Source organism: Dermacentor albipictus, chromosome 8 (assembly GCF_038994185.2).
Source record: "Dermacentor albipictus isolate Rhodes 1998 colony chromosome 8, USDA_Dalb.pri_finalv2, whole genome shotgun sequence".
In the NCBI taxonomy this organism is placed as follows: domain Eukaryota; kingdom Metazoa; phylum Arthropoda; class Arachnida; order Ixodida; family Ixodidae; genus Dermacentor; species Dermacentor albipictus.
In genome coordinates this window covers 125,188,266-125,319,533 of record NC_091828.1, presented here as the reverse complement: position 1 = coordinate 125,319,533, position 131,268 = coordinate 125,188,266, and the positions used below count along the sequence as shown (strand labels likewise).

General features: G+C 47.7%; 3 protein-coding genes across 3 annotated transcripts; 2 read left to right on the top strand and 1 right to left on the bottom strand.

The window, feature by feature from the left end:
• Nucleotides 1-46,191: 46,191 nt before the first annotated feature.
• LOC135900749 (uncharacterized) lies at nucleotides 46,192-52,608 on the top strand. Its single transcript, XM_070524702.1, has 5 exons — nucleotides 46,192-46,222; nucleotides 46,501-46,640; nucleotides 46,703-46,941; nucleotides 47,371-47,767; nucleotides 52,567-52,608. The coding sequence occupies exons 1-5, from the start codon at nucleotides 46,192-46,194 to the stop codon at nucleotides 52,606-52,608; spliced, it is 849 nt and encodes a 282-aa protein (XP_070380803.1).
• A 13,064-nt stretch (nucleotides 52,609-65,672) lies between these two features.
• LOC135900751 (ornithine decarboxylase-like) lies at nucleotides 65,673-112,184 on the top strand. The gene is made up of 10 exons (XM_065430301.2): nucleotides 65,673-66,076; nucleotides 98,413-98,784; nucleotides 101,582-101,681; nucleotides 103,618-103,841; nucleotides 104,293-104,453; nucleotides 106,253-106,418; nucleotides 107,622-107,772; nucleotides 108,897-109,000; nucleotides 109,936-110,144; nucleotides 111,001-112,184. The coding sequence occupies exons 2-10, from the start codon at nucleotides 98,548-98,550 to the stop codon at nucleotides 111,050-111,052; spliced, it is 1,404 nt and encodes a 467-aa protein (XP_065286373.1). The 5' UTR covers nucleotides 65,673-66,076; nucleotides 98,413-98,547; the 3' UTR covers nucleotides 111,053-112,184.
• Nucleotides 112,185-114,741: 2,557 nt separating this feature from the next.
• LOC135900754 (uncharacterized) lies at nucleotides 114,742-119,704 on the bottom strand. The gene has a single exon (XM_065430306.2). It carries the CDS (start codon nucleotides 119,591-119,593, stop codon nucleotides 118,127-118,129), a length of 1,467 nt encoding a protein of 488 aa, XP_065286378.1. The 5' UTR covers nucleotides 119,594-119,704; the 3' UTR covers nucleotides 114,742-118,126.
• Nucleotides 119,705-131,268: the final 11,564 nt, after the last annotated feature.

The following is a 131,268-nucleotide window of genomic DNA, read 5'->3' as shown; positions in this document are numbered from 1 at the left end:
GGTTCGCGTTCTTGATAAGTGCGCAGAATATACACATAGACGGCCCCTTCCACGAGTAATTGACAAACGCTACAAAAGCAATCCAAGTAATTGTGTCAAAAGGCAAGCGGCCGGGAAACGCAAGAACAACATACATTGCGGATTCGCAGTAACGACGCGAGAAACTCATTGAGCATCATAGGTACAACTCCCTCAGGCAAACTGTTCCACTATATTATACATCTGTTTAAAAAATAACGAGATAATTTTTTAAAGGAATCTTCTCTGCAATATAATTTGAAGACGTAATCCCTGCTTAATACCCGCCGCGGTTGCTTAGTGGCTTTGGTGTTAGGCTGTTAGGCACGAGATCGCGGGATCGAATTCCGGCCTCGGTGGCCGCATTTCGATGGGGGCGAAAAGGTAATCGCAAATAGAATCAGGAACACCTTAGACTTCTGTCAACCAAATGACCAGGCAGAATTCCGTAAAGGCTACTCAACGATAGACCATATTCACACTATCAATCAGGTGATAGAGAAATGTGAGGAATATAACTAACCCTTATATACAGCTTTCATTGATTACGAAAAAGCGTTTGATTCAGTCGAAACTTCAGCAGTCATGGAGGCATTACAGAATCAGGGTGTAGACGAGCCATATGTAAAAATACTGAAAGATAGTTATAGCGGCTCCACAGCCACCGCAGTCCTCCATAAAGAAAGCAACAAAATCCCAATAAAGAAAGGCGTCAGGCAGGGAGATACGATCTCTCCAATGCTATTCGCAGCGTGTTTACAGGAGGTATTCAGGGACCTGGATGGGGAAGAATTGGGGATAAGAGTTAATGGAGAATACCTTAGTAACTTGCGATTCGCGGAGGATATTGCCTTGCTTAGTAACTCAGGGGACCAATTGCCATGCATGCTCACTGACCTGGAGAGGCAAAGCAAAAGGTTGGGTCTAAAAATTAATCTGCAGAAAACTAAGGTAATGTTTAACAGTCTAGGAAGAAAACAGCAGTTTACGATAAGTAGCGAGGCACTGGAAGTGGTTAAGGGAATAAATACATAAACTTAGGGCAGGTAGTGACCGCGGACCGGATCATGAGACTGAAATAATCAGAAGAATGAGAATTGGCTGGGGTGTGTTTGGCAGACATTCTCAGATAATGAACAGCACGTTGACATTGTCCCTCAAGAGAAAAGTGTATAACAGCTGTGTCTTACCAGTACTCACGTACGGAGCAGAAACCTGGAGGCTTACGAAAAGGGTTCTACTTAAATTGAGGACGACGCAACGGGCTATGGAAAGAAGAATGATGGGTTTAACCTTAAGGGATAAGAAAAGAGCAGATTGGTTGAGGGAACAAACGCAAGTTAATGAAATCTCAGTTGAAATTAAGAAAAAGAAATGGGCATGGGCAGGACATGTAATGAGGAGGGAAGATAACCGATGGTCATTAAGGGTTACGGACTGGATTCCAAGGGAAGGGAAACGTAGCAGGGGGCGGCAGACACTTAGGTGGGCGGATGACATTAAGAGGTTTGCAGGGACAACATGGCCACAATTAGTACATGACCGGGGTAGTTGGAGAAGTATGGGAAAGGCCTTTGCCCTGCAGTGGGCGTAACCAGGCTGATGATGATAATGGTGAAATGCGCAAACACCCGTGTGCTTATATTTAGATGCACGTTAAGGAACCTTAGGTGGTCCAAATTTCCGGAGTCCCCCACTGCGGCGTGCCTCATGATCAGATCGTGGTTTTGGCACGTAAAACCAAATAATAATAATAATAATAATAATAATAATAATAATAATAATAATAATAATAATAATAATAATAATTGCTTAATGACTCGTAAGTTGGTTGGAACTAGTATATATAGGCCATAGTTTATGCCGGTTTTTACAATGAAGCATGTCCTTATGTTACTTTTCTCTTCTCGTGCACACTCATACCTTTTTCCATTTACTTATTAATATACCGTATCAGCAACCATGTAACTAACCGATGACCGGCCGGTCGATCAACCAACCGACAACTACCCGATGACAATATTTCCTTTCAGAACACAGCATATAAAGCGTTACTACACACACAACACGTGCGAAAGCTTCGTTCACAACGTATGCCTGTGTCCATGCGCATTTGCCAGGTCAGCTGTCCGCGCCCATCCACTCTGCTGGCCTCAAACGCGCCCAGCGGGCAGCTACAGGAAGCGACCCGACAGGCGCACCCGCGATAAAAAGGGCAGTCCCGAGGAACAGACTTTGGCCGCGGCGGAATACCACTCCCGCATCCCGTGACGGGGGCTTTCCTGTTGCTCCCTTCAGGAACCAAGAAAATTTGCCCCGTCATGGTTGTGATGGGGTCAGTTCAGTTATGTTTCCTCTCTGCGAGTCTTGGCAGCCAGTGTTGCAATATACTGTTTACTACGGTGTGTTTTGGAGGAGTAAACTTGTTTCCGGCGGCGGCGTGATGATTCACTTGGGCACTTGCCGCAGCTTTCGGGGATATGACATCGATAAGGTCCGCGGGCTTCTGATAACGGCTCAGGCTTGGAAGAAGGACATGCTCGGCATGGTTACGAGATAGGAGTGCTGGCAGCACTTAAAAAAAAAATTCTGGGATTTTACGTGCCAAAACCACGATTTATTATGAGGCATGCCGCAGTATAGGACTCTGGGCAGTAAAAAAAGACGTAGAAAAAAAAAGAAGCGTTTTTGCATTTAGCTTTCTATAGAAGTGCGGCCGCCGTATAGCAGGGGTCGAACGCGGGTCCTCGAGCTGAGCAGCGCAACAAGCAACTGGTCCTAACTATATATGATGGGTGGAATATCCAGAGTGAAAGGCAGGTTACATTCGTCGCGGTCAAGGTGATCACAAAAGGTTCCTACCACGGTTCCTGCTTCGGAGGCCATTGTAGCGCGACCCGTTCTTGTCTAGCGGCGGCTCATGGCTTTATGACTGGACCAGAAAAAATCTGTTAAAGAACTAAGAAGCTCGCTTTTCGTGATTGTGGAGCACCGGGTTACCTTCGTGGAACCCTGTTAAGAAATAGCGCTAGCTTAGGGTATTTCTTTTTAAATTTTTCTTCTTATGGCGTCTTTTATAACATGCTGACAACAATATTTTTTTTTTTTTGCCACTGCCTGCTTCAGAGATGGGTGTTAAATATTCTTGAAGATTGATTTGTAGAGTTCGAGAAATTGAGAGAGGAAAGGAAAGACAGGAAGGGCAGTGGAACAGGTATGTTGAGTTTGTTACTCTACAACGAGGAGGGGCACATGATAATCGTTCAGAAAATACGCCTCATCTAGAGATGACAGGCGTTGTAGAGGACAAGCTTTGGATTAATTTTAGCCACCTGAGGTTTTTCATGTGCACTTACATAAAAGTACTAGAGCGCATCCAGCTGCAGCACTCGTGATTTCCTTCGGCTCTCGATGATTTTGTCCATAACGTGGCAAGAAAGCATCGTCGCCCTCTATGTGCGTGGAAGAAGTCATAAAAGGAAATGCCATATACATATCCCCACCCTGAAGCCGTATTTCGTCGTTATCAATTTTATTTTCTATACCTTCTTTATTATCATATCCGTATCACCGACTGGCTCGTTTGAACCGACTCATCTTATTTTTCATTATCAACCCGAGCGACTATTTTGTAACGATTAATTTCACTGTAGAGTAAAATGAAATGGCTTGTCAGAAGATAGCCAATCTTCGAGATGGCTATTTAATCTTATACACTATCGTTTTGTTATCGTTCATTATCGTTCGTTTCACCCTTTATTTTCTAACCTTTCATTTCATGTTTCATCCTTTTCTAACCACCCGTCGGGCTCAAATGACTCAATTGTAACGATCCATTTCATTTTCAAATACTTTCTTGTTTCGTCATTGGCTCGGAAGCCGCTGTGCCGCCGATATCGCCAGTATGAGCCGCTTGGCGCGACGAATAAGAAATGAACAACGAAATATAAATAGGATTTTTACAAAATAAATCTTCGGGACCACGTGGTCACGGCTTCAAACCATCGTGACGTCATCGCCTTTGCCATTGTCGGGTCAGCTACCGCAACTATGAGTGCTCCACCACCGCGCTCTCTCTCTCTCTCTCTCTGTTGCATTCAGCCGTGATAGATCTTCTTGGAGACGATGGAGTTGTCATTAAAAAAAAGAAAGCTGTGACAAAATATTATGGTTGTGGGCTTCTCAGGAGGCGCATAGGACCTCCTAGTTAGCAGCCGATCAGGCAATGATTAACCGATGAACTATTTAGGAGTAACTTCCTGGCTTCTGCCACAGTTGTCATAGCAATCCATCGCAACCGCAAGGACTTCCGTATTACCAGTGCCAGACGACAACTTCCAGTCTTCCCAAACAACACAAATTTGTCGTCTGCTCTCCGGGGTGACGTCCGCGCGAGAACGCTGCGCAACAAGACAGAGAAAGCAAGCGCTTCTGACGCCACCACTTCACGCAGGGTGGCGAAAAAGCTTCGTACAGCCATAGTAATGTTGTTAGCGTACGCACCGAGATTTTGTGTGCACTGCCCATACTATGTACTCCATATTGTATACCACCCAAATGTTTGCATACACAGATAACGTCTCTTTCAGGTGTACACGAGTAAACAGCAGATGAGCTTTCTCCTCAGTGCTTTCTTTTTTTTCTCGTCCCTGCCTCCCCACTTCGCTTGTAGTGTACGTACTTCCGTACGCTCGCTATATACGTACTTACACACACGTATTCGCTAGAACTCCGGGGATGTCGTAATCTTCGAGACGAGAATGAACTGCAGCACCTCGCGGCGCGCCTATCTCGACCGACAGTTTCCAGGGGCTGTTACGCACAGCCCGTGCAATCCACGGGCCCACATGCACGCTGTCTCGGCCGCTGCTGATATGAGTCCCGATAAGCTGGGACGCCAGTTGCCCCGGCCGTCACTCTCGGTGCACCCTCTGATAAGAAAGAGTCCCGTGAGTACGATAACCGTATTGTTCCAACGGAGGGCATCGCAAATGTTGGGAGCGCTTCGGTGCATGTAAAACGCCGTCGGCTACGGATTAGGCGACGCGCCGTGACGTTCACGTGACGTCAACGTCGCGGAAGTGTCTGCCGCTGCAGTATAGTAGACCGATGACGTAAAGCTGAGACGTTATTACGACCCGACTGCGCGGTGGGAATAAACAGCGCATCCTTGCGAAGAGATTTGTAACCTTCAGGAGTGCGAACAGAGCTTGAAAAAAAAAAAAAATGGAGCCTTTCAGTAAACTCGCAACCGCGCGTCAAGAACGGGGCACAGGCCAAATGAAACGGGTACAACAAACTATGCCTCGTTCGTAACCCGCTTTTCCAAGTTTGCTACGAATTGCCAACTTCCCCCAAATTCACACTCTGCGGAGCATTTGAACATGACGTCGTCGCGCGTGTGGACCACAACGTTAAGTATTCAAGGCAACGGAAAAATCTCGGCGTTTAAGAAGTGCAGGACACGAGATAACTTCTTTCTTCGTTCCTTGTCTTAACGCTGACCTTTGTTGGTTACCATGAATCCAATCAAACTAGCTCAATTTGCAGTCTTAATCTCACCATAACAATGACACATCGCAGTTTGAAGTAACAGCCACTGTTGAATGTACACCGGGTGACATTCTTTTTTTTTTGTTTGGAACCGAAAAAAAATCACCTTCGGCAGATTACGTAATTCTGTGACATAATTATTTAGTTGAAAAGGTGGGCATTGTACAGCAAATCAAAGTGTAGTGCGACCTAAGTAACAGACTCTCGCTAATTCATTTCTTATTCGCTTTATAGAGCGTGCGTGTCCCTGTTGTGGAATGAATGCGGAGCAGTAACGAAGGTCGTAGCAGACGTTGTTCAATTAGCTAGTCGGTTCATAACTAATGAAAGTCATATTCTTTGCACTGAAAGTGCAATTTAGGACAAAGGTGAGACATACACCGCTAAGTACATTTGACTTTTCTGAATGCTACCCATTTAGCAAAATTTCTGTGCTCGGCACCAGTTTTTAAGAAATGCTTCCTCAAACTCAATGGCGAAATTAATGAGAGATGTGTGGGAGAGGGAAAAATATATATTCACACCCAGGAACTGCATAGTTAAACGATCCACTTGTTTAATTTATCCATAATATCTCTGGCGCTGCACTAGAACTCACTGCTCTTCTAATTGGCCGTGATGTCTGGTTTTTGCAATAATATGCAACAAATTTCATTCAACTTCGTTCAGCGGTAAGCTAATGAGAGAACTCATGCGTTTCACATCAAATTGAATTCTAAAAAAAAAGATCTTGCCCGAAAGGCCAAGCAATGATTGTGATAGCAAATTATTAGACAGCTATAAGAAGTAAGGATATTAGTTTTATCGGCCGTATACACTTGTAAACATTCGATTACTAACTATATTAACACGTATGGTGTCACGCGTGCACAGGCAAATACGGGCACATCTCACTTGATGGCCTCGGAAACTCGCTGTCAGGAACGCTGGCGTGAGGAAGCTCGGCAGCAGCAGCGAGCGAATTGACCTTCGTGCTGCCTCTCGCTTCAACGCGAACTAAGCAGCGAGAACATGGCGCACACTAAGCTATCAGCACTCGGCGCACTCTGTCCCCATTGCAGGTCCCTTTCAAGACAGGGCCTACTCGGCCGCGCCATATGCAGCCGCCGCCGGAGTAAAACGTACCCCCCCCCCTCCGGTTTCATGCTCGCGATGGAAAACGGCGAGCTTCCTCCCCGCCTGCCTCCCCGGCGCCCGCGGGCTCGCGCCACCATCGTGGGCTCACCCTCGCGCACGCACACACACACACACACACACACACACACACACACACACACACATATATATATATATATATATATATATATATATATATATATATATATATATATATATATAGCGTACGGCGTGCAGCCACGATGTCATCGCCCTTGGACTTTATATGGAACATCACGGCGACACCGACGACTACAATGGAAACGCGCCTGGAGTGTCCATGTAATTGCTGTCGCAGAAAAAAAAAAGAGTAGGCCCGGAGGTAAGAACTGCTCTTAAATTTGCTTCCTGCAAATCTTGCTAGAATTTTGCTTTTATTGACTGATGACGTTTTACGTCCCAGAGCTTAACAGGTGGTTTTAAGTGAACCCACGACTTCGTGCTTAGCAGCATAACGCCGTAGACACAGGGATGCCGCGGTGGGCGAGGCCAGTTGCTGCGAGCAATGCGTGTAGCAGGGCGCAGCGACCGGAATGGACGCGTTTCTCTGACCTCGCGCGCAAACTGCGTTCCGTCCCCTCTGGGGGCCTCAGTCATATCGGGTGTTTACCGAACCTCTTGACAGGCCGTGCAGCCCAGTTCGCGCGCACTTAGCACAAACGAGATAGAAAGAATCGAATACAAGGCGTTTGTCAAGCGAGAATGATACTGCATGCTGCACTATTTCGTTTAGGTTCTGATGCACGTTTAGGTTCTGATGCAAACATTGAGCTTCAGGCATTGTTTTAAAAATAACTTGCCAATTGCCGCCAATATTATTGCGATAGCAATTATATGGACACTCCAGGCGCATTTATGCCGTCGCCGTCGCCGTCACCATGATGTTTCTTATAATGTCCAAGGGCGATAACATCGTCGCCGCGCTCCGTATGCTGTACATGCGAGTGAAAGCGTATGAGGACGAGCTGACGCGCATTTCTAAACGGCGCTAAATCTCGCGCGGGCTAGAGGAAAGTGAGAAGGAAGCGCGCCGCCTTCCGTCGCGCGAAAGGCACCGGGGGAAAGGGAGGGAGGGGCGCTATACTCCGGCGGCTGCTGCGCAGAGCGTGGCCACGAGGGCCCTATCTTGAAAGCGATCTGCGATGGGGACAGAGTCTAGGTATGACGAGGGATGATAGCTTCGCGTGCGCTGTGTTCTGGCCCCTTGGTTCGCGTGGAAGCGACAGGCGGCACAAACGCAAATTTACTCGTGCTGTTGCCGCGCTTTCTCCCGGAAGAGTTTTTTGACAGCGAGCTTCTGCGGTCATCAAGTGAGGTGTGTCCAAAGTGTGCTAGTGCGCGCGTGACACCCTGCTTGTTAAGCTAGTCAGTAATCGAATGCTTACAAGTTTATACGGCCGATAAAACTACTATTCTTCTATCACAATTTCCTATCGCAATCGATACTTCGCCTTTCGGGCGAAACTGCCACTTTTTGTTAATATTATGCAGTATGTACTACATCGATGTTTTTTCTTTTAATTGCAACAAATTTCATTGAAATCGGTTCAGTAGTCTTGACATGACAGCGTTTTTTGTGTTTCACATAGATGCATTTGAGCTTGTAGTAAGGAAATCGGAGTTTGCCCCAAATTAAAGATTCCTCTTAACTTCACTCAAACGACTCCGCTATCGAGTAGGGAATCTGGATATCAGTGGGAACTGGGTACAGTTAGCCGTAAATCATCACAGAGAAGAGCGTAGCTTCCAGCTCTGAGCTGCAACTTCAAACGATGGTCGCAGCAGCAGAAAACATATTTCAAATCTTTTCGAATTGGTCTACGGCATCCCAGCTGTCCCCTGTTAAGAATGGCGAGCCGCTAAGCAAGATTGCCACCTTGCCACCCGATTACGACAAGGGGTGCAAGACGCGCATTCCGCACCCTCTCCATCACTGCAGCTAGGAGGCGTTCGAAGAAGCGGCCTTTGTGCTGAAAACCCGCTTCCTTCCTCCAGCCCCATCGACATTGTGACGGGACGAGTTCGGTGTGTGAACAATGGTTTCGGAGTTCCCCAACGTGGACCTGATTTGACACGCATGGACAAGCTGCCGTGGGGAAGCCGTATTTTGGGGCTTCTCACGCTTCGGCATGACGCAAAACAACGAGCGACCCTCGATCGGCACCGATAGTTCCCGGAACGGCACCCCTCCAACGCCGTCGTTTGGGCTTCGGAATGTGTGTGTCTTTGTGTCTGTAAACTGATCTGCAGAGCAGCGGCGAGTTGGTGATGAGTAAACGAACAGTCGCCGCCTCGTATGGCCGGCGGATCGAGTGTATAAAAACTGTGGTTGTGCGAATGCTGAGGACACTTCTCTTGAGCAGTCATGTTAGACTGATTCACTTCTCTCATGCAGTCATGTTGGACTGATACTCTTTTTCTCAAGCAGTCATGTTAGACTGATTTAATTTCTGTAAATAAACCCTTTTTCCTCGTTCTCGATGAGAAGCAGTTCTTCACTTCATCAACGATCTCAGCGTAAATAACTTGGACGACGGCATGGGCCAGCTACCTTCGAATTCATGCCGTAATCCAATCTTGGCAAAGGACCACGGACGATGGGATTGAGCCCCCAATCCTGACACCCCTTATTATTATTATTATTATTATTATTATTATTATTATTATTATTATTATTATTATAATGTGCATTCTTTTCCGTTGAGTAGGTTTGCTGAGGTCAATGATCCCGGTGCGCTCTTTAATGCGTCATTATGCTTTTCATCTTCGATGACACTGAATGCATTGCTACATATGCGTGGTCTGCGCTCTCTAGGTCTTGCTTGACGCGATTTCAAATCTCCCACTCTTTTCCTAATGCTATGTCAGGCTATATGTCTTTCCCAATGCGAATACGCATCGGTGGTGTGGTACGGAACTTCCAAATCCCACATTGATGGACTAGGAAAAGTCAAGAAACAGTTCGTAGCAATTTACCGCAATCGTTCTTGCGCTGGCATTGCGCAATCTTGTAGCTACTGCAATTTACCCTCTTCTACCGCCTTTTACCTACCGACGTATTCGTGCAGAACTTCCGTTTCCGCATCAGCTCCTTCGCGAAAACTTGAACGGCGTTGAGCTAATTAATTATGTAGCGTTTCGAATTCCGTAGAAATTCACGCGCGAGAATCGACCATTCTTCGTTTCTGCTTGTCACAGCAAACATATTGCTCTGTATAGGTTTCAAAATCTGTATCATACTTATTTCGCTTTTCTTGATATTTTTCATCAGTCGCTTTTACCGTTCTGTTCTCAGCTTCGCATTGTCGTGTGCTAGTTTTTCTCGGTATACGTACGTGCTCTCTTCCGCCGTCTGATTTAATACAGTTTAAGCTTGTCTGGCGATATGTCTAATGTCTCAGCAACTTTTCTTTCTCGTACATTTAATGTTCTTGGTGCACTGAATTTGCATGTATTTTACACGAATCGTTTCCCCTTTGTTTATTTACTTTCCCTTACGTTTGTACCTTTACCTTGTCAGGATTGGGGGCTCAATCCCATCGCTCGTTATCCGTTGCCAAGATTAGAGTCTGGCATGAATTCGTAGGTAGCTGGCCCATGCCGTCGTCCAACTTATCCACGCTGAGAACGTTGATGAAGGGAAGGACTGCTTTTCATCGAGAACGAGGAATATGGGTTTATTTACAGTATTTACATGCAATTCACCAGTCTAGCATGACTGCGAGAGAGAGTACGTCAGTCTAACACGACTGCTTGAGAGAGTGTCTCAGTCTAACATGACTGCTTAAGAAAGAGTGTCCTGAGCAGCCGCACAACAGCGGTTTTTAAACACTCGGTCCTCCCCCGATACCCAGGTGACGGAAACGGCCGTCCAAGCACCGTAGGCGAGTTGACCAGGCACCGCATGGGAGACGAAGCACCGTAGGGGAGACGACCCGGCACCGTAGGGGCATTTATTCCCCGAACTGCAGCGCGCCCGCCGGCGTCTTGGTCGGCGCGTGGGAAGGGGTGTCTGTAGACGTTCCCACGGCTCAGGAACAATAGTTGGTCCGCCGAGCCCGTTTAGTCACAATGGCGACTTCGTCAAACTCGGCTCCAGCGACGGAGAGTCGAGGACGCACGTATTGTTGTTCACACACAGTCGACATAGTCACGCCGTGGCTTGAGGTGTGCGGCGACGCTCCCGGAAAGTTGCCTCCATAGTCGCAACTGGTTGGCAAAACTTGCACTGCAACTGGCCGTCCTTAACAGCGCCTCCATGGCTCGGAAAATTTCGACTGTCTAGCGCTGACAACCGCTGGGCAGGAAGAAAACGGCTGGTGGCCAGGGGGTGATGCCTTGGCTCGCAGCGACCACTTGTGTAATGATTTCACCGCCCCAAAACATCCAACAAAGACAGGCAACCGTAAAATGAACCCCACAACACGGCTCTGCGCCGAGATGACGTACCTTGGCTCTCACTTTAGACCTGCTAGGCTTCAAAAAAAAAAAGAGAAGAAACATAAGTGCAGAAACAAAAAAATGTTGCATTTCGCTATGCCAATTTTTGAAGCAATTTCGTGCTGACAAATTCAGAATCATGGAGGGAATCCTACTAAATGAGAGGGGATCTTCTTGGCTTAATAAAATTAACACTAGTAATCCTAAAATTCAGGCTGGACCCACAAACGCAGAATTCGAATTAGTCTGCTGAAACCATCCGCATTGCTATACAACTTTCCCTTCTTATATCTAACGGAGAAGTTGTACTCTTGGAGAGTGAGACTCCATCGGAGCAAGCGGGCATTGTTGCGTGACATTTAATTGAGCCACGTCAGAGGACAGTGGTCGGTCTCGAAGATGAACTTCGCTCCGTACAAGTAACATGACAACTTCTGGGCGGCCCAAACCAAACAAGCGCATTCCTTCTCTGAAGCGCTGTAGGCTTCCTCCCTTACATTTAGTTTACGGCTGGCATAGAGGATAGGATGCTCCTCGTTATCGTCGCCGACCTGACTAAGTACCACGCCCATACCTCTGTCGCTTGCGTCGCATTGAACTATGAATTTCTTTGTGTAGTCTGGCGCGCGAAGCACAGGACGAGAAACCAATAGCGTTTTCAAACTTTGGAAAGCGTTCTCTTTGTCCTTATCCCAGTGTACGCTACTTGGTGCTCCCTTTCGGAGGGCGTCCGTTAATGAACTTGTCATTTGCGAGTAATTCGGAATGTACCGTTGATAGTACCCCACAAGTCCCAAAAATGAACGAAGGTCTGTTTTCGTGCGCGGCTGAGAAAATTCTCCAATCGTAGCTATTTTCAGCTCGGCCGGCCGTCTCGTGCCTTGGCCGACAACATGTCCCAGATAAGTAACCTGTGAACAACCAAACCTACACTTTTCCGCTTTCATCGTTAAGTCGGCTTCCCTCAACCGTGAGAACACCTGTTGGAGGTGCGATACGTGTTGTTCCCAGCTGTCCGAAAAAATTGCTACATCATCCAGATATGGCAAGGCAAACTCCTGCAAGTCCTTTAGGACAATATCCATTAACTTAGAGAAGCTTAACGGGGAGTCCTTCAGCCCGAAGCTGAGTGCGAGAGGGCGAAAAGTGCCTACAGGTGAGATGAATGCGGCATAGCGGCTGGCACTTTCTGAAAGGGGAACTTGCCAGTACCCCCGCACGAGATCTATAGTTGAAATGTATTGAGCAGCGCTAAATTTTCAATTCGTTCCTCAATGTTGGGTATCGGGTACACCTGATCCTTAGTGATGGCATTTAACTTCCTGTAGTCAACACACGGACGAGGGTCCTTGTTAGGGGTTTATGGCAGTATTAGCGGTGACGTGTAGTCACTCTCAGCGGGCTCGATAACTCCCAACTCTAGCATGCGCTGTAACTCTGCCTCCATAATTTCTCTCTGCCTTGGAGACACCCTGTGAGGTTTTGATCTTACTGGTTCGGTAGAGGTCAGCTCAATTTCATGCGTTATCAGTTCGGTTCTACCCGGCCGATCGCTGAATCTGTCGAGATATTCCCCTAACACCCATTTTAGCTCATCTAGCTGCTCGGGTCTTAGAGCGTGCGAGCTTACCGAGTGTTCTACTACTTCTTCTAGGCCGATTTCAGAGTTGGAGGTCGCCCTATACTCGTTAAACTTGGTACTAGTGCCATCCTGCTCTTTGACGGTATAGTTAACGACTCCGCTCCGCTCTATATACGGCGTCATCAAATTGCAGTGATATATCCTCACCTCCTTCCTGCGACCGGGCATTTTCAGAGCATAGTTAGTATCTGAAAGTTTGTGCAACACTTTAACGGGCCCGTCCCAGTGAACTTCAAGCTTGTTCTTCCTTGAAGGTTTGAGGATCATTACCTGGTTTCCGGCGTTAAACGTACGAAGCCTCGCGTTCTTGTCGTTATAGAATTTGGCGTTCTTTTGAGCTACTCCCATGTTCTTTTCGACTAGTTCTTGGGTTCCGCTTAGCCGTTCCAGCAGATTTAGCACGTATTCAACCGCTGTTGGACTCTCCCCTTTTTCCTCTCACATGTCTCTTAACATTCTCAGTGGAGAACGGAGCGTCCTCCCATACACTAGTTTGCTGGCGAGAACCCTGCCGCTTCATGTGGAACCGTTCGCAAAGCAAACAAAGTTGCCGGCAGACAGTTCTCCCAGTCCTCCTTGTGCTCGTAACAGAGCGCACGCAAATCTCGCTTAAGCACTGAATGCCACCTCTCTACACTGTTTGACTGAGGGGGATAGACAGAACTGTGTATTAACTTTACCCCGCACTTCTGCAAGAATGTGGAAAGTCAGTGCGCTCGTGAATACTGACCCTTGATCTGCCTGAATTTCGGCTGGAAACCCAACTCGTGCAAACACTGTCAAAAGCGCGTCTACTAATTCGGTGGAGCTGAGCTCTTTCAGAGGGATTGCTTCTGGAAACTTTGTAGACGGACACAGCATGGTAAACAAGTACCTGTAGCCCGATTTTGTTTTTGGAAGAGGCCCTACCATGTCTATTACAAGTCGCCTGAAAGATTCTGTTATTAAGGGCACTACCTTTAGTGCCCTTAATAATAATCAGCAAATTGAGGACGACGCAACGAGCTATGGAAAGAAGAATGATAGGTGTAACGTTAAGGGACAAGAAAAGAGCAGATTGGGTGAGGGAACAAACGCGAGTTAATGACATCTTAGTTGAAATCAAGAAAAGAAATGGGCATGGGCAGGACATGTAATGAGGAGGGAAGATAACCGATGGTCATTAAGGGTTACGGAGTGGATCCCAAGGGAAGGGAAGCGTAGCAGGGGGCGGCAGAAAGTTAGGTGGGTGGATGAGATTAAGAAGTTTGCAGGGGCGTCATGGCCACAATTAGTACATGACCGGGGTGTTTGGAGAAGTATGGGAGAGGCCTTTGCCCTCCAGTGGGCGTAACCAGGCTGATGATGATGGTGACCTTTAGTGGGGCTTTCCATGTCTCTCCTGGTTTACCCGAGCGCTGCCAGGCGTCGCATGATCTTACAAAGTTTTCTTTGTCTTTGAAACAGCCAGGCCAGTAGTATTCCATAAGCAATCTTTCCTTTGATTTGTTTATGCCTAGGTGGCCGGACCACCCATTTCCATGACAGAGACTCAAAAGGTCCTCCCTGTACTTAGTAGGTACGACTAACTGATCTAAAATCCTACCCTTTCCATCTCTGTAGTGCCGATACAACAATCCTCCTCTCTCATGTATCGTCCCGTTGCGCCTAGCAATACCATCTTTAACTGTGTCATGTAATTTAGCTAAGCTCTCATCATTCTTTTGCTCGGCTGCCCGTGACTCTCAATCCACACGTAAGAGCTGATCAAAGTTCTTTGACGCCGGTGATAATAACGACCCTGTCTCGCTTGTGAGTGCGTCAGCTTGCTCTTCCTGCAGGCTAGAACTTTGACACTCTAGTGCTACGCTCTCATTGAGCTGGTCAGCTGGCAGGCTCTCCTCAACTGATTTGTTGTCCCTCGGGCCTAGCTCGGATCCGGGTATTGAAGTTATACCTTTTTCTGCTTCCGCTGGAGCAGCTTGTGCGTTTCCAGCCGTAAGCGACGCGATTTTACGAGCTTGGCCGCGGGTCAATGCCTGTACTATGCCCTCTCCCGGTTTAAGCCCTTTTTCACGCATTAACTAATTCGAACGATTCGAAAAAAATGTAAGGGTACTGCAGTGCCAAAAATTTGGAAACTGCAGCCTCGGTCTCTAGGTCCCCGAATGGTCCACAGATTTTGACTATGGCCATGGGCAGACATACGCTGTGTTCTTCTACAACCTGTTTGATCCATGCTACTTCTCCGGTGAAGTCATCTACCGTCACGTAAGACGGATGGACAATGTCCATCATGGCGGCACTGTCTCTTAGCACTCGGCATGGTTTGCCATTAACTTGCAAATCGTGAAGATAGGGGCTTAAAAGTTCCATATTCTCGTCTTTTTCCTCTACGTAGGAAAAAACTACGCTAGGCTTCCCGCAGTTTACAGCTATATGTCCCAATTTGTGGCATTTATAAAAGCGGATCGGCCTAAAAGATTCGAATTTTCTTTTCTGTTCCTTTTGTGCGGTTTCCCCGTTAAGTTTCTCCTCGCTCTTTTCTGCGGGCTTTTCCTCCACGTCTACAGGCTCCGATCATCTAGTCTGCGAACCCTTCTTGAACGGAAATGGTTTCCGCGGTCCATTTCGACCATCCCAATTTCCGTCCTCGGCGTTCAACTTTCTATGGGTTGCGTACTCTTCGGCTAATTCAGCCGCCCTTTCAGTGTTTACATTCCCTCTGTCTTGTATCCACAGTTTCACAGCTTGGGGAATGGTTTTGTAAAACTGCTCTAGACACATGCATTCAAAGATCATGTATCTGCTGTCGTACGCTTCCGCGCTTTTCAGCCACTCGACTAGGTTGGCCTTTAAGCTATACGCAAACTCCGGATATCCCTAGCTATCTTTCTTACCTGTGCTCCTAAACCTTTGCCGAAAAGCTTCGGCTGAAAGGCGGTATTTCTTCAGGAGTCTAGCCTTAACTTTTTCATAATCATATGCATCCTGTGCACTGAGTCTGGCGATTACCTCTGCAGCCTCACACGGCAACATAGACAGCAACCGCTGTGGCCATGTACTCGGACCGAAGTTCATCTTCTCGCAAGTCCTTTCAAAATTGCTTAGGAACAAGCCTATGTCGGTCCCGACCTCAAATGGCTTTAATAGCCTGTCCATTCGGTATGATTCTGCCTCACTTGATCGTCCCAGAGCCCCTTCACTTCCTTGAGACAACTCCAAACGTTTGCTTTCAAATTCAAGTTGCATTTTTCTTAAGTCGCGATCTTTATCGCGTTCCTCTCTCTCTTGTTCTTTTCTCTCTCGTTCTTCTCTCTTTTTCAGAAGTTCAAACCCCATTTCAATTTCTTCCTCACTCGCCTGATCGGAAATTAGCTCCAATAATTCCGATTTCAGCATTTACTTGCGTACATCTAGGCCCAGTTCCTCACCAACAGTCAACAACTCGTCACTCAGCAGTGTCCTTAACTCCACGATTGCTGCTTTACTGCCTTGATCCTGCTCTCTAAATCTAGCTAGGAAAACACGACCTAGCTAACACTCAAGAATCTAGCTTCCCTACTGTTCTAAACAGAACAACCACAAAATGAAGCCTAGAGAGTCAAAGCAAGAACCAAGCACTCACCGCAGTTAGAGCACCACGTCGCGAAGTCCATCTCACCGCTGTCAGCCAGTTGTCATGATTGGGGGCTCAATCCCATCGCTCGTGATACGCTGTCAAGATTGGAGTCTGGCATGAATTAGAAGGTAGCTGGCCCATGCCGTCGTCCAACTTATCCACGCTGAGGACGTTGATGAAGGGAAGGACTGCTTCTCATCGAGAACGAGGAATATGGGTTTATTTACAGTATTTACATGCAGTTCACCAGTCTAGCATGACTGCGAGAGAAAATCGTCAGTCTAACACGACTGCTTGAGAGAGTGTCTCAGTCTAACATGACTGCTTAAGAAAGAGTGTCCTGAGCAGCCGCACAACAGCGGTTTTTAAACACTCGGTCGTCCCCCGATACCCACGTGACGGAAACGGCCGTCCAAGCACCGTAGGCGAGTTGACCAGGCACCGCATGGGAGACGAAGCACCGTAGCGGAGGCGACCCGGCACCGTAGGGGCATTTATTCCCCGAACTGCAGCGCGCCCGCCGGCCGCCCATTGTCTGGCGTCTTGGTCGGCGCGTGGGAAGGGGTGTCTGCAGTGTAGACGTTCCCGCGGCTCAGTAACAATAGTTGGTCCGCCGAGCCCGTTTAGTGACAATGGCGACTTCGTCAAACTCGGCTCCAGCGACGGAGAGTCGAGGACGCACGTATTGTTGTTCATACACAGTCGACATAGTCACGCCATGGCTTGAGGTGTGCGGCGACGCTCCCGGAATGTTGCCTCCACAGCCGCAACTGGTTGGCAAAACTTGCACTGCAGCTGGGCGTCCTTTTTTTCATTCAACTTGCTCACCAATATTCTGTTCATTTTCGGTTTACCTCATATTTGTCAATAGATTACAGATTTTTTCAGCAACTTTCTATGTCCAATATTTATATAGTGCTAAAATGAATTTTCTGTGCATAGATCTCTTACTTTTATCATTCTATACTTCTTTAAAGACGTACATTATATACTGGCACACTTGTTTAGGTTACCTGTGCGCCCGTATTGAAACCTTATGTTTTCTCGTTCTTGAACGAAAAAACCAGTCAAAAACACAAAGGACAAGAGGAGAGGTTCAAACCACAACGACTGGTCCAGTCATTGTGGTGTGAACCGCCCCTCTTGTCCTTTGTGTTTTTGACTGGTTTTTTCGTTCAAGTATGTACCAACTGGCCCAGATTTCAACCCTTCTCGTTCTTTTTCTGGGCATATGATGTAAAGGCTGGATGGATTAATTTACTTTTATTGACTCTCTCGCATTGTGTTCTTTCTCCGCCTCTCCGCTGTGATTTCACTGTGGCTTTTATTGATTGCACACTTTTCCTTTTCATAATTGCCGTTTTCTATTTCACGTTTTCCACCCTGTATTCGCATTTTTACCTTTTTTTCTTTTTACCATGCACCAGTAGATATACCTTAGGGTTGTTATTGGGCCCGTTAAATAAACAATTGATTGGTTATTATTATTAAACGCACCCTGTGCAGTTTTCGCACACCTTTCGGGATGCTCCACTGCCCAGGGTGGATGAAATGAAAGATTTTGGTTTGTACTTCTACAAAACGCTAAGCTTCCCTTCGCACGCTGAACATTCGAAACAACGTGCTCTGCACGCTCTTGGAATTGTTTGTAGTGTAACGCATGACTTCCACTCGCCAGTTACCTTTCTGAAATTGTACTCTATAGTGGGCATTTTACTAATAAAGTTTGCCTCTCTAGTTCAAAGCAGAACGTGCAAATCTATTCCTGGCATCACTTACCGCGTCCAGAATCAACTTGCATCTCTTTTCAAGTACCGCTTCGGCCGTTCTGGCGACCATAGTCCTACCATCCATCATATACCTCAATTCACACTTCTAAAATCAAGACGTATTAAATCAGACCTTTTGTTCCTCCGTAAGGTGGTCTATGGCATCGTACATTGTTGAAAGCTTGTCGATCATCTGCAACTTTCCGTGCGGCAAAAGTATACCAGGCAACATCCGCGTTTTCTGCTCGGCCTTGTTGCATTGTTGCATTACATATACTGCCCTATGGTATGGCTCCAAAAAAAAACATGTGATAAATATTCTGCCTGTATTGACATATTTGTATACATGTAGATAATCATGTTGTATAGTTAATACCCCCCATTTTACACCCGCCTCCTCGTTTTATGCTCCCCTATTTGTTTCTCTATCTCACATTCCAGAATGCCTAAAAACTGCAGTTGTACCACTACCCAATCAGGGAAGAAAAATAGTGATGAAAACTATTGGCCGATTTTTATATTGCCGATTATTACTCAGGTCTCAGAAAAATTTCTTTTTCACACTATATGTCTTCTTTTCTTAAAAAATCTTCTATCCTGACCAATCGACAGTTTGGCTTCGTTTCAGGGCGTGGTACTGTGGCACTGCTTGAGGAATTTTCAAATGAACTGTTCTCGGCATTCGATCAGAATCTTTTCACATGTGCGCTGTTCTTAGATGTAGCGAAAGCATTTGACACCCTGAATCATCAAATCTTGTTAAGTAAACTGCATTTTTGGGGATTTCGTGGGCCTTTTTACAAAGTTCTCGAAAATTGCTTGAGAAACAGGTTTCAGGTGGTCGCCACCGGTGATAAGGGCGTTTTTACTTCTAAGCTGTCAGTGAAAGCCGGAGTTCCTCAGGGGTCCATTTTATCGCCATTGTTGTTTAATATCTTCGTTGGCGAATTCCCTTTGGCAATTTCGAAATGTTCAGCATTCCAGTATGCCGACGACACTGTATTACTGGCGAAACGCTTTTCTTATAAAACGTCCACTGAAATGTTACAAAATGACGTGTACAAGGCAATGCTTTGGCTCTCTTATAATGGAATGGTTGTTAATGCCCTAAAACACAACTTGTTTGTCTTCGTTTCCCACTAAAGACTGCTGTTATTAACGTGCCTCTCTACTTACATTAGTCGGACTATGTTGATTGTAAATGTGCGCTTATTCCATACGTGGATTGTGTGAAATATCTCGGAATTATTTCGGTAGTAATTTATCGTGGCAACATCACTTATTTCTTATTTGTTCTAAACTGAGGTCAGTAGCTTGGCTGTTGTTTAATATTAAAGGTATTGCACCCTTGTCTGCAAAAAAAAAAAAAAACAAGATTATAGCACTTGCACTGGGTTACAGTGTTTTGAGATACGGCATTACAGTCTTTGGCTTCTGTTCGGATCGTTGGAGAGGCAGGGTAGACCGGATTATAAAAAAAACATACTTAAAAATGTTTCATACAATTCCCCAATAGTAACATCTGCAAATATCTTCCGTGAACTTGGTCTACCGAACTTCCATTCATTACTTATAGAAAGAGTTGTCGTTAAACATTTCTGGAATTCCACTTTCAAACAAAAAAAAGTGCCGCTGCAAGAGAAGTTAGAAAACATGTCCGTTATGTAGTTTATCATTCAACCACAAGGTATGGCGCGGCCAGACGCTGTGCTTATTATGTGCCTGACATATTTAACAAATTACCAGACGAAACTTTCAACGCGACATCAAAAAGCACTCTCAAACGCTTTTTAGAGCAGCTATAGTAAAATTAACCCCTTGAACATTTTTGCATCGCAATATTTACCTCTGCAACTTTTCTTATAAGTAGATAACCACGTGTTATCGTGTTCTTTTCAATTTTTTCGCCATTCGTTTTATTTCTTTTTCTACATGGCTCACCAATTTACGTATACTTTTTTGCCTTGCCTATCATATTCATAGGCACGGTCCTACAAGCCAACTGAGGCTTAGACCGACCTGCTTGTGTTGTTTTGTATATTTTGTGGAGTTTCCTCGTAGAAATAATGCGAAATAATAGCGGCAGCAAGTTGTGCTTTCCAAACCTTTCGCGATATATTATACGGTGTCGCACATCCACATACTCGCCCACATCCTGTGTACCCGGCCACGTGTGCTACGAGTGTCGTCAAGCTGTCGCTTGTGTCAGTGAACGCGTTGTGTCATGTGTCGCTTCCTGCGGTCATCATGCGTTTTGGAATATCAGACACAGGCGCGAGTTGCTAGGTTGCCGCGCACCACAGCAGTTTGCAGTATTATATACTGCAGGATACGCAGCCCAAATGACAGCTCTTTTAAAGCGAAGCTGCGATTTAAAGCGGCGGAAAATGTCATGTGCCCGTTTTCGCGGTTTTCCGAAAAAAGATGAGATCACTCAAGAACTTCATGTTTTGAGTGAATGTGGGGTATGTTAAGGGTGATGTGCAGGCAAATTTTGAAATGAGCGAAATTAGGGGTTAAATGAAAATTGCTAAGCCCTCGTTTCGGCCCGTTTGGAGATGCTGCTTGCAAAGGTTCCCCGCTTCCATGGGAGAACTCAGAAGGGCAGAGATTTCATATCTAGAGGAAATACGGGCAACTATACGGGTGACGTGTACCAAAATATTGAAATGAGTAGGTTAATTATGGTCAATGGACATTATGGGCAATATTATGGCAAACTAGGTTTCATACGGGACAGCCATATACGGGCAGCGATTTGAAGTATGTGATTGATTACGGGAAATTGGGGAAATTATTTGTTTTCTTTCATAATTTGATATCGCCTGTCCAGACCCGCGTCTACACTGAGTCATGTCGGCGTGAAAAGAGGCTCGTTGAAGAACGGCACGTGCGCGCACATTGGCGTACACTCAGTGACCCAAGTTGGTGCGATGGTTTGTCTTGGAACCCTGTTACTACATACGCAGTGACCCAGCTAGGCGGCAAAACGACACACACACACACACACACACACACACACACACACACACACACACACACACACACACACACACACACACACACACACACACACACACACACACACGCACGCACGCACGCACGCACGCACACACACACACACGTGCGTGCACATACATACATACATACATACATACATACATACATACATACATACATACATACATACATACATACATACATACATACATACATACATACATACATACATACATACATACATACATACATACATACATACATACATACATACATACATACATACATACATACATACATACATACATACATACATACATACATACATACATACATACACATAGCCCCCAAAATTGTGTGATGTATCCTAAGAATCCTAATTTGCATTAAGGTAAGAAAACGCGACACGCGGGATTGCGCAATAAAATGAAATTCGCTCAGTCTGCGACTACAAGCACCGGCTAGAGAAATGCACAAACCATCATGCTACCATCTTCACTCCTTTTCAATAGAGTCTGCAATACATCGAAATAAAATTTTGCATCTTTGACACACTTATTGGCAGCGCATCGTCATATGCGACTTAAGGGGGCGCATTTGACAAAACACGGCTAAATCAGACCGGAGGACCCGCTGCCGTGGCTCATTGGCTGGGGCGTTCCGCTGTCGAACAGAAGGTCTCGGGTGCGATTGCCGGCCGTGGCCAACCGCACTCCGATTGGGGGCGGACTGTACAAACGCTCGTGCGCCATTTACAGAACGCCGGGCGGACGAAATCAGTTTGGCGCCTTTAAATGCAGTGTGCCTCATAACCCACGTGCGCAGTTTAGCGACGTTGAATCATCAGTTCATTAACCACACTAGGGTCGATAAAATAGTAAACATACCAGTGGTGACTGAAAGTTTCTACGCTGTTGATTAATCAGCGCAACCTTCCTTCTACTGCAGCGTCGACCGTCCATTAGATTTTTTTATTTCTTCTCTTTCTTTTTTTATTTCGTAACTAGGTTTCTTTCTTGCTTTCTTTCTATTCGCCTGAGCACTACTCGTGAGAAGGACATTAATTTACGTCACTCTTTCATGATGTGACGAGGTTTGGAACATTAAAAAAGAAAGTTGAACTTTCACCCAAGCACGGATATTACATATTACAATGCGCATTACTATGCGCGAGGTGTAAAACCCACATTGCTAGACGCTGTGCAATTCATGGAAAACATTCGCAGTGGTGCGTGAACAGACTGCTTAGAAAAAACACGTGTCCTATATTTCCTTCTTTCTGTTTGTCTTTCTTTCTTTATATCCTGTTTCTCGTATTGCCGTTGCGTCGGGAGCCGCCATCAGAATAGATGGGAATTTAAAAAAATCGTTTCGCTCGTCTCACGTTCATCCATTTCGCTGAGGTTTGTTGAAATTAAGAAAAAAGATAAAATATATCAACGTTTGGAAGCCGATCGTTTATTCAGACATTCATCTGCTTTCTTTTGCAAAAGTTGCCACAGACGGAATGATTTCAAGAAACAAGTAAAGTATCATGTATACATTCCCGGAATTCGAAAAAAGAAAGTATATTACAATTCTGCAAAGGGAATATATCGGAACAACTAAAACGGACAAACTCACCGCTACGAATTAGCCCCGTAGCATGTTCTGAATAAGACTTTATCAAAACTCACGTAAGCAACTCAGCCTTGTTCCGTACTTCCAGTAAGCTGTAATTTGTCCACTAAAGAGGATATGACAAATAGAGTTTAAAGAATTGTGACATCACTTTCTTAGTTCACAGTTACGAATTTGTGCCGAGCTATGAAGTCCGGAAGAGTAGAACGGCATCCTACTCTCTCTCAGAAGGGCAGAGTGAAAAGCACATTTCACTCCCTCCTTGCCGACGGAGTGAACCATGCATTTCACTCCACTTGACACTTTGCGAGAGTGGAGCGAATTTGAACAGACAAAAAGTAAAATTGATCTAGAAAGAAGAGGTCAACTTAGAGGCTGTAAGGGTAAAAACAGACAAATTTAGGCTGGTACTTGCAAAGAAGTATGCAGCCTTAGAGCAGAGAGATGATGATGAAATAGAGCTAATGAATGAAACCGTAACTAGGTTGGTTTGAGAGGCAGCAACTGAAGTGGGAGGCAAGGCACCAAGGCAACCAGTAGGCAAGCTATCCCATGTAACTAAGGACCTGATAACTTCTACTCCACTAGCAAATGCGTACTTCACGCGGCGGCACGCGGTCGAGCGCGCCGGCCGTATATTGAACGCCATCTTCACATGGCCCATACATTTGTGCGTGTTGTTTTCTCGCAGCTGTTTGCATTGAAGCAATAGACAGCACGAAGGTCACTTCGCTTGCACGCTGCCACGCCTACTCACGCCAGCGTTTAGACAGCGGGTGTCCGCGGTCATCGGGTGTGATGTGTTCATGTTTGCCTGTGCGAGCTGACAGCATGCTTGTTAATTCAGTTAGTAAGCGAGTGTTTATATGACCGATAAAAGTATTATCCTTACTTCGTACACCTGTCTACTAATTTGCTATTACGATAGATGCTTCGTCTTTCGGGCGAAACTGTTGCTTAAAAAAAAAATGAGGCAAACCGTGTGTTCAGTGGATGCCGAACAAAACGATTTCTCAATTGGCATGCATTTAAATAGGGCATCCTTCGAGGCGAATCTTTCTATGAAACTGCGTTCAGTAGCGCCATTTTACAGCGAAGCTGTTAAATTCCTCAACAGTTTTCATGTTATCGGCGTGCGACGGCGAGGTCGATATAAATGCAAAGCAATGTGTGTCAGAGCCCCAAATTGGCTCTGAAACGCAATGGTCCATGATCATAAAGTAAAAGTTACCTTGCGCATATCTCATTCAAATAGACAATGCCTATGGAGGTTTTAGAGCGAATAAGTTTATTTGCCTTCCTCGCCCGTTTTCGTGGTTGGTCGGTGGTCGATGGTCGGACTTGCAATAAAGTTAGAACGACAGAAAGCTGAGCTAGTTAGTGAGGGTTCATTATGCAAAAAAAGGGGGTGGTGAAGAGTGCAGACAGGACACAAGAGTAGAGAAGAGCAGCGTTCGTGTTGTCCACTTCTCTACGCCTGTGTCCTGTCTGCACGCCTCACCCCCTTTTTTGCATAATGCAATAAGGTGCCACTGCAGAGGGCAAAACTGCACAAAAAGGTTGAGGGATGCGTTGGACTTCAACCTCCAACTTTACAGCTGTTTCATACGCGCATGCTTGTGAGCTTTGACTCAGGTGTCTGAAGGTTTAGATGCGATAGTGGAGCGCTCGGTAACGAAAACGTTCGTTTGTTCGCGCGTTTGTTTGTTGGCATTACTCGCTTACAATGACGAAAATTGTTGACGTTTTCTATACATTTTAAATGCGTAGGCATTTCTATGCCTATATACCCACCGAGGAAACGCGGCCGTCCGCCCGTCCGTCAAGAAAGACGATCGCTTTGAAGATTGCGCCCGCAGCCACGAAAATTTCGACCTTCATGCTGCCTCTCGCTTCAACGCGAACCAAGCGGCGGGAACAGAGCGAAAACGAAACTATCGGCAGTCGGCGCACTCTGCCCCCATCGCAGATTGCTTTCAAAGTAGGGCCCGCGCGACCGCGCCGTACGCAGCCGCCGCCGGAGTACGGTCGACCGCGGTTCATAATTGTTCGACCCGGATGGATAAGGCACTAAAGAGCGATAACCGCTTATAATGATCGGAACAACATCGGCCCACATGGCGCCCCACCTGCAGAAGTTTGGTAGCGTCAACAATTCACCTTGCGCCGCCGTCAGCAGTAGTTCGTGTTGCCGCAGTGCGTGGTGCCGTTTATACTGGTTCGGATCAAGTTTCACGACGTCGATAATGACACCGGGCTGCGTGGAGATGAGCAAGTGCCGCAATGCTGACACATACTTGGACAAATCCCCAGAGAAGTTTCTGCATGAATTTCTTCTTTAACCAGCAATCCGTAATTCTCGTTTCTCACGTCGCGCATACCGACTTCACATTCGAGGTGAGCTATGAGTTTGCAGGGCTGCAGCGGTGAACGCTCACGCCGTGGTGATGCAACGCCACCCGCGTGGGGGCGCCCTCACTAAGAACACCCAGCCCTGACCACGCTCGAAGTGTGTTCGAGCGAGACCGCGAGCTAGTAAACAGACCCTCAGTATTTCCGTAGGGTGTGACAAGTCACTCGTGCACTTCCGCTGTCTTTGATGTACCAGTTGTCGGATTGAATCTAATGTGGGCCTTCTTTCTTCTTCTGCAGCGGTCTCGCCGAGCAGACGACGCTGACTGAAATACGTGTTTGAACATAAACGCCCTCCTCCGTCACCGAGACCCTCCAGCTGTCGCTGTTTCCAGCACGGAGACCACATCCTGCATATTTAACGACCTGAGGTTCCGCATTCATAAAGCCAACGGTAAAGTTCAACGCCTGTCCTTGAGTGAACCTGTGTTGCACATCCGTCACCTCACCTTGCCATCAGGGTTCAACACTTGGTCGCAGAAGACGCACATTCGAGGCCGCCGTATTCGAACTTGTGCGCTGGACCCTCACATCACATACCCGCCTCGGCCCGATGACCTCGGTTGAATGCTGCCTTCTTTGCGAATGCTTGCAAGAGAGAGCGCACGATGACCTCACTTCCACGCGAGTGAATTAAATACGGTAAGTGACCTTGCGACAGTGAGCTAAGTATAGCAACGAAATCAGGCGATAGATTGTTCGTGTGTAGTGCAACGTCAGCAGACGCCCGCGAAATAGAATGTCGAGCGAACACTTGAGTCCTTAGGACAATCGCTATAGTTTGTTATTTCTATTGCGAGCACGTTCACTAAGCGAATGTTGAACTGAAGGTAATCTGTACGTATACACGCACCCGAGTTCTCGGTGGGTACCTACTTTTTGCACACTTCTTTCCCTGCGCAAATCAGTGAACCAAGGCATCACACGTGAGCGTGTGTATAATGTCACGAATTACATTATATCTGCCGAGCTCCAATTCTCGCTCTAAATGTCAACTAGAATATCGACATTAAGAGAAAAAAAAACAGAACTAAGGCTAGGCACGCCATGTAATGCGTAGGGCAGACAAGCGGTGGTTTATCATAGTTGCAGAATGGGTGCCAAGGAAAGGTAAGCGCCGTCGAGGCCGCCAGGAAATTAAGTAGTGGGATGATTCAGACATTTGCAAGATCAAAAAACTTGGAATAGGCTCGCAGAAGATAGGGTTAAGTGAAGCTCGCTGGGAGAGGCCTTCATCCTTCAGTGTAAATAATAATAATAATAATAATAATAATAATAATAATAATAATAATAATAATAATAATAATAATAATAATAATAATAATAATTATTATTATTATTATTATTATTATTATTATTATTATTATCATTATAGCGTTCGCGCGGGCAGGCTCAGAGGGATATAGAGATGCGATCTGGAGACGAGATCTAGCAAAGGAATAGTCGAAGAACTAAAGATGATAAATGAAGAACGGTCAAGGTAGGTTATTACCTACCATGTTCATAAGTAACTGCTTAAAGTGAGGTGATCCACTATCAAGTGGCGCGCAGTATTTCGCAGCGCGGATTTCGACGTGTTGGCCATCCTCAGCGTTCCTCCCAGGAAGACAGCTCTTCGCAGCCTGATAGGCGAGTCACTGAACCACCGCCATTTTCCATGGTTGCCGTCGCTGTGCCATCGTCGTAATGCCGTCGTCGGTGTTTTCGCGATGTCAACTGATCCCCAGCAGCGAATGACTTAAGGAAGATAAAGGTGTCGTGTAGCCTGTCCTCAATGAATAAAGGCTTCGTCTCTTTGTACGTTACGCGTTGAAATCTGTTACACAATCTTTAGAAAACCGGCTTTCTGCACTGCACAGCAAACATGACAGTTATCGAAGACGCGTGTAAACAACAGTGCTTTCCCCGGTTTCCTCGCCTTGTCGACAGCGCCGTACTTTCCACTTACGCTTTGCGCGATTAGCTTAAAGAATAATAAAAAAAAAAGGTGAGAGATAGGAAACCCGAACATCTGTGTGCGCAACTCGTGAGGCTTCCTTATCTCGATTCATTATTTACCCGGTTGATGACACACACACAGTGCGGCGCGTGGCTGGGGTTTGCAACGCGATAGCGGCGACGCCATGGCGCGTGCACTGTCAACCGCGGTCCACTCGAGTCTCGATCGAGCTCGCGATCGTAGAATCTCGGCAGCAGTTTCGGCGTAAAGCGACGACGACTCCACCAGTTCAGCCGCGAGACGGCGATCCTAGCGTTTCAGCCCAGTTTTCACAGACGCGCCTGAGCTAGAACTGCAGTTCTCAAATGTTGTGTCTGTGTCTATAGTGTATACAGCGGTGGCGTTCACTTGAAGGAGACATTGCGCTCAAGAATAGCGATTCTCACTCGTCATTTCTACGTGCCACTCGCCATTTTTTTTTTCTTCACTGTTAAGATGCAGTCTTTGCGGCAAACTATATACAAACATACACACTGCTATATCACCTACGTCTGTGGGGTAGCGTTCAGGAGTTCGCACGCCTTTCTCGTTGGAGTGGCTGGCTTCGCGACCACTGACAACTGCAAAAACACCACCGAGCACCCCCACCCCTCCTTCCCCCTTTATATGCTGCTGCACCCGCTTCGTCACTCTCTTCGGAGCGTGCTCAACTATCTGGACTGTCGACCCTTTACAGAGGCTAAGATCCTGTATTCATTATGCAAAAATGAGGTGAGGCGTGCAGATAGGACACAAGAGTAGAGAAGTTGACAACACGAACGCCGACTATCAACTGAAGGGAGCACTGAGGCGAAAAAAGAAATTAAGAAGACGCAAAACTCATCTGCGCAAGCTCAGGAATGGTATCACCACGTGTCAGTCGGATACATGTGCCGGTCTACGTGAGAGAAAACTGTTAAGGCACTTAATCTCTTCCTTATGTAAAGTAATCGAAGGCTGACTCACGCACGCACTTCCACCATTATAGATATGCCATGCCTCTACCATAAGACGCGTATCTTCATTCTTATGCATGTACAATATCGCGCATTCATCTAACTCTGGCGTGCATGTTATGCAATCTTGGCAATGTAGGGAAAGATTAGAAGGCGATCCACCGGTTAACGACTTTTTATGTTCCATTAGCCTCTGACTGATACACCGTCCCGTTTGCCCTACGTAGAACTGGCCACAGCTAAGGGGAATTTTATAAACCACACCCATACGACAGTCAGTAAAACTGCTGTTCTTATTGTGCTTCAATGGACAAATATCTGTTCGTTTTTTGCCTTTTACCCACTCCTTTTTATTCTGTACGGCAGCGCATATCTTACCTAGCTTATTGGGAGCAGTGAAAGCAACATTAACATCGTATCTACTTGCAACTTTTTTAAGCCTGTGCGACACTGAATGAATGTACGGAATAGCCACTACCACTAAGATCCTGGATGCGTGGCTTCACCCGTCATCAACCGAAAAAGCTACGCTTGATCTCACGACTTTTCTAAAATGAGCGGACCTGAAAAGACGCTTATGTACACCCGCGTCAGCTAATCTGCACGTTAGCGCGCTCTCTGTTTCTCTCTGCGTTTGTATTTTCCTTCTTTCAATCTTTTTATCTTTTAGAAGAGCGGCGCGAATTGACACGCACATACACAGTGAACGACAGACAACATTTAAGTACTCGTCTTCTGTCTGTCCTTCTCTGCGCATTTTTGTGCACTGTTGCTGCCCTGACGAAGACAGCTACCCCTCTCGAAACGTTGGCCTCGACAACATTCCCCTTCGTCGACCGCAGTTAATTATCTGTGCATGTGTGCCAATTTTCATTCCTCTTCTAATACCTACGTTTCACCCATTTGCCCAATAAGGAATACTCCTACAATATCCCATACTCCCACGCGCGCGAGAGCCTCTCCTTGTGATTTCTCTGACGCACAAAATGGATGGCCAGAGCAGGCGACGGTGAACGACAGGACATCTATTCTGCCTTACTCTATTTTTTTTTTTTAGCTGTGAAAGGTGGGAAATTTGGCTCTTTCGCCAGTGAAAGGGCCCCGGATATATCCCAAAATCTTAGTCAAGAAAAATAAGCTAGAAAAAATCGACGTCCGTTTTCTTTGTATTAATGTCTAGGTTTGGCCAAATACCACGTAATTAAGACATAGAATATCATTTGAGATTTCAGGCATGACAGCAGCGTCAAAAACACCCACAAAAGAAAGAAACACTGACAGACATGGACAATCGCTGCACTCACAATTGATTTTATTCCGTGAAAAGAAGTTCGGCTGAGGGAGCACCAACGAAATTTAGAGAACAGCGAAGACATGCGCTTAGTACAGCACTGCAGTTCCTCCAAAAGGTGTTCGCCGCATTTTGAGAGTACGAAGATATTAGGTAGGGGCAAAGACCAGCCCGCGGGGCACGACAGCTACTGGAAGCCTTCCATATAACGAGAAAGGGAAGTGATTGCGTTAATGATACGTCAATTGTGTTATATATTTCGGAATGTGACATTTTCTAAGCAAGAAGATAAGATGTACTTTGTGTGTGTGGGGGGGGGGGGGGAAGTTGTGGCGACACGCGTTCTTGCCTCCGAACGCGCATGCGCGACGCATCCTGTATATTCTACTTCTTTTCATGAAATAAAATCAGTTGTGAGTGCAGCGATTGTCCGTGTCTGTCAGTGTTCCTTTCTTTTGTGGGTGTCTGGGCTGCCGAGCACGAGGCCGCGGGATCGAATCCCGGCCACGGCGGCCGCATCTCGATGGGGGCGAAATGCGAAAACGCCCGTGTACTTAGATTTAGGTGCACGTTAAAGAACCCCAGGTAATCGAAATTTCCGGAGTCCTCCCCTACGGCGTGCCTCATAATCAGAGAGTGGTTTTGGCGCGTAAAACCCCATAATTTGGTTATTCATTTTTTTGTGTGTGTGTCTTTTGACGCAGCTCTTATGCCTGCAATAAGTGACCAACTCGCCCAAGAACTCGTTTTATTGAATTATTTGAGACTTTTGCATTGTTGGGTGCACATCCCTCCGTTAATAGAAGAGGTCGAGAGAGAGCCTTCATACCCACACCTAGGCCCGCGCTTGGGTATGTGCGAAGAAGGCTCCTTGGGATGATGGTTATGCTTATTGGTATCCCCTGTGGAAACGGGGCGGCGTCAGTCTCCGAGCCTGCTTGATCTAATCAGGCTTTAATACATCTATTGCAGTGTAGCATTTCGCCTTCCTTTTTTTGATCTTTTCTTTCTTCACCAAAACCTGTATACTGTGCAGTTACCTATGCCTGTAACGTCTCCATTACTATCAAGTTATTCCCCGCATTTTCCCCCCACCAATACTCTAAACGTCTCTTGCTTCTCTCCATTGATGACCAGTTAAGGTTTCCATCCCTAAGAAGAAGTAGCCAGCGCCGCCTACAGGCACCAGCATGTCCTGAAGCACCAGTAATGATAATTAAAAAGTTAGAGGCGCATCAGTCTCTTTACGTGCATTGAATGTGAAAGAACTATGTTCTAAAATTGGTACAGCGCTACATGGAAAGCAAGAAACAAGCCGAGCAGGCCAGAAGAAGAAACAGGCTTGTTTCTTCCTTTCCATGTTGCGCTGTGCCAGTTCTAGAATGCAACACCAACTCACCCAATTCTCAACCATCGTGAAAGCATTCAGACTTTTCCGGGGATACTTTTCACTTGGTCGTGTGCTCCAATTAGGCAACATCAAATTTGGGGGTGGGCCAAGTCAATTTTGGAAGTAGGTCAGGTCGGTTTTCAACGTGGATCGACTCGATTTTCGAATAGGGCACAGTCAATATCTTCGGTGTGGGCCACCCAAATTTTCGGGGTGGGCCAACTCAATTTTGGGATTGGGCCAGGTCAGTTTCGAACGTGGGTCAACTCAATTTTCGAATTCGGCAAAGTAAATTTTGAGGATGGGTCACCGAAATTTTGGAGGTGGGCCAAGTCAATTTCTTGAGCTGCCATTGCGCAATCTTGTAGCGCTTGCACTTTACACCCACTACCGTTCCTCACCTGCCGACGTATTCGCGCAGACGTTCTGCTTTTGCATCAGCTCCTTCGCCGAAACCTGAACTGCGCTGAACTGCTTAATTATGTCACACTTCGAATACCGTAGAAAGCCATACGGGAGCACCGACCACTCTTCGTTCCTGCTTGTCACAACAATCATATTGCTGCGCATAGATAGGGTTCAAAATCTGTATAATACTTATTTCGCGTCTCTTGATATTTTCCATTAGTGAATGCCGCACGCATTGGTGTACACAGCACAGTACGGCGGCTATGAGCAAGTGTCATGGCGCCAACGCAACTAAAAACAAAACAAACATCAAGAAAACGAAAGGTCGGGTACGCGCAGACGTTCGTGCGCTCGATTTTGTCGAGACAGCGCAAGCGTTACCACATGACTCTGCTCTACCAATAGGGAAGCGCAGACCTCATCGCCTGGCCTCGTTTCGAGTACTCTGACGGAAAGATAAAAGAATGTCGCTGCCTTTAGTTTTATACAGGTGGCTTAGTGGCAGCAGCAGCAGCTTGAGAAGCGGCGGTCAGTCAACATCTATAGTTTCGCACGCTGATGTTTCCGATATCTTGTATCTTAAGATACACGATACATTATTTCGTGTATCGGCAATACAGATACTGATACACGTCTTGTCAGACGTATCGTGATACAGATACAAGATACCGAAAGAGTATGGAAGATAGTATCTAAGATACATGAATCTTCGATACTGCCCAGCACTACTTCAGGTGTACCTCTCCACTCTAGTGACATAGAGAAAGACGAGTGGACGGACGTGTAGGAATGCGAGTCTAAATCGTTGCGTCGCTCAAGGAAACTCGAATAAAACGCAGGTACGTTCGTTGCTAAAATTCCTCGCATTCGCATATTGGACCACGTGTACATAGTATCTCATTGTGCCATAACATAATCAGCCGCCACCTACATTTCCCTGTACTTCCCACTTCCCCTTTCCCCAGTGAGGAGTAGCAGGCTAGAGACACGCTCTCCAGGTCGACCTCTCCTCCTTTCTGTTCATTAAAATATACTCCTCGCACACTGTTTCGTTTATTCTGGTTTTTGTAGAGCAAGAATCAACAGCAAAAAAAAAAAGAAGAGCTTCGACGGGGGCTAGTTGGTGCATGCCACCACTGTCCAACTCGAGAACACATCCGTGACGTCACGCGAAGAAGAACTTCTTTCAATATGGGCATCTCTATAGGAACTATGTTTATCGCGATTTCGAGCGCGGAGGCACAGAGGGGGCAGTTGGAGTGCGGTTTAGTGGGCGGAGGTTGCACTGGATGTTTTGGGTTTTCACCGAGTACACATGCCACGCCTACTACAGCCCCCGGCCGTGGAAGCACATCCAAACGTTTATTTCGAGTTCCTCGGGTCTGAATTCGTCTACCGGACCCCCGCTTCTTGTGACTTTAGAATTAACCATACTCATTGTTGAAGCAAGGCACGCACGGTACGTAAACGTTTTATGTTGGCGTATCAGTGTCCCTATGTGCGTGTAACCAGTGTTATTGTCGAGAACAAAGTGAACGGAGGGGTTAGATTTTTCTCGTTCGTCAAGACACAACCACATGAACGCCACAGACAACGAAGCCAGGGACCCTCTATGCTTCCAGTTGTCGTCATAACCACCTTTATTACCTTACAATATTAGCCTCGCCAACAATGCCACCGCGAGACATCGCCGTGTTTTGGGGGGCAGGCTCTGGCGGCCGCTTTTCCCACCTCTCCATTCTAGCCACTGTCCACTGCAGGACGAAGACGGCTCCCAGCAATCTCCAATCACCCTGTCCTGCAACAAGTGACCCCATCTTTCATGCCTGATAATTTCCTAATTTCATCACGCTACGCAGTTCCCTGCCGTCTTCGACTGCGCTTCCCATCTCTTGGTACCCATACTGCATTTCTAATTCAGGTACCATACGTGGGCTTATTAGCCAGTTGACTCACTCTTAAATTCACGTACTAGGTGACGCCTGCGGTAAAAAGGATGCTTCACATCAAACGGCATGGCCATGAGCGGCACCAGCTAACACTCCCGGAGTCGGACCTTGTACATATACACATATACCCGAGAAAGTGGGTAGGAGAAGAGCCATTGTCCTGGCTCGATTACATGCTTAATGATGAAGATGTGAGTTCAGCTCCCAACAGAGGCAAGTTGCTTCTTTGTCCACTTTTATTTCCCTATATCTTATAACTTATGCACTTCCAATGAATGAATGGATGAATGAACGTTTATTAACAGAAAGCTGGCTCTATGACCTAAGTGGGAAGAAGTGGGTAGGGAGCAAAGGAGAGAGGAGGGACATCGTGGGAATCAGCGGCCCATCCCGAGAATCTCACCCAAAGCTCCTCTAAAGGGCGTGGATGACGCCTGTTTGTCCATTCGGTGGAAGGCAGAGGCAGCCCTGGTGCCTCTAAGGTCAGTACGGGAGGTCGCGTCTCCGCAGAAGCGGGTCACTATCGGCGGTGGCCAAGTGGTGGTTGGCTGTTCGGATTCATTCTTCCTGTCAGTGGCTTAGCGTCCACGACCTCGATCTCCTCCCGAAACGGGATAATGTCCTGCGATTAGAGTGTGGGGGTCAGGGTCTTCGCCGGCGGTTTTCAATAGCTGTTGGCATTGTCGTGGCGAATGACGATGGAAGAGACTGTCGCTTTCTTTTCAAGCTATTATGGTAGCTGCCAGGGCAGGTAGTTTCGCAGCCAGGCATACCGAGGAAGACCGGCAACGGTACGAAGTGCCTCGTTGGGAAGCCCTTAGAGTTTGTGAAATTGCGCAGCCGTCAAATTGAAGACAATACATAGCACCCTATGCGGCCCTGGAGGTGAGGACAGCCTGCACAAGGAGACGGGCAACGTCTGTACTTGCTCCTTCCATTCGCCATGAGATGCACCGGATGAAGCGGGGCGCATTGAGCCATGCAGTGATGAGTTGTCTTATCCATGTCAATGCAGTTCCTATGCGGCCAATAGGAATAACCGGCGCGCGTTTATGACCGCGGTCGCTGGCTGCGCAATTGTCTTGCCATCAAAAATCAAGTCAACCGACGCGTCCGCGTCTCTGAGCAGAATCAGAAATTGTGTCTTCTTGGGTGGCTCGCAGATGCCCGCGGAGGGCAGGCAGTAAGATATGTATATATAGAGTCAAGAATGTGTTGTAGCATTGCTGTCTGACCCTGCAAGGAGAGCACGTGTGTCGTCCTGAGGGCGATGCCACCGGCGTATAATAGTAACGTATAGATCACGGATGAGCGCTAGGAGTTTAGCTAGCCGCGCTATAACCACACTGAACAGGGTGTGGGAGACGTTAACGCCTTCAGACACATCCCGCCGATTGGTCTTGTGCTCCGGATCCGGAATTCGGATCTCAAACGAGCAGTCAATGATCCCAAATGATCCCAAAGGGCTTAAAAAAATTAAGGGGACGCCTGTAATGCCGTACTCTTCGTGGCCCTCGACCACGTTTTCGTGCGCGTCACCGTGTCGAAAGCCTTTTCGAGGTCAACGACTGCCAGCATGTTCGGCCAGCTCAGCCTTTTTGCCCCTTTGAGTCCTGTTGATGATGCGCCGCAGGAGGTAGAGGATGTTAATCAAAACCAAAGGTAATTTCCCCTAAGCTTTCCTAACTTGTTAGCTTCGTGTGGTTGTTCGAATCATGTGCGCAATCAATCAATCAATCAATCAATCAATCAATCAATCAATCAATCAATCAATCAATCAATCAATCAATCAATCAATCAATCGATCAAATAATGGACAACATAATGAATAGTAGCAAAATACGGACCCTGGCGAACTTATCCTCGTCTGATGCCTTCTGAAGCAAGGCTAACAGCTGTGCACCACGGATGATGCAAGTCCACGCAAACAACGCTCACCAGAGGGCGCAGAAAGTGAAACGCGACCACGCCCTGACTAGCACTTGTTATGTTGCGGTGACCGTAAGACACCGATAACCAGACAGCCGAACCGCGGACATTGTACATGCAGCTCGTCCGACACGAAAGTAATTATCTAATCTGTGGCACGAGCCCCACTCAGCGCGTTTTCGAAAGGCCGGACAGCCAGCCACCAGGCTCTCGTTATCCCCTCGCCTGCGAGAATGCCCGCCGGCAATGGCCGATAGTTGGTTTTGCTCGCGACGCACGTATTTTTAGTCCCTTGAAAATTCTCGCTGTTTGGTCGAGGACGTCTGCGAGCAAAAGCAAACTCACTGTTTTCGTCATGCGCGCTTCCTGCCGTTGATTCTCTGGCGAAGCAAGATAGCGTTTGAGCCTGTGGCTATCCAAAGAAACTGTGCGCGAATATTTGACACGTTTGAATAACGAATCGAGTAGTGTCCTATTCGATGCGGTCTTCGAGCAGAACAGTCGCTATCCGTAAATGCAATTTTTCTTTTTTCGAATAGTTCGCGAGTATCTCAAAGCGTTGACTGTGCTCAATCAAACATAATACTGTAGAAAAAGTATACGACAAACCTTATCTTTGCGAACATAGGCATAGTACACGAGAACTCACGTAGGGGAGCAGGCTACGTCCACTCAGACTTTAAGGGTTGTGATGTGATCATTCGCACTCCCCGGACAGTCCTACAGACGTTTTCAGCAAATGTTTGGAACTGCTTTGTGCACAGTATTGTATATTATTTCCCCAACCCTGTAAGATACCGCGAGGGCTTACAGCGTTGGAAATAAAAATAAAATAAATAAAGTGATAATTTGTTTCTAATGCTCCACAAGGGCTTTTAATAAACGTTTCATAACGTGCAATATAATTACAGCTACGTACTAACTTTACATAAATACTAGAATGTGAACGTCGTTCCAAATAAATAGTGAAAACAGCTGGCATTATTCGAAAAAAATGTTCGAAAAGTATTCGATATCCGGTTCGATTCGCTTATGGCATTGCTCAATTCGTATTTGACTCGCTCTCAAAAATTACTATTCACATACCCCTACTATTCCAAAGCGCTCGTAACGGCCTAAGCTATACTGAGCCTACATGCAAGCGCAGTGTTAAGCTTTTGGCAGCGTTTGTAAGGGTATTAGCCACCGCAAGATAAGTTGGGGAGGATTCGAACTTGCCGCTAAATTTAGCGACGTGGGATACAAAATCGTAAGAGGCCAGGCAAACAGATCCCGTTGGCCGCAATCGTTGATGCCGTGCAAGTAAACACATTTATTCGATAAACCTTGACCTCAGCCGCCAAGGTCATAGAGTCAAACCTCGATATAACGAACCTCGATTTAACGAAATTCGCGATGTAACGAACAATTTTCATTTCCCGATCTTAGTTGCACTGGAAACGGAATAGCGTTGGAAACCGAATAGCTTGATAAGTGAGATCTATACACAGCGCTTCTACGTATACGCACCCTGCGCTTATGCAAATTTGCACCCTTTGGGGCTTATCTTAATTTGTCCCCCAACAATAATATAGGTCATCAAGGAGAAAACTTGTCGTCCATCCGACAGGTGCACGAAGTTACAGAGAACCAGGATGGATCCTGGACCAAGACGAATTGTGTTCAAGTGCGAAACTTTCGGCGAGACCCGTATGGGTTTGCCGTGTACAGCTCCGTACTACAGTGGATGACAAATTTTCTCTTTCATTTATCCACCTGGCGGGCTACCGAAGAGTTGATTTGCAAATGTTTGTCATCTATCTAACGTGCATTTACTTTCTTTCAAACTGCGCGAGCAGCCGGTATACTTTAAGGTAACGAACAGCACGCGTGATATATGACGTTTCTGACGAGAAAGGATTGGGCACGCAGCGCTAGCTAAAGGAAGTTCACGCAAGGTGGATTACGATTATTGTTTGAGGTCAACAAAGGCCCCAAAGAGTGCAAGAAAATTTTTATAGAATATATGAATAGACCTACTAAGGCCACAACGCTGAAGCCGTTTTTCCACAGTTCATCTTTGCCATTGGTGAACGTTGTACTTTTCATTGCTTATAGAAGTAATCGGTAGGCTTGTACGAGACAATGACAAAGTGTGTGCTTACGTTAATCATTATCTCTAAGTATATATTTTTACACAGTACTTGCGAATTTCCAGAAATGTTTGAGTAGAGCACTAAATACCCCGCAAATTCAATCGTTACTTCGAACGTGCTTCCAAGGTACGATTTCCAATGAAATGCGACAACAAAAGAACAAAAAAAATCTTGCAAAAAGTTTAGGCTGGCTTGCCGGAATAGCCGTTTCTTGTAGCCAGTAATTGGGCAGTGAGAACTGCCTTGTAATTAATTTGCAGGTATCTTGCGAGTGTCTTGAGGAATAGATACAAGATACTTGGAAAACTTAAGGTAAAGTAGTATACGATTAGTGTTGGATGTATTTGCAATGTGCTGAGTTACTGTGAAAGATATAGGCGCAGCAACTCCGACGTATTTAGTTAAGTCAGGTTTGCAGAAGAGGCTACAAATTACAGCCCACGTTACAGCCAGAGTGACATTTGAAAACCATGACAAATTCTAAAAAGGAAATTCCGTAACAAGTTGTTTCTTCGTCCCCTTTCATTTCACCTAAGCTTATTTCTACACTCCAACTAAAAAAAAGAAGATACAAATGATTTCCCCTATGATTTTCTTCGCTAAATTATCTGTTGGCTTCATAGGGTTATTTTACGGCTTTGTCGACTCCCCGACCTCTATCGCTTCCCTCCAAAGCCCAACTCAACCTACTTTATTCCACCGACGGGACCCGTGTGACTTGATCCCTACTATAACCGTGATTAACCTATACTTGTTCTTTCACTCATACAAGTCGGTTGGTCACTGCCTGCCTCAACATCCGACACATCCAACATCAACATCCGACACTATCAACATCAACACTATCAACGTCAATCAACTATCAACTATCATCAACTATCAACGTCAACATCCGACGCTATCGATCACGCGACAATACGCGTAGATCGAACCGGCGACCACGAGCTTGAGGTGACGCAGCAACGTGGTCGGTGAGTCACCGACACGGCGCATTAGAAAAAAAAAATACGTCGCAGCACATTGGCTCGTCAATATTGATCGCATATGGAAGATTACCTCTCAAATAATACGTGACGCGTGACGCCAGAGGAGATTACACCGCACGTGGAAAGACAGATTACGCCAGGACGTTGCAGCGGATGGGAATGATACCAGGACGAAGAAGGCGGCGGACCACTTGAGATGCGACTCAACACGCATTGATTGCTTACAGACACACATTCTGAGACTTTCGCGGAAAGAATTATTGCAGTATGAAGACATTTCTCGAAACGCGTCCGAACACTTATATACATCTTGCTCGACTCCTAAGCCCACCCTTGATGATCGGTCCTGACCGCTTGGTGGCTAGGGAAACACGTAAAAAGTTTGTCTTGCGTTCTGATTTCTAAGCAGAAGAGTGGCATTTGGTCAAGCGGTGCTAAAGCACTTTCTCCCAGCCGAGTGAAAGTGCTGCATCAACGACAAGGAGCTCTACGGATAGCGCCAGGTTTCACCGCCAGAGGGAGTGTCAGGTGGAGGGCGCGAAAACAGACTCGAAGGAGAAGCGGCAATAAATTACATCCGAAACGCAACAGCCGAATCCTTCCAAGGCTATGACGAGGTTTTACTTGAGGAAAAAAATAGCATGAAAGAGACCCAAGTGGAAAAGGAGCTGGTGCTGCAAATTTAAAGTGGAAGAAAGCGGAAGAGAAAATTCCTAAGCGCACAGCCACAGGGCTAGACGAGGTTCCCGTTAGGCTGATAAATGAACTGGGACCAAAAAGTAAGGAACCTCTGGTGAAAGCAGTGGAAAAAATTTTAAGAGATAGACGAATACCAGACAGTTGGCGACAAAGTAGAATGAATTTAATTTATAAAGGTAAGGAGGAGAAAGACAGAATTCACTCGTATAGACCGTTAACCATTACATCAGTAATATACAGGCTAGCAATGCAGGCAATCAAATTAAAGCTTCAAGCATGGGCAGAGAATAATGGCATTTTGGGAGAGCTTCAGAATGGCTTTAGAATAGGTAGGCGTTTGCATGATAACTTGTTTGTTCTTACTCAGTGTATCGAAATATCAAAAGCAGAAAGCAGACCGTTGTATGTGGCCTTTTTGGACATTACAGGAGCATATGACAACGTAGACCGCAACATTTTGTGGGATATTCTGGAAGGGGAAGACTTAGGTAACGATTGTCTACAGCTTTTGAGAGAGATTTACTTAGAAAATACCGTTTGCGTTGAATGAGAAGGGATGAGAAGCGCCGAGAAAGTTCAAATTAACAAGGGACTGAGGCAGGGGTACTCTTTATCCCCGCTGCTGTTTATGATGTACATGGTGAGAATGGAGAGGGAGCTAGAAGGAAGTAATATCGGGTTTAATCTCTCATACAAACAGGCAGGTACAGTAATAGAGCAGCAACTCCCAGGTTTATTTTATGCGGACGACATCGTGTTGCTCGCTAACAAGCAAAGTGATTTGCAACGTCTGGCTAATATCTGTGGACAGGAAGGCAACAATTTAGGTTTGAAATTTAGTGTTAGAAAATCAGATGTTATGGTATTCAGTGAATACAGTGAACAGACAGTGGAGATACATGGCCAAGAAATACCTCGGGTAACAGAATATAAATACCTTGGTATATGGATAAACGAAGGCAATGGATATATGGAAGCACAGGAAAAAAAATCATAACAGTCAAGGGGAAGAGAAATGCAGCCATAATGAAGCACAGAGCGCTATGGGGATACAATAGGTACGAGGTCCTACGAGGTATGTGGAAAGGGGTAATGGTTCCAGGACTTACTTTTGGAAATGCGGTTGTTTGCTTTAAATCAGGGGTACAATCAGGGCTCGACGGGAACCAAAGGTCAGTAGGTCGCCTCGCATTGGGCGCTCACGGGAAGACTACAAATGAAGCTGTGCAGGGGGATATGGGCTGGACTAGTTTTGAAGTTTTTTCCTCTCTCCTTTTTGCTCCCCTCCTTCCTATCTTCTATTTCTGTGTTGCTGTCACCTACCTGCAGAAGAGTAGGCAGGCGTTGTGCCTCTTCCGGTGGCAGTTGCCAGCCTGCTCCTCGCTTTCCCTTTCCTAATACCTGTGTATATGTGTATATGTGTTCAAAAGAAATAATAATAATAATAATAATAATAATAATAATAATAATAATAATAATAATAATAATAATAATAATAATAATAATAATAATAATAATAATAATAATAATAATAATAATAATAATAAGTTTTTCTGAAATTCTTCCGCATCGATGCTTTCTCGCGTGGACACCGGTAATTCATTCCATTCTTTAATGGTTCTTGGAAAGAAGGAAAATGCGTAAGCGTTAATGTGCATCTGAGGTATTTCAAAAGTATCATATTTGCTTTTCCGTGGTGTTCTACCTTGTCGTGCTATCAAATACTGTTCGCTATTGATGTTGAATGTGTTTTTAGTGAGAAGAAAAAAGAACCTTAACCTAGCTATGCGCCTGCGTTCCGCGAGCGTAGGCAAGTTCAGCAAACCGAGCATTTCTGAGACTGCATCTGTGCGAGCATAACGCGATAGAATAAACTTTGCTGCTCGTCGTTGAACTCTTTCCAGTCTCTCAATTAACCCTGACTGATAAGGGTCCCAGATTATGCTGGCATATTCTAACGTGGGTCGAACGTACGTTAAATAAGCTGTTAGTTTTACTGACTGTGAGGCTAACTGCAATTTTCGTCGCAAGAACCAAAGCTCCTTTTCCGCAGTTTGGCATATTTTTGTAACATGGTTCGACCAGCCTAAATTCGCGGATATATGTATGCCTAAGTACTTCAGCACGTCAACCGAGGAAAGGCCGAAGAATTCACTTAGGGAGTGCGCCTTGGCGCCTTGGGGAAGGGGACGTACAGAGGAAAGAATAGAGGCGGACAAGATGGTAGCGGCACGCATAATTGACAGCGGCAGACAGGCGGTGCATTTAGAGCTCGGACATCAGCCACGTGTCCTCCAGGAACCTAAGCACGTGCTTGAAAGCGGAGCTGTGGTACAGGCCGTGGAACAGGAGTTCCGACGCCAAGACCGCATGGAAGGCCCGGGTGTCGAAACGATGTGCAAGGAGACACCCTGTCCTTGAAATGGGCGAATCAGAAGAAGAGGTGGAAGCTAACGCTCCAATGTCTCTGCCACGCCCCGCGCGGTACTGTCCGGACCTGATGACAAGCCACTTGCCGTCCAGGACCGGCCCATCCGGAGGCTCGCAAGTGTTTCGACGGACTTTCAAGGCGCGGAAGCTCCTTTACTGAGCGCATTCCCCCCTGAAGAAAGGCAAATGTCAGGGCGGGGGACGCTTGTGCCCCTTGCTGCGAACCGGTGGGTGACCGGCGGCAGCGAGGGTCGTACCCGCGACCTCCCGCAATCGAGGCCACGGACAATTTGTCACGACTGCGGAATAGCTTCGCTGCAAAAGCTGCATAAAGACCTACCAAGGTCGGACATATTTCCCCGCTCTACGATTTGGGTCGCGCGTAAGGGACGTGTGACGTTTTTATGCGAAGCATATTACTAGAGCTCAACCCAGCTCCTCAGGCGCGGCGGTGTCGCCTTCAATACCACGTGACACCGTGACGTCACGACAGAGGAGAAACGGGGCTCCAACTTGCGCCGTCGCTCGCGGCGTCGCGGCGGTATATAAGCAGCTGCGCTTGCCTCTGCTAGACACTCACGAGGTGAGATGCCTCCTGGAGACAGAGCTGCTCGTTGGAATGAGAAGCGAAGGTTGCGGCGTGCTACAGAGACTGTTTCTAGGTGCTTTTGCTACGGCGCAGCGACTACGCGCCCCGCATCGGACGCGGTGAGCGTCGAGCAACGCAGCGTTCGGCGCGACAACGAAATGTGCGCCTGAGCAAGCGCCGCACGCCTGAGCCGACGCCGACGACACCGGCTTTTCTGCGACACGAGCTCCTTAACGCTGTCGCGTTAAAATAAAGGCTAGTATGCTTCGCATCCTGGGCTTAACCTTAGCTAAGCCACAGCCAGTTTTTTTTTACCGGCTGTTGGTGTCTCTTTCGGCTGCGGACGCTTCGTGCTTCTCTTGCTGGCGCGGAATACATGATGACGCCGCCAGCTGTGCCCGTGTATTATGCGAAGCATATTACGAGAGCTCAACCCAGCTCCTCAGGCGCGGCGGTGTCGCCTTCAATACCACGTGACACCGTGACGTCACGACCGAGGAGAAACGGCGTTCCAACTCGCGCCGTCGCTCTCGGCGTCGCCCCCCGCATCGGACGCGGTGAGCGTCGAGCAACGCAGCGTTCGGCGCGACAACGAAATGTGCGCCTGAGCAAGCGCCGCACGCCTGAGCCGACGCCGACGACACCGGCTTTTCTGGGACACGAGCTCCTTAACGCTGTCGCGTTAAAATAAAGGCTAGTATGCTTCGCATCCTGGGCTTAACCTTCGCTAAGCCACAGCCATTTTTTTTATCTGGATTCCCTGAAAACTTTTGAGTCCGTATGCAAAGCACGCACTGACACTAGGCGGCTTCTCCGACCAGGAAATTTTCTGTTGCGCATCAGAAACTGGCGGAAAGAAGAAGAAAAGAAAAACGTTATTTTTAGCGGCAATCAATCGTCGCTCAATATTCTTGAGAAAAAATAAATAAAATGATGCCGGTCGGACAGAAAGAGTGAATTATGGTGTCTACATTCGTTTTTTTTTCCCTTAACACTTTCAGCGCGGTCACTATAACGGGTGTACCACGTATCTTGAGCCAAACGTTGAAAATATGCGAATGCCACATAGCTGGGTAGAACCATGGTAATGTTGTTTGCCGTCGCTTGGAAATACTCAGATTAATTTTTTTTACATTCTGCCTAATTACATAATTAGTCTTAATGAACTAATCAACATATCAAAAGTAATGCCTTTCTGTAAATAAATTTCTCCCTCTTCTTCTGTCTCAAAAGTTATGGTTAGATGAAAAGCGTCCATGTTAGAATTGTAGAGCAACGTGAAAAACTCCCAATACAGTTTTCTGCTGCGCAATACATAAAAGTGCATTTCCGAGCGTGAGAGAAGCCCGCGAATACACGCAAAGTGCCTCGGGTGGCCTGTCGCGCGTCAATTTTCGCATTACTTGAATTGGAGATACGGAAGCTCAACGATTCCGGGAGTGGGAATGACCCAATTATCCCCATTCCGGTGAGTTACGAGGAGTGGAATTACGAAGGACCTCCCCTCTACGCAACTCTGGTACGCAGCATTGGGCTGGGCAAGTGTGGTTCAATCCCACCACTGGACACGTAGTATTCATTTAGGTATTTTTTCTTTTTTAAAATAAAGACGCCCCGACAGGAGGCAGAGCGATACCTACATACCTCAAAGTGCCTGGTATAATATGACTCAAATGCCGCTTCTCATTAAACCATGAGAGGGGACCTTGTCGCACTCCGTGTTCTGCGGCTGGCAGTGTCAGCGAGTGAATTAATAACGCCAAGCGAGCACATTTACGTGCATACGAAATGAGCTTGATTCACTCACCGTTTAACTGGTCCAGTGACCGACTGAGTCCCAAACCTACCCAAAGGCTGTCAGTGACAGGAGGCGTCCGCAAACATTTCAACGGGATGCGAAAGGTGGCCTGGCAACCTTGATGTGACAAAGACGCGATGATGTTGCCACTGCATCCAGTGCGGGCATAAATAAACAAAGAAATTAATTCATAATATAAGCGTGCTTCACTGGCATGAATCTTCTATAGGCACACAAAATTAATAGACGTGGCCAAACTTTCAAAAGTTACTTGGCAAAGCATATCGTAGGAGCGACAAACTTCAACGACGAAAATTGTTAGCGTAGTAGTATTTGACCCCCTTTGCCGTATGGCAGTACCTGGTACCATGGTTCGTTATACAATACGAAAGTATGATCGCGCTGTTTAAACACACGGGAGCATGGGAACATTGCCAAAGTCGATAGTCACGATGCGCGTGAATCGCACGACTGCTTTTGTCCACTCGCCAATCAAGATTCGTGTTTAGAGCACGAACGCGTGCTTGCGTTCGTATTTGCGATGCCATTCCAACGTGTGCGAACAGTTGTTATTGCACACGCGCGCGTTGTTGAGAGAAAATAAAATCTGACAAGCTTTTTTTATAAACGTCATTCTATTCTGAGAGGTATCATTCATGACATAGCCGCATGCAGGCCAAAGATGACTAATACACACAGGGGCGTAGAAAAGTGTATAATATCTCGCAGGCGTCTCTCACAGAGGCGCGATTGCCACCGCAGGTGTGATGAAATCAGAGCTCGCGTTACGTCACGCTCCGCCATAGTCTCGAACATTCGTCGGCGATTTCTTTCTTTCTTTATTTCTTTTTTTCGAATCCAGCCCATCAGGGCAACGTGATACCTGCCGACAGGTGCACCATGATATTGAGTTTTCGCCAGCTTCTCTTAGTGCGTCACGCCAGTCGTGGTATTGGACAAACGTTGACTTATGAGTCAGTGACTGATGTTTTCATTTCTCTCATTCCTCTCTGTTTGTTTGTTTGTTTGTTTGTTTGTTCGTTCGTTCGTTCGTTTGTTTGTTTGTTTGTCCACCCCTACACAAGCAGCGCATCCCCGGTGGCTTCCCGAGCTCTGTGCCTATAAGAGGGGGGCATGACACATCACAAAGAAGGAAACGTTTAGTTAGCACCGCCTTCGATAGTCACCTGTCTAAGGGAGAGAAGGACTGGTTGTGAGCGGGCTCAAGCGTCCTTCATCCGCTCTACATCCGAGAACCGCGCTGACCTTCGCATCGCTCTTTAGAACCCAAATGAACAGCAGCACCTTGAGAGTGCCAAACTAGCCTGTTGAGCAGACTTAGTTCGCACAGAGCCTTTGTCATCATCGACACCACCGACTGTCTCAGGTGATTCCGCGAAAGGTAAGTCATGAATTACAACTGATAGTCTCACCTCCGCGGTGTACTCGGTTTGACGCGTCACATATATTTCCGATAGTCTAGAATGGGGAGGCAGAGGGAGCGACTCTGGAGATAGAATGTGACAAATGGCTGCATATTGCTGACGCCTCCTGAATGAGAAAAGCTAGGGAGATGACAGAAGACATGCCGTCTATGTTAACCAGAACCGATCCCGGTTGGCTACCCTGCACTTATCGAGGGGGAAAGGGGAGAAAAAGAGAGATAAAAAAGGGGGAAGGGGGACATAGCTTAAACGCACAGGATAAAACTAGAACATTCCACCACTGCTTCAGAGGTAGTCAGTCAATCCGGTCGACTTGAATAATCGCAGTAGCGCTCTCGTGACTTTCTGCTGCTGCAGTCTGCGATGCCGTGATCCCCAGGTCTTTATCAGAAAGGAATTATTCTGTTGCACGAAAAAGAGATTACAACCCAGAGAGGGAACGCTTAACTTGCGACTGTGATCAATACGACACAATTCGTGCGAGTGCTCGCAAGTTCCCACAAGCGCCGACGGTTCCCTCATCAAAGCTGCCTTGCAAGTTCCTTGAGGTCGCGGGATCGTATCCCGGCCACGGCGGCCGCATTTCGATGGGGATGAAATGCGAGAACACCCATGTACTTAGATTTAAGTGCACGTTAAAGAACCCCAGGTGGTCCAAATTTCCGGAGTCCCCCACCACGGCGTGCCTCATGATCAGAAAGTGGTTTTGGCACGTAAAATCCATTTAAAAAAGAAGGTTCCTTCTTCAGGCTCCAGGTTTTGGCCTTACGTTCATGTAATGGTCGAAGATATGGAGAGCTTGATGAGAAAAAAGATTATCCCTTTGCGACACGGCGTGTACAATTGTACACGCGATTTTCACGAGCTTTTTTGCGAGCTTCTATCGTCGTCATCAACACTTCGGCCATTGGAGCCGCATTCGAATTTACCGCTCTACCGGACGGTGCTGCCATCTCGTGATTGCCGCGCCAAATGCATTACCAAAACAAGAAAACAAGATGGACGCCTCGACGTTCTACGGCGCGTCAAGTAGGTGCTCTTGGCTTTATCTTTTCTGCCTATTTAAAACGTTGATTAAGCTGGAACTAAAGCTGTGGACCTGATAACTGAGTGCTATAGATAAGAATAATACGGAATTATTTTTTATTGTACTACTGGTTAGGAAACGGTGGTCATGTTTACGATGGCGTGTCTATTTGTACACAACGTGTCACAAATGCACCGTTTAGGCGGCCGCCGGTTCATCCTGCTGTAACTGCGGCGAATGTCGCTTTTCTGCTTTACTGAGCCTTTTTTTCCTTTTATAGGCATCCAGACTCATGCGAGAACAAGACGCAAGACTCCGAACTCGTCAGTAGACCAGCTTTTTGACGCCATCATGAATGGAGATGTGTCAGACGCCGATCTTTCTGACGATGAAGTCGCCGATGTACAGGCAGCTCAAGCGGTAAGTGGCAAATAGCGAAATTTCTTGTTAGCAGTTGCATCATTTTGCCTTTACGTTTGCAGGTAACTGCATCGAATGAGGAGCATGACCCTAAAATGCATCCTGCAGACGACGAGGGTGATCTCAGTGACAGTGATGAGATGCCTGCGAAAAAAGTGAAGCATGTCAAGTGGCTCTCCAAACCTTTCGATCCAGTGGACACGCGCTGCACCTACCACCCGCTTGGCGGATCAACGCCAGAAGAACCGCTAAAGTATTTCATGAAGTATTTCACCGATGAAGTGTTCGAGGACTTCACGAAGTACACAAATATTTATGCCTTGCAGAACACAGGAAACGAACTTTCGTGCTCCGTGCAAGAGATGAAAGTGTTTTTTGGAATTCTCATTTACATGGGTGTCCTGAAATTCCCACGTGTCCGCATGTATTGGCAAAGCGGTACCCGAATTTCTGCAATTGCAGATGCAATGGCGGTAAACAGATTTTTTAAATTGCGAAGCGCATTGCACATAACTGACCAGAATGAGCCAAGGGATGCATCCAGTGTGGACAAGTTCTGGAAGGTGAGGCCGCTCCTCGATGTCATTAGGTCCCGGTGCCTTCAGCTTGAAGAGCTTGAACATAACTGCATTGATGAGCAGATGGTGGCATTTACAGGAAGGGTCCCAGCAAAACAGGTGGTGAAAAGTAAGCCAAACCCTGTTGGTGTGAAGATCTTTGTGCGATGCAGCACCGATGGTCTGGCGCATGATTTTGAACTCTATCAGGGCAAAGGCACAGGAGTAGACCGGGAGTTCTCCTACCTTGGTCTAGGGGGCTGTGTGGTAATGAGACTTGTGGAGTCATTCCCACAGCACCGCAACCTGAAATTGTTCTTTGACAATTACTTCACGTCCGTGCTGCTTCTGAGGGAGCTAAAAGGTATTGGAATCCTTGCCACGGGTACGATCAGGTGCAACAGGCTGCTGGGTTGTAAGCTGAAGGGCGAAAAAGAAATGCGAAAGGAGGAGCGTGGGATCACCGATGTCAAGGTGACAGAGGAAGGAGACGTTGCCCTTGTGCGATGGAAGGACAACAATCTGGTCACGGTGGCCTCAACACAGGTTTCCACTGGTGAAGCTAGGGCTGTGAGCAGGTGGAGCTCCTCGAAAAAGGAGCGCATCGAGGTAGAATGCCCACAGGCTATACTAGAGTATAATCGCCACATGGGTGGGGTTGATAAGTTGGATTTTATCATGTCGCTCTATCACATCAGAGCAAAGACAAAAAAATGGCCTGTAAGGGTAATTTCACACCTCACCTCATTTGCGCTTGCAAACTCATGGTTGCAGTATTTAAGAGATGCTTCTGCTGAAGGCCTTGTCCGAAAGAACACGATGGACATGCTACAGTTTCAAACCGATACTGCCATGAGCCTGCTTGTTTCCGAGAAACCTTTGGAGAAGAAGCGAGGGCGACCAAGTGCGGAAAGCTTACAGAGGGTATCAAAAGCACCTCATAATAGTGGACCCCTCCTTACAAACACTGTTCGTTTGGATGGTAAAGCGCACTGGCCTCAGCACGTGGATGCACGATTCCCACAGCGTTGCCGGAAGCCTGGATGCAATTCCAAATCACGAGTTCGGTGCAGGAAGTGCGAAGTATTCTTGTGCCTGTCCGCCACTAATGACTGTTTTTATGAATATCACACCAAGTAAGCAAGAAGGCTGATCAGCTGATGACCAAAGAGGAATTTTTTATCGCTCTACCTGCAATATTTTCATGCAATAAAGCCTTCGGTTGACTTTTGCTGACTTAGTTGTATTGAGTCACAGTGTGTACATATGAGGACGCGACCTAATTTATTAAGTACCTAAGGTACCGGCTTGTTTATGGTTTTTTACTGAAATATTGTTCATCAAGAGTGCACACAGGCAGTTTCAAAATTTTCTGATGACTATATCCTAATGCGTGTCGCAAAGGGTTATGCAAGCTTATGGCGAAACCCGAAAGACGCAACGCTAAAGTTCCTCTCACCGGTATCTCTTACACGGAAGTGTAACAAGGGGCACATGTTCGCGAAGGTATCGTTGGCCGATGACGATAATCGTGCTGGGCGACAGTCTAGATAAAATACAACAATGAAGCGCTCTTCGGAAATGTCCGAAACGGCTGCACACGGCGCGCGTATTCGTGCCCAGTCTGGCACGTGGAAAGCGCCGGTAAGATAAGAGCTTGCGAAATCTTTATCATTCGGTTCTCTCATTCACGAAATTGGCCGGGGGTTTCCTTTGTTGTTTTTTTAACGTAAGGTACGAACTATCTTAATTGTTCTGCAGAAGAGCCATCAGTAGTAGCCGCCAGATAATAATAATAAAAAATCATTTCAATTCTGGGGCCTTACGTACCTAATCCGCGATCTAATTAAGGCCGATCCACACGACGGACCAAGTCCGCGGGCCGCTCGGTCACGTGATGCGACGTCACGGCCCGGCGCGGTCCGGTCCGGCGCAGAGCACATCCACACGGCGGACCGCATAGCAGACAGCAGAGCAGACCAACCAGCTACACTATCGGCCAGAGTGTTATCATTGTTATCATTCCGGCTCGAGCCCCACAAAGACGGGAACTGCTCAACGAGGTATACAAAATGAAAAAACCTCCTCGTCACTCCAAGAGGACACGGTGTTTAAAAAATATGTCTGCTGCACGCACGTGTAGGCGGAACGGCGGACATGAAACTACTACAGAGCCTTCTAGCCTCTATAAAACTACTGGCTTGACTGGCTTTTGCTGAGCCGAAAACTAGATTGGATTTGGCTGACGACACTCTGTTGCCGGACAACATTCGTTGGCTAAGCCAAAATCGCTGCGGTTTGCATGCGGTCCGCCGCCAAAACGAATGCGGGAAAAGCTTCGGCGATTTGTTGGACCGCGAGGGCCGCGGTCTTGCGCGGGCCAACGGCGGTACGCAGGAACTGGTGACGTCCTATCACGTGATGCGCGGACCGCGGTCCAAAAGAGCAATTTGGTCCGTCGTGTGGATCGGCCTTTATGAGGCACGCCGTAGTGGGCGAACCCAGATTACTTTTGACCACCTGGGCTGCTTTAACGTGCAAAAAGTGCACGGTACCCGGGCGTTCCATGCATTTCGCCCCCATCGAAATGCGGCCGCCGCGACCGGAATTCAATCCCGCGACCTCGTGCTTAGCAGCGCAACGCTGTGGCCACTGAGCAACCCGCAGATAAGGATAACTGGTCGAAGTTTACAGCAGCGACGCGAGAGACGCCGTTATGGAATGTTTGCTGCAGTCTAACTACCTGTGGTTACATGTTTGGCGCCTATAGATTTCAGCACGGGCTTGTCTTGTTTGCTTGCTTCGTTGTTTGTTTGTTTTCTTGTTCGTTACATTTCCTGAAACGAAAATTATTGTACCATTGCCACATCCGTCGATGGCGCAGAAATCTATTCGAGTGGTACCGCAGTTTTTGAGGAACACCGGCCTCAGTGGTAATGCGGTGCATCCTACTGTGTGAGCGCAGTGCTCTGGCAGTGCTCCCCCTCTCTCTCCCTCTCTCTCTCTCTCTCTCTTGTTTGTTCATTTCTTTGTTGTACGTATGTGCGTGCTGCCAACGATGGCCAAACAAGGAAACATCAGCTTGGAGCCAACATTTCAAGAAGGTGACATGTTTTCGTCAGGGCAACAAATGCCTTCCTTGCCAACGTTTGTGTGGTGAATGCTATTTGTCTATGAACACATTATTATTATGCCTGCATGGATGCCTAACGCGTCGTAAAACCCAGTCCTTTCCCATGAAATTAAAGGTGTTCTGATATTCATGATGTTCATGATGTTCTGCCCTTTTGAGTGAACTGCACAAGCACACTGTTAGCTACAAGTTTTGGGGTAGGAGCTTCGCCACCATCAAAAAGACTCGATAGGCAGTCACTCGGCAAAGCCGCAGAGTTTCATACAATTACTAGAGTAAACTGTGGCGCTAGTGTCCGCGGGAGCTGCAAGCAGGGTAGCTCGGCCAGCACGGGGATGAATAATGGTTAGTATATATGCCATTTGCCTAAACTTGGTCCTTCTGGCTTTGAATGGCTTCGTGACTTTGCAAAGGTTTAAGAAAGTACTACGTTATATCATCATCATCATCATCATCATGAATACGCCCACTGCAAAGCAAAGGCCTCTCCCATACTTCTCGAACTACCCCGGTCATGTACTAATTGGTCATGTTGTCCCTGCCAACTTCTTAATCTCATCCGCCCACCTAACTTTCTGCCGCCCCCTGCTACGCTTCCCTTCCTTTGGAATCCAGTCCGTAATCTTTAATGACCAGCGGTTATCTTCCCTCCTCATTACATGTCCTGCCCATGCCCACTTTTTATGCATTGCATATTGCAATCACTCAGTTCAGCCCTTGGTCGCGGCCGGGCAGCCACCATTGACCTTTAGCGCAACCACGTGACGTGACGTCACAACAGCCGGAGGAAAAGCTGGGCCCCAACTCGCGTAATATGCAACGCATTCTTGGCTTAACCAAGCTAAGCCTGGTCATTTTTTTTCTTGATTTCAACTAAGGTGTCATTAACTCGCGTTTGTTCCCTCACCCAATCTGCTCTTTTCTTACCCCTTAACGTTACACCTATAATTCTTCTTTCCATAGCTCGTTGCGGCGTCCTCAAGTTAAGTAGAACCCTTTTCGTAAGCTTCCAGGTTTCTGCCCCGTACGTGAGTACTGGTACGACACGGCTGTTATACAATTTTCTCTTGAGGGTTACGTTATATATATATGATTAAATGAATATCATTAAAATAGTCCTGCGGCAGGATTCGAACACAGAAGCCCGATATTGAAAACATCAAACAAATGACGCATGGACCACTGCAATTAGCTGCGATTATGCGTGCTTGTGGAGTCTTATTACCCTCTGCATTGAACAACTTATGAATTGCTTTGAAATTTAGGCCAATTTAGGCCCATAATAAACCAAGCCACAAGAACATCCGAAGCCCCGAGCACGATGATCAGACAGATCCCTGTACTACGCATCGTTCCCGTGATGGCTGAACGATCGCAGCGCCAGAGTTCCCTCTGGAAATTATTGTATAGAAACTCTATGGGCAAAGCAGAACACTTTAGGAAGTTAGGCAAAAGTGCCTGCGATGTTATAACGGTTCAGAAAATGAACCGCTTCATTACCCTCTCGTGTCGCTTAAAAATGTCGCGTTTGCTGACGAAGGCGCGACTCTGATTAACCACGCGAGGGCAAGCCGACGGTTTGTTTTCCGAACAGCTATTTGATTTCAGCCCTTCGTAGAATGCACGACCACTTACGGCTCGTACGTGCTCTGTATCCAGCTACGATGGATTTCTCTATGCGTTGGCTAACGAGTCGCAGCCAAGCCGAAGTGCACTATAGCCACCGTCTTCACGCCATCTTGTTTGGATGCGCTTCCAACACGCCTAGTGTTGTCGAAAAACACATCCCATAAATGCTGAAACGCAAGCGCAAATTGGCTGACTAGCTGGCAAGGCCTTCGCATAAACAAAACTGAGAATAGATACTGAATCCCGTTTCTATCCCCAGCCATTCACGTCCTGATTTGGCGTCAGGTGAATCTGGTCAGACCAATGTGGTCAATGGTTCTCTTTTTTTGACCGGGTAGTATCGATCGCTTGGAACATACTGGCCTCAGAAAGAGCTGTTGCGTGAAGTGGTTGATGCTTAGAAAGAAGAAAAACCAGTTAAGTTACCAGATGACTTAGCGTGGTGTAAGCTGATCGCGGGGACAAGCCTTCGTCCTGCAGCAGACGTACATTCTAATGTCGACGATGAACCCATTATTTATATCCAGACATTGAAACTGTGTTGCAATTAAGCGGGAGTAAAGAGAGTGGTCGGAATAAAATCACGTTTGTTGGCTGTTCCTATTAGGGTAGCAATCATTATCGCCAGCAGCAGCAACAGCCGGTTTAAGCAGCGAAGGACGAAGGACTCCCCCGGATATTTCCCTCATCTCATGGCACCAACCTGCCGCTCTCGAGTGCGTCTCCTTTCTCATTACATCTTGCCTTAACGCCACACCCTGTTAGCCTGACCGCGACCTCCGAGATGTAGCCGAGCTCGGTACTGCGCCCCTTCCGATCTCAGAGGCTATGCTCTAACAAACCCCCGGTTGCACGCCTCTAACATACCTTGCACCCGTCTTCGATATCCATCTTTACATTCCTTCTGGGCAGCACAGTTATAATTATTTCCTGTGCATTTTGTTTTCTTGCTTATTGAAACGCTTTCTTCTACTTTTTTTTTTTATTTCTGCATTCCGTTCGCAGCAGTGGCCGAATGAATGAGCATCCGCGTCGAATGCGGAAAGCACTAGCTTCGAAAATTAATTAAATTATGTGGTTTTACGTGCCAAAACCACTTTCTGATTATGAGGCACGTCGTAGTGGAGGACTCCGGAAATTTCGACCGCCTGGGGTTCTTTAACGTGCACCTAAATCTAAGTACACGGGTGTTTTCACATTTCGCCGCCATCGAAATGCGGCCGCCGTGTCCGAGATTCGATTTCGCGACCTCGTGCTCAGCAGCCCAACAATACTAGCTTCGAATACAGCTGCCGCCGGAAATCCACCGGTTTTCTTTTTCAAACGGGTAGAAATGTGCCCCGGCCTGGTGCTCGGTTACTTGCGGAGTTTCTCATCTGAAAATGAGGCGCTATAAATAATTAATTATATGCGCGCATCATTTTCTATTCCATGAATCGTTCCACGGTATACTCACGACACGGGAAGGAGAGCCCGCAAACAAGGACACAGGTAGGACGAGGACAACACAAAGGCCGAACGTCGTTTGTATTTCCGCCTCTGTGTTGTCCTCGTTCGACTTGCAGCTGTGCTTGCACGCTGGCCTTAAACCTTACCATGAATTCCTAAGAACTTGCTTAGCTTTCAGTCGTTCAAAGTTGCACGGTAGATATAGCTTCTCTTCCAGTCTTCATTGTTATCCTCCAAGTTTCGAGCCCATATGCTAGCACTATAGTACAGAACGCGGCAGTCCACATTTATCTTGAAGTGTATCGGTAAGCTGCCGTTGGTTAACAGCGCATTACATAGGTGCGCAGCAATATCTGTAACGCACGCGAAACCGTGGACAACGATATCTGTATCAAAGGGCGTCTGCCGCGCCAAGAGTGCTCGGTGGTTTTCATTGTATTTCTCCGCAATTGTCGATGCGATAAACGCTGAGGATCATATCGACCGCTAGAGGCGACGCGGGCAGAAGCCAGTGCTTCGCGTTGCAGAAAGTCTACGTAACGTATCGCGGCTACACCAACCGTTAGATTCGCTTATATCAGCTGATCACATCAGGTGAGGTGAGCTGGACAATAGGGCGGCCAGTCGGATGTCCTCCCGTGTCGACGCAAATTGTTTGATACTGCACACAGTGTACGCTGCTGAGTTATCCAAAAGGGAGTTCCGACAAATCGGCTGAGATACTGCGAAATAAGCTGTTAATTGGCGCTTCGACTGAAGCGCTCCAGTGTCCGAACAATGTCAGAAACGACACAGTTGAACCAACGGGTAATAACACGAAGCTAGAAACTCTAGCTCACAGTATACTACATGCGGTATGCACTTGATCACATAAATACTGTAGTCGTCAACGTGAGCGCGCTGACGTTCATTAATTAATTAATTTATTTATTTAAGCGTTCCGCCGATCCCGACAAGAATTATTGCAAAAAGGGAAGCGAAATATTCAGCGATGATTACGATACTCTCTAATGCAAAGTTTGAGTTCAGCTCTATAGACGCGTTTTCATTTCGCGATGTACTAAGGCATCGCACCGTTCACCGCCCCGTCTGGCAGAGCCGCGATACGCGGTGCTATGCAAGACCTGCCACACATTACCAACGCGTCCCGGCAAGCGCATTATGCAACCGTAAAATCTACCGGGAAACGGTTGCGGCTAACGCTATTCGCGAAGGCGAGCTTTCTGGTGCTTTTTTTCTCGTTATGTTCGCCCGCACGACCGGTGCCGCGGATGGATGGATGGATGTTATGAGCGTCCCCTTTGGAACGGGGCGGTGGCTAGCGCCACCAAGCTCTTGCTACTATGCTGTCTAATATACTACCTAGGTTAACCAATGAAAAAAAAAACACTATGAACTACCACGTCCAAATTTTCTGATACCCTATTGCGAACTGTGCTTTTGTACGTCTCCGTCCTTTGTCGTTTCCCTACTTTTCTTCCACCAATCCTCCAATCGCCTCTTACTGATGTCTATTGCGGACCTGTTTGCTTTACCACTGCTCCCGTTGAACCCAAGGGCTTCAAGGAGGCCAGTGGTGCCTAAATCGAACCGCTGGAGGACGTGAGTGGTGCCTAAATCGACCGCGGATGCAGGGACGTGAGGGCCATCTGGTGGTGCTTCAAGGTGTCTTCCCCTCCTCTTTCCTCCTCACGCTCCCGCTGCACCCTCCCCCTCTGCTTTCCTCCTCACGCTCTCTCTACCCTCGCCGTCTGTCGTCCGCCGCTGTGCTCCGCGTTCGCTCCTTCATCCTTCGCTGCGCTCGTTCGCTCGGTTACGCCGAGGGACGCCGACGCTCAACGCAGGAACGGCCGCCCGAGATCTGCGCTCTAAGAGGATTACAAAATACAAGTGCAGAATAAATCCAACACGTGCGCACGTGCGAAGTGTAGATCAATGGCTAAATCGAGCAGGGCGTCGGCAAACGTTCAACGAATTTACCTTGCCGCAGAATTACAATAGGGATTAATTTGTCCGGTCGTCCAAGTTGCCGGAAGCAGTCCAAAGCAATTCTTTTTTCAGCGCACGAAACCGAGGGCCAGTGACAGATCAAACATGTGAATGTGCCTTTGCAACCGTGCAATTATTAAACACGGCTGCATTACGCGAAAAGGGCGTGTGTGTGTTTATAAATGCAATGCCCGGCAGTAAGAGCACGGAGAATGTCCGGCTTTTGGAGGAGACAGTTCTATCGGCTGCTGGTTCCGACCTAAATCTACAGCGAAGGCGGTGGAAGCGCTACTAAGTCTTTTAAGATGCTGTTGACGTTGCTGTCAGACCATTATCCTTTTTGCGCGCTTACTCGTACTTGGTCCTATGTTGTTCCTCTGATATGTCCTTTTTCTTGGTAGTAGTAGTGCTTTGTCTTTTATACATATTTACGCTGTCAGGCAGTATGCAGAAAGATGTAGCGGAGTGTAATACCGAAATTGCGCCCCTCGTGATTAAATACGCGGAAATGTAAATATTAAGAGCATAAAGACATTTGTAGTAACAATACCATATATGTAGCTAAATAAGTAAAACAATAAGTGAAACGAAAGAAGTAATGCAGCCAAGTGATGAATGAGGACGTGTTACCTAATCAATTATGTTTTCCCCATTTATTTCCATCATCGCTCCCCCTCCAATCCTCCTCTCTCACATGAAACCCAACCTGGTCATTCATTGCCTACCCCTCTCGAGCCTCCTTTCATTTCGGCTCCCTACACAGATCGCCTTACGCGGATCATTTCCATGCACGTGTTATTAGTCGTAAGGTCGCACGTGTCGTACTAAGTTCCTTCTTGTAGCACTTGCCGATAATGCTAACGGCAAGGCTGTCATTATACGAACAGAAGCCCCAAGAAGCTCAGAATTGCACTTGGTGAGCAGTGATTGTCTGGACGCCTCTCATGCGAGGAAGCAAGTGCGGGCGCTTCCACGTGGAACTTGTCACATGATCGTAGCCAAGGCCTGCAGCAGATGTCACCATTGTTATTTCTTTCTTTCCAAACATGTCACTGAACACAATTCATTCGTCGCTCTTGGATCTAACCTCGGAGACTGTTAACAATGACGCTAGATCCAGATCCTGTCGGCTTTCCCGGGATGTGGCAGTGGACCAAGGCCGCGAGCACGTATCTGGCCTTGTCAGCTGATGACCGTGGCCTACTCTTGCGCGAGCAAAAGTGTGTTGCACCTTGATGATGGGCATTCGGTGACTTCGCATACCGCATTTCTACACGCATTACACCCCCGCACTTGTCCATGGCGCAGGCACCTATTGCAGAAAATGCTTATTTCTCTGAAGTGTGCTCGCGCGCGCGCACGCGCACGCACACGCACGCACACACACACACACACACACACGCACGCACGCACGCACGCACGCGCACACACACGCACGCACGCACGCACGCGCACACACACACACACACACGCACACGCACACGCACACACACACACACGCACACGCACACGCACACACACGCGCACACGCGCGCACACACACGCACACGCGCACGCACACACGCACACACGCACACACGCACGCACGCACGCACGCACACACACACATACACACACACGCACGCGCACGCACGCACGCACGCACGCAAAATGCGCAGAGACCATCGACGATGACCGGCAATGTAAGTGAATAGCCTTGACAAGCACACGAGCGAAAGAAAAAGCGACCGAGCGAGCGAGAGCGAGAAGAGAGAACGTTTTCCTTTCATAGTCCGACCACCGACGCACCTATACCACTGACCTACCACGAAAACGGCTGAACGAGCCAAAGAAAGCTCTTCGCTTTAAATATTGCTTCTGCTGCGGTGCTTAAGAGGTGGGCGGACTGCAGTCACGCGCGCGTTCCTCTATGATCAAAATTTGTCAAATTAATCGCAGCATCTAGTATTGTGGGAACCTGAAACGCACACAAGGCATTAGAATGAATCAAATAACGGGGTTTTACGTGCCAAAACTACTTTCTGATTATGAGGCACGCTTTAGTGGGGGACTCCGGAAATTTCGACCACCTGGGGTTCTGTAACGCGCACCTGAATCCAAGCACCACAGGTGTTTCTGAATTTCGCCTCTTTCGAAGTTTCCGTACTTTCTTCCTCACGCGCTCACTAATTCTGTGACCGAATTCCAATATTTTATTTTGTGCGCATGTTTTACAGCGAAGCTGTTAGCCTCTATTTGGTCGGGATTTGTTACGGTGCCTCCTTACGTTAAAAAATAAATAAGTAAACTTGAGCGATTGAAGCGAAAAGTACATACGCTCTTTGGTATAACGCATGCAGCATACAGCACAGAATTCGTTTCAATAAAAAACAAGCACGAAACAAGCATCAACACCACATAATCCGTGTCCTGCTAACAATGCGAAGCACGTAGCGGTCCCCGCGTAAGTTTCCCGGCAAAGATTACTGTTGAGCAAGGTGCCGCGGCGACGGCAGCTTGCGATGTGGGTAGTGACCTCACTAGCCTTCCATATATAAGAGAACTAGCCTAACAACTGATTTCATTGTATTCGAAGCCCCGCTACGGGTAGGCAACGCGTAGTTAAGACTCCAGAGGAGCACCGCAAATACGAGGAGCGGCCAAGGGAAAGGGAAAAGGTAATACGAACAGCGGCGGCGTGCTGCCAAGAGAGAGAGAGAAAAAAGGGGAAATGCAGGGAGGTTAACCAAAGGGAAGATTCGGTTTGCTACCCTACGCTGGGGAGAGAGGGGAGGGGGAGGTACAGTGATAACAAAGTAGAGACAAAGATAGAAAGGAGCACAGACATACAGTCACAGTCAGTCACTATCGCCGCATGCTGTCACCGCACAGCACAGTAGCACTTGCAGCACTATAAACATCTGTTCAGGCTACAGTCGCTTGTCCAATTCTGTTGCCCTTAAAAATTGCAACAGTGCTCTCGTCGCCTTCAGCAGGCGTGCTGCTAAAGTTAGCATTACTCCCATTACTCTAAAGCAATAAAGTATTTCATGCCCTCCTGAGCAGTTGCAGTGGTGGTTTTCAACAGCTTCGCTGTACATCCACGTTCGCAGGGCCGGGATGGCGAGTCAAAATTTTTTTTTTCACTTCGTTTCTCCTCGTATCATTACGCTCTTGCGAACTTTCTTTTTTTTCCTTGTTAATTGTTTAGCTTCTCTTTTTTTTCCCTCGTCAATGGCGTTTTGTTAGCGCTTATACCGTGATGAATAATCACGTGTTGCCGGTCACCATCAACATATCTTCGCGCTGAGCGTGCTCGAAGCAATGCGTATTCGATGCTTGCTTCCTATACTTAAGGGGCGCGTGTCATTATATAGCTTGCCCATTCATTCATCATCAGCCTGGTTACGCCCACTGCAGGGCAAAGGCCTCTCCCATACTACTCCAACAACCCCGGTCATGTACTAATTGTGGCCATGCCGTCCCTGCAAACTTCTTAATCTCATCCGCCCACCTAACTTTCTGTCGCCCCCTGCTACGCTTCCCTTCTCTTGGAATCCAGTCCGTAAACCCTAATGACCATCGGTTATCTTCCTTCCTCATTACATGTCCTGCCCATCTACTCGTATATTCAGTTGTTGATCCTATCAACCTTGTTCAAAGCCAGAGCCCCGTCCTGTCGTCCCATTGTTGCTGATCCTAAGGCACAGTGCGTACTAACAAATGTATGTACCCTCTCCTGCTTGGACCGATCCGGTCTGCAGTATTTTGTAAATAAATAAATAAATAAATAAATAAATAAATAAATAAATAAATGTCTCGTCCTCGTCGTCGCGTTTGTTGCGCAGTCGCTCAAGCGTGACGTTATCTGCGCGTTACATCTCTGCTCGCGTAACTGATGCTCTCGTGTCGAGGCCGCATAATGGCTGACGCCATACCACAGCGGCGACTCTTCGCCGCCCTTGGTCTCTTTTCATTCACTCATCGCTCTGTCGTTGCTGATACACTTCAGCTCGCGCAGGCTCAGTCCACTCCCGTGCACTCGTACCTGGGCCCCGATAACGTTTTCGCGCCGTTTTGCCCACCTAAACAGCAAACGATACGCTCGCGTTAACCTGGCAGCGCTCTCTGTAAACGATATGCCGTATTTTCGCGATTCTAAGCACCCCCCGATTCTAAGCACCCCCCCCCCCCCCTCTATTTTCGCGAGAAAATTGGGAAAAACGTTTGCATGCGAATTTAAGCACCCCTCTATTCGTTGGGAAGAGCGCGTAGCAAAGGCCGCCAAGCGTGCCTGCTCACTCTGTCATCGAGCCGGAGCGTCGGAGTACCGAGGTGGCACGGCGGCCGCGGCGTGAGTACGCCGTACAGCCGGACTGTACGGCTGTACGGCGAGAGCTGCAGAAAGCGTACCCATCAACCATCGCAAAGTGGATTTCGGACGCTTGGAAGCGGGTTTAAGTGGACGTTGTGGTCAAATCATTTAAGCAATGCTTCGATCACAAACCACTTCGACGGAACGGAAGACGACCTGCTGTGACAGGATACCGAGAGCGGCGGTTCAAGCGGTGCGACGAACTCGAGTGGCAGTGATAGTGACTGAGCATCCGACACACGCGGTGGGATCACTGTCTGCGCCAATGTTTCTTTTGAATGTTTGCAAAATAAAATCTTATTCCTCGCACCCGTCTCGTCGTGATGTCGCAGCGAAAAGAGGGATGGGAGGGGGGGGGGGTTATTCTGGATTTTTTCGAATCTAAGCACCCCCCCTCACTTTGAGCATCGCGATCGTGAAAAAAAGGGGGTGCTTAGAATCGAGTAAATACGGTACTTGCGTTACAGCGTGCAACTCCACCATAGGGTCAATCGTTAGCACTTCACGCGGTTGGCGAGTGGTTAGAGCTTGCGGTCGTCGACCTCATAACTAGAGATACTCGGAAACAAAGCATGCGCTCTTTCTCGCGCTTTTTTTTTTATACTCAACGCGCAGGACATTGTTCTTCGGTGAATGCAGGCAACGCGACCAAACAAGTTCCCTTTCCTCCATAGCTGCAAGAACTTTTATGTTGATCCATCGGCATTCTGCACTGCTTTTGCCCTGCGCTACCCTTTTTGCACGAATCCGAAATTTTGGAGCAGATACAAAGGAATCCTGCACCTCGCTTTCCGGCACAGAACGCTAGAAATTACCCCTACCGTACCCTTTTTTTTTTTTTTTTAGGGAGTCGTCTAACATCCGTTAATCCGTAAACTCAACTATAACACAATGTCGTGGCATGAACCCTGCGATAAAGAACGACAACCGACAACAAAACGGTCAGACAAGTTTTGTTCGATGCCAAATGAAAGTATCTCATTTCGTTCTGTGCGCACACTGACATGACCGATACCGGATGATGCTCGAAAAGCACCGAGGAATTCCACACGCGGTGGGAGTGCTTATAACTCTCCTACGCGTGTTGGGAGAACATGTAGGAGCTATATACTTGTAGCTCTCCTACGCGGAGCGGAGGAGTAGATTGGAGCGAGTTTGAGACAGTTTTGTCCTGAGTGAGCATGCCAACCTGTGGTTTACTGCGTATTTTCACTTATATCCAATGAATGCATACGCAGGAAGTCTCGTTCATCCCAGTCACTGACTCTACATATTTGCTAAGTGGCAACGGCGTTTTCCTGCTAAGAGAGAGAGAAAGAAAGAGACAGGACTCATTCAAACGTCACCTCTTTAATCACGTGCGCATGTCTAATTGAACAGCGAGCCCATCAACATGCCGGAATTTAGTGCGGAACTGACGAAACGATAAATCCTATCCTCGTCTGTCATAAGGATGAACGACGTTCATGGAGGACGAATGTACAGGGTATTTAAACACTCGGTGCGACAGGCAATATATCCAATGTATGCATACGCAGGAAGTCTCGTTCATCCCAGTCACTGACTCTACATATTTGCTAAGTGGCAACGGCGTTTTCCTGCTGAGAGAGAGAGAAAGAAAGAGACAGGACTCATTCAAACGTCACCTCTTTAATCACGTGCGCATGTCTAATTGAACAGCGAGCCCATCAACATGCCGGCATTTAGTGCGGAACTGACGAAACGATAAATCCTATCCTCGTCTGTCATAAGGATGAAAGACGTTCATGGAGGACGAATGTACAGGGTATTTAAACACTCGGTGCGACAGGCAATAAAAAAAATTGAAAGCGTTCGCTGAAAGACCCTGTAGCTACGAGGCCTTTAGAAAAAAAGAGAAACGAAAACAAGCATGCAGGGACTGATATGTTAGGAAAATTGCATTCTTCTTGACATTTATGTAGATTTGCTTGTTGAGATGTAGAGAAATCAGCTCATAGCTTGTTCTTTAAAGGCAGGCGCAGCATGTATATATATATATATATATATATATATATATATATATATATATATATATATATATATATATATATATATATATATATATATATATATATATATATATATATATATACGAATACGTGAACTTTTCATCTCTCGACTGTATGAACAAAAATTGACTGGCAATACATCTGGGACGCATTATGAAGATAAAATACATTTGAAGCCGGTGCAATTAAGGACTGAGAGTTTTTTTTTTGTTTTTTTTTTCAGACGACGAGCAATGTTCACTTGAACAGTCATTATTTCCCTACAGACATAAATTTTGTGCTGCCGGTGCGATGTCGATGCAACAAGATTAACCATATTTAACTAGCGCTAAGATAGACACACGCGCAGGAAGTAGGGATAAGGCACAAGCGCTACCAACTGTTCATTAAGAGAAAGTGTTTACACACACATATATCGTAGAAGCTTGTCTCTTTCCTGCTACTCCACAACGGGGGTAAAAGATTACGGGTACAGACAGGGAAAGGAAGAGACACAGAAATGAGGTGAAGAAGCAAAACAACACTGAATGTCGGTGACCAGTCCAGTGCAGAATTTATACATAGCACGTACACAGTGCTTACACAAGCACGACACGGGCTGCCTTCGGCCTATATTGCAGGACGATGGAGTTATACGGCGTCCGTAGTCCACACACGAATTTACCCCACATGCAAGCTACGCGATCAGGAATAAAAGCACATTGTATACATACACTCGGTACCGGGATGATGCACACGGCATCAAGACGGCGAGTTGGGCCAGTTGGTGAGCATTCATTGTAAAGGTTCGCAACAGCGAAACGCAACACACGGACAAAAGGAAGGTGCCGTGTCATCGTTCTCACCTTCTTTTTGTCCGGGTGTTTGCGCTGCGCCGTTATGAACCTTTACAATGATATCGCGTTGCATTTAGGCATGCGTGAAACGGGCTGTAGAAAACGCATTTGCGCGCTTTTATATAGAAGCGAGCAGCAGCTGGAGAGCTCCGAGTACTGGCCCGCAAACGCTTTACCGCAAGATACGGGCACGGCATGAACCACTTATCTGGAACCCTCGTCTCTTGTCACAGCGTATGCGGGGACACAGCTCCGAAAGCTTATTGGGGGCAGTTGACAGCAGCGCTGGTGTTCGTCAACCCTTCCTGCGTGCGTGCGTGTGCTTTGGCGCTAATTACCCTCAACGGTGATGCAAGACCAACTAACCAAACATATAGTCCTTCTTAACCACGCCAATAGTTTCGTTAGCTCGAACAATACTCTCCTGTCTGTTTTGAGCCAAGTAGAGAGACGGAGAAAGGCGAAGGAAGGAGAGAGAGGTTAACGAGAGATTATCTCTGGTTGGCTAACCTGTACCGAGGGAGGAAAACACACACACACACACACACACACACACACACACACACACACACACACACACACACACACACACACACACACACACACACACACACACACACACACACACACAAACGCGCGCGCACGCACACACACACACTACCCGAACTCTTTCTTTGGGTGCTGTGGCGCAGCCTGCGAAGACGTCACATAGTGTTGCACAGTGTCAACGTCCCACTAATGTATTCCACGTCACATAGCGTAGTCACACTTAGTCACAAAGTCTGGCGTCTTCTTAAATAACGCAGCAGTGCCTTCGTAGCGGCTCGCGCCTGGTAATCCGACATAATAAAATGCGTTGGCGTTAGAATGGTTAATTTACGGAGTCTTACGTGCCAAAACCACTTTCTGATTATGAGGCACACCGTAGTGGAGGACTCCGAAAATTTCGACCTCCTGGGGTTCTTTAACGTGCACCTAAATCTAAGTACACGGGTGTTTTCGCATTTCGCCCCGATCGAAATGCGGCCGCCGTGGCCGGGATTCGATTCCGCGACCTCGTGCTCAGCAGCCCAACACCATAGCCACTGAGCAACCACGGCGGGTGGCATTAGAATGAAACCATAGGGCAGTTAGGTTAATTACCAACACTCTGCGATAAATTAGACTAATGCGGTTCTGCTACCACGACGGATCTTCACACAAAAAAATGACGGACACAGTTTTTCAGGAAAATGAATTGTTACTTCGCGGGCGATATCGATCCAATAACAGTTTAATGCGCACTATACTGTGTACACGTCCTGGAATGTGCGAGTCTGGAATATGCGAGTCAAAACAAGGAAGGCTAGAGACGGTCTCGGTGTTTCGAGGCGGATAAAGGAAAATTTGTTCTGACACGCATCGTCGCGCGCCTTTGCGAACGCAGCCAAGAGACATGAAAGAATGTCCGCGCAAAACAACAAATAAATGTTAATGAAACGTCTACAAACCTGCACGAGGTTGTCCAAATCTATTTATTCTCTTATTTGGCATCTCCGTTTTACAGCGAAGCTGTTAGCCTCTAGTTGGTCGAGATTTTTGGTGCCTATAAGTTAAAAAAAAAAGAACCGAAAAAATGTGCATATCTCCTTTAGAATCAGGCATGTAACACACAGCTCAGTATTCATTTCAATAAAGAAAAGCACAAAACAAGCGTCAAAACCGCATAAGGCACCTGTGAACAATGCGAGGCATGTTCCTTCTCCCCGTTTGTGTTTTCCGCTAAGGATTACGGTTGCATAAGCTACTCCGGTGGGAAAGGGGCAACAGAAGCATGCGAATCGGTGAGTGACGTCACCAAACTTCATATATAAAAGGGAGACCTGCCTAGCACTAGCAACTCTTTCAGTTCACTGTAAGGCCGTTAGGAGTAGCCCTCGCAAAGTTGACTCCCGAAGAACAGCGTGAATATGATGAGCGTCGAAGAGTGCAGAATCGTAATGCTCAACAACGGTGTCGTGCTGAGACTAGGCAGAATAATAAAGCATTTCATGTCCCCATCGACAGCATTTAGGTGGTTTTCTTCCACTTTCATCCACTTTCTCAAGGTTGGGAAGGCGAGTCATTTTTTTTTTATCGCTTTGGGTAACAATAAGAGGACCACGATTACAGCACAATCACGGCATTGTGCTATGTTTCTGCAACGCAACCAAGTTTGTGAACTGCAGTTTGCTTGCTCGGCGATTATATATTTTGATGGCTTCAGAGGTATATAGCGGGAATCTCTACAACCAATAAATTGAACGTGCAAACTCGATTGTGCAACAATGATGTGCTTGAAAATATCGAGCCGGTAAAGTCAAATAAAAGCAATAAATGAAGTCAGACGGACGTTCGAAACCACAAGCACAAATATCAGACGACACTTCCATGCACTACCCATAATTCCCGTGGTGACCGAACGACAGCAGCGTCAGATTTCGCTCTAGTGATTTTATACGCGCCAGCGTCTATGCTAACGATCCCCGCGAATGCTCGATGATGGGTCATCGACGAGTGGTCAACGTTCGCAATCTTTCTCAATGGGAGCGACCGATGATGTGAGTCACGCGGTTGCGACCGTGTACCCACACTGACTCGGACGCTTGCGCAATGACGATGGTGAGAGTGGCGACGGGTGAGAGGGCCGACATGGGTGACGGCGGGGACGACGTCGACGTCGAGGGCTCCATCGGTATCACCGTACGCAGGCTACCGAACGGGCGCGTGAGCGAGGAAAGAAAAACCGATAAGGCTTATCAGACGTTCTGGGCAGCAGTAGCCGTAGCCGATGTCTATCGGAAGGACCTCGATCCTGTGAAACGGTTCTCTTTCTCTCTCTCTCGCAAACGAGCCACCGGCTTCCACCGGTCTGTAACAGATAGTAAAGAAGGCACGGTACTACCAAGAAAGCACACGCCTAGTTTTTTTGCAACCCTCGTGCCCAGTGGTGACTCAGCTCAAAAAAGAACGAGAGAGATAGAGGGTCAGAAGAGGCGGAGAGATCGCGCGGTCACCGTATATAAGGATCCGAGTTCCTGCGGTGCCGCAGACACCCAGCAGTTCTCTGCGAACTCCGCCGGACAGACGCAGCGGCACACATCGTTCGTGGACGGGAAGCGAATTCCTGCTGGTTCACCGGCGCCTTTTTCGCGAAAGGCGGTCCTTCTGTCCGTTTCCTGGCCACGCACGTGAATGATCCATACGGTCCCCAAGCGACAGTGGGAAGCCTCTGGTCAAAGCTGGGCCCCCGGCGTAGCTTGCGCGCTCCTGCCGAGGCGCTGACACACTGAACCGGGGCCCGTCAGCCTGCTGCCCGTCAGCGGTTCAGGTCAACGGCTCTGGTTCATTGAAAACGGCTCACCCGATCTACGAGAAGGAGGCTCGAGACCTCCCTGAGACAACGTTTCCTCGAGGAAGGACGCCTGCGGGGAACTAGCGGTGAGTGCGATCGGCGCGTGAACTATGGCTCTTGCGGGATACCTCTCGTGCGCGACAGCAGGTCCTTCCACGTCCTCGATGTGACGTTGAGTGGCGTACTATGATGCTAAGTGGCTGCAGAGACGGCCTAGTGGCGTAGCCTAATAGCAGCAGCAGCATTAATAGTAATCGTAAGGCAGAACCTTACGTTATATAACGAAACAAAATGCAGAGAGAATGCGATGCTGAAAATTCTGTCCAGGGTCCTGCTGGCTGCCTGCGCCAACGCCGCTCCAATGCAGCCAGCCAATCTCACTTGGTGATCAAGTGTTGCGGCTGTCGTCAGCCATTAGTGGTGAAGTGAGATGGTCGGTACGTTTTCGGGTTGGGGGGGGGGGGGTGTATTGGATGGGCCGGTCCACAGTGCTAGAGCATGCGCGGCGTGTCGCGGACCTAGCTCTGTATGGCATATATGTTTTTCGTCAAATGGTCAGAGTGCAAAGTATCTTAAGACTTAATTTTTGTAACTTGTCGTCTACGCATGCCAAGCGGAAAACGGGAGCAACTTGTGCGGATCACGCATAGTGCGCACGATGAAGTGCTAAAAAAGAAGAAAAGAAAACGTGGCGATGTGTTCGTAAGAAGAACCCGCCGTGGTTGCTCAGTGGCTATGGTGTTAGGCTGCTGAGCACGAGGTCGCGGGATCGAATCCCGGCCACGGCGGCCGCATTTCGATGGGGGCGAAATGCGAAAACACCCGTGTACTTAGATTTAGGTGCACGTTAAAGAACCCCAGGTGGTCGAAATTTCCGGAGTCCTCCACTACGGCGTGCCTCATAATCAGAAAGTGGTTTTGGCACGTGAAACCCCATAATTTTTTTTTTCGTAAGAAGCACTCCGCAAATTGATTCCATACCATATGGGTTTTCTTGCAGATAAATTCCTATTGAGCGTCTTTAATGTGCATTGCGGCCAGAGTTGCTACAGAAGATATCCTGTACATTATATGTTGCACATCCGCTTCAAGCTTTCTCCGAATTAATTAGGAGGCGATTACGCAACGTCAATTACGTAACACTGCGGATCTGATGTGAGATTCGCGAAAGCGGTCAGGAAACTGCGCAAGGCCTGCTAGATAGCGCAATTCCTGTGCACTTCAATCCATTCATGCTATATTGCCCAACTGCATTAATCTTTATAAATATTATCTCTATGAAACGTATGAAAGGGGTGCCGCTTCTCGTACCTAACATTTAACAAAACAAAACATATTGTCTTGTCACGTTCGCAGCACATGCTACATAGTAATAAAAACCAGCTTGATATGCGATTGTTTGCCTGAGCTGTGTTCAGATTGCAGGAGGATATGTATCCTCCACTCCCTGACGCTCTTACATGCAGCGACGACTGAACGCGAAGCGTTATCAGAAGTTATCTCTTCGTGAGCACATGATGCCATGGAGTCGTCATTGTGACCGTCCTTCGATTAAACCTTTCGTAACCACTGAGATCGTATCAAGAATGCTGGTAGGACGATAGACAGCGCGCCTTTTATTCGTAGTCTAGATGATCATTTGAGCGAAGAGGCAATACTGGAACACCGTCACCACCGATCATCGGCTCAGAAGCCAGTGTTTTGTGCTTTGTGAGAACACCTGGCCTGTGCGAGCGCATTTGACTCCGTAGTGCTGTCTGTGCACGTCTCTCTCTCTCTTTTCTTTCTATTCCCATTCTCTTTATTCCCGGCGTAGGGTAGCCAACCGGACTCTTGACTGTTTAACATAGGGGGTGGGGGCACCCCCAGCGTTGTAACAGGACGAATACAAATATGACGCGATGAGGACGCATCTGCAGTTCTCGCAAGTTTCCGTCCTCTATATACCTTTCCTTATTTTACTGCAGACATTCGGTCAAGCGGATACACGCTAACTGATAACAGCGCGGAACTTTCGAATGTGTACACGTTCGAAAATGCGCATAGCTCATCTTGGCGATTTCGATAGAACAAACAGCAGCCCTTCGAAAGGCGCGTACGCGACAGGCGACTTGGACTGCGGCACGTTCTCGTATACCATGGCAGTTGGCTCACGAACGGCGTCCCACATAGTCGCTCATATAGCACTCCAGCGGAATACGAGCCTCCGTGAAACTAAATAACGTTTGTTGTATTGTGCATTTCGCGCATGAGCATGCGTTGACATGTTCGGGCTTATTTTTTTTATCGCACTCCCTTTCATTGATCTCTCGTTGCCTCATCTGGAGAGGCATGCCTAGCCTGTCGCTATAGGTTAACCTCTCCGGAAGCCATTAGGCTTTCTCTCTCCGAACCGCTCAAAAGAAGTCCTAGCGAGTGCTCGCGAGAGCAATATATACGAACAGTTTTTTGATGACTGCTGGCCGGCTACCGGAAGATGTCGTTTGTCGAGCCATCTTTCAATTCGCCAAGAGTCGGTGTTCATCGTCGCGTTTTCAGCGAAGCTATTGGGCGGACCGGTCAGAGCGCGAACGCCACGACGGTCCACCGAAGCTTAGAACGACAGACAGCTGAGCTAGTTGGTAAGGATTCATTGTGCAAAAAAGAAGGGAGGCGTGCAGTCAGGACACAGGAGTAGAGAAGTGGACAACACGAACGCCTTTTTTGGACAACACAAGTGGACAACACAAACGTCTTTGTTTGCATAATGGTCCACCGACCTTTGCGCTGCCTTCGTCGACGTTGCATGCATGGGCGTGCTCGTGATTCACGGGGTCTGCCCCGAGTGCATCGTTATCGAACGCGCACTCGAACGTTGCTGCCTACGCACTCCAAGTTGCGGCTCGCGGTGGACGCGATGACCGGATAACGACTCGACGGGAGGCCGAGGGTCGTTGGCTGCAGTCGTCGAGGGAGAGGGACTCGCGTTCGAGGCTGGGGAGAATCGAGAAACCCCATTCTGAAAGCGCATACACTGAAAATGGAAACGTACACTGATTTCATCAAAACGCGTACGCGGACATTTCGATGGCTTTCCCGCGCACATTTTTTTCCCGCTCAGCGTGCTCACTTTGTACAGAGAGAGAGAGAGAGAGAAAGACGAAGGGAAGAAGGAAAGGCAGGGAGGTTAACCAGACTGAGTCCAGTTTGCTACCCTACACGTGGGGAGGGGAATCGGGAGAGACAGAGAGCTTAGGTGTAGGATGTCTATAGTCGGGCACTCCAGTCTGTTGCCTTCAGGTAGTGAAAAAGCGCTCGACCTGCTTTGTAATTCAGGTATGTGCTTGGCACACGATATCTGCGACGATGTCTCATCGGTGGTGGCCTTCGTGTATGTGGTCATCTCCCCAATCCAAGGCTAAAACTTGCACGAGCATATTCACGCACAACTAAGCGCAAAGGCAAACACAAGCACGCGCACACGCGCACGCATTTTCTAAGCGTCTGCCCAACTATGAATGGTGCCTGCGTGGAGCAATGCTTCAAGACGGAACGCGGTAAATCCATCAATTAACGTGCCCGCTCATCGGTGGCTGCCTGCACGTTTGCTGCTATCGGCAGAGGCTATTAAATGCCGACATTCCCAGCGCGCGCTACCCACGACGGGCGCAATCGTGTTTTCAACGGAAATGAGCACGAAAACAAGCCTCTCAATCTTCGCAGGAAAAATCCGGTCGTTCACAGAGAGAGAAAGAGAGATTACGTACTTGTTATCTCTGGTGCGTTTTTTTTTTTTTTTTACTGTTCGTGTATTCAAGATTCGTCCAGGAACGCATTCGTGGGCAACATTTTGCTTTTTTAATTCTTCTTTTTCTGCTTAATCAGAAATAATTTGCGGATAGCGACCGAGTCAATTGTTAGCTTATCTAGCCTGTGTACAACGGTCACCTATATCGCCTGAACTTCTACGTATCGCGCCGCCTGTTCTCCTGCGTTGACTAATTTGTGACTCACCGACGCGCGAGTATCCACCCACGGTCACAGCTTGCACTTTAAGAAATGTGATTTAACGCTCGAACCTACCCTGGCATCGCTGCCCTTTAAAGTATATAAAGCTCCGGTTGGTCAAAATCGTTTCGCCCGCCGGGGTAGTTTAGTCAATATGGCGTCCTGCTGCTGGTCGTAAGTACGATAACCCGTCGTCGGGGCGGCGCATTGCGATGCGGGTGGAAAGCAAAGAAAGCTCGCACACCAAACCTCGGTCGCACGTCAAAAAATTCTGCGTCCTTCCGATGTGGCGTCTCTCGTACAGCCACCGTGTTACCATGTCAATGTCGATCGACCGATGGACCCATTAGTCGATAATTCAATCAATCCGGAGGAGTGGACCGCAACCTTCGTTGTAGCATCTGCATTACTTTGGGGCGTTAAACTCCGTCACGTAACGTAGCGTCACGTAGCGTCACGTAGCGTCACGCAACGTAACGTCACGTAACGTAGTGTCACGCAACGTAACGTCACGTAACGTAACGTAGCGAGTCACGTAACGTAACGTAGCGAGTCACGTAACGTCACGTCAAGTCAGTGAGTCGATCGATCAACCAATGACGTGAAACCACACCACACAAGTCAATGCGCTGATGGTACCTTTCTCTCCATTGTACTGCCCTGAGGTAACTCAACAGAGCCCTGACGTGCCCCCATTTACTCCGCAATCACGAGCGTCGTTGGCGTTGCTTCTCAGCGCAGCGACCGCTTTGCATGTTTACAGCGTGTACGCAGTGGCGGCTCGTCGTAACGATCCCATTCGGCTATCAGCCGCTGCTCCGTACGCATGCGAGCTGTTCGCCGTCATAACAATGACAATGTACAACGCGCGGCGTCCTTCTGTGCCTCCTTTCCGACGTCATTAGTCTACTGCGCATGCGCTGAGCAATTCACTAGTTGCGCGCAGTGTTGATCCACCGGTGAACGCGTGAAGACCCGGAAGATAGGAAGATCCGAGCGCCCAGCCGTTACGGTGCTTTGACCCTGTAATGACCAAAGTGTCATTTAGACTGTAGCACCTATCAGAACGCGTCGATGGGCTCTGGTGCATGCTTGCAGGTTTAACAAGCGCACGCCTTAGACGAAAAAAAGAAAAAACAGGAACTACCCTAAAAGAAATCTACACCCTTTCTGGTGTGTCTTGACCCCAAACAATAAACGTCTTAGGACTTGTTTGCGTTTCCTTTCTTGAAAAATCTTGCGCTCGCTACTTTTCCGTCAAGGATGTCACGACACATTGATAACGCGCGCTTTGTTCGTGACCTGAAAGTATTAGGTGTGCAGCGTTAGGCAAAGCAAGGACACGCACGATAGATTGCGAATCTTGTTGCGGAACGAAAATACGCCCCAAAGACTGCGAATGTTATTTTTTTTTTCGAGCTACTGTAGCACTTGTCTCCTGTCTATAACATGTGCACTTGTTGAACCTGCATTCATCGTAGCCTATAATAGTGTTTTTGACACGCCGCAGTGAAGTTTCAGTTGCGGATACCTCGCGGAAAACCAAATACTAATTAATTACTATACTAAATAGATTTTTACTCAAGTAAATTGCATTTTTTGTCCAACTGTGCTCTATATAACTAGAAGTAAGGGTGAACAGTTTTTCTTATTATTCTTGACATGGAACTGTGTTTAGGCATTAAGAACTACCTCCTTACCATGGGAATAGTAGCCACTTTCTGAAAGACATAGTAACGATCTTTATTAACATTATCACCGTTACAATGACATGCTGTATATCAATGGAAAGCTAAATAATTGTACTGTATAAATGTTTTAATCTTAAAAACAAATGTTAGTGCCTAATATGTAGTACTTGTGAAAAACGAAATTCATTCAGAAATGGATAAAACATTTGCACTGTTGCGTTGATAACATGAAGAATAGAAACAAAGAAAAAGAAACATTTGAAATACACAAAATGCTTTGACATCAATTACGCATAACACGCGAAAATTTCATCGTTCTAGGTCATAAGAAACATGAGTTATAAAAAAATGCCTAGGGGAAACTGCGTTGTGGTTCTCGGACTCGTCTTCGTCCGAACTGATATCTGACGAACTTCATTCGTCCTGAGAACCGCTGCTAGATGCATCCAAACAAACACTCGAGGATGCAACATAATCGGGAAAACGACGTCGTTCGCTCGAAGGCACGGCGACCGAAGCGTCAGCCATTTTCGAGATCAAACGATACGAACCACGCTCTTTGTACCGATTTATGCACCGCCGTTAAAACTCGCCTCGGCTGGGGAAAAACACGGCCAAACTACTCAAACTGCTGGAGAAACAAAACTTTAGTTCTTAGACAATAAACCAGATAGCTCAGCAAGTTCGTAGGAGCGCCGGTATAGTCTTAAACTTTCTAGCAGCGCGTGTGAGACCTGTATGATACATGTCTATGTGCTGTCAGGATTGGGGGCTCAATCCCATCACTCGTGACCCGTTGTCAAGATTGGAGTCCGGCATGAATTCGAAGGTAGCTGGCCCATGCCGTCGTCCAACTTATCCACGCTGAGGACGTTGATGAAGGAAAGGACTGCTTCTCATTGAGAACGAGGAGTATGGCTTTATTTACAGTATTTACATGCAGTTCATCAGTCTAGCATGACTGCGAGAGAAAGTACATCAGTCTAACATGACTGCTTGAGAGAGTGTTTCAGTCCAACATGACTGCTTAAGAAAAGTGTGTCGAGCTTCCGCACAACAGCGGCTTATAAGCACTCGGTCCCCCCTTGATTCCAAGGGGACGCCTCTCCCCGGGACGGTTTGCACACACACACACACACACACACACACGCACACACACACACACACACACACACACACACACACACACACACACACACACACACACACACACACACACACACACGCTGCAATGCAATGGTCCGGAGCCGACGTCAGAGGGGCTTCGTAGAACTCGGAGCCGGCCCGGGTAGCGCGCCCGGGTAGCACATTGTCTTGTGTCTTGGTCGGCGCCTGGGAAGGAGCCTACGACGACGTTCCCGCGGCAACTCCCCCACCCGTAGCAGATCAGGGCGGCGTTGTCGTGTTGCGCACAAAGCCTGCTTCGTCGAACTCCTTCAGTCACAACGGCGACGAGGCTAGAGCGTCATGGTGGTGGTTTCAGCACAAAGCCTGCTTCGTCAAACGCATCCTAGCTGAAGCGACGGAGAGTGGAGGATGCGCGTATTATTCCCAACACAAAGTCGACTTAGTCACGTCGTGGCTAGAGGTTGGCGGCGGAATTCCAAGATGAGGTTGCCACCGCTGGCGTAAATGGCTGGCAAACTTCCGCGAACGACTACACAATCAGCGTGTTTTTCATTTCCCGCGTGTGTCGTGCTCTCTCTAGTGACCTTTTACTCTCGCCTTATTCCTTTATTTTTTGTCCTCACACCTTCCTCTTCTCTCAGCGCAGGGTAGCGGGTCGGGTATCGTGATAAGGTTAACCCATTCCCCCCTGTCCCTTTATTTATATATCTATCTCTGTGTCATATGACGTGTCAAATACGTCACACAAGCCTCTGGCTTGGTGTTATGACACCTCGAACGTTAAAAAAAAGAAAAAGAAAATATGGCATACCTCATTTCTGAACCGGACTAAATTGCCGCAGGACCTGTGCCCCCGAGTGTAAACAGAAATAGCGAAAGTAGGTACAAATATGTCTGCAAGTATATGGCATTGAAGTGGGGATTTCCCATGTCACATTTGGGCGCATCTTGACAAGCGACGCGGAACTGTCAGCCCAGGCGGCGAAGAAACGCGGAATATCGCGGCCACCGAATCTAGCACCTAAACATTCAGACGACACCGAGCTCTTGGGCGACATCACGTACTACGTCTCAAAATGACAGCCGGAGTTCAGTGACGAATGCGCCCTGCAACTCGGTTCCGTAAAAGACCCCCTTCCCCCCCCCTCCCCTTCCGCGACTTGGTTGCGCGAAAGCAAGTAGGAAGTTCGCGTACGAATGCTGGGCGAAAGAGCGAACGAAACAGTTCGATTAAATCCTTGCGAAACTACTCGTGAGCGATTGCGTAAAATATTCATCTGGGATGTGACGTCAGGTGAACGTCGAGCTGTACGGAAATGTCTTGAGTATGTTGTTCTTTTCTGCTATCCAGAAAATGGTCACTGATTTCATGGAGAAAATTTTGCCGTCACAGACGACAATGGAAATTCGGGATGCAGCAGGCACCATAGAAATGACATGACATTGTTCTATTCAGCAACACTGCAGACGAATTACAACAAATGATTGAGGACCTCAACAGGGAGAGTGTAAGTGTGGGGTTGAAGAGTAATGTGCAGAAGACAAAGCTAATGATCAATAACCGAACAAAGGAACAAGAGTTCAGGATGGTCAGTCAGTCTCTAGAGTCTGTCAAGGAGTATGTTTACCTAGGTCAATTACTCACAGGGGACCCTGACCATGAGAAGGAAATTCACAGAAGAATAGAAATGGGTTGAAGCGCATTCGGCAGACATTGTCAGATCCTGACTGGAAGCTTACCATTATCATCAAAAAGAAATGTTTACAATCAATGCATTCTACCGGTACTGACACATGGGGCAGAAACTTGGAAACTGACAAAGAAGCTAGAAAACAAGGTAAGGACCGCGCAAATAGCGGTGGAACGAAGAATGTTAGGCATAGCGTTAAGAGACAGGAAGATAACGGTGTAAATCAGAGAGCAAACAGGGATAGCCGATATTCTAATTGACAATAAGAGAAAGAAATGGAGCTGGCCAGGTCATGTGATGCTTAGGTTAGATAACCGGTGGACCATTAGGGTTACAGAATGGGTGCCAAGAGAAGGGAAACGCAGTCGAGGAAAGCAGAAGACTAGGTGGTGGGATGAAATTAAGAAATTCGCAGGCGCTAGCTGGAATTGGTTGCCACGGGGCAGGGGTAATTGGAGGTCTCGGGGAGAGGCCTTCGTTCTGCAGTGGACATAAAATAGGCCGCTGTTGATGATGGACACAAGTGTCATGTAACTACGCATAACCTACATCTCAAATTAAATGAACAGAACGGACAAATTATCCGCGCCGAGCGAACGTGCGCATTCAGCCCTGTCAACTCGCAAAGCAATGCGCAGAATTACGGCCGCACGAGGCACGCGGTCGTACGGCTTGACAGCCGGAAGCCGAAGAAAGACGTATACGTCGTCGTAGTACTGCCTGAGCCTGGAAATGGTTGAGTACAGCACGGGACACGCCGCATGATGCGTCTTCGTAATGGACGTTGTAACGTGCGCATTCAGCCCTGTCAACTCGCAAAGCAATGCGCAGAATTACGGCGGCAAGGAGAACGCGGTCGTCCGGCTTGACAGCCGGAAGCTGAAGAAAGACGTATACGACGCCGTAGTACTGCTTGGCCCTGAAAACGGTTGAGTACAGCACGGGACACGCCGCATGATGCGCCGTCGTAACGGACGTTGTAACGGCGTCGTAACGCACGTTGTAACGGCGTCGTAAAGGAACGAATCACCGCGAGAACTGTCGCCGCATGGCCGGACTGCGTTGTCGCACACGCGGGAGGCACATGCCCGCGTCATGCTGCCGCGTATACAAACGAGCTGGACACGTTCGTTTATAGCATCTTCCTTGTGTATTGCCGTTGTGCAACCTCCGATTTTACTTTTCTTTTTCTGCAGTGTATGCGGTTCGTCTTACACAAGAAGTTCGTCTTAAGAGAAGAGGCACAGAACATAGTGTAATGTTTGCAATACTAAACTACATCCGCTATATAGAACAATAAGTTACGCTTTAAAACCAAAGCGAGATGCAAGAAAGAGACATTTATTAGATTTGCATAATAAAAATCGTCGCGTTGTAGACTCTCAAGTCACGGAGCAATTTCTGCTTGCCAGCGCTGCGAAAATCCATGCGCCGTTACAAATGCAGACATTTCACTGACTTTGCTTAAGAAATAGAAACCGGTATTGTTGAAAAAAAAAAGATCCAATGCGTTCATGACATTGTCAGCTGCATCGTGCGTGAATGAGACTGCAGTACATATCTAATGGTTTCTACAGACAGTGTGGTCATCATAATTATCAGACTGCAAAACAAGCTCGAGGACCTCCTCAAACAGTGTCTCTATGGATTCGCTGATACATGTCCACACGTGATCGCTGACCTTACCATAGCTGCTTATAGGTCCGCAGAAACATCATTTGCTTCTAATGTACATCTAGCGCCAGTCGCCTCCTAAATATATTTACCACCACTCGTCTTCAACTGCGCAATAGGCCGCCAGAAATCCCCAAGAAAAGTTAGGCTTAACCGAATTAGCGGTTCGCGTCAAGTGGATTTCTTCTATAGTTTATAGTAACTTATTTTTATTTTCTTGCATTGGGTCTATGTGAAGCTATAACAAAATGTTCACGTAGTGTTCGTCATATACTAATATTCGACTAAACCGGGTTCCTCTAAGCGGGCATGTACTGCATGCATAGTCTAAATTTTCTCTGCTACGATATCCTATAGCTTAGAACGAAGGCTGCGATTTTTTCTAGAAGTGTGGCTTCACAACGGGTCCATATTAAATCAGTGTTCACCTTTTTTCTGTTCCTTTCTTAAGGCCTCCACGCGAAATGTTTTGTTTGACAGAAAGTGAAATAATAAATAAAACGGCAGGCTCGATCCCGTAACTCTATTATAGCACTTTCACGTCGAGCAGTCTGCGCACTGCCCACCAGATGGCGCGCAACGCGCGCCGCCATTGACCGCCTTCTGATACTGGAGCAAGCAGGCATCAGCCGTCGCCGGCCGCTCCAATAACGTTCCGCCGAGAGGCCGGGGATCGTGTAATACATGGTGCAGTTTACTTAAAATGTGTAAGAGCAGAAGGAGAACGTGCTCGGTGAACAACTGCAAAAGCTGCGTCGGGGACTTAGCTGTATACGGGATGAGTCCGCGTGTGAGCTTCTTCCGCCTCGGCTGCACAAATAGTGCCAGTGTTTACGACCATTCGTCATGCACGCACTCACTCAAACCGTGCACACGAAGCCCAACCGCCAGCGCACAACTATAGCCAGTTGTTGGCAATGACCGTCAACTGATTACCGGTAATGACTTCTAGTCAAATACCGCCTGTAGGACTAACACAGCGTTGCTCACAGAATGTCGAACATAGAATATCACGGAATGTCGGAAGTAAATAGGCATGCATGTTAGCGCTACGTCCTGCTGACACAAGCGCGACTGACATGATCGAGCAACTTCTCTTTCCATAAGTCATAATTGGGATAATAGGCGGGCACCGCGAGTTTTTTGTTTCTGCGCCGTGGATCAAACAGCAGACGAACGATCGCTCAGCCATCTGCTACCTTTTTGACACGCGTACCTGACTGCATTTTCATCTTCTCTGTAAATAATCAGATTACTTTTCACAAATTGAGTTATTTGATCAGCACCGGAGTCAAAAATGACGCGGCCGAAGCCAACAATTGTGGCGCCGGAGCCGGTCGCACAAAAAAATGCATCTTTTGCATGCGCCCACACGCCTATTCCAGAACTAATTTGTTGCAGGAAGATTAACGGAGGAAGGAACTAGTTAACAACAACGGGCGCACGGCCGCAACAGCCTTACAAATCTATCGCTGTAATAACTAGAATATAAAGAGTAAAAAGCAAACATAAGGCTACAACATCCGTTTCCTTCAGCCGGCAAGCTTGCACACAATAAGGTAGCAATGCAGAGGGAACGGATAAATGGAAGGTATGCTTACACTGCCTCTGCAGCGTTAACCAAAGTTTTGTGTCGTCTACCCACATAACGGATACGAGATGTGAGAACACTCACTGCTCACGGCGGTGGCCGAAATAGCCGCTCTCTCAGCCGTACCTGCAGCCGCCGTGGACCCTGTAAACAAGCGAGGAGGCGCCGATCAGAAGGCGCTCTATGGCGGGCGCTGTCACGTGAACAAATATGGCGGCACCCATGGGTATGGTGCTGTGAAGGGTCGATAGGTTGGAGCGAAGCTTCAGTTGTGGATAGCTCAGAAAACCCGTAAATAGTTAGGTAATTAGACTATTAATTAATTATTACCAAAATAACACTTCATACCCTTCCTGGTATGATTTAATCTTCATAAATAAATAGGGAATAAAGATGCAACTTAAATTTTTCATAATGTCGGAGTGGCGTTTGGGCTTTCTGGAGTTAAACATCGTTTCAACTTCTAGCGAACCGATGTCGGACGAACAGGTTTACCCATTCTCCATCTCACAACAGCTACAGGGTGGCTGCTTGGGCCGGTTGGGGAAACATTCCTTGGACAAGGAAAAACCATCTAGTACGCAAAACCTGGAAGGAAGAAGGCGACACAGGAGAGAGCGCTCGGTCCTGTCGCCTTGTTCCTTCGTATAACTGCGTTTTGCGCACTAAAAACGAATTTTCCTTGTCTGAAGTGCCATGACAGCTGTTCGAAATATGAACTTAGGATGGCCACGGCGGCCGTATTTCGATGAAAGCGAAATTTAAAAAAAAAAAGGCTCGTGTACCGCGTGCATTGGGTGCAAGTCAAGGTACCCGAGGTGGCGAAAAGTGATTTCGGAGTCCCCCATTACGGCGTGCCTCGTAATCAGTTCGTGATTTTGGCCCGTAAAACCCCATATTTTTATTTTTTTTTTGTAAATATAGAAGCTTAGGATACGAACGCAGAATTGCGACCGAAATTTTCGTCCGCGATGTGGTGGAGTTGGAAGCGCAGTTGTGCCCCGTTTGCCCATGCTGCTGTCGACCCCGTTGCTTATCGCAAAAAAAAAAAAAGCGTAGCGTTTAGGAAAAAGCCCGGGCGACTTCGCTGTGTTTGTTTTAACCACGAAACAAAAGTAGCACAACTGTGTTGCGGCCTCTGGGCGCATGGCTTTCCCGTTCGTATAACGTCGCACTCATCAGACTGATAACATAATTACGCAGCGCAGCTGTAACTTGACTAATGTATTTTGACGCATGAATGAATGAATGAATGAATGAATGAATGAATGAATGAATGAATGAATGAATGAATGAATGGTGTATTAGTTGAACTTGATATCTTTCAGTGTATCGCATTCAGCCACCGTACGCACACTTGCACACGTGACTGGTATTTGCCAGTTTCGTCAAATGGTGGCAAAAAAAAAAAAAACTACGGGCATTAGACTTCCGGTGAACCCCTGCGTACTCAATGAAGCTCTATTTCGTTTCAGTGCGTAAAGGAAGCGTATACACACGAACGCTTTTGTGAAGGCAACACAAGTTTTACGCACGCTGGAGTTGCCGCGTCCAGTCAGAAATGGACTAACGACCGTTCTTCCTTTCTCGTAATTCCTGCAGCCAGTAATCACATCGCGTATGTCCTTTGAGCCGGTGATTCAATACCTTTCGTGAAAAAGAAAACGCGACACAAGTGGTTCTATAACAAGTGCAGGTACCGCAATTATGAGGGCTCACACACAAAAAAAGAGCACAAGGTATCATCCTACTTTATGCTGCCAATCTATGTTTATTGCTGAATTGTTTATTATTTGCACCGCGTACGTAATCAACACACCGACAGTAAGAAGAACACCGACAGCTGCAATGGATGCCGGCCCGAACTTATGCATCACGGTTCATGCAAAAATACATATATGCAACGATAAGAGCTCCACTGTGGACTATTTCACCAACAAAAAGAAGCGCTCCGCCACGCGCGGTCGACACGGACTCGCATCTGGTGCACCAGAAGCAAGAGCGAACACGTAGACAACATTATTGAGCGGCAGTCGTTGCCAGCTGTGTATTTATTCCCTTGTACGACCATATACCTTGTCACGAGGATCAGACCGTGTTGGGGTCTCATAATTGCGGCCGCTTTATCATCATCATTATTGCTGCGATTATTTTTATTTTTCTACTGCAGTGAATGTTGCACCTGCATACTGCGATACCGTTTTTCCCCGTATACAGCCGCGCTCAATATGAGTCGCGACACTCCGCTGCCCGTTGGTGTACAAGAGGCTCAGAGACTGCAAGGTGTCGCCGACGCACAAAAATATTGGTGACCTAAAGTCCAGTAAGATTGGAACCATGTTTACTGCAGCTGAAGTTTTCCTACGCTACTATATTAATCGTGTTCCACCCAGGTTCAACCAAGTAAGTGTAACATATATTCTCCAGAATGTTTGCAAGCGTCATTGAGCGTCGGCTGTTTCTTTAGTAGAGTTCCTCGCTATTACACAGTGAGAATGGCAACGACAATGATGTTCATTTTCGCATCAGTGCAGTGTAATGATACGAAGGGGCGTGCGGAGTAACAACCCGCATTCATAAATGCGCCTCAACTTGAAGCTACGACTTGATTTGGACAAATCCGGCAGAAGACAGTGCCGTGCTAGACGAAGTCAAGTCGTGGCTTCAGGTTGAGGCTCATTTCCGAACTCGGGAGTTTGATCTTGCCGCACAGAAGCTCCACCAACAAAGTGTAACATATTGTCACGAGAGGAAAAGCCAGTCAGACAGTTCTAAGCGAACGGCCGTTTACAGTTTGTTTTCGCAGCAGCTACCACGCACACTTCTTCTTCCTCGACAGCTCGCGTAACTAGCTCGTGCCATTACCCCTCCCTCCAAAAAAAAGAAAAGAAACAAATAAATAAATAAATAAATAAATAAAGTTGGGGAGATGTGAAATGCCACAAGGAAAAAATAAAAGAAATGAGAAAGACAGCGGACGAGACGACAGGGGCCGAATCACAAAGTTTGTGGATGAGAGTCAGCGCGAATGGTAGGGCTTCATCCTGGTAACGTGAACAATGTCAGAGGAACGTGGTCTACGGGAGTGGTGCGAACTGTCGGCTGGAATAACTTCGTAGTTGACAGGACTTAGACGACGCAAAACAATGTAGGGTCCAAAGTATCGGCGCAATAATTTTTCTGACCGGCCTCTTTGACGTATAGGGGTCCAAACCCATACAAGATCTCCCGGGTTGTATGTGACGTCTCGATGACATAGGTTGTATCGACGAGCATCTTGACGTTGTCGGGATAGAATTCGTTGCCGCGCAAGGTGCCGCGCTGCTTCGGCACGCTGAACAAAGGCGTCTGTATCTGGTGCGGTATGTTGCGACGAAGTTGGTAGGAGCATCACGTCGAGCATAGTGGTGACGTCGCGTCCGTAGACCAGACGAAAAGGAGGAAACCCGGTGGTTTCTTGTAGGGCAGTGTTGTACGCGAATGTCACATACGGGAGCAGTTCGTCCCAATTTTTATGGTCCGTGGCAACATACATGGAAAGCATATCCGCGATCGTTTTGTTGAGACGCTCAGTTAAACCGTTAGTCTGCGGGTGATACGCAGTTGCCGTACGGTGCGTTGTCCCGCTCAGCTGCAGGATATTTCGGACCAACTGGGCAGTGAAGGCCGTACCACGGTCTGTGATGACGACAGCGGGAGCACCATGTCGAAGGACGATATTTTTGATGAAGAAGTTAGCAACATCTGAAGCAGTAGCTCGCTGAACGGCTTGTGTTTCGCAGTATCGAGTGAGGTAATCGGTGGCGACGACGATCCAGCGGTTATCAGCCGAAGACTTGGGAAATGGGCCGAGTAAATCCATCCCAACTTGTTCAAAAGGTGAGCAAGGATGTTGGACAGGCTGAAGCAGACCGGCTGGTTTCAGAGGTGGAACTTTGCGACGCTGGCAATCTCGACAACTTCTGACGTACTGCTTCACGGTTTTTGTGAGTTTTTGCCAATAGTACTTCTGCTTGATCCTCGCGAGAGTACGCGTGAAACCAAGATGCCCAGACGTTGGTTCGTCGTGGCATGCACGTATAACGTCGTCGCGGAGAGTAGCGGGAACAACGAGCAGGAAAGCGGTTGCCGTAGGGTGAAAGTTCTGCTTGTATAGGATGTCGCCACGTAGGCAGAAAGATGACAAGTGACGCGCGAACTGCCGTGGGGGTTGTGGGCGGCTTCCTTCAAGGTATTCAATCAAGGGCTGGAGCTCGGAATCTTGGCGTTGCTGTTGAGCAAGGTTTAAAGACGGAAGAGTACAAAGAAAACCCGAATCGTCGTCAGTATCTAGTGGTGCGGGTTCGACGGGGGCGCGAGAGAGACAGTCGGCGTCAGTGTGTTTCTGGCCAGACTTATAGACGATGGTCACATCAAATTCCTGCAACCGAAGGCTCCATCTTGCGAGACGGCCTGAAGGATCTTTGAGATTCGCCAGCCAGCAGAGAGAGTGGTGGTCGCTGACGACACGGAAGGGGCGTCCGTACAGGTATGGGCGGAACTTCTGGAGAGACCATATGACTGCCAGACATTCTTTTTCAGTTGCTGAGTAGTTTTTTTCAGCAGCAGACAAGGTTCGGCTGGCATACGCAATAACGCGCTCAACACCAGCTTGAAACTGTACGAGTGTCGCTCCGAGACCAACGTTACTAGCATCAGTATGCACTTCTGTGTCAGCCTCGGTGTCAAAGTGACCAAGGATCGGTGGTGTCTGGAGACGTTGCTGAAGGTCGTGGAAGGCGTCGGATTGTGCCGGGCCCCAAACAAATGTGACGTCGTTCTTGATGAGTCGTTGCAAAGGTTCGGCAATTTCACAAAAATTGGGTACAAAACGCCGGTAATACGCGCAAAGCCCTAAAAATCGGCGGACATCGTGTTTTGTCTTCGGTATCGGGAACAGAGCGACTGCCATGGCTTTGTCAGGGTCAGGGCGCACACCGGTGCTGCTGACAATAGGACCTAGAAATTTGAGCTCCTCGTAGCCAAAGTGACATTTTTCGGGCTTCAGGGAGAGGCCGGCGGTGCGGATAGCTTGAAGAACCGCCTCAAGCCGCTGGATGTGTTGTTCAAACGTGGTGGAAAAAACAACTACATCGTCTAAGTAGACTAAACACGAGTTCCACTTGAGGTCAGATAAAACTGTGTCCATCATGCGTTGAAATGTGGCCGGAGCGGAACACAATCCAAAAGGGAGGACCTTAAATTGATAGAGACCGTCGGGTGTTATAAACGCCGTTTTTTCCTGGTCCCGTTCGTCAACTTCAATTTGCCAGTACCCACTACGCAGATCCATTGAAGAAAAGTAACGGGCATGTCGCAGGCGATCCAAGGAGTCGTCAATTCGAGGAAGTGGGTAAACGTCTTTTTTCGTGACCTTGTTCAGTTTGCGGTAATCGACACAGAAGCGTAGTGAACCATCTTTCTTTTTAACTAATACAACAGGTGAAGACCAAGGACTTGTCGATGGTTGAATGACATCATCGTCGAGCATTTGTTTAACTTGATGACGAATATCATCCTGTTCTCTTTGCGACACGCGATAAGCGTGTTGGCGAACAGGTTGGACGGTCGGTTCAGTGATGATTCTGTGTTTGATTAAAGGAGTCTGTTTGACCTTCGACGTGGTGGCGAAACAGTCGCTAAATGACGATAGCAGAGTGAGGAGTCTCTGCTTCTCATTTTGGTCTAGCTGTGGGTTGACGTTGATGTGACTGGTCAAGTCCACATCGCTGGGTTCCGGAATCGAGATTGTCGTTACCGAAGCACAGGCGTTGGAATCGGCCACCGTTTCAAAGTAGGCCATGGTGGTATGCCTCGCAAAGTGCTTGTATTCGCCACTGAAGTTGGTAACTAGAATCGTGGTTTGCCTATGTTGGAGCTCTACGAGACCTCGTGCGACGCCGACTTCGCGATCCAGCAATATGGCGAGGTTACCTTCGGCAATGCCTATTCCTAGTTGTTCTTGGGGGCATTCAACGAGGACGAAGATGCTACTTCGAGGCGGTAACGTCACGCAGTCATCGACCACGCGTAAAGCCGCGCGGTGATGTTCATCCTCCACACTCGAATCCGAAGAAACGTAGTTAGAAAAAGTCACGAACAAGTCACGAAGGTTAATGATCGCCCCATACTCCTGGAGAAAATCCATGCCCAGTATAACTAGTCGAGAACACTTGGGCAGCACAAGGAAAGACGCTACGAAAGTCGAAGTAGAAATTGCAAGTCGGGCGGTGCATCGTCCAATGGGTGACACGAGGTGTCCTCCGGCCGTAATCAGATGTGGGCCGTCCCACGCTGTCAGCACCTTGCGTAGCCGAGTGGCCAGTGAGGCACTCATAACCGAGTAGTCAGCTCCCGTATCGACAAGTGCAGTTACCGGATAACCGTCGATTGAAGCAGTAATAACAGCAGAAGTTCTTTTTGCAGTTTCGAATGAAGGCGTCAGCGGTACGTCGCGAGGGGATGGCGTCGGCGGAGGATATTTGACGGTTCGCATGACAGCGGCCTCACCCCCGGAGGTCGCCGTTTTCAGTTTCCCCGGCGCGGGCTTCCACCGTTGACTCCAGCGGAATCAAAGGCGGGTCGAGCACGGTTTGGTGACACGTACCGACGAGGTGAAGGCGACCGTGACTGTCTTCGCTGTTGGGCAGGAGGAAGCCGGTTACTTTCTAGGTATTGCTCGATGTCGTGCGGGCGTTCGCCATAGCGCGGGCAACGGGCGTCCGGATGGTATCCCCGCAGACCAATCCGTCGGTACTGGCAGTCGCGATACATGTGACCAGCCTCCCCGCAGTGATAGCACAACGGACTGTTGTCGGGGGCGCGCCATACTGTAGATTTGCGCGGACCAGGATGAAAAGGTGCTTGCGGGTTCGTGCGGTGGATCGGACTTGGGGAGCGTCGAGAAATCCCAGCAGGCGGCTGCGAAAAACGGCCCGTCGACGGCGCGGAAGCCCGAAGAGCATCCGCGTACGAGAACGTGGGAGGTTCGGGTCGTGTTGGCGGCGAGGGATGAACCACTTTGCCGATTTCTTCCCGAATGACATCCGTAAGAACCGCGGCACTGGGAGGTGCCGGAGCTGATGCATAGGACTTCTGCAGTTCTTCTCGAACGATTTGTCGTATTAGCTCGGTAAGGGACTCCCTGTCATCATTTGCAGGTACGAGAGAGCATGCAGCAGTCATGGTGGTCTGGCGTTCATACTGCGAGAGCCGCTGCCGAAGCATACGTTCCATGACTGTTGCCTCACGAATGAACTGAGAGACTGTTGTAGGAGGATTGCGCACGAGGCCCGCGAAAAGCTGTTCCTTCACGCCTCGCATTAACAGACGCACCTTTTTGTCTTCTGGCATTAGTGGATCGGCCCGACGGAACAATCGCGTCATGTCTTCGACGAACATGGCGACGGTTTCGTTTGGCATTTGGAACCTCGAAGACAGTGCCTGTTCGGCTCTTTCTTTCCTTTCGGGAGTGCTGAAGGCTTCGCAAAGCAGTCGGTAAAACTCCTGCCAGCTGGTAAATGAGGCTTCGTGGTTCTCGTACCATACTCTCGCCGCGTCTAAAAGGGAAAAGTAGACGTTCTTCAACTTACGGCGATCGTCCCAGTCGTTAAAGGCGGCGACCCGGTTGAAATGGTCCAACCAGTCTTCAACGTCCTCAAAGGCGTCGCCATGGAACGGGTTAGGCGTGCGAGGCGCGTTGAGAATGCATGGTACGGCAGCATTTGGCATCCCCTCGGTTTGGCTTGCGGTAGTTGTTGACATCTTCCTCACGGAGCTTGCCAGGGGGCTGTATTGCGGTGGAAGACCTTGGAGGCGACGGCTGCTTCGATAGATTTCTGCCGTCCCCGAGGTACTGGCGTCGGTAGCTTCTGGTTGAGGACCCGTAGGCATACGATGGATGCGTACCCAGCACGTCCACCAGTTTGTCACGAGAGGAAAAGCCAGTCAGACAGTTCTAAGCGAACGGCCGTTTACAGTTTGTTTTCGCAGCAGCTACCACGCACACTTCTTCTTCCTCGACAGCTCGCGTAACTAGCTCGTGCCAATATCTTGCAAGGATGTTCCGCGTAAGTGCAACTCACGTGTAAAACGAGTATCCTATAGCTTAGAGCTTTTAACGATGTTCGTAAACCCCACATTTACGACATGTATTGATGGATTACTTTGGTAAATGAATAAAAAATAAATAAATTTAACTTTTGAATTACCCATGGAAACATCCATTAGATTTTCAGATCTAAAGCTTACATATTTTGAAACCTCACATGTGTTGGGCGTGCGAGGGACGCGTCCAGCAAGCCGCTTCTTCCGTTCGAGTCGGCTCGTGCAATACTTCGTAAAAAGGCCTGCAGCAACGTGTTTCACGAGTACATTAAACAAGAGATATTTTTACTCGATGACAGAAAGCTTTAGCAAGCAGACAGACAGTCTTCAGATGGCGGGGTATCCGAAGCAGCTTCTAATATTCGTAGTGGAATCGGTTCTAAAAAGGTTTAAAAAGAAACCGCAGGACAGAGAAGCAGCATTAGAACGCAACAGAAAAGAGAAAAAAAATAACCGTGATACCCCACATGCATCGGTTAGCGCATAATTTGAAAAATATAGGAGAGCGCGCCAACGTGAATGTTGTATTTTCGGCTCCTAAAAAACTTTCCGCAATGTGTTCCAAAGTAAACAAAACAGCGAGGAACCCACAGTCCTGCTCCACAGGGCACGGGAACCGCTATGTAAATTGTATTGAAGCTGTTGTCTATTCGGTACCGCTGTCCTGCGGAAAGAAATATGTGGGACAAACGGGTAGGTCCATCAATGAGAAATTAAAAGAGCATAACTACAACGCAAACAAAGTGATCAGTGGCCACCCAAGTCTCCACTGCAAGTATTGTGGTTGCGCTCCATTTTTTATGAGCAAATATAGTAGACGAGACAGGTCTGCCACTTCAACTCTGATAACACCTGCCCATCACACGCTGGGACGTTGTAGCTTCCGGTCCAATGCGTCGTCTATCCGTCAGAGAGGGTATACGTACATCTTCGCGATCTTGTTTGGCCGACGATAATCCACGCAGAACGAAGCGCAGCGTTCCGCCCTTTTTCTTTACCGAGACCACAGGAGACGCCCATTTCATTGACTTGTTGCCTAACGGCTTCTCGTTCGCGCGTCGAAACTCGGAACGGGCTCCGACGAAAGAGCCGAGCGCATTCTCACACACGAAGGAAAGCACACGAAGGAAAAAACGCTGTCGCAGGCAGACCGAAATCGGTGCCGCGTCGGCCTAGTGTGAGTGAGCCTTTAGCAACCGGTGTTTCTCGAATTCTCGATGACGTGGAAAACCAGTGTTGGTATAGATGGAAAAGACTCCTCAATCTCCCTTTATTAGTTACTTCTCTCCGCCTTGCAGGTTTCCCCAGAACTATTACGTCAAACTCTTGCCTTTGCTTCGAGTTGTTGATAAGTTCGACTTTGCCCTACCACCTGCTAGCCGCCTGGTTAGCTCAGATGGCAGAGCGGCTGCCCCGGAAAAAAGGTGGTCCCGGGTTCGAGACCGGGACCAGGACGAATTTTTCGTCAACTGCGAGGCTTTTCTTTCGAGGAACCCGTACGGGTTTCCTTTGTATAGCAATTGCTACGATTGGGTGGACGTCTCATTTTCCCTTTATTAGTTTCTTCTACGCCTTGCGGGTTTCCGCAGAACTATTACGCCAAACTTTCGAGCTGTCGCTCCTTACTCGTCGGGAGACTCGGATCGATGTCAAATTTAGGATGGTTCGAGAAATATGGCCGTCGGGGTAAATGCGACAGAATCTGTGAGGACGAACGCGTTCCCGATTTGCACAATTTCGTCGACATATGCGATCCTCGCGCCCCTGCCGAGGTGTTTGTGCTCCTTGCTGAAGTTTGTCACCAACACTTTAGTTTTTCCTCCGCGCAGCCGAGCGATTCCTCTTGCCACGCAGAGTGCGTGGTCTGGCACTCGCTGGCGACGGAACAGCGGCGTCAACGGGCGCAGAAAAAGGAAGCTGACGGCGGACGACGTCAGCTTCCTCTTCCAGGCAATTTGTGAGCCGGTGAAAAGCGGCCACCGGAGAAAAACAAGTGCACGTGTCAATAATATATATAATATATATATTTTTTAAATATAGAAGCACGTAAGGAAAAATAACAGGACTCTACTGACGTTTTGGTCGGAGTCCTACCTTCATCAAGAGTGCAATTGGAAGCACACAGAGTTCAATCTATACATTTTTCTCTGTAAAGAAGGAAAGAAGTGAGAGAGAGGTGCGTATATAAGTAATGGATAGGTTAAAGCGACACTAAAGGCCAATACTAAGTCAAGCGAAAGCGACAGATTATTGCTCGAGAATCTCTAAGGTGTCAAAATTATTGCGAACAGAGCCTTAATAACGTTACCCCTCTCCCCTACATTCCATTGGTTACGTCTTTCGTTTTTCCTCCCTTGTGGACACGACTGAGTGTGCACCTGTTGACGTGTGGGTTATTCACAAACTGACTACCTGGTTTGCATTCGTTTTTCTTTTTTCCATAATGGCACTGTATGTACGCGCCACTTTGTACTCCCGTTATAGCACAACTGTATGTGCGCGCAAGTTTGTATTCAGGGCTGTTCAGGTATTCAGGTATTCAGGGCTGCAGGTATTCAGGTATTCAGGTGTATTCAGGGCTGCACGTGCACGTGTACGTGCACGTGTATTCATGACGCCACTAAACATACGCGTGCTTGTGGTCATAGGCTACGTTCCTTATACACACAAGCACGCGTACATTTCGTGGCGTCATGAATACCAACACGGTCATATAATGTCACCGCATATATAATGCCACGTGCATACAATGCCACTATGTGTACGCGCGAGTTTGTAAAGTTTGCATTCACGCTTTTGTATTCTCTCTCTCTCTCACTTCTTTCTTTTTTATTGAGAAAAATGTATAAATTGAACTTTGTATGCTTCCAATCGCACTCTTGATGAAGGCCGTGCCCCGGCCGAAACGTCAGTAGAGTCCTATTATTTTTTTCCTGCGCGCTTTTATTCTTGAAACTATTTCTGTGCCGGATCCTGTGGTTCTATGCGTCACTGACATACATACATACATACATACATACATACATACACACATACACACATACATACATACATACATACATACATACATACATACATACATACATACATACATACATACATACATACATACATACATACATACATACATACATACATACATACATACATACATACATACATACATACATACATACATACATACATACATACATACATACATACATACATACATACATACATACATACATACATACATACATACATACATACATACATACATACATACATACATACATACATACATACATACATACATACATACATACATACATACATACATACATACATACATACATACATACATACATACATACATACATACATACATACATACATACATACATACATACATACATACATACATACATACATACATACATACATACATACATACATACATACATACATACATACATACATACATACATACATACATACATACATACATATTTATTTATTTATTTATTTATTTATTTATTTATTTATTTATTTATTTATTTATTTATTTATTTATTTATTTATTTACATGTACCTTACAGGCCTTCGAGAAGGCCTGTACACACACACACACACATATATGTGTGTGTGTGTGTGTGTGTGTGTACATACACTGCACGCGTTCGGCTTCCCGCACTTCACAAACACATTTTCTTTTTTTACACTTTCACACTTGTAATGCGCGAACGCATAAAGAGTGTATGGCGGTGCCGGTGTGCAGCGTCGGAGCCCCTTGCGTGCACTGCAGGCAACGTGTTGCGTACTGAGCGCGGTACAGCACACGAGTTAATGAGCGCAACCTCCTCCTCCTTCCCTCATCGTTCTCGCCCTCGTCCTGCCGAACAAAACAGAAAAGCCCACGCGGCAATCTCGATACGAGAAAAAGGCTCCGCCGCCGCTTCGAGGCCCGCCTGTAATTACCACCGGGTGTCGAATGCCAGCCACGCTCGTGAGGCGAATAAATCAAGGGCACGCGTGCGCGAGCACAGTGACGTGCTCGTTTTCCGCGCGGTGTTTTTCAGCTTCGTCGACGCGCTGTTATTTAAATTCAAACCAACTACCGGGGAAAGCCGACTGTGAGCCAGAGAGACAGTTGAGACAGTTTGCGCGGTGAGTACCCGATCAACCTACGAATTCTAAAGGCAAGGACACGTGGGATGCGAGCTGTTGCGGTTCGTATTAAAACAGTGATCATATGCTCTTGGTGCTCTCTTTCGTTGTTGTTGACGATGTTGATGTTGTGTACAAGCATTCTGGTTTAGTGGTGCGGCCTATTCAAACACGAAGTAGGTGGATGACGTACGAGTCGCACGTTCTATTTTCTGTATTCAACCAACTTATACTCTATGGATACATATAGCTATATCCTAGTTATTCTGGTTACATTTCAGTTCTCCTGGTCTTGTAGGTTATTCGAGCGCGACATTTTTGTTTGTGTACGCATCTAAATTTCATAATGACTCATACTCTCTTCGTATGGCATTGCGAAATTCAGCGAAGCGTAATTTATTTCCCCTCTTGTTTAAAATTGTGACAATCCGTGAATCGTTCGTGCAACGCCTATGAACCCGATGAGACTGCTTCTACCTCAGAGTAGTGTCATTTGAGCGTCATTGAGTAGGCGTTTATTCATGTTGTGCATGATACTGTCACGTCCCCGTGCAGAGCTCTGACATATGGTCAAGGCCGCTCTCAGCTCGGCGATGTTGAAAGGAAGGTTATAATGTTCATTCTGCCCACATTTGCCGTCGATTTCTTTGACTTCTGCTATTGCTTTGTGTCTTAGGAATGCGTCGAAATAATCATTGGAACTGGATACGCGCTCGAAGAGCTCGCCAATTAGAGCGTCAGCTTTGTCTTCCAACCTATATACTTAATCCATCCCTACGGGCAACAGATCTATTTCTTTTCCGGTTATCCTTCTTGTCCAGTTCCATACTTTCGTCTCCTGAGTGCATGAATTTATACCTGAAATAAACCTCTTCCAGCTGGCCCTCCTTGCATGTCGTCGCGTCCTTCTTCCTTGGAATTTAACATGTTTATATTCTACAAGATTTTCTGCAGTAGGACATTCACGTAGTTTGCCTTAGGCTTTACATTGTCTGTTTCGGGCCTGTCTGCAATCACCATTGCACTAGGGGACCCGTATTTTGAATGAAGCACCAATTCTCAGCTGCGTCACAAACTTCTCAGCTGCGTCAATGATAAAAGCGGTAAAGTATGATCCAGCATGATCTACACTAAACTTACTTATAAAATCACGCGATAAGTAGGTGGGTTCATTAAAACATTTCCAGTCAGCTAAGGCTAGTTTCCTGCGAGGGACATGCCGAGGGGAGTCATATTGTGTCACTCAGCTCAGCGTTACTGAGAACAGGGCCGGCTTGAATGTTCCATAGACAACGCCTACTCCGCACAAGAACGCGTTCTTAAATTCGCTATTATTTTCGTTATTAAATGTTCGTGCAAATTAAGCCGCCCCAGGTCATGTCCAAATGGATTTTTGATTACATGCCATTCTGAGTCAGGAAAATAGAAGCAGGATGAATCGAAGAATATGAATTATGATGATTATTATAACAAGTTGGTTCCTTCTTAATGAAGAGGCACGCACCAGAGTTTACGCGGAATTTTTTCATGAGTCGAGCTCTCGCGTCGCATCGCGGGTGTCCCCACAACGTGTCGTGAGCGTTAAAATCACCACGAGCATGTAGGATTCCGGAAGCTGACCAATGAGGTTATCAAAATCTGTTTTACCGAGATTATTATTTGGGAGTATATATACGGAACATACAGTGACCAATTTGTTAAAACGAATTGTCCGAACTAACACGGCCTCAAGGGCCGTCTGAAGGGCCACATGCTGACGAGCTATAGACTTGTCTGCGATTACTGCTATACACCACCGGACGACGCAAAAGCGTCGCCTCGTTCTTTTCCGAAGAATGGTGCATTGCCGAAGAAAGTTTGTTTGTGCAGATTTAAGATGTCCCTCTTGAACACAAGGCACATTTGGATTGTATTAGTGTGAATTTAATGTCACCGAGATTGTAGACCTCTCACGTTCCAGTGTGCTACTTGTGTATCTATATTGTTGGTATCCTTGTGCTGTGTGCCAAAAGGAGTCGAGTTGGCTTACGTAACCTTTACAGGCCCCCGTAATCCGGGGTTTGTCTTCCTTGGAGTGGTCGCGAGAATCGCACCGAGAATCGACTCCTGGGAGCCGCTGGACTTTTCGGGGCAGGCTTTGCCCCGAAAAAGCAGGCCCTCGGAAGCCACCAACCTAGAGGTCGACGAGCCCTCCTTCAGAGGCGGCGCACCAGCGCTGGGTGCTGTCGCCTGTGGTGGTGGTGGGGAGGGGGGGGGGGGGGGAGCGGGAAGGGGGGTCTAGTGGCACTACCACGGCCGCAACTTTTGGGGGCCGGGCCGGTGCAGGAGTCTGCATGCGGCGTTGCGGAAGGAAATGCGCTATCCTGAAAGGAAACGACGCCCATGCTGACGTCTAGATTTGTTCCCTTTGCGTGTGTCTTAATTTGCGGCAAAAAAACACGTCCTTCAGCAAACACCAGCTAGCCCAAGAAACAGTTCTGCTGAAAGGAAACGTTCTTTTTGATCTTTGGCATAATTGTTTCCGTTCCCTCTTCTGAGGGGGGCATGACCGGGAGATGTGCAGGGTGGTCACCGTCGCAATTTGCACTGTGGTGCGACTCAGTACAATTGTGGACAGGGTGGTCGTGAGAAGCGCATTTTTGCACGTGTGGTAAGACCCCGGCAGCTCTCAGAGCCGTGACGAAATCGCTGGCATTTAAAGCAGCGGCGCGGGTTGTAAATGGAATGTGGAGTATAAGTTGGATTTTCAGGTAGCCTGTTCCAATATATTCGGGTAGAGTACTTGTGCAGAACATAAAAAATGAGGTGTTTAGTGGGGATATATTTGTCATCCTGCCTGCTCTTGATTCTTTGGACATTTGCCACGCGCTGTTCCTTCCAGCCCTCAACGAGCTCACTGAAGTCTAGTGGGCCTTGCTCAGATGTGACTATGCGTGTACTGTTCAGAGAACTGTGTGGGTTTATCAAGACGGGGGGCATTACCGAGTTGAACAATTTTGGACAGCTTCCGGAACTGATTCTTGTCGTGGACTTTGAGTAAAAGATCAACGCTGGCTATTTCCGTGCCCGTGTAGCCGGGACCTAGCTTTTCACTAAGACACTAAGACACGCGACAACAAATGGTGATAGTGTTCTTGCAGTTTCTTCATTATTTTGACGGCTTAGGACGTGGTACTTCTGGTAAATCTCATTGGCCTGGCCGAAAACTTTCAGGAAGTCATTGGTGCGCCCTCTCTTGGAAAGAAGGCCATCAGGAAGTCGGAGGAGCGATGAAAAAGCCATAAAAGTAAAACATAATTTCGGTAGCTATGCCAGCCGCCCAGCAATCCAAGTTGCCCGACGGTTGGATTTGAACCCGGTTTCCGCAACAAAGCAGCCTAATGCTCTACCAATTTGCCGCCGGACTATACGTATAGTGGCCCAAGTTGATGGGAAAGAGGTTAGGCGTGGACACAGAGACATATATGCCGCAAACTGGGTGAAGTTCTCAAATAATGCTAACAGCATCAAAAAAAATTAAATTGTGGGGTTTTGCGTGCCAAAACCACTTTCTGATTATGAGGCACGCCGTAGTGGAGGACTCCGGAAATTTCGACCACCTGGGGTTCTTTAACGTGCACCTAAATCTAAGTACACGGGTGTTTTCGCATTTCGCCCCCATCGAGATGCAGCCGCCGTGGCCGGGATTCGATCCCGCGACCTCGTGCTCAGCAGCCCAAAACAGCATCACAAAGCTGTTGTAGATATATATATCTGCGAGACTTTTAAAGGGCATATATGCCCTTTAAAAGTCCTATGTGCTCTGCCACTGCCAGAAGTCTACCATGACTTTGCAAACGCTTCACCATATCGGAGGTTATATTCCATCTTGCAAGTCGGTTGCAGCACTGTGGAAGCTGCAGTAATCCCTAGCCAATAGAGAGGCCGAATGCACCTCGAGATTTGTTCATCCGCGCCACGTCGTCTGCTCGCCGCCACAGTAAGTCGCGATACACGGCGCGCATGCGCAAAGGCCCTCAGTCCTCAGACATCAAGCATCGCTGGAAGTTATCATGTACCAAGCGAAAAAGAAAAAAAAATTCCATAGTCTGTCATTATAATCCCACAGTTACGCCCGGAAGTATATTTCCGCTGCGCATTTGGGATGTTGCCCGTGTACGCACCGTGCCTTCGGCAGCGCTGCAAACAACTTGCGAGGTGCAGTACAGCGAGGCGGTGTCGCCGGCTGCTCTCTCTGGCAGACGTTTGATGCGTATCGCGGCCTTCACCGCAGGACATAAAAATTATAACAGCGCAAACACATGCAACCACAAAGTACAAAGGACGAGACACAAGCGCTTGTGTCTCGTCCCTCGTACTTTGAGGTTGCATGTGTTTGCGCTGTTACAATTTTTATGTCAAGCATGCACCAACTCGCCCAGAAAGAAGTTTTAATGATTCACCGCAGGAACTCCCGTTAACAGCGTGTCAGTGAAAAGAGAACTCTGATCTCCATCGCCGCCAAAGGTCCTAGCCCCTGCAGCCACGTGCAGTCGACAACCGGATGCGCATTGCGCTACGGCGAAGCATTCGTATACTGGGCAATTAATTCGTGGGGGGCTGTGCAAGTCAGCGAGTAGTGTTGCACGCTTTTACGCGTATTTTAGAGGACGCGACGCGCAATACCGCATCGTATACGAGAAGGATATTGTGTACATCGATCGTGAAGGGCTCCTTTATTTTTCCTTTCTTTCCTTGAGAAGACGGTGGCCTCCGCGGTGAGAGTCTGCTGCTGTCGATCGAAATAATGACCTGAGGGATGGAGAAATCGAAGCCGGCAGCATGTCTTTTTAAACCCTGTTTGCCTGTAATTGCCTGTCTTTCTTTCTTCTCTTTTTCTTGACTGACTTGTGGCAGTGTTGCACAGGCCGGCTTGCAAATGAAGCGACAGACGGTTTCTGTACTTCTCAGATACCGCTTTTACTTTTCACGAAAGGTCCGCTCGCGCAAAAACACACACGCTTATAACCATCATGAATGTAGCAGCCACAGAGCTAGGTTACCACATGGTTACTACAAGGAACTCTGGCGCTAGTGTCTGTGGGAGCTGCAAGAATGAGAATGATGGTTAGTCCATGGGGTTGCCTAGACTTCGACCTCCTGGCTTAAAACCAATTTGTCGCTTTGCAAATTTATCGTTTTCAGCAAATGCGACGATTCATGATTATGCACGTGCGCGGATGTCTTGTAACATTCCGAGTTTGGAAAAATAGGATTGCGTCGGAATTTCAACAGAGGCAGAGAAAACGTAGCAAATAACGCCACAAAAAGGTCTGAAGTCACAAGCAAGAAAATATAAAAAGAAATAAACACCGGTACTCTGAACTCGAGTAAGGATGCACTGGCGAGCGCAGCATCGGCCATAACCCACCCCAATCTCCTGCTTTTCTTTTGTTTTCCTTGCGACAGCGAGTTATACTTAGCATTTGCACTACAGTTTGTAAACCATATTTGCTTGTCATGTATGCCTCCGAGATGCGTAAAAACGAAACATCTCACTTGCGATGATTAGGTTATCCTTGGTGTTTGCCATGTAGTTCATGTCAATATGTTTAAAGCCCTCTTGTGTCATATGTCTAATCGCAAAAGGAAAGCACAAAATAGGGAGAAAAAAACGCAAAGGTACGCATTAAAGTCTCGAAGGCAAGAGCCGTCATACGCCGTGTGCATTCTAGATGACGCCGCAATTCCGCGGCGTGCCCAAAGGCGCGAAGTACCTGCCCCTCGGTATAGCGCGAGTTCGTCAATGTACACACCTGATGCGGTGACCGACTACAGCAAGAACACCCGCACGAAGGAGACGTGAATCCGCTATCGGAAAACATTTCACTCGCAATTTTACGCGAATGGCCTTTCGCTTTATTATTTCTTTCTTTTTTTCGCCCCGAAATGCACACCGCCTTTTGCATTTCAATTAACGCGCGCACGTCGCATTCAGCGGGTCACGTGACCATCGGACGTGTAACGCGAACAGGCCTCGGAGGAGACAACGCAACGTTTCTTAACGGTCTCACGCAATCCCGGTGTCCTCGCACTAGCTGCCGACATTCAAAACCTGCGCCACAAGCGCGCGCTGGAGCGTGTGTATATACAATACGAAGGAGAGAGCGGGACGGTATAGTAAAGGCGCCGACTCGCGTCACGCGCGTGGCGGAACGACGTGAGAAATAATAATAAAAAAAGAATAAGAAGACGAGTACTTTACGGTTGCCGAGGCATCTCGCCACGCCGCTGATATCCACAACAATCGCCGACGCCACGGCGTGACGGGCTCGTGCAGCGAGCTCGCCGCCAAGCTGCTCTTTACGATGATCCAAGGTTCGCCCCGACTGGGCGGCTCGGTCGTCCGCAACGCAGCGGCAACTCAGACGCGGAACCATGATAAGGCAAAACTGGCTGAGGCTACAGGAAACGCGAAGAAACTGTCAAGAAGAAGAAGAGGCGACGTTGCGACTCATTGCGGAGCAGGCGGGAGTATGCGACAGGAAAACGTCGAACGAGAACCGGACGACAGGCGGTTATCAATTAGCTCGAAGAAGTTTGCCGTCAACAATGTTTGTGGGGCAGTGGTTGTCGGGGACAGCGCGTGAAGACGGGAGTAAACAAAGCCAAAACGAGAACGTTATACACTACCCTCCCTCTTTCCCTCCCAGTTCTGGCTCTGACGGGGCGTTTTGTTGACGTCGTTGTCGATAAGCGTGGCTCGAATCTTGGAAAGGGTGCTAATTCCTACGTCAATCGAAAGGATGCATGCACAAGTTCCCGCCATCGGCACTGACGTCATATGTCTCGTACAGACTCTAGACATGTCACCCTGCGACTCTGCGCAACCTCTAAGAGTATCGTCATAACGGAATGGCTTAATGACGGACAATGGACCTTGACTGTGGTATCAGTGGTCTCGCCTGAAAGAACCACAGCGTTAAAAACTGTCTAACGTCTTACTGAACGTGACAGAATGAGCCATATTGCAGAATTCGCCATCTCGTCAGCTCTAATTGGCCCAGGGGGCTGCTACGTACGGCCTCTCTAAGTTGGCTCAGCACACCCAGTGGCGTAGCTAGGTCGTCTGGCACCCGGGGCCCATAGGTCTTCTGTCACTCCCCTCCCCGGGTGTAGCTGGCGGAAAGAGGGGTGTCTTCAGACGTATATGACATCCCCCCCCCTCACTGGCCCCTTGCACCCGGGGCCCCCGGCCCCCCGGCCCCCCCTGTTGCTACGCCACTGAGCACACCGCCACGAAATTGCACCACAAAGACCGTTTTGAACAGGAGGCCATTCCAGAGTTTTCTTCAAATTCCGTCATTGGTTAAGGCTGTTGCGACGACATATGCACTAGACAGAACTCTTGAAGAAACTTTCCGTATCTAGGATTGAAACGGGTTTTCTTGCCATGATATCAAACTAAGCAACTCTGTAAGATACCTGGACAACTTTAGTTTTCTGGGAACTGTCACTGTTCCTCTCGATATTCTAGTCATCCCGCTCAGCGATTTGTGCACGGTGCAAGTGTTTCAGAGCGACGTCGAACAATCCTTTTTTTCTCTCTCTAGTGGTGCAGTAGTGAGTACGCTACACCTATATAAAGATGACTCCGTGTATCGCTTGATTGTACTTGGCTTCATTCTGCAAGCTTCAAGGTGACGTGTATAGGCATGACCCTGTTGCATAACCCTTGAACTTTTTGACTTCCTATGTAAGGCAACAGGGTGCCTATCTAGACACTGTTAAAGTTCGCGATCTTGTCAGTTCTGATTGGCACGCAAGGCTGCTAGAAAGCCCCTCTGACTGTTTCAAAATGCCACCATTACAGAATTCAATAATATGGCGTGCTTTGGCAATATCCAGGAAAGCAGCACCTCTCCTCGCGAAGACCAGCTGGGACGCTATATTATAGACACTACCGGAATCTCTAACATTCTCCATCTTGTCACCGCTGATTGGCTCACAGGGCTGCTATCACAGGGCTGCTAGGACTGCTATGATTGGTTAAGACTTACGCCAATATGGCAGAATTTGGCAATTTCCCAAATAGCCCCTCCTGGTCTCAGGCTTAACGACTCCGCGCACAGCGGCGCTATTGGGCACAGTCCTGGACCACCGCGTTTCCCTCTCCCGGCGTCACCTTCCTCCGTACGCACGACTGCTCCAAGCCACTTTGCGTTTACGAGGTGACAGCCGGATGGTCGCGGTGACGCCGCGAAAAAGAACAAAATAAATAAGACAATAACGATTGCAAAGAACACGGATCACAACGACAATTATTACTCCGCTATCTCAATGCCGTATTCTCAAACTGCTCCGTTCGTGGTCGTTCTGTCTCGCAGATAAGGCTGTTCCTCCTCCTCCCCCACCGAGCCCGCTGCTTGGTCTGCTGCGGCCCCCGCTGCTGCTGCGACCAGGGACCGTCGAAGGTTTCGGCGCCGCGCTATAAAGCCGAGGCCGCCACCGTGCCCGGCACCATGGGCAAGGAAGTCGTGCTCGAGTCATCCGGAGTCGTCCACCGCCACCAGCACCACCACAAGCACCGCGCCGGCGACCACCACTCGCTCAACAAGAAGCACTGCCCGCCGAGGGTCAAGCAGCCGCGCAGCGTCTCCAAAGGCACGACTCGAACAGCCATGCGACACGACGCCATCCTCTTCAGCAACCTCAAGCCCCGGGAGTTCGCCCAGGAAGTCGTCGGCAAGACCAACAAGGTGAGGCACAGCACCGAGGCCGCGGTGCGGCGGATGCTCGGTTTGTCGGGTGATTCGGCATATACAGCCGCGGTGTGTGTTCATTCCGATCTGCTTGCGCCCGAAATGTGTATATAGCCATGCATTTCCGGTGGGCTATACGATACCTGGCTGATAGTCGTGCAACAATATCCTTGGCCCTCAAGCTCACGACATAAACTGCTTGACGCAGCGACAAGAGTTCATCGTGAACCGTGCGGCTAGCTGCGCGAAGTCGTAACGATGCCCACGTATACAAAAGCGACGCCGGACACGGCGAGCATAACTGGTGACTGCTGTGCCCGCCGTTTACGAGTGTGGGCTCGCCCTGGCGAAATCGCGGGGAAAAGGTTGCTGCGGCGATCTGGTGCGTCTGGTGTGCGTTACATATAGATTGACTTTGAACCCCCCTCATGGCGAGAATGTGCCGATTAGAGTCAAAGACACCAGCGCGTGTGTTGGCTTGTGTTGGTGACGACTCTCTAAATACTTTCGAGTGGTTGGTTCGTTGTGCGTTCGGTCTGTGCTTGTAATCGCCACGCATTTCTTACGGACGACCAATGGTTGGGTGCCACGCGAAATACATTTTTCGAACTATATAGGGACACTAACGCGACGGTAACCAACACACCCATATAGATGACGTTGCGTATTGTAGTGGTCATTGCCGAATCAACGCCTGCGTATCTTTAAAATTATTTTTTTTGTAATTTACACGCCACATTTCGCCCCGATCGAAATGCGGTCGCCGCGACCGGGATTCGATCCCGCGTCCTTGGCCTTATAACAGCGCAACGCCAAAGCCACCACGGTAGGTCTGCGTATCATTGTAGCTGCGACCAGGGATGATAATAGTTCTGAACGTTGCTTGGCGTTGCGTTTAGTGAGCAACTGTGGTGCGCTGAATGCAGCGATTAGGTTTTAAGAATGACTGACATTGTTATATCGTGGAGTGAATGGGCGTCGTCACCGCCAATTCTTGCCGACTATACCACACGATCCGTCCGCATGCATTACCGTGTCGTGGGCTGGTATAAAAAGGTGATGTGCCAGACTCTAAATGCTCCGAGTTTGAAAGTTGCGGGAATGCCCGATCCCGCGTGTTTGTTGCCGTTGCGGCGGTGACGTCACGTCAAAATGGGTCGAATAAGGTGGTGCGACTTCCGCCGTGCATCAGTTTTACCACGAATAACATTTCTTTGGCAGGAAAACTTGGGCAAGTTTGTACACGTCCATGCTTGACTAACAACAGCCCTAGCAAAGACGAGAACGATGAAATTAAGGTATACGTTCACACAAGGGGGCCTGTAATGAAGAGGCTAGGGTAAAAAAAAAAAATTCATAGTTGCTGTTTTGTTTTTTGTTCTTTTTTTATGTACGAATGCACGCTCCACAGCCGATAAATAAAGATGAACAACATTAGTTTCTAATTTTACTTCACCTGGAGTGATGAGCAAAACGTGAACAAGGTGAATGCAGGAGCCAACGTTTCGACAAGTGGACTTTTCTTCAAGGCGACATATGTCGCCTTGAAGACAAGTCCACTTGTCGAAACGTTGACTCCTGCATTCACCTTGTTCACGTTTTGCTCATCGTCTTGAATTGCCATCTCCCGCATTCCCCATCTTTTCTCTGGATCTCACCTGGAGTGGTATTTCCGCTTTGCGGGCTGTTAACGATAATAAAACGGCGCACACGTCAGGTGTTCGGTCCGCGCGACTGTCGTATATTAACCGCGAATGACCTTCGTGAATCCTTTAAAACTAAATCCGTACGCAGCGCCACTCTACGTGCATTTGCTCACGCGCTGCGTTAGACGCTTCTTTGCTTTCGACTACAGTCAATGAAATTTACGACGAGGTCATGCCCCCCCCCCCCCCCCCCCTTCACCGAAACAGCGGTGCACAGACTAGCTCTGAACGCTGTTGGGCTCCTTCGCTTGACACTGGCGTTGAAAGCTCGGATGATAACACGCCCGGAGATGAAGCCCCGACGAGGCAGCGACGACGCCTGCAGTTTATGGGGCAATGCAACGACTGAAGCCGCCTGCTAATCCCCCTTAATCTCCTCAGGCCAGCGCCGTGGAAACGAGGCCGCCAATTCCTTCCTCTTGTTTAAACTTGTTTTCATTCCTATTCGTCTTCATTTTTCGCGCTCTGGGCAATTTGACGACAATTCCGGGGGTCGAGTGTGGCTGTAAAGGCTCGACAGCCAAAAAAGGGAGGTGCTAACCGAGGGGCAAGACTTTTTGTTAGACGCAACCGTACGAGAAGCCGACAAACAACGAAACCAAGGAAAAGATAGGGGATGTTATTTGTAGTTTTAGTTGAAGCGTAGAAATGATAAGCTAAAGTGAAAGTGGCCGAAAAAAAAAAGGACTAGCCCCCGAAGGGGCCTTTATTTATCTCGTCATTTCTACACTCCAATTAAAACAACAAATGGTTTCCCCTGTGCTTTCGTCGGCTTCATATGGTTGTGTAAGCGTCACGGAAATACAAGCTGCAAGAGTACTATACAGTTCTTTATTTCTTCGTTGGTAAAATATTGTAACGTGAACATTTTGTTGAGAGAGACAGAGAGATAAACGTACTTTTCAATCGGTCATTACTACAACTGATCAACACTTTTATTTCGGCTTTTAGCGCCTTCTCGTTATCTCAAGCTTACTTTAGGAGTCTCGCAGAGCCACGAGCAATTCCTTTAATGTGCTCCTCGGACGCCTTTGTGCCGACGATAACATCGACATACGCGGTTATTTGTGTTTCGTGCGTAACTGCAGGATGACCTGGACAACCCGTTCTACATCGTGGACATTGACGACCTACTCTACAAGGTCGACCTATGGCGCAAGTCTGTGCCACGGGTGAAGGCTTTTTACGGTAAGCTTCCTTCTGGTTTTGATCTATTCCAGAGCATCTCTTACATTTGTGGTGATAGCAATATTGATGTACGTCATACGCCTAAAAAATTATTGGAGATCTCGGTTCATCGAGGAGTCCTTCACAGTTGCATGGAAGCATTTATTTTTCATATATATATATATATATATATGATATAAATGATTAAACCATTGTCATCCCTCTAAATGATTTCCCGGCGCGGTATCCGTCTCTCTCTCTCTCTCTCTCTCTCTCTCTCTCTCTCTCTCTCTCTCTCTCTCTCTCATATATATATATATATATATATATATATATATAAAGAGAGAGAGAGACGGATACCGCGCCGGGAAATCATTTAAAGCTTTGACCGAACCTCAGCAGATACCAGGTTAAAAACACTTCAACCACTTCTGTAGTAGAGGTTGGTTACCTTGCACAAACACTCTAGTTAGAAGGTGTTCAAACAGCAATTACCTAGTGTTATAACAGTTAACAACGCAGTGCAGCAACATTGCTACAAGGGTTGTCTGTATGATCTGTAGGAGGAGGAGGAGGAGGAGGAAATAACTTTAATGTGTCCTGAGGAACCCCTCCCCACCCACTCTTGGTTTAGTGGGCGGCAGGGGTCGCGGGCCGCACCCACGTTGGGACGGGAAGCCCGTGAGCCTCCGCCCTTTCGTGAGCCCTCTGGACGGCCCGGAGCTGGGTCTGGTGGTCGTCGCTTTGCAGGGCGTCCAGCCAGTCTTCTTCTTTAGTGAACACGGTGCCGCTTAACGCGGAGCATTGCCAAAGCATGTGCGCTAGCGAGCAGTAAGATTCGCCACAATCCGGACACTGCGGCTCTACTTCTGGTATGATCTGTAGAATTTCTACTTTTTTGTTGTTGTTGTTCAAGAGCTGTATCGACACCCACGTGGAAATACTTCACTAGAAGCGCAAGGAACAGCGGACGTTGTCACAGGCGACGGCATGTCCCATGGTACATTGTCCATTGTCCCATGGTACATTTAATTAATGAGACTAACAATATACACTGAATGAGTTAGGACTTCTAAAGTATTCGTTCGAAACTATAATTTTGGTAATTTCGCGGTGACAGGTTATTAGAAGCTAATACGAAGGTAAGAGTTACTTTTTTTTTTCTCTCTTTGAATTTTGCGCGTAGGATCTAGCGCCGCTATGTCAATAACACGTCACGGATTTCAAAGCTTCCTCCCCCCCCCTTCCCCCGTATTTTGGCCTCTGCGACTGGGTAAATGTTCTCAAACCTTGCTAATCTCCGTTTTTGGCTGCTCTATAGTGACAATGTAGTCCATCTTTGCGGATAAAAAATGGATTCGGCATCAGCTCGTCGTCCCGACGAGCTGATGCAGGTACCTGAAGGGCTTTCGCTTTTGCGTCTTTCCTGGCTAACCAAGCATTTTCTCACAGTATCGTGCCTTTTTGGACACTGCATAAAAATAGTTTGCTATAAACAATTTTTTATTTTGCCTTTTGAGAGACAAAAAGGAAGAAGGGCTAGCCAGACGCACTGCCGGTTTGCTACTCTGTTCTGGGGAAGGGGGAATAAAGGGGTGAAAAGAGTGAGATCTTTAGTTGGTGCGCACTCGAAGGTGCACACCAATGTCTGTAAGCCACCGCAGACGCCCGTGTCTCTATACATAGTATGCACGTACGTCATTCAACGATACTCCGCGGCTTCCGGTTTACGGCAGCGCCATGTTGGGGAACCTATAGGCCTATGCCAGCCTATGCGCGCGCCTGTTGATAAGGTACCCCAAGATGGCGGAAGGTATAGTGCGGAAGCCGGCGACAGCAGCGGATGTGACGACACGTGCGTACTACGTATAGCGTCCCCGTCCCTTTGCAACGGGGGCGAGGCGCCGGGCGCAGGATGACTCAGCCGCTTTCCTCTCGCGTCTCCCTCCTCCGACAGCCGTCAAGTGCAACGACAACCCGATCGTGCTCGAAGTGCTCGCGGGCCTGGGCCTGGGCTTCGACTGCGCCAGCCTCGCCGAGATCGAGACCATCATGTCGCTCGGCGTGGACCCGTCGCGCATCATCTACGCCCACCCGCAGAAGCACGTCACCTACCTGCACCGCGCGCACGAGCTCGGCGTCGACCTCATGACCTTCGACTGCGCCGAGGAGCTGTACAAGGTCAGTGCTGAGGCTCGCCCCGGCATTGAAAAACTTACGCTATACGACACACTAAGGAACATTTAAAAAAACACTGTTCTTGTTAATGTCGCGGCAATGGGTTGATTATGCGAAGAGGTTATAAAAGGTGTAAAAGAGTATTCATGTTTTTTTGTAATTTCGCGCCGGTACCCCGAGCCATTACGTCAGTCTGACGTCATGGATTTCAAAAGTATTTTTCTCCTATTTGGGCCGTTGTGGCTGAGAAAAAGTTCCCGAAATTACCTTAGTATATAATGTACGCACTCTAAAGAAAAGCAAAGTAACTAGGCCCCAGCAGACGCCATGAAAAATTTGTGACGTCACGGGTGGTCGGTGCGACGACTTCAAGGCGGCATCGCCACCTGCCTTCCCTTCCTGCGTCCCTTTCCGAGCCCCCGAATTCTCCAGCCATCTTTTCTCGTCGCTCCAGGTAAAGGAGCACCACCCGTGCGCTCGCCTGGTGCTGCGTCTCAAGGTCGACAACAAGAAGGCCTGGTTCGCCATGGGCGACAAGTTCGGCTGCTCCGAGGCCGAGGCCATCAACCTGCTCCACCTGGCCAAGGACCTCGACCTGACCGTCGTGGGCGTGTGGTGAGCTGCGCTGCGTAGCCTTCTCCGCAGAGACTAAGGCGCCACGTTGGGCCTGTTGCTGCGTCACGCTAAAGCTCTTAAGCGTAAATGCTGTAGGACTAAAAGAGGGACGCACACACACGCACACACGAAGAATGGACATATGACCGTATAAACGGACGAGAAAATTAAAGACAACGACGTTAACCAGGTTGTGCCTGGCTTGCTTCCCTACAGTGGGTGACAAGCAATCGGGCACAAAAGGAAATAGAGAAGGAAAGGGATAACAAGTAATGCGCACACGCACGCAACAGCCTTCACTGTACAATCAAAGGAGTTCGCAGAGCACAGACCTCTTCAAAATGAACAGCAATGTTCTTGCGGTCCACTTTGCGAATCCCCGCCCAGTTCACAGGTTCAATATTATTTTTTTTTCTCTACCTGTGTGAAGTAGAGAATGTACAGAGGGTCTTAGTACGCGGATTCGTCGCTACGCCATCTTCACCACCTGGCAGTGTTTCGTGCGCTATCCAAGCCGTGCCACGCGCAAGTGCGGCTTAGCTAGCACGGGCAAAGATTGCAGCTGGCGTAGAAGACGGCCGTAGTGGCGTGCTAAAAGAATCTGACGACACTTAAGCACTTCTTATGAGTTATGACTTGAACACCGCTGCGCGGTCCTTCGAGTTGTGAACTCCTCACAGGCAAACGAACGCGTTGAGACACTTGGCGCATTTTGATTTAGTCTCAGCGACGTGCAGTTGAAACGCAGGCGAGAGCTTGTGCGGACGAGGAACCTGAGTATAACGCATGCTTGCGATGGTGACGTGGCGTCGCGGCGATGCCCCGAAACGCCGCGACGCGGCAATGAAGGCAACCAATACGGGTTTCTCAAAGGAAGCTTCGCAGCTGAAGAAAAATTTGCCCTGGTCCGAGGACCAAAACAAGTGAACCTTCGACCACCTTGCGGGCTTCCGACAGAACTTATTTTCCATAAATGCTTCTTACGTGCTGACTGCCTGTAAACCTAAAATAGTTGGACGGGCTTCTCCGCAAGAATGGACTTTGTGTAGCGAAGGCTGCTTTCGAGGCACCGGCTACAGAGAGTATGCGCATCTGCGAAATTTCGCCGACTGTCGCAGACGTACCGCCTCTCGCCCGCAATAGAGAAATACAAAACGAACAAGCTGGCAAACAAATAGGCTTTGTCTTTACTTCACACCGAAAGCGCTGCATTCTACTGGCACAATCCGTAAGTGCGCAATGCATCCCTCTCGGCGTGCGATTGTACTTCGTCTCGGTGCAGCCGATACAGCGAGAGCTAGGACCCGTGCGAGCCAATGAATAACGAAAGCCGTCTGCTAGTCCAAGTCAAAGAAGGCGCTCGCCCGTTGCACGCTACTATTCCTTCAGTAAAACTTCCATTCAGTCTCCATTGCGCGGAGAGCAATCATACGCGTATACAGCGAAGGAGCCTTTCATCCGGTTTTCTATCTTGGTTGGCTCGCGTGACCCATAGCTTTCGCAGCATTGTACGCATTTGACGAGCAGGCGAATAATATCTTCCTTCCCCTAACAGTTCACACGAAGTAGTCGCAATACGTACTCCTAATAATTTAGATTTAGTCAATTATTTTCAACGTAATTTTCCCCTTTCGTAATTGTACTTGCGCGCCACAGAATTTCGCGCGACAAAAACTAATCGGGCGTCTTTCGCAGCTGCGTCCAACACATTGCAGCCCCCCGGCACGCAAACTGTGTTAACCGACCATCACTAAACGAACGTAACCTAACCCCTTGTCCTTCCATTTTCTCACGGCCAGTTTCCATGTGGGCAGCGGCAACCAAGACCCGGGAGCCTTCACGGGAGCCATAGCGGCCGCGAGACGGACGTTCGACGCTGGGCGCGACCTCGGCTTCGACCTGAGGCTGCTAGACATCGGAGGCGGTTATGAAGGGGAGAAGGGCTTCGAGACAGTCTTCCTCAAGGTAAGCAGAGCGCCTCTCTACTATATATATACATATATATCTTTGCGACTTTTCTCGCAACGAAAACGTTATCACTGTAGCTGCCGTGTGCCACGGTGACTCCGGCGTTCTGCTACTGAGCACAAGGTCGCGGGTTCGCCTCCCAGCCGCGACGGTCGCATTTCGGTGGAGGCGAAATGCAAGAGCGCTCGTGCACGCTAAAGGAACCGCAGCTGGTCGAAATTAATCGGGAGGCTTCAGTATATCGCCGCCTCTATAGTCGCTTCCTAAACAAATGTGGCACCAACCTTCTTTTTTTTTTTGCCCACCTGGTCGAACGTGTCACGAGAACGCGAAACAAATGACCATCGTAGGGAGAGAGGGGGGTGCTCTTCGGGACACTCAAATTCAGCCATGTTGTCGTTTCGAGCCTTCTGAGCACGCGTAGCCACCTTAATTTGTGAACCAATCGTCGACTGCAGGATGACGAATGCAAGAGTGTGGAGGAAATCTGGGCGTCCGATGTCCCCACAGAATCCCCTAATCGATACAGGAGTAGGGGGCTCGTAGCTACTATACACTTGTAGTAGTTGAGCAAAGACAATCAGTCAAGTGAGTCTACCGACTTTTCGACACCAGTTTTAGAATATATAAAAAAATCGCACAAAGAAATTCTGCACAGTGTTTCCAGCTCGGCAGCTCCGCCTTGAAGACATATGTCACAATAGCGTGAGCTTCAATCAATAGGATGTCCAAGACGAACTGAATTTGAGACGTTATATAAAAGCCTCATATACATTCATTAATTAGATTATTTACAAACTCACGTAAACTAGTGCATTGAGTTTACCCCTCAAGTAGACGCCCCAATGAATGAAATTTACAGGTTTTCGATATCTGTTCTTGGTTAGTGTGGTACTTAATTCTTTTTAATGTCAATTTTCATCCAAATTTTAAAAAATTCACTTTATATGTATTTTCCTCTATGCGTGCTTGTTTGTGCTGCTTTTGTACATACACGAACACGTATGTAAACCACTTTTTTCTTAAATGGACGTCAAAGAGCATTTGACAATGCGCGAGATGAAACTCTCTAAACTGAGACTGCGCGAGCGCCGCAAGACATACGATTCCACCAATAGTAGCCTCATCCTCTCGTTGTACATAACAGTCTCTTCTGTGAATATTCACCAGCAGAATCAACGTTCCCCTGTCTTCTTGCAGACTGCGGACATCATCAACGCAGGCCTGGACAAGCACTTCCCAGAAAGCTACGGCGTCAGCATCATCAGCGAGCCGGGCACATTCTTCGTGGCATCCGCCTTCACCATCTACACGAAGATCATCGGCAAGCGGTTGAACGAAAGCTACGACGGTAAGCGTGCGCACACACATCAAATTGAACATTGCGTGGCATTACATATTTACGAAGTGTACCATCACTAATGAGAGCATGTTCTGCAGAATGTTTTGTAAACATAGGCTAGTATAAGTCCTTCTACCAGCTAAACCAGCAGCTCCCTCGCACTCAAGTTTTGCACAGAAGCAGCATTTCGTGGTGGATTCATTTTCGTACGAACTTTGGGTAGACTGCTTGCCTGTTATTGTCTAGAATAAGTCGGAAGTATGCATGGCCTGCTGCAGTTGCCAAACTTTAGCTGCTTAGCTGAAAGCTAGCTAGTGGAAGTGCTGTCGTAAAACCTGATTAGCAGGCTAGGTGACTACTTGTCTCCACCTTATTTCAAGACTAATGCTACGAGACATTGTCTTCATCGGCGAAATCGTAAAAGCCTCCAAGACTGGGCAACACGCATTGTTTAATCGTGGAGACCCTGCTATGACCTATGGCCTTGGAGATTGCACCGCATTTTGTTGGTGCCAATAGCCTCCTTGGTTGGTGCAGCCTCAGAGGCCACAACGCACCCATCTTGTTTCCCATTTAAACTGGCAGACAGTGCCACAGTTCCATTCCCGCCAATTCTAAACTTCGAGTTTGCCGTCACCGCAGGCAACATGTAGTTTTCATTTTACATGAAACATGCAAGTGATGCATTCAAACATGGTAATAAAATGAGTCCATCAATAAATCCTACCTCTACATGAAATTCGAGTGCAATGAGTCATCGCTGTAGCTCGAGGACCCATAATTATGTGCTACAGTACATGACGGTCTTATTATGCAACATTCGGCATAATTTTTCTTAAACGAAATATTTTACACATCTGGACTAACTCACGAGGCAGGACCTGATGGTTGGCACTTTTTGCAAGTATGAGAATTGGCTTGCACATCCATGTGCAGCCCTGTGGAGTGCTTCAGCCTGCTGTTTAGTCCTTGTGACATGAAAGACCATTATCGACTCAAGTGACCATTTTTCCAGCAAAGTGTTCTACAAGAAATTTGCTTTTCGAAAGCTAGCTTGCGACCGTCATTCTACATGTCCAATGTTTAGCTTCTGGTTCTCGAGGAGCAACACAGACTGTTTACTTTCATTGCAGATACAAAGCCCAAAGAGCGCATGTACTATGTCAACGAATCTGTCTACAAGTCTTTCGTTGTCTCGCTCTTCAATGATGAACCTGTTGAGCCAGAGTCACTACAGGTGAGCAGCAGTTTTCTTGGCTCTTGTATCAAGGTGTTTTTGGATGGGGAAAAAGCGCATAAGACAAAGGCAAGGAAAGAACGACAACATGCATTGACTAACAACCTCAATATATATTAAGGTCTTAATTGGTCAATCTCAATTATTGCAACCACACTTTTAATTAGTTACTTCTATTTGTACTATTGTTGTAATAACGTCCAACCACTTATTATGTGGGCAACATGGAATCCAGGTCATGGGGAAAAATAAAGGGGGAACAAAAGACGTGTAGTTGAATAGAATTGTACTTATGTGCATTTGACAGACGCTGCCAGGAAGTCATGAACGACAACTTCTCTGTGATCACCAGGTGTCAAAGACCCAGACTAGCAAAGAAGCTTGAAGAAAGCTAAGAACCGTGTAGAGACCACTAGAAAGTGAAAGGTGCAACTATGTGGGGCAGAAAAGCAGCAGTATAGATTATAAATCAAACACAAATAGACAATATCCTAATTCAGATTTCATGTGATGCACAGACCAGATGGCCTTGCTGAGGTTAGTTAGGGTATAAGAATGTGCTATAAGAAAAGGAAAGGATGAGGGGGAGACAGCGGCCAATGTGTTGATCAGTGTAAAAAAAAAAAGGAGTAAGGTATGTGCTGTTGTAATAAGTCAGCAATGTAAAAGTAGTTAATATAAGGTGCATTCAGTTGCCAGGTTAGGATGATATCTCAATATTTCCGATATAGATTTGTCCATGTAGTGATGGTGTGGGAGGACAGGCTGCTGGTATGATAAATAATGACTGAACCTGATGTCCTTGAAACTTTCATGAATTGCATTGTTCCTATAGGCTTGATGTGTTAGCAAGAGCCATCCGATTCCTTTTTGCAATAATGTTTCTCAGCAACACCATGTAGCACTTCGTAAAAATCTGCAAACGCACATTGCAGGATGGTGAAGGGCCACTGCTCTCTAGCATAGTGTGGGGCATCACCTGTGATGGCGTGGACAAGATCAAGGCCGTCTGCAAGCTTCCCGATCTGGCAGTTGGCGAGTGGCTCTATTTTGAGAACATGGGCGCCTACACACTGACCATCAACTCTCCGTTCAACGGCTTTCCCAATGCGGATGTGCACTACCGCGCAAGCAAGATTGTTGAGTGAGTAGCACACACTGCAGAATAGACAGGCTGCATGTTTGAAAACAAAAAGAGCACTGTATATGATGCATAGCTCACTAAAAAATAATGAAGAAATTTCAAAGGTAATGGGTAACTCGAAGGGAAGTTCACTTGTTATTGAGGTTAGAGCATGCTATCTAAGAATGCAAAGTTATAAAATGTTTACCAAAGATGAGTTTTGCCCTACATGCAAAAATACAGTGGAGACGCTCGCACACATATTTTTCTGCAATGTCGGAGTGTACATTCAGAAGCAGACAAAAGTGTGTTTGGTCTCCATGAAGCCTTAAGCTTCAGAGGCAGTAATTGGAGGGTAAGCATTGGCAGAGTGAACATTGGCAAGATGTGTTTAAAAGATTAACACCACAGAAGTATACAGTGACATTGAATAAATATAGGCAAATTGGCACAGCATAGCGTAACAATGTGCTTATCGTAGACACTAAGGAGTGGAAATTGGAACATGTAGTGACATTAACGATGCATAAGAACTTGAATATACTGGACTGTAGTGGACCATAATGGTGCTGCCACCACCCCATTTCAAAGGAAGCCCCACTCATCATTGACAACTGAGATTCTTGTATAGCATGTGGTAGTAGTGCAAAAACCATTTGGCCAACTCCACCACTATCCACCGTTTAACCTGGGAAGTGAGGAGAATTACCCTTTACTTTCTTATTACATACGTAAGTGGTTCAACCAGATAGGCAATTCTGGCAAAATATTTTATCTTCTATCCTAGTTTGCATATCATCAGCCACTTTAGCAATTGTTAAAAGATTCAGTTAATTCTTTTTTAACAAAGTCTATTTCTTGCATTTTGCTCTTCCAGGGACCACCTGCGGAGAAAGAAGCTCATCCTTTCCATTCTGGACACCGCTTGACAGGGCCCTACTCATTCCTACACAGTACTCAAGTTTTTATACTGTCAAAGTGACCTCCAGTCACATGGTCCAGACAATGACTTCAAGATCTGGCGTGACTGCCACATGCAAGGGGCCCACTTGCACGCAATGGTGTCGTTCGCAAAAGGACCACCAGACAAAAATGCTCCAAAGACAAATTCGAACGACCTGTTGAAGGGCAGGAGAGGGTTCCACTGAAGCTAGAATTAGCCAACTGTCCTTTAAGCGCAAAGCCGGCATTTAGACTGTTCGCGAGATTTCTTTTGCAGTGTCAGTGTGTAAAGAGGAGTTGCAACACCTGGAGAATGACAGCTGCGATTATGTTTAGTTATCGCATGGTACTATCTTTTACGAAAGAGGGAAGCTGTCACCCACCAAGTAGTCGTACAAAGCTAAAGAGGAAGCATTTGTACAGAAATTATTTGCAATATTCAGGATTACGCTTCAAGTCGTAGATCAAATTGTCATCGCTCAGCAACCTGCTAGCATGTGATAAAGCAGGCACCCCGGACAGGCGCTGATCTCAGGGTCAATCCCTTTACTAGAATAAATTTTTCTTGAACTGTGAAGCTTTCCTGCTGTAAAACCCATGTGTTTCCTTTGTAGCTTTGTGATACTTTTGGTTGGACAGCAATCATCTCCTTTCGTGAATATTTGTCTGCCTTGCATATTTCCACAGAACTTATTTTACATACTGTATTAATTTTAACCTTTTTTGCGAGTTTTATAAAAGCAACTCAGGATAATAATTCGTACAATTCTTCCCAGCAGGATTTTTAAACACCAACGCTCAATATAATGGTAAGCAGTGATGGTTTGCCTTTGATGGAATAAGTTAACAATGAGACTGGTAGTTGTTTACCACTCAGCAAGACAAAAAGTCATTCATAGATGAAAACATGAACTGGAAGTATAGCTTAAAAGGCAAGGACTGCTGAAATTACAGGGTTATCTCGATTTATTTCACAATAACATCTGGCTAGCCAGGATCAAGGAGCAATGAGAATTTACTTGTTGAGCGTTTAAACAAAAAGCTACGAAAATACATTTTATGCTGTTTGACCATGGACAGTTATCCTGCTGGCTGGCTCAATAAAGATTTTGTTCAGAATGAGTGTGTCTTTTATCGCATAATGAATGCTAGAATGAAGTCCCGGTGAAACCAAGTACAAGAAGGACAAAGCGTTAACAGAAAATGAGATATTGTTGAAGTCATCAACAATGACCGAACGCTTCAACAAGCTGACTTGTTCTTTTGTGGCAAGCCATGAAAATGGTACTAGGATTAAGGAAAGATGCCACAGTGCCTGTGCAGTCTGTTCCCTTAACTAACTACTTGCGACATATTAACCTCCATTTTAGAATTTCCTCGTGCACCTACTCAACTACGGAGAGGTTTTTTCTCTTCAGACAGAGTAATGCTAATTACAGTACAGTACAGTAAACGTAGTAGGCTTGGAAGAATGGAGTAAAATGAAGTTAAAGGCTATAGAGAAACATTTGGGATTGCTACCGTGTACTTAATCCTGCTTTCACACTCTTTGCCATAGTATGTCATTGTGCTATTAAGTCCAGCTAACAACCATATTGCAGACTTGCTTTAGTCGAGGGCTTTTGATATAAATGTTGGCTCCAAGCTGACACTTCCCTTGTTTAATTAGCCAGCATTCATCAAGGACAGTCTTTTTAGTGAATTGCATGTTTCAAAGAATGCAGACTAACAAACACCTATGAAGCAATTAACATAAATCAAACAGTAAAAGAGTGAATGAGACAGAAGTTTCAACTACCCATATTTGCAAAGAATGCATTCCAGAGGAAAAAGCAGCATATGAGCGACACCATACAACCAATTTTTCATGAATGATGGGTTGCGAGAACACCGATACTTACTACCATTGGACACGGGATAAGATTTGCCCTTGCAATGTCAGAAGCCCAGCTGCACTTGATCCACCAGCGTTGACTGACTGATTTGTGGAATTTGATGTCCCAAAGCAACAGTTGGGCAATGAGAAGAATTGTAGCGCAGTGCTCCGGATCAATTTTGACTACCTGAGTTTTTTTTTTATATGCCTACAATATTTTTGCATTTGCCTCGATCAAAATGCGACTGCTACAGCTGGAAATCAAGCCGATGACCTAAAGTCCTGCAGTAGAATGTCGTAGCCACCGAGCCGTTACAGCGGTTCCTCCATCAACAGCATTGCAATTTGTGGACAAGAAGAAAACACAACAGTAGAAGGATTATTGAGGCATGTACTAAGATAAAACTTGACTACCTGTACATGTGATAAAAGTGCAGCATTGCTTGCCGAGAGAAAAAGATTGCAACCATCCTGACAATGATTTGTCAGATATTGTTTTTTTTTTCCTTCTCTGCTCTTTCCTGCATCAGATCCTTCGTGAATTTGACTAACTGCAAGTCCACAGGAGCATTTAGGTGTACTTTGCCACTTTGGGCAAATTCAACTTAATTCGCCACCCTGTCACCAAAATTTGGATGTATTTACTGAAAAACTGGAACGTTATTTTATGAGGCATTATACTGTGATGGAAAAAAGCACGAAAGTTTCGTAGGATCAGTTTACTGTTCCATGAACAATAAAGAAGGAACATATAAAACAAAATTAAATCCAGTTAGCATCCACTAGAATCTAACATGGTCTGTGGACTGCTGGTTAAATATGCTGGTAAAGTGGTGCAAGGGGCAACGAGATGTGCTGGCACCCGTCCCAAAGTGCCACATAGGTGAGCACTTGTTTTGCCTACAGGATGAAAGACACCCCTGAAAGTCCATTGCCTGCCTTCAACATCAACCTATACAGTGCTTGCTGCTGAATAAAGGCCTGTCCCAGCAAACCCTCTCCTTCATGAGCCGACTTGATCCAATGCCTACAAATTCCCTAATATAGGTAATCTCGCCACCTACCATAATGCTCTGCTGTCTCGTACTGCACTTTCCTCTCGTTGGCACCCATTCCATCACTTAACAGACCATTGATTTTCTGGTCAAAGTATTGCGTGATCTGTCCAACTCTGCTTCTTCAAGCACTCGCTCGTTTCTGTGGGGTTAGCATGGTTTACCTTTCATTCACAAGTACATACAGATTCGTGGAAGTGCATCCAGTAAGGATGCTCATGCCTTTTATGCTTTTATGCATTGGCTTGAACACAGTAGCGACCTGTCCTGCTGTTGCAGATTTAAGCTTTACGTAATGTATATAGTGCATGCCCACATCGCATTGCTGTCACTTTCACACATATTTTGTTAGGTCTAGCAAATCTTACCCCCTACTATATTCACAAATGGGCTTCTTCAACTGCACCAACTCAAGCACAGTGTCATCTCTCGACAAAGGATGATACTGCCTTTCAATGGGTCTGCTCTGTCACTCCTATGACAAGAAGTTGCTCAAGAAGCATGCACTCAGTCCAGTGCATTTGAGCACATACAAACTTTTTACTGCCTTAATTAGCCTACTGTCTTCTTTAACATAAACAGAATTTTGAAATACTGCCCGGGGCATACAGCACAAATCTACTCATTGAGCTGAATTACTTTAAGAGGTGCACATTAGTTACACTAAATATCAAAAGGTCGTACAGAAACCCGATACAAAATATTATTTTGAGATGTTCCTATGGAAAAGTCATAGACCAACATCTAATGGAGGTGGAAAACATGAAACTTTAATCATAAATACCGAAGTAACTCGGACTGTCCTTATTGGCTGCAGTACTGAAGGTAAACAGACAAAAACATGCTAAAGTAACTTGATACTAGAAAAACAAGAATGAACAGCGCACCAAAGAGCACGAGAACAATTCTCATAGTTTTGTCAACATTTTATAGAAAACATTTATGCAGTTAACATTTAGTTATGGCATTTATTACATATCACTTATGCACTGTACTTGCAATGTAACTTGGCACTTCTGTTGCACGTTATGTGAACGTGTTATTCAGGTTACCTTCAGAATGTTGCTTTGCTGTTCAAAGCAGGGGTCCGTGAATATAAAAAAAATCTGAATAAAGATAACCTCTCGAATAGGTTCATATTCGATATGAGAAGTGACAATTTCCAGTTCTTCAATGTTCATTTCTGTATAATTATTATAAGAGATAACAGCAGTGTTGCTGTATACAAACAAAAAGAGCTACACATATACTTCCAAACGATTCTGCTGCAGAAAAGCTGTGGTTAATTGTGTGGACGCATCATTTCCTGAGCAAAGAAGTGGAGGAGGTCACTTTTGCACAATAGCTTCCAGTAGCTGTATAGGCGTGCCTTGTAGGCAATCAGGCAGCCTACAAAATTTGTTGTCTTAGTTTAGACAAACCAAGTTATTACATTTGGCCAATGTCACTCTGCTTGCATTCCTTCAGGACAACGTGTAGTGCTGCAGTATTAAACTTGGCTGTTTCAATGGACATAAGTCTAGTATGTGCATGCAATAACATGCTGTCCCTTTCCTTCACTGTTATCATAGTCATGGTGTACCAGATACAATCATCTAGCCATTCATGATTTACAAGCTTCTTTGGTTACCCAACATCCAGCTGTTAAATGCAGTACAGAGGGAGGGAGAGAAAACAGAGAGATGAAAGGCAGGAAAGTCAACCAGACGAGCATCCGGGTTTCTACCCTACAGTGGGTTTAAGTGAAAGGGGTGAATAATTGAATTGTGGGGTTTAACATGCCAAAACCACAATTTAATTATGAAGCGCACCTTAGTGAGGGACTGTGCATTAATCCTGACTACCTGGGGATCTTTAACATGCCCCCTATGCATGGGACACGGGCATTTTTTTAATTTTGCCTCCTTCAAAATATGGCCACTGTGGCCGAGATTTTATCTCACGGCCTCGCACTAAGCAGTGCAACACACATAGCTGCTAAGCCACCACGGCGGGTTGGTGAATTACAGTACAGTACATGTGAAAATAATGCAAATAGGCCCTTTCTGCTGACTGGACTTGAAACAACCTTTATCACCCCTAGTTATAAGGAGAACAAGACAGACATGGATAACATTTTACTACCAGCAGAGAAGGACAGAAGGGTGACAGACACCATGGTGCACTATAGTGCCCTGTGCTGTCTGCGTTTGCTTTTTGTGGCTGGGATTCAATCTTGTGGCCTCGTGCTTTGCAGCCCAACACCCATAGCCACTAAGCAACCACGGAGGGTGAAAAAATATCCTCAAAGTTAGGTGACATGGCAGAGGGCAGTCCTTAGAGGGAACATGTGAAAACAGTTGGTAGTTCTTGCTTATAAACAATAATTAGCTACAAGCGTGCCAGATTCTAAAAGCATTTGTGACAAGTGTATGTACTGCTGTTCTTTCTTACATATACTGCAAACAACAGTTTAAATGTTTGTTTTCTTTTTGGCTTGGCAAACATCACGCTATGAAAGGCAACTCTCACTCTCTGTGAAGGACTAGCATGGTCATGCAGCTGTTACTAAGCCAATATGAGTTGAAGGCAGCTAAACGGCCATAGTCATTCCAGAAGATTATGGAGACAAAGCACTAATGCAAAGAAAAACATCTAAAGAAAAGAATTAAGGACAACTGTGGCATGCACCTTCTCATGCTATTGTGCCATCAAATCAAATTACAGGTGGAGTTGGCTGTTTGCACTGAAGCCAGCTTCATGCACGGCAGATTAGTCTTATGTTCTCCCATGCAACATACAAAACAATAAAAGCCCCAGTATGTTTCCTCGTGGAGTTTAATGCTGAAACATCTTTCTACCGCCGACACTGCAAGAACAGCACAGTACCACCAATACCTTATAACTATGTATTGTGGAGTCGCCGACTTTTGAATTACTGTTGTGCAAGTTTGAATATGCTTCAGTTTTGACAGGGGTGGAAGACAACTGTTTCCTCCCATGTCTGCAACAAAGGCAGTGTGCAGTGATAAGTTTTCTGTTGCCTGATGGCTAGGTTGATGCTGTACAGAGTGGTGGCCAACTTGCTGACCAAACATGCAAGATGATGTCCTGTGAACATCAGCGTGGCCCTTTTCTTAATTTTTGGCACAGGCATCATAGAAACATGCGTGCCAGCAAAGCTGGTTGGCTTAAGACAGCAACCTTTTGGCTGGCTCTCAACTGATCTTTCAGAATGGCAGTTTTCATTATGAATGCCATGTATAGCCACGCAATTTTTAGGTGCTCAGCATACCCCAGAAGTTCTGCGTCAGAGCATTTGCCAAACTTGATCTTTAGACAACAGAAAAGGAATCACTGAGCACTGTTCACCCTCGGAAGCAGGCAAGTGAGAAAGTCAATATTTTCTGAATGGCAGTCACAACTTAAGACACGTATCGCATCCAGAGAGAGAGAGAGAGAAACCATGTATTGAACCAACTAGTGCTGCGATGCGCCTGTGTCTGTATGTCACCTTGGAATACTAATCTAACACATACAAGACATGAAAAGCCAACAAAAAAACAATAAAAATCACGAATACATAGACATGTAGCACCATCTGTGTGTCGATGTGCCTTGTATAATCCTTGTCTTATGTGTTATGCTAGTATTCCTTATGGTAAACATTGATTAGACATCACAGTGAAGAGAGAAAACAAGTGCAGGGTATATTTTGCCCCTTACCCTTGTGCACACACAGATCTACAAGTCACTGTTTACAAATGACAAAGCATGAAACAAGACAATCATGATTCACAGTGAGCACCTCCAACTCATGCAGAATGTAGTTTATGATTCCACTAAGAGGCTTATGGCACAAATTTTGCTGCACCAAAGGTGAGCCAACCTTATGGGTTGTAAAAATAAAAGCAAAGAGCAAAAAGTAAACTTCAGAAACACATGGGAACATATGAGTTAAACAATAAAGGTTATCAGTGCAAAAAGCGGTAAATGAAAAAGGGTAACAGCGAAGAGCATGGAACATGATTATCTGTTCTTAACAACACAGGTCAGCTGTCCAGCTTTATCCTGTCATGGTAACACCTTTCCCGGAACACCTTTCTGAAGTTTCGTAGAAGCTTCAAAGCAAAATGGCACAATGCGATATCTCAAGAGTGGTATATTTCAAGCTCAGCTGAGTCATCAGCTATGAAGCCATCATCTTCCAATGTAAAGACATCTATGGACCTTGAGTTGTACCCTATGTACAGCACTTCACTGCCCATACACTCAAAGTAGTGATCCGGCCTGACCCAACTGAAGTCGCCAGTAAATTCCAAGTACCTAGAAGAACCTGTGGGATGAACAAAGCGCACATTCGATGCTTCCTCGGGCTCGTCCAAGAACTCATCGTATAAACCCTTGATTATGTAGGGACGATACTGAACATCATCGGTGCGTGGGTAAAAGCACAAACGTGGGACCACCAGGCGTCCATGTAAGTAGTATGGACTGCCGAACCTATCTCGACGCCTTTGGCGACCTCGGCCGCCAGACTCGGGGCAGAAGTCATTCCAGTCATCTATTTCCCAAAAGCGTGGTGGTGGATTTTTCACTAGAGCATTGTCCTTGTCACCAAGGGCAGCAGCAGCCAATAACTTGAGGACCCTGGACGCGTCTTCTCCCGTAAGTGTCGGCTCCTTAGAGAGGTCCTTCACGAGCTGGTTAATCTCTTTGGTTATGCCGGAGGCCACGCAGCTGGCCGAGCTGGAGGCAGAATCATCACTAGTACGACCACATCCTTCAGCAAATGCTTGCTTTATCTTGGCTTTCAATGACGCCATGTGCCGGTTGAATTCGCCGGTTAGGAGCACTTGCATGGTTTGTCGGTTCTCATACTGCTGACGCCCGCGTTCTGCGGTCACTTCGCGCAAATGGTCGGCGAGCGACGCCCGACAAGTCTCTCTGATCCGTTCAACAGCGGTTGTCAGGGCATCATTGAAATTCGTAGCCTGCAACGCCACCGCACGGTCTCTCTGGGAGCGGAGGCGCTCTTCGAACGAGTTAAGACTAGTGTGTAGTGACGCATTCTCATCCGAGATCTTCCCCAGCGCGTCTTTCACTTCCAAGAACGCGTTGACAAAGTTTTCGCTCAGTGTCTGCTCGTTGCCGCAGGAGGTAGGAACGCAGCCTGACTCAAGGTGATTAGCAAAGTGACGGTGCAGTACGTTACCGCCGCATGTGGGACACTTCACAGCGTGGAATCGGCAGGTGTTCGTGAAATGATCCAACATGGCAGAAGCATTGTCCTCAGCGTCGCAACCGTTGGCCGCATTCCAGCAGCGTACCCGGCGGTCCATGACATTGTCATTGCTGTGCGTTGACCATACCACGTCTTCCTCTGGAAACAGCTCTTTGTCGAGAGGGCAGCGCTTCCTCCTACAAGTGTCGTGGTTGAGGCAGTCGAGACACGGTTGACAAATCAGGTGACGGCAAGGCAGCGTCGCCGTCGCTGGGGGTACCAGTCCGCAAATGCTGCACAGTCTGGTCGACGGAAACGGGCTCACAAAAGTAGTAGGCCGCCAGTCGAGGCTGCTACCATAGCCAAATACTGTTTGCGCGATGGCTAAAGCCATGGCTGTAGTGGACGTACACGACGCGTGTCACGAGACGTCTTGTGTAAAAACGTGGACGATTCTCATATTCGGACGGGTGTTGGCTTTGGCTGCTGGTGTAGCCGTGCAGCTGCATTAATGATGATGATAGCATATTTAGCGCCAGCAAACAAGGACGGAAGGGAGACAACACAATGCGCTACCTTCCGTCTCCCTTCCGTCCTTGTTTGCTGGCGCTAAATATGCTTTCAATTTACCAACACGCCCAACAAATGGCAATGACGATGATGTTTGCAACATGGCCCACTTGATGCAGCAGTGTAGCAACGGCGACAGCAGCAGCGGCAGCACCAGCAGCAGCGGCGGCGGGAAAACCGAAGGAAAAGGCAAAGAAAGCTTCGCTTTAAAAAATAAGCTCTCCATAAGATGTCAGTATAACTGAACATTGTTCGTGCAGTTACGCAAAGCACGCAAATAATTTTTTTTTACGCAACGTATACGACTTTTCTGGCGTTTGCACGATACTACCTAGTAAGTGCACACAATCTCCCCACCAATATAGTTTCAATATAAAAAAAATCAGGGCGAAAAAAAAAATTATTAGGGATAAATGTAGCGTACCGAAAGTTGTCGTTATATAGACCTGCTCCGCTCAAAGAAATGTCAAGATTGCAATATGTATGCAGGCGCGTCGCCACAGAACAGGAGTTAGTGCGCGCCCGGAAACCGTAACCGGAAGTGAAACCAAAAGGAGGTCACCCACAGCGTCTTTCGTGAATATTTATGTATTAAAAGAACCTCACAGGCTCCAGCAGGAGTATTGTGTGAGAGGGGTGGGTTTATACAGTATATATCTGTATAAGTGGAAGCATTACAAAGAATGAAAAGAGATAACGAGGATATGAGACGCATACTGAGGTACATAAGACGAGCTGACGTTACAGAATAGTTAGCAGAACGCGATACACACTACCAGAATGAATGGTGACATACACAATGCAAGAGTTTACCTTTTAACACAGTGAAAATTTACCAAAGCAATGTAAAGGCACACCTCTTGACATTGCCAAATACCGAAGTTAGCGAGAAACGTGTACACAATTAAGAGAAAATTAATGAAAGCAACTGGTCACGAAAGAATAGCGGTTGCTTCACGAGAAAACTATAACAGTGTCATGAGTGTGGACAACATTATCAGAGAGATTATTCCATAGTTCAATTGCCACTGGTAACGCTGATAAATTGATAGCGCTTGTGTGCCCAAAGATACGTTTGAAGAAGCGGCTGTTGCGCAAACGGCGAGACTTTCGTAACGGTTGGGAGAGAGGGCGGGCAGTCTGGTGCTGACGGTTTGTTATTTCATGAAATAAGCAGATTAGAGCAATCTTTCTGCGTGATTCTGAGGAGGATATAGTCATAAAATATTTAATATTAGTAACACTGGAATGACGGCTGTAGACTTTGGTAATGAAACGCGCGGCACGATTTTGAACATGTTCAAAAGCGTTGTTTAGATATATAGGTTTGATGAGGTGACCGAATTGATGACGCGTATTCAAGTTGAGGACACACCGATATGCTAGTGATTTGGTCGAAGCAGGAGCATCATGAAAGTTTGTTTACGGTAGCCGAGCGTGCGAGACGCCTGCGCTGCGATTTTATCTATGTGAGTTGTCCAAGAAAGTTTGGGTGAAATACGCACGCCGAGGTCCTTGTAAGCCGTTGTGCGTGCTACGTGGCAGTTATGTTCACACCTCGACTCACGTCGACTCGACTTGATCCCATCTCGACGGCATCGCATGCGCATACTGTTCGCACGGCCGGAGTAAGCAGGATAGAGCTAGCAGCAACCTACCGCGCCTCTTTTAGCTACGTGGGGGTGTCCTTTCTTCACCAAAGTGTACTGTGGCCGAGCTAAATACGGAGTGATCATTTTTAAGTTATCCGGAGCTTTTAAAAATCGCCTGTGGCATCATTGCGTAATTTTTTCTCCTAGAGATGGATTATTCCAAGAGGCGGACATTACTATAGCGCGAGAAATCGATAAAAATATTCATGTAATCAACCAAACATCACCAACTGACTTCTTAATTACTTTACGGCACATATTGCACTTTAAGAATTTATTCCGTTGAGTTTGCAAGACGAGTCATCTTGGAATGAAGCTCCGGGATCGCACCAGTTTTGAGATATTGCATTCCAAAGTGTGGGACGCGAGTTCCAGTTACTTGGCCGTTATATGAGCGTTTTACATTTACTTTTGTACTTCAATACACAAAAGAGCGTTTTGTTAAAAACGTGCGTGGAACGAAAGAGCATTTCCCGCGGCGAGTTTGATGGCGCACATTATCCCCAAACTGGTGCCCTCCCTAAACGTCGCTCTCAATACTACACTTTGCTCCGATCGCGTCATGTGTGGCGCGGTAATGGCGCCCTCCGCGCACGCGACACATGCAAGATCGAGCGATGGCTTATTTCCTGTGCACGACGATACCAAAGTATGGCGCGTGGGCTGTTACGGTTGCAAAGATATGAGCGCCGTTATAAAATGTTACACATTTTCGTTACAAGTGGTTTCAGCAAGCGGCTCTCGTTGCTGGTCGATTTCAAATACGCTTCGCAAGACATATAAAACGAAAAAGAGATTTTGCACGGGTGGGACCAAAAAATAGGAACGTCTACGCAGTGACGACGATTTTTCGATGCCCGTGTACAAACTGGAAAGTATAGCCGGCGCAACTGACCGCAACCGTGACGGGCGCATCACCTGTGATAATACCGCATGCTGTCCTGCTTATCGGCCACGCAGCCATTTTATAAATGCCAACACCAGCTCGGTGCTCACCACACCTCGCCGTTAGCTGGAAGCACTCAGTCGTTCCTGCAGCTGTGCGGCGGAGAAGGGCTGTATGGCGTTGAACCAGCACGATCCACCCATGACTCTCACCGCGGAACACACGCTGTTCCGGTTCGGCAGCAAGCTCGACTGGCGTCCTACATGTTTCCTCGAGCCGTCGCCCTCGGATAGAACGTGCAACACCTGTACACTAGTTCCCCGGATGTTAATCAACTTGCCCTGTGGCCATCGGCTCTGCTGCCTTTGCTACCAGATCAACGTCGAGTCACGCAACCACTGTCCCCTGGACAAGGAAGTCTTCGGACCCCAAGACGTTACGTATGCGGCCTTTCATGATGACAGTCTTCGCCAATACAAGGTTCGCTGCTGGAACTTTGGCAACGGTTGTGGAGCAGAGGGTGACATCATCTCCATGAGGGATCACTTCAACGACTGCCCCTTTCACGCAGTCAGCTGCTTAAGGTGCGCTGAAAAGGTGCTGCAACGGAACATCGTGGATCATCTGTACTCGGGCTGCGTTGGGTACTCCATACCGCCTACAGCCCTACAGCACTCTAACGGCGGCATTGACATGCGAGAAGTGAGGGAAGCACTGAGAACGATCACCGAAGAGAACGAGCGCCTGAAGGCAGCGCTCGAGTCGTTCGAACAGCAAGCTATCACCGAGAGACAAGCTCTGTTGATGGGCGTGTCGACAGTTGTTGCTCGCGCCATAGACGATGCCACGCGGCAGTCGAGTTGGGCAAGCAGTGCTAACGTTCATTCTTCGGTGGGCAAGATCCGAGGCGTCCTCGATAGGAACAAATGCGTCCTAAAACAGGAATACGAGCGCATGATGCGCGCATTAAAAGGGAACGTGGCACAAACTTCACCTGAAGAACGTAAATGGCCACGTGCTACTGCCGGTCACGGGCGGCTACAAGCATCGCTGGAGGCACCCGGCGGATCGTCGGCGACGAGCGTGGAACAAACGACAGCCACTGTCCAACCGACGGTGCCAGGGAATCGCTTCAGGCAAGTGTCGGTCTCTCGTCCAAAGCTCGAGACCACTGTGAACGACATAGCTGAGTGCTGTGAGTGCATTATAGAAAACTGGCCATCTTTCAGTAGCGGGCAAGAGCAAGCGAGCATCTGTATTGGTCGATGTGAATGCACAGCTCGCCAATGCGGCTTCGGATACATACTCAGTGCAGAGCTACGTTCGTCACCGACGGCCGGTTCCCTATACATGAAGGTGTTTGCGTTCAAAAGCTCCCTCGGGACCACACCCGGCTTACCTTTGGTTAAGAGGTTCTTGTTGCGGTTCCTTCATCCGAAATATGCCAAATTGGACGTGAGAGCGTGCCACGACGTTTCTTGGCTTAGACTGGGTACACCTTGGAGCATTGTGGGTGAACAAGTGGAGTACATGTGGTCCAGCAGCGCGTTGGGTAGTGTTCGAGATCTGGAAGCTGGCGGCTTCATCGAAGGCAACAAACTGCGCATGCGCTTCAAAGTGGCACCTTGCTAGTCCTCTCGCGTTGTTAGTACGTACAGAAGTGACTTACTTTTTTTGTTTTTCGTACGTTATTCCTGAGTGTAATTTCCTCTTCTGGTACATTTCTTAGTTCTATAATGATTGTTGATATGTCTGTTCGCCTGCATGTAGCTTTCAGCAAACAACAGCTGCACTCTGCTGTTACAGCGTAAAAAAAAATTGAAGTAAACACGGCTGTCGACAGGCGGAAGGCAAGCGCGCAAGACTGCCGCTCTAGCATTTTGGCAGCGCCGCTGGCGCCGCATCGAGAACTGTTGTAGATGCGGCGTCTTAGTCGCTAGAGTAGAACGTGTTCTGGCATAGCCTAGGAGGCTACGGTTCTGGTTGTAACCTTTGCACGCAGCAGTGTGTCAGTAATATGTCTTAAATGAGGTAGGTTTGAATGCGCGCAGAATGGTGATTAAAGGATGTCAACACTACAAATTGAGTCATATGTACTACATACATTTTTGTAATTCGATTCGTATACGTGTTACCTTCATTACACCTGTGCCGATGTATATTGGGCGAAAAAAAAAAGGATAAAAGCAAAAGTTAAAGCAGTTAACTCCATTTGGCATCTACGTAATGCGAAGCAGTCTTGGTTTAACGCTTTGACGACGTGTTGCGAAGTGACACGGAGTGCAGGGCATTGTGTTGTTGAGTGTTGTTGCGATACTCAGTGACCCAAGCTGGCGTCAAAGGGGTTCGCTGAAGAACGGCAGGTACCCAGCAACCCTTTGGACACATACGCAGGAGCCCATACCCCGTGGCCCCAGTGCCACATAAGAACCTTCCGTTTTCGGGTAAAGCATCATAATCACTTATTTTTGCACCACCGAACAAGTTTTATGAAATGGGGTTAAGCGTGATTCCTCGCCGAAGTTGCGCGGTTTAGTAAGGAGTGGGAATAAACGCAGGCGTTAGAAAAACCATCGAATGCTGCCCGCCTTTTGTGAGCAAGTGGTGAAGATATATGAATATGACACACATATGCTTCCTTTTCGGTCAACGCTCAAGCAAAATTGCCATAAATAATAAAATCGGCGCTCGCTGGCCGTGAGTGAATGAAAGCTTGCTGCCCCCCCCCCCTTTTTTTTGCCACCTTTATTACAGATTCAAAATTGGCGCATCGCTTCCCAGTTGCCGCGCGTCCCAGACATGTAAACGGCGGTGCTGTGCCGGGAGGCGAACGCAGCGCTGACGTTGCTCCGCATTGAAAATGGCAGCTGCGAAGTTGACAGGGCATTTCCTTGACTAAGGTACGATCGAGAAGGGTGCCATATTGGGCAAGCTGGTGTTCCGTTAATTTTGTTGCAAGGGCGTATAGAGCGAAGCAGTAAAACAGGGCGACTGTTGTAACCCCAACCTTTATGTACCAGGTGTGTCTTTAAGGAAATAAAGAAATAAAAATACAAAGGCCCCGGTGGGTCTTTAAGGAAATAAAGAAATAAAAATACAAAGGCCCCGACGGTTCCAGGATGGACAGGCAAATCCTCGAAACGGGCGCATGACGTGAACAAAATGGCTTGAAGGATAAGTAAAAGCATCAACCGCAGAGAGCACAATAAAACAAGGTATCGCCAAGAACATCTCTTTCCTACAGCGAAGCTGTTAACGGCCAGTTCCCCCAGGATCGTGCCCGTGTGTAGAGACAAAACTCCCCGTATGTAGGCCGATCCCGAAGATAGTGTAATACCGGGCCGACCCGCGGCGGAGGTGAATTAAGCAAGCGTTATAAGCAATCCCCATACGTGGCCCAATCTCGAAGGTAGTGCAATGCCGGGCCAACCTTACTTAGCGACTCACAATTCGCAACTTCGCGCGGGGGCGCATTTCCTCCGAGGCTCTCCAGATCATAAGGAAAGCTGGTCGACAGCGCTTCGATAGTACAGCGATCATGTGGCTCCCAGTGCACGTCGCCACCCCTATAGTGACGAGGGCCCCCTTAACTTGAACAAGGTAGCCCACCGCTCTGCGCGAGAACTAACCCGCCGCGCAGAATCGGAGACCGCCTCTTCGAGTTCGGAACTCCTGGTTCAAAACACGCGAGAACGCTTGGACATTAGCAGCTAGGCAGGCGGTTATTGCCCCCTCACCCCAAACTGAAACGTCGCCAGGCAGTCGTCTAGCGACAACTGCAGGCACAAACCTTCCCCAGTCCGGTGCGATTGCGGCACATTTTCCCCGCGCAATACCCCGAGTGCTCTTTGCAAATTATGTGTGGAAACTAGAGCGACGCTCTTACACAGGTTGTGGGAGTGTCGTGTTATATCAACTGCAATGGCAGCAGCTCCGGAGGTTCTTATTGCGTCGAAGTGGGACGCCGCTCTGCGCAGCTCCAACTTCAATTAAGCGAGAGTGGGCTGTGAAGCAGACCCGAGAGGCGGCGACGAGGCAAGGCCTCGGAGTCCCCTCATGGGAGACCTGAGCCTGGGTCGTTAAACTTTGCCGGATTTAAAATAGTTGTTCCCATCCAACCTACCCCTATGTGGGCCGATGTCGAGGGTAGTGCAATACCGGGCCGACCCGCGGCAGAGGTGAGATTGCAAGATTATTGCATGAAGCCACCCGGCACTGTGACACATTGATGCAGATGGCATTGTAATCTTGCAATTCCAAAAAAAATTTTTGGCTATGCATGGCCGCTTTTTCATCTTCGATATCATCTTAACTTTCCATTACACGTTTCGTTGCTGTCTCATTTAATTAGAAATCAGCACATATGCGCATGCGTACGCTGTTGTTACCTACATATATGTGTACCGCTTCGTAGAATAAAACAATTGTTGGAAGTTAGCGCTGTGTCCGCGTTGCACCTCTGTCTCTCGTCCTTTCTTGTGCGCTAAAAACCTAAAAGTTATGGAATACCAACAGGCCCAAACCTACGCTCTTTCAAGTTAACAGGTGCTCTCCTGAGGCCTTCGTTTGCCGGTTATATATGTGCACTCCTGGAGCAGTGCTTGTAAAGAATCCAATATATCGTCGCGACGAAAAAAGCGACCCGCGACTTATACAACACTAGCCAGAACCTTCAGACACAGCGATCACCAAATGGGGCGTCCGTGCCCACTGCTCCACGTGGCTCCACTGCCTCACCGCGCGGGCAGCCAGCGGCGGAGCACCAACGCCTCAACGCACTCCGCAACGCCGGCATGCCTAGGAGAGAAACGCAAACAGCATGCGCTAAAGAAACCTCCTCCGTAGTGCCTAGGCAGTGTCAAGGAGCAAAAGCCCCCAGATTTTCTCTCTCGCGTCCGCTTACTCGCGCCTGCGCACACACGACTGGCGATCCCTCAAATGAACGTCTCGTGCGAAGCAGCAGGCACTGACGCCCGGTTTGGCGACCGCTGTGTCGGACAGACTGTCTCGCACCTGCGGCGCTCGTGCTAAGTCAGTCGTGGCGGATCATAGCTTTCTCGCGCCTTACGGCGATGTACCTTGTAAATAACATCACAACTGTTTCTGTGGAAGCAGTAGCGACCGTAGTAGAGTCCGGGCCGCATATAGATTGAAAATCTAGAAGGTAGAGTCCGGCGCCTTAGCAATCGCGGTTGAACGCAAGTGGCTGACAGGCCGCTGGTGACGATGACTCAGCACCAGCGCCGCAGGCGCGAGAAAGTATATCCCACGTGCCTTCAAAGCTAGAATTCCCAACCAACGGACCAGTCCGGCTTCTAGCTTTGATGTCCCCGTTGCCGCTTTGGTGTCCTGGAGGCGCCGCCAATAATGCGAAATAATGACACGTTGTTTTGATTAGTAAAAACATGATCGAATAAATAAAATTGCCTCGAGCCGCCAACTTGCGATGCTAAGTTCAGCACTACCGCGCCCCGCGACTTCTGCCGGCACGCCTAGGGACAAGCGCATACAACGCGCGCGAAGAAACTCCTTCGTAGTACCTTCGCACCCGCTTTTACTCGCGCACGCGCGCAAACGTCCGTCGTCTCCGCAAATGCCACGCCCCGCTGTACCTACAAGCAGTTGGAAATACGCAACCCGGACTGGTCCGTGCTTTGGCGCTCACCGAGGCCTGCGCGTGCCAGGGGTGTATAAGATCGGCTGCCCGCTATCGCCGACAGCCAATTTTTTCTGCGAACACCCCCTGGCATGCTTCGGCCTATGCGGCCACAACTCACGGGCCGCCCTGCTTCCAGCTTTGATCCCCCCACTACCCCTTGGTTGACCTCATAGAGTTTCTAAATGAATACTGTATTATACTAATATGAAACTCTATGGATGATCGACCTGGAGATCCTGCGCCGCCTGCTTAATAACCTCAGGCGCTCTCCTGAGGCCTCTGTTTGCCAGTTACATGTGCCCTCTTGGAGCAGTGCTTGTAAAAAATCCAATCTATTGTCGCGACGAAAAAAGCAACCCATGGCTTACACAACACCAGTTAGAGCCTTGTCCCTTCAGACACAGCGATCACCAAACTGGGTGTCGGTGCCCACCCCCTGACCGCCCGGTGTTGCATTTGACCGGCGGGGGCTGGCGATCTTCCGAGAAGCGACCAACGGAAAGGCGCCACCAGGTCTGCTGTGACGACTCGCTTTGAAACCCATCACTCCCACCCTGCGCATCCTTGGTCTCTACCTGCAGGATTCCGGACGCAATGACCATACCCTTAAAACACTCAAGGCCTCCACGCAATCAGTGTTGCAGCTTCTACGCCGCGTATCTTCCCTGCACAAGGGTTTAGACGAAGCAGACAACATGAAAGTTGTTCATGCTTTTACGCTTAGCCGCATTCTGTACGCCACTCCATATCTCAAGCTGAACTGCACGGAAACCGAGCGCGTGAACGCCATGATCCGCCTTGCAACTAAGGCAGCCCTCAACCTGCCTCGCAGTACTAGCACAGCCAAACTCCTTGCACTAGGCATGCATAACACGCTTCCTGAACTAGTTGAGGCACACCTTCAGACGCAGTATTTAAGACTTGCCGCGAGCGCCACTGGCCGCCATATCCTCGCCTCCCTTCGCATCAACATACCCGCTAATCAGTCAACCCTTATGGCCATTCCTCGACACATTCATACACCCCTTGTAGTGAAACCCCTTCCTCGAAACGTCCATCCCCAGTATCACATCTCTCGCCGCATAGCTCGCGCAAATGCCCTCCACAAGTATTACGGACAGGTCGAGAAAGCCATCTGGGTGGACGCCGCATGTACAACGCATGAAGCTGTAGCAGTTGCTTACAACCCAACCTTACCCCGACCCCTAAGTCACCAGCTTCCCTCGGGCTCTACACCTGAGGAAGCAGAGGAGACCGCCATCGCCTTAGCCCTTGCCCTTTCGGATGCTGAATACATCTTTAGCGATTCAAAGACTGCTTTGTCCAACTTTGCCAGAGGCAGAATTCACAACCCTGCCTGGAACTTGTTGAACATCCCCACCCAGAATTTACCACGTAGGGTTGAGCTCCGGTGGGTGCCGGCTCACTCTGGGAACCCCGGAAACGAGGCTGCCGATAAATTGGCCCGAGGTTTAATTTGCCGGGCTCAGGACAGCCTCGATCCGGGTTTCTCGAGGGAGCGGGTACACAGCTTTGCGGAGCTCACGCAAATACCCCGTTTGGACCGTCGGTCTTACCCTCCTCCCCACTCCTCCCTGACGCACTCCCAACAGATCCTCTGGAGACGCCTCCAGACCCGCTCTCTCCCATCCCCTCAGCTGCTATCCCACTACTGTGGCACCTCCCCTACATGCTCCCTATGCGGAGACCCTCACGCCACACTCTCCCACATCCTTTTTGGCTGCCCTGCCGATCCTCCCCCGCAGGGACAGCCCGCCATCTCAAGCTGGGAGGACTGGGAGGTCCTGCTCTTGTCTACGGACCCGACATCGCAGGTTACTGCGGTGGCTCGGGCTGCCGACGTCATGAGCAAAAGGAGCATGAACGTTTCGACGTAGTGCGGGACCGTGCGGTGGTCCAGGGACCCAGAAGAGTCCAAACTCACATGCTATGAATAAAGTTTTTCTGTCTGTCTGTCTGTCGCTTTGAAAGCATGACCAGACGTCAGTCCCCAGCCCATCGGCGCCACCATGGCTGTGGCGGCGACTCGTTTTGTAGGGAGGACAATGTGCTGCTTCCCCAGCCGTTTGGCGCCGAGATGTCTGCTGCGACGACAACCGGGTTTGTGAAGGCAAAATGCGCCGTGTCAACCAGGGGATGGCGCCGAGATGGCTAGGCGCAGTCGGCAGAGCAAGTATTGTTGGTGTGTACGCCGTCACCGTCAGGGTCAGGTTGGAGCAGGGGAATTCCTGGAACGAGATGCTTTGTGGCACCGTCTCACGCAGCTTAAAAGTCGTAGCTCAGTTGCCGCCGTAGGCACTTCACGGATTGCAATGCGGGCGCTTGAGGACTTAAATTTACCTCACTCAACCAACTGTCTACGGTCATCTTCGGATTTCCTTACTTCTAGCATTATCTTTTTAGGTGCTAACGCCCTGTTCCACATTGCGAAGAGGTGTGATACAAGGAGTGGTGAACTGTTTGAAGCTATTGTGTGCGTGTCCCTTGAAGGCTTCTTCGTGGCGGTGATCAGCGCACCACGCTCTCATGCGTGCATGTTATCTGCATCGTGTTCCACGCAAGTTGTAGACGCTCATTCACACATCGCGGTGCATTTTGGATTCGTCTTTCTCTGGTGGCGTTCCTTTTCACATATCTCGCGCATGTATGCACAAATGTCTCCTTTTTATGCAGTTAGCGAAGGCCTTGCAGCTAGCCCGTGTTCGCTCCGTCTCTCCGTCGTATGCTTGGGTGGCGGCTCGAAACCAATATGTGTTTGAACTGCAGGCCGTTGATCTAAGAATGCACCGATTGAGCAATTGGCACACATACATTAGAGACATGTACATTGGCTTATTGCCTTCATGATCGCGACACACGTTTTTCGTGTAAAATGTTTCGCTGGCCACAGGCAGCGTGCCCTTTCATGCACCAGCCGCGTCCCCAGCTCTTTAGGGTCAAAATGAGAAGCACCATCAGCCAGAACAAACTTTCTGAAATCGAAGCCCAAGCAGGTCGGCACGAAATTTTATGCGTATGAGACGTACCTGCTTTTCATGTCTGCTTTTCATATCCTGCTTTTTCATGTCTTGTGAAGTGATGACACAACACCAGCTCATCAATGTCGCCGGTGGGCAATGTGATCGCTGCGAGCAGGGATCCTCAAGCTATCGCTTTCGAGTATACAATCACTTACGCGTGATTTCGCGTCTTGTCATCGGACGTGTCGGAGGCCATCTGTTGCGCTGCGCAAGGTGATGTTGGCCCAGTGTGCGTCCTGTGTCGAGTCGTGTGAAATCGCG

What these genes read in the sequence shown, in the direction of transcription:
- LOC135900749 (XM_070524702.1), top strand. Translation starts at nt 46,192, where the DNA reads ATGGACGCCTCGACGTTCTACGGCGCGTCAA. An exon ending in GACGTTCTACGGCGCGTCAA is followed by an intron (nt 46,223 to 46,500) that starts GTAGGTGCTCTT and finishes TTCCTTTTATAG; the next exon opens with GCATCCAGACTCATGCGAGA. An exon ending in GTGTTCGAGGACTTCACGAA is followed by an intron (nt 46,942 to 47,370) that starts GTACACAAATAT and finishes TGTGCGATGCAG; the next exon opens with CACCGATGGTCTGGCGCATG.
- LOC135900751 (XM_065430301.2), top strand. Translation starts at nt 98,548, where the DNA reads ATGGGCAAGGAAGTCGTGCTCGAGTCATCCGGAGTCGTCCACCGCCAC. An exon ending in TCGTCGGCAAGACCAACAAG is followed by an intron (nt 98,785 to 101,581) that starts GTGAGGCACAGC and finishes GCGTAACTGCAG; the next exon opens with GATGACCTGGACAACCCGTT. An exon ending in ACGGGTGAAGGCTTTTTACG is followed by an intron (nt 101,682 to 103,617) that starts GTAAGCTTCCTT and finishes CTCCTCCGACAG; the next exon opens with CCGTCAAGTGCAACGACAAC.
- LOC135900754 (XM_065430306.2), bottom strand. Translation starts at nt 119,593, where the DNA reads ATGGCTTTAGCCATCGCGCAAACAGTATTTGGCTATGGTAGCAGCCTC.